At 43.3% G+C, this 144,179-nt stretch overlaps 4 protein-coding genes across 6 annotated transcripts; 1 reads left to right on the top strand and 3 right to left on the bottom strand.

Moving 5' to 3' along the window:
- Positions 1-1,635: 1,635 nt before the first annotated feature.
- LOC308291911 (serine/threonine-protein kinase WNK2) lies at positions 1,636-84,024 on the bottom strand. 3 transcript variants are annotated; one of them, XM_080734052.1, is made up of 30 exons: positions 83,483-84,024; positions 81,883-82,710; positions 59,620-59,792; positions 57,366-57,586; positions 56,422-56,579; positions 50,879-50,967; positions 49,727-49,946; positions 44,845-45,109; positions 44,615-44,730; positions 42,718-43,650; positions 41,359-41,619; positions 40,032-40,880; positions 39,488-39,526; positions 38,244-38,408; positions 36,691-37,269; positions 35,205-35,549; positions 34,457-34,500; positions 31,169-31,328; positions 29,281-29,397; positions 26,396-26,569; positions 24,903-24,954; positions 21,959-22,057; positions 18,699-19,390; positions 15,268-15,316; positions 15,101-15,168; positions 13,460-14,115; positions 11,782-12,011; positions 10,971-11,180; positions 3,369-3,670; positions 1,636-2,038 (listed from the first exon to the last, which is right to left on the bottom strand). In XM_080734052.1, the coding sequence occupies exons 2-30, from the start codon at positions 82,525-82,527 to the stop codon at positions 1,685-1,687; spliced, it is 8,265 nt and encodes a 2,754-aa protein (XP_080590178.1). In that variant the 5' UTR covers positions 82,528-82,710; positions 83,483-84,024; the 3' UTR covers positions 1,636-1,684. The 3 variants fall into 3 exon arrangements, with proteins under 3 accessions (XP_080590178.1, XP_080590180.1, XP_080590179.1); XM_080734054.1 differs by lacking the exon at positions 42,718-43,650; XM_080734053.1 differs by lacking the exon at positions 36,691-37,269.
- Positions 84,025-92,077: 8,053 nt separating this feature from the next.
- Positions 92,078-107,079, top strand: LOC308291053 (ninjurin-1-like; the record flags this gene model as incomplete). Its single annotated transcript, XM_080732969.1, has 3 exons — positions 92,078-92,170; positions 98,808-99,048; positions 106,937-107,079. The coding sequence occupies 3 exons, from the start codon at positions 92,078-92,080 to the stop codon at positions 107,077-107,079; spliced, it is 477 nt and encodes a 158-aa protein (XP_080589095.1).
- Positions 107,080-123,370: 16,291 nt separating this feature from the next.
- On the bottom strand, positions 123,371-131,904 carry LOC308291054 (caspase recruitment domain-containing protein 19-like; the record flags this gene model as incomplete). The annotated part of the gene is made up of 6 exons (XM_080732970.1): positions 123,371-123,504; positions 124,166-124,231; positions 127,289-127,357; positions 129,060-129,216; positions 130,003-130,148; positions 131,898-131,904. The coding sequence occupies 6 exons, from the start codon at positions 131,902-131,904 to the stop codon at positions 123,398-123,400; spliced, it is 552 nt and encodes a 183-aa protein (XP_080589096.1). The 3' UTR covers positions 123,371-123,397.
- A 2,351-nt stretch (positions 131,905-134,255) lies between these two features.
- On the bottom strand, positions 134,256-141,823 carry LOC308291120 (uncharacterized protein). The gene is made up of 5 exons (XM_080733056.1): positions 141,703-141,823; positions 139,318-139,440; positions 138,369-138,740; positions 136,787-136,999; positions 134,256-135,699 (listed from the first exon to the last, which is right to left on the bottom strand). The coding sequence occupies exons 1-5, from the start codon at positions 141,749-141,751 to the stop codon at positions 135,041-135,043; spliced, it is 1,416 nt and encodes a 471-aa protein (XP_080589182.1). The 5' UTR covers positions 141,752-141,823; the 3' UTR covers positions 134,256-135,040.
- Positions 141,824-144,179: the final 2,356 nt, after the last annotated feature.

The raw sequence follows: 144,179 nt of genomic DNA on the forward strand, positions 1-144,179 counted from the left end.
GTAAACAAACCAACATAAAGTGTAGGTGTATAGAGGGTATCTGCACATCTCTAAAGCGACAATTTAAAGACTTTTTAATACCTCTAAAATGACAAATTCAACATTGGCCAAATTGTCAACTATTAGAGGCAGAAATTATTAAACTAGCTGATCTACATGCTCACAATGCCTCGCGTTGTGAGCATGTAGATCTGCTATTTTCACAATAGAACCATGTTATACAAAAATAATGCCTCAACTCTTGGTGCTCGTCAGGGTGAGGGTGTCACCAGTTAAAATATGGTTATTTTGGGGGTCATGGCCTGAAAAGGTTGAGAACCACTGCACTACAACACTGCCAACGGCTCCGATGTCCAACTCTTATATATTACCATTCGTATCTAAAAGAGTCTGTGCCCCACCGAACCATTTTGACCTGAAAGAGTGGAATTTGGCTGGTGGCTTGGTTAGGGTTTTCGATTCCCCCACTCAAACGTACGTCAATCTTTTGTTCCTGCAAGGCAAGCGTACGTCTCACCACTATGGCGTTTCTCTCTGTCACGGCGTGGAAAGTAAACAGGGTTTAAAACAAATGTATTACTTTAATAAGAGCATATACTGTGTTAATAGTGCAGTACTACAAGGGCATTCATATGTAAACCAACAACAAAAGTGTCTGTAATGCATTAAAAAACGGAGGCAGCACTCAAGCAACCGTGATAAAAAAAAGAAAAAATCAGTTGGGTGCGTTGCATGCTTTTCTTTCACAAAAAGAAAAAACGAAACAAAAGAAAAACGTTATGTTCAAGGCACTACATTCCTTCAGATATCTCCAACATAAACACGGCCCTGTCATCTCACGCCACTGTGTTTTGGATTCTAATGTAGTGTTTTCAAGTGGACATAAATTGAGAGAAAGGCTAAATGAATGTTGGAAATGGCATTAAAGTAGGATATCGTCACTGTCGGGGCAGAAACCTCGTATCTCCAAGTTTAAAATGTGTACGTTCTTTCCCAAAGTAAAGCCCGGCGTCGTCACACAAGGCCGTCGCACAAAAGTAGTGAAAACAGCAGATCTACAAGCACACAACGCCTCGCGGTGCGAGGCGCTGTGTGCTTGTAGATCGGCTGTTTTCACTTGTTTAAACCATTTTTAAAATGATAATGCAAAACGAACGGTTTTGGCCATACAAGGTTTCCACCCGACAACGACGATATGGTGAAACGTCGTATTGGGATCACTGACGTTATGTCTTAGTATGGCTATGAGTTTAGTCAAGACCAAAGCCAAAAGCATTAGGAACTCAGACACCCCCACACACACACACTGAACATATATACTATACACATAGTATATATACAATAAACCGTAGGTGTTGTTATAAAGGACGCCAACTCTCAATGTATTATTTACAAGCTCACAGATTATGTACATAATGTGGCTCTAGTGTAGCGGGGCAGACTGGTGCCAGGCAATCCTTGCCCAGGAAGGGTTGTGGGGCTGCAGCCTTGACGGAATCTGGACAACGGTAGGTTAGGTCAGTGTGGGTTCCTTTAGAGGGGTCTAAATTTACCCATACAAGTCTGTAACTCTAACAGTATACAAATGGAACCAAATGGACCCTAACGGGTCCATTTGGTTCCATTTGTACACAGTCAGAGTTAAGGGGAGACCTTGACATGTGAAAGTTTGAGAAACACTGGGTTAGGTAGTCCTGGTGGTGTTGGGATAGGAGCCGTTCTCAGGGTGGTGCAGGACCAGAGGGTAGGCCGGTACCCCCGACTTTGCCATGGTAGCGTAAGGTATTACTCCTGCGGCGCCAAGCAGGCCCACGGGACCCACAGCAGACCCCACAGGGCTGGGCAAGCCTGGCCACTGCTGCCCATAAACGGGACCGGGCGCTGCCCCGCTGTAGGTGCCGGCGGCCGAAATATTATACCCAGGAGGAAGCGTGGCAGAGTTGGCACCTAAGGCTGTGGGCATCGCGGGGGCTAAAGCAGCGGTCATTGGGCAGGAGAGGGGCAGCTGGAACTTGCTGCTGTTGGAGGGGCATCTCACCTGAGACAAAAAAAAAACAGAAGTTAAAAGGTTAGAGCAACCACTTAACTCATACTCCGCGATCCCCGTAGAAACCGTAGATTTCCCGCTGTACCGCGGTGCCATGCCCGTAGATCCCGGAAGTTTAATTAGCTTTAATCATTATGAAAGGATTAAAAGTATTATCGCTGATTTTCGCTGATTCTGGCTCTTTAGGCCCGCCCCCCTAACTGTATCCGGTCATTTCCGGTCTGGACCGGATCTAGCTTTCCGTATCCAGTCTGAGCCTGGGCCATAGTCCCGCCTCCGTTGGTTTACATTGTAACAGAAGAGAAAGCTACTCGGCGATGGAACGCTCGTTTTTCAATCCGATTTTTGCGTTTGGAAACTTTGATCCAGTCTCTACACGCCTGGATTATGATCCCCGCACATATCGTGCGTTTTGTGCGCGAACGTGTCCACTTGTTACCATAACGCACAGTTGGCTTTTTTCAATGTTTTTTCATGTAAACACTGGCGGATAAGCAGGGATACAGCGTGGCAACGGATATGTCTATTTCAATGGGGTTTTTTTTATTCGAAAGCTGTCACCGAGTCTACACGTCTACTAGATGAGTCGCGCACAGATTGTGCACGATGCGTGCGCGTGCCCACGTTAAAAGGTAAGGACAATTTGGCAGCTGCTTACTACAGCTATGTTTAAAATGGCAGCAAAATTGTTAAGCCCTATATATTAAAAACAGAAGTTAAAAGGTTAGAGCAACCACTTAAGCCCTATATATTTTGTCTTAAGACAAAATAGAGAAAATAACTACTAGTAAGACGCCTAAGGGATATCTGGCCAGTGATGTATATCGGACCAGTTACCAAATCTCAACAGTGCCTTTTGAGATTGTCAGAACATGCCCATATTTGGGCATTCCCAGATATTACCTTAATATTGATGACATCGGGACAGGGATCTCCATATATGGGCATAGGACGGACAAGGACTCATGTTCTGACATCACATTGTCAACTATATATGGGCATTAAATATATGGGCATAAAGGGACATGAAGCCAGAGCGTGATGTCAGAGCAGCAAACCCATTCTATTAAGAGTGGTTCCCCTACATCACAGTGACATCAGAGCATGATGTCACTGTGACAAGGGAACCAATAGACTGTAAAAATGTGTACTGACTGACTGCCTGACACAGACAGACAAACAGACGGAGACAAGCTGCGACATGTCTCATGGTATATTGCGACATTTGGTCGCAATTATGAACAAGGTGATAACAATTCATGTCTAATGTGGTTAAAAGAATAATTCATGTGTTTTCTCTCACTGGTCCCATGCCAGATACCTCATGTGTGGCTGTGCCCATGGGTGGTGCTTTGCCTTCCAGATCCTGCCAGCGTCGTTGCTGTTTGATCTGGTTCAGGGACGGTCGAGGTTGATTGGACGCCGCCAGAGTTTCCTTTGTCCAGTCATCCACCAGTTTGTGAAGGTCATCCGTGAAGGTGCCCTTCTTGTTGTTGCTGTTGTTGGTCTGGACCTGAGCTAGCCCTGCGATTGGCTGAGGAGATGGTAAAGGTGCGGCCACAGCAGGTGGCGCTGGCGTCTGATTGGGACCAGTCGGAGCCGTTGTGGTGGTAGGAGCAGACCCTGGAAAGACGGACAGCAATTTAAACTCTACCCAGTTAGAACGCCTGCCCAGTTTCAGTTGGGTCTCTTCTCACTTCCTTCAAAGGTGTTACCAATGATACTAATGAAGGCTCGGTTCCATTTCATGTAGCACAGAGGTTCTCAAACATTTTATTTCAAGGACTCCCATAACGGGTCCATTTGGTTCCATTTGTATGCTCTCAGAGTTACACACCTTTAAGGGGTCATTTGGAACCCCCAACTGGACCACACTTTCAAACAGTGTTTCCAGTGAGCCAACATGTCATGAACAGTATCAGATTCAGCACCCTCACTCCGTTTGACCGGAATGGAACAGAGCCTTCATTAATATTATATTGGTAACACCTGTGAAAGAAGTGTGAAGCGACCCAACTTCTCTCCAAAATGGCTGTGGAGCTAATTACCAGCGAATCAGTTGGCTGCTGTGAGGTCACAGACTGTAAAACAACGAACCGGGACAGCCAACGGCTTTATTGTCAACTATAAAATCCATTCATTCTAGCCAGCTAGCCAGTTCTCAAGTACATTTAGTAAATCAGATTTGATGAAACGTATGTTCCTGTAGTTAACCATGCTGAGCAGCCAAAGGATTACAGCTTAGTTTAACGTCAAAAATTAAAACAGGAAAAAAAAATGGAAACATTGATAATGCAGGCAAACACAACATCCAGACATGTAGGCATACCGCCATGCATTATAGGATACAAACGTAAATGAAGGCATAGTGTCACATTTTCATTGCATTTTCGCAATGGCTGGCCCATTTCCCAACAAAACCTGCCACATTTGAAGTGCCAAAAAGAACACGTCAATAACACATTATGTGCCCATGCAAACATAAAATGGAACAAAAATAGACAGAGAGATAGATAATGAATGAGATAGTTACTACTACTGCGCTCTTTGCCTAGACATAGTCGTTTCAGAGTGGACCCTATGAAAAGGTAGAACAGCACAAGACAGAAACAGTTAGACCAGGACACACCGTACACCACTGTACAAACTGGCCTGACGACAAGCTGCCTCAAAGCCACACACAGCTATCAAATCACTCAGGGACAGAGGAAGAGAGAGGAAGAGAGAGTGGGGAAGAATACCAGTCACTTCGCCAAAAATCCAACTCGCCAAATCAACTTGCTAGGACACCTCGCCAATGAACAGGGTTGTCAACATTGGACTGTCAGTCCAGGAGAATCCAGGAGATTTATTTTTTAGGGGGTGCGCGGAACTCTGGTGGTGGACAATTTGGCGAGTTGGATTTTTGGCGAAGTGACCGGTTACCGTGGGGAAAGGAGGAGAGGTGGGGGGTTTAAAATCGCTGAGAAGAAATGGGAACAAGAGCCCTAGGTGTTCTTTAACATGTCGTCACTGTCGGGTGGAAACCTCGTATCTCCAAGTTTCAAATTTGTACGTTTTTTCGCGAAGTAAAGCCCTGCTTCATCACACAAGGCTGTCGGACAAAAGTAGTGAAAACAGCCGATCTACAGGCGTTGTGTGCTTGTAGATCGGCTGTTATATAAAAACGAACGGTTTTGGACATACAAGGTTTCCACCCGACAACGACGAGGTGCATTGTGCAGTCATTCCAAAAGGGTCGTAAATAGGGAAACGAAGGCCTGAAACAGAAATAGAACCCAACTCTCGCTTGCTGGGTTATTAATTTGGTTTTAGAGGAAGGCTGGTTTGCAATTAACTGAGGCCAGTCATCCAGGAAGAAGGCTCAACTACAGTACATTCACTTTCACTAATCCTAAAGGGACCATAATGTGAAGAAAAGGCCTAAAATGACAATTTTGTTAGCCTTCTACAGCAACGTGGATTAATAACTCCTGCATGGCCACATAGAGGCTAATTAGCAGACAAGAATCTGGCAAAGGCAGTTTCATTGCAGCTTTGATCGAGACAGAGATCACAGCATTGGTCGACATGAGAATGCCTGTGAATTACAAAATAAGGAACCGAAAAGTTCAAAACAAAAGGAGCACACAGCAGAGTCAGCACTTCTCATGAACATGCGAGTAACAGAGGTGGGGTGGGGTTGGAAAGGAGAACAAAGTAGAAATATTTAATGATACAGCCCTTCATACGGTGGAGTAAGTCTCCATCAGTGCCCTGCTGCAGGTGTCTGCAACCATGCACGTCTTCCCCAGTCCAAACATGAGGGACAGAGAGTTTCTCCTAGCACAGCAAACGGCCCCTGGCTTTAGTGGGAAGGTGGTGGTGGGGGGCGGGCAGTCTCTGTGTTAGTATACTGTAACTGTACCTACTAGGGGTGTAACGATACATTTTAACAACGATACGATACGCATCACGGTACATGATTGTCGAGATGATACGATATTGGTTCATTCATGGCGATATGATACGATACGATTCGATTCAATGATTTAAAATCAATATAGTAACTATTTAGCAAAGAAATTAAATCTGTGTGAAACGTGTCAATAGTGCATGTTTTTAAAGGAAAAATCTATTATTATGGATATAAATAAGTAAACACTGTGATTCTCTAGCAAATACATGGACATTATATTTCAACCCATATGGACAAACCCGCACCTTGACATGAACAGATTACAAACATTTATCGAAAGACCAAGAGAGTAGCTATATGGAATGGAAAAGTAATTAAACCCCTACTTTTTAATTTTCCTTGTTAAAATGGCATAAATACTTAGTTTCCATAGAATCAATTATTTGCACTGAAAAACGATTCGATACCGATTATCTGCATTTTAAACGATACCGATATGATACAAAGACAAAACGGTACAATATATGCTTTTGCATATCGATATAATAGATCACTGCAAATTAAAACGATTTTTCGATTCAGTTACTATATTGTTACACCCCTGGTACATACACAAGACCACACACTGGGGCAATAAAGATGAAATGAAATTGTATTTTGAGAGTATTAAATTGAATGAATTTCCTAGTGAAACTGTGGCTGTGTGCGTCTCAGCCAAACGCAGCGATGGGGCAGGGTTGAACCGCTGGAGATTCTAACGTCTATCAGAGTGCTAATTTTTGAACATTGGCGGATACCATGAGCCGCCTAAATGTCATGTCGGTCCACAAAGAAGATGAAGAAACGAGGCAGTGCTGAATAAAGTTTCTGTACTGCATTGCTCATTTCTCACCACGAATGTATTCATAAACATATTTGAGCGTACTGTTTAACTTTAAAAGGAGATCATAACCCGGCAGCCGTGTTTGTTGGTATTCAACTGTGCTCTAGTGTCTAGCATAATGCATCATGGCCGGGTGAGCAAGTTCGATTGAAATGAATGTGCGGCCATGCTTTGGACGCCATCTCCCAATTCTTTCATACCTCCGTGATCATATCTCCATGTGGAAGTGTGCTTGAGAGGTGCATAACATAATATTGGTTAAAATTGGTTAGTACTTGCTAATGTAATCACGCATAACATTTTTGTATGACAGGAGGTAAAATAAGATTAGACTTTAGATAATAATTCAATTTGTTACAATGTCTTTACCATCTATTGTTAACTACTGTATGTCTCCATGATGACTGGAGATATGCTCTAAAAAAAGGGTGAAAAACATATTTTTCATTTCAGCTCGTTAATGCTTTAACTGGGGAGGCACCATATAATAAAAATAAACGGTGGATGAAAACAATGCATTCAAAAAAATCAAACCTCGGTTCGAAGTGAAGCGGTGAATTTTCATTCTATGTGTTCTAGAGCTATGAGATCTGCATGTGTTCTAGATCTATACATTCTATGTTCTAGATCTATACTTTCTATGTGCCTCAGTTCTATGTTTTTATGAATTCTGAATTCTGAATGATTTTATCTGGAGGGCCAAATTGTCATGTGAAGCTTGACCAATCCTCAATCCTGGACGCATGATACACACAAAGCCACTCCTTGGAAGCGGCTTTCACCGCTTCAAAAATAAGCGTAAAAAGGTTTGTTCACGCTTTCTCTCACTCATGCACGCGCGCACACGCAGCACACACTCTGGGCTAAGATCTGACCTCAGGCATCTACCTGTCCATGTTTGGAGAAGACTAGCTTTAACCCCATGCATGGTGGGGATCTGCTTGCTAAAGCCAGAAAGCAGTGCTCGAAGCGCTTGTATGGAGGAACGTCAGACCCGTATGGGGGAAGGGGGTCTGAAATCTATATGACATTATGTTTGAGTCCCGGACAGTGGTCGGTGAGGAGGAGGAGGGCGAGGAAGAGGATCCACTACGTCCAGGGGCGTCACAAGGGGGGGAAAAGTGGGACTGAGTTACTAGGGCCCAAGGTGGAGGGGCCTTAATTATTTTATACTTTAGCTATTGAAAAATAGCAGATATACAAGCTCGCATTTGTAAATCTGCTATTTTTGAAAAGTTGTGAAAATGTGTGCAAATCTTTGAATATATGTATTTTTTAAGCAAACATTTGTAACTCAAATTGAGCTTCTGGGGGGTCCCTGGAATTAATATTTTGAGATGGGGGTCCGTGGCCAAATACATATCCTTTCGGGGTTCCTTGTCATGAAAAGGTTTGAGCACCACTGACATAGAAACATAGGTTTTTCAAAAAACCTTAGAAGGATTTGAAACATTCAAAGACTTGCACAAATTTTTCAAGATTTTTCAAAAATAGCAGATCTACAAGCTCGCAGCGCGGCACTCGGTGCCGCGCTGTGAGCTTGTATATCTGCTATTTTTCAATAGCTAAAGTACCCAGGGCCCAGAAATTGGTGCGACACCCCTGGGATGGAGGGCGAGGAAGAAGATCCACTAGTAGGTCAAATAGAGGAGGTGAAGTAGAAACGACAAAGGTGGGAGAATGAGTGTTGGGGGAGAGAGAAAAATAGAAAGGAACAAATACAAACAGATGGACAGTGACACGGGTCCACTGAGGAATCTAGTGCGCGGTTTGCTAGATTTATAGGTCACTCTCTCTGAAGTTTGGTGGTAAACCGTCCAGCCTGGAAAAAAACCAATATAAGAGGGAAGAAGAGAAGAGAAACAAGAAGACACTTCTGTAAAAGTGCACAGAGACAAGCATGTGAAAACCTCCGCCATTTTAACCACTTAAGGTCTTTATAAAGAAAATGGCAGATCTACAAGCTCACATGATGCACTGGGAGCTTGCTGATGTGCCAAAAAACATAAATAAGACATATTGTCTGGTGTCGGTAAACACTATGTACAAATGTCACGTGGGGCTACATAAGGGACCAAAGAGCTGCACAGGTGCCCTGAAACACACTAGAAATAGCAGGCTAAAATACTTACATAGTATATACATACAACATCATTGAAGCTTGCCACTAGCAAGCACACTAACAAACAGCATAGACAAATCCACAGAGCGGTGCCCTTAGTTACAGTATTGTGGTACCGTCTATACCCACTTTTTTCCATTTCTTTGTCTACAAACTGTTTCCGATTTTGGAGAGTTTTAAAAAGGTGCATTGTGTAGCATCTTGCCGCTTCTCACCAGGGGTTATTCCTAATTGCTGTGTGCTGCTACAACTACTTGTATACAATATTATTTATTATGTATTTTTTACTCAAAGCTCTGTTTCTGTAGCAGTCTTGTGTTTTCTAACTGCATGACAGCTGAATTTCCCCTGTGGGGTCAAAAAAGGTCTTACAGTCCATCTAAAAAAAAGGTATAAAAGTTCTGTGTTTCAAATTACATCGTTCCCATAACCTAAAGGGACTATACGTGTTTGCAAGAGGCATTGTCCCCATAATCTGGAGGATGTGTCTGTTCTTTAGATCCCATAACCCAGAGGGACTAGGACATTGGAATTGAACATTTGCTAAGCAACTGCTAGGCCACAAGTAATATACTGTAACGTTATGATACGTTTCAGAACACATTCATGAATATTATTATTAACATCATTGAAATACAGAGTATGAACATATTCACTCAGGAAAAGGTGCTATCGGTGCACCCCAAAGTTTTTATGCGTCAAGTTTGACTCAGGAGCCCGGCTGTCAGGTCGTCCAGGATTTCAACATTTTCAACCCCTGCTCCTTCCCTCAATCCGACAGATGCTACCAAACCCACTCAGGTGCCGGCTACACGGAGCTGGATATTTCTAAAGCTAGACATTTGCTAGAAATATTTTTGTGCGGATGGGGCTTGCAGCCACACAAAGCTGGATATTTTGGCCGCAAAGCTGGATATTTTTTAAACCGGATAAATCAGTGGAGAGATTGAAAAATATCCGATTCACTGGATCCGTGTAGACATGGAACCCGGATATCTCTGAAGACTTTACTGTGTGTGTGCGCTTGTCCCCCTAGTGGAGGTCTGGGGATTCCTATTATTTTAGACCTAGATATCTTTGTCGTGTGGACCTAGATGTTTTCCTATGTGGATATCTGAAAAAACGGGATGTATGAAATATCCATCTCCGTCTGGCCTAGGCCTCAGAAACACAGAAAAAAGGGTGTGTTGATGGATGTAAAATACTAACCAAAACATTTTCGAAACATCCAGAGCTGAATTTCTCCCTAACTTCATCCTTGGCACAATGATGAGGCCGTGTAGACACATATCTGAACACCATCTACAATCTGCGTGTACATTTTCGTGTGTGTGTGTGTACTTTCACATTTGAACCCCAGCGCTCCCATCCTGGTGGGATCGTTTGCCAAAAATAGCCGATCTAGCCGATCTCTTGTAGATCGTCCATTTGTGGCGAATAGATTTGGTATAGTGCAGGGGTCTTCAACAGGGGGTCCGGGACCCCTAGGGGGTCCCCAGAGTTACTACAGGGAGTCCTCCAAATCTTTGAGTGATAGAAATTTTTATTTCTCCTTTTTCATATTAACCACTTGAACCCTAGCGTCCATAATCTGAGAACTTTAGCCAAAAATAGCAGATCTACAAGCTCACAACGCCTCGCAGCGCGAGGCGTTGTGAGCTTGTAGATCTGCTATTTTTGGCAAAGAGCTTTGGTGTAGAGGGGGACGAAGAGCAGACTAAGTACAGAGTGGAAGGTCAAGTTTATTAAGTATAGACGGTTCAAGTGGTTAAATATCTGAAAACGCAAATTGACATGAATCCAAAATACACTGATGATCGTGCTGTCAAACAATAAAACTATATGGAATCTATGAACAGGTTGTGGGGGTCCCTGCATCATCTCTCTCTCTCTCAACTAAGGGGTCCTTGGCCTGAAAACGTTGAAGACCCCTGGTATAGTGAAACAAAAAGAGTGGACTGTACAGTTGGAACTCACGTCTGTTTTGACTATGAATAGAGGGCCTGAGTGGCTAACGTACCTTGGCTGGGGCGTCCGTCACTCTGCAGCCCAGCATAGATGTTGTCTGAGGAGACGGAGCCTTTGAGGGAGCAGGGCTGCTGCGTGTGGACCATCTCTGGGGCTCCCATGTCGGGCCGGGTGCTGGAGCTGCTGCTGCCGCCGGAGCGCAAGGAGCTGTCCGACACCACCGAACTTTTGGCCGGAGAGCTGGAGTCACTGGCGCTCTCACCTTGGTGGCGACACGCGGGAAAGAGGATGCTAGTCAAAATGGCTTCCTTAAAGATGATACACCATGCATTTAAAAAGTATTTGTCATATTGTTTATGTCCCAAAAACGTTTTTCAAAAGGTTTGAGGCTAAATTACCACTCCTAAATAGAGAGCCTCTCTCATTTTTGAATGGCTCTCAGAGCATTTTCAGCTGCAGTACCACCTTTGGCCTGAACTGGCCAGCCATCGTCAAAGAAAAGGTCCTTTTCACTTTAATGGAGCTCAGTCAGTCTCTTCTTGAGAGACCACTATGTCAGTGGTTCTCAAACCTTTTCATGTGAAGGACCCCCAAAATGATATGTATTTGGCCACAGACCCGCATCTCAAAATATTTAGTTCCAGGGACCCCCCCAGAAGCAAAATTTGAGATACAAACGTTCGCTTTTGCACACATTTTTACAACCTTTTCAAAAATAGCAGATCTACAAGCTCGCAGCGCGGCACTCGGTGCCGCGCTGTGAGCTTGTATATCTGCTATTTTTCAATAGCTAAATAATTAAATAATTCTAGGCCCTAAAATGGGTTAAAAGTTCAAGAAATGTACACATCACACAAACACACCTTTCTTCTCAGCGTTGGTGCTGTTGATGTTGTTTCGGAGCTGTTGCACGGTGGGGTTGAGCAGCTTGCCAGTCTTCAGCTTGTTCTTGCTCGCCCTGCGTCTGCGGCCACTAGGGGGCGCGGCGTGCAGCAGACCGACACTGGGGGGCAGAGTTTTACCGAGGTCCTTGTACAGGCCCTCGATCTCGCTCCGCTGGTACGCCTGCAGCTCAGAGATCTCCTTCATGTGTCTGATGAAAAAAAAAGAAGTGTTGTTTTTGACTGCAAATGTTGATTTAGTTTTAGCCATAGTCTTTTGAATAAAATGTCTTTTAGTTTTAGTCATAATTTAGTCACCTGAAAAGTTTTAGTTTTACTCTAATTTTAGTCAACTAAATATCATAAGATTTTAGGAGACTAAATCTACAGTTGATTTAGTCAACTGAAATGTACTTTGGCAGGCCTTGATGTCATCGTAATGACTGATTTCACACTTGGTTGTGTGCTGAAAATAGCCGATCTACAAGCTCGCAGCGCGACGCGTTGTGAGCTTGTAGATCTGCTATTTTCAGCACGCAACACCTGTGAGCAAGCAAACATAAAATTACTCTCTTCTCCACTAGTCCCTCCCTAACGTTTTAGTCTAGTTTTTATTTTGTTGACGAAATTGTCAATATATTTAGTCTTAGTTTTTGTCATCACAGCTTAGTTTTTATTTTGTTTTTATTTAGTTTTCGTCAGTGAAAAAAACACAGTCGACAAACATTTTTCGTCATAGTTTTAGTCGACGAAATCAACACTGGGCACTAATAAAGACCGTACCCCATTCCTCTGTTGGTTGTCAAAGATATTGCCTTGGCGGATTCCAGAAAGGTCATCGAACTGACTGCCTATTAAAGCTCTGCACCGTTTTATGAGCACATCAACCAGGGCCCTGTAGTCTGATTTATACTTAGCTGGGCGGCGGTGCTGCGCACCGAAAATAGCCAATATACAAGCTCACAATGTGTTTCGATGCAACTCGTGGTGAGCTTGTAGATCGGTTGTTTTTTGTGCGCAATCAAGTGTCTAAGCCAGGGGTGGGCAACTTTGATGATGGAGAGGGCCACTATATTTCCACCTTCACTCCAGAGGGCCACATTGCATATTGCTATGTCCTACTTTGTCATTTTAGTAACGCGTACAATAGAAGCACTACAAGCATACAATAGCCGATCTACAAGCTCAGAACGCATCGCGCTGCGATGCGTTTTGAGCTTGTAGATCGGCTATTTTCGCTTTGGAATCCTGAATTATTTTTTGTTATTTCTTAATTGGAATCCTGAAATGTAACATTTAGTTTTAATTTCAAACGCATTTGTTATATACTCATGTTAACTTTATGAACCTAAATACAAATACATTGGACAAAAAAAATACATTTTAATACTACTATAGTAGTCATTAAGCTACTAATATATAGACTGACGGAATTAAAGCAGGTCATGTTTGGAATTGTAACAGGTGAAATCAATAATATATCAGTATTCCGGTATTAACCTGCGGGCCGCATTAAGTGAAGGTGGGGGCCGCATGTGGCCCCCGGGCTGCCAGTAGCCCATGTATGGTCTAAGCTGTCTAAGTGTGAGCTTTCTTGGGGATTTATACTGCCGGTAGGCTTGTAACAACTATGTGTGAGTGCTGTTTGAGTGTGTCTTACTTCTCTCTCAGCCTCTGCAACTCCTTCTTCATGTCGTTGTCCTCAAACTCTGAGTCGTTGTCGCTGCTGACGTAGGCGTTCGCTCCCCCGGGAGGCGAGGTGGCGTGGCCGTTCATCGCCACGGCCTGGCGACTCGGCGACTCGGACCTCTGCGCGCCGGCGCCACGGCCCGAGCGGCGGAAGAAGGCCACCGCCCTCTTCATGAGGTCGCTCCCGCTGTGCTCGGAGAGGGCGTGGGCCGGGGGAGGGACGTGGTGGTGCGGGGAAGGCGGGGCAAAGGCGCTGCCATCCTCGTCCTCCGCCGAGTCGGAGCAGAGGCGGAACAGGCGCGGCCGGTGGGTGGGGGCGTCGATGGTGTGGGCGCGGGGGATGCGGGTGGGGGTGACGTCGGGGCTGGAGGCGCGGTAGAAGTCGGGAGGGGCGGAGTAGCGGTTGCTGCCGTGAGGAGGCCAGGGCGTCGCCGCTTCCCCCTCCTCGGCGGCGGCCGTCACGGAGAACCGGCCCACGGCCACGCATCCCTGCTCTCGTCTGCCCGCGCCCTGCGCGTGCGCGTGAGACCCCCCAGAGCCGCTGGAGTGCGTCTGGGAGCTGCAGGAGCTGCAGCTCTTCCTGGTCTTCTCCAGGCGACAAACGACGTCTGGAGGAGTCGGGACAATCTGAGGAGATGGAGAAGACGGTGTTCATAACCACTTGAAAGCAGTGGTTCTCAACCTTTTCAGGTCGCGACCACCAAAATAATCATATTTTAACTGGGGACCCTCCCACCCTGACGAGCACTAAGAGTCGAGGCATTCCATTTTGTATAACAGTTCTATTGTGAAAATAGCTGATCTACATGCTCACGTGGTGAGCATGTAGATCTGCTATTTTCATGATAGTGTAATATACAAATGAGAGAAAACAATGTTGCACATCTATACTATAATTTTGCGAATGTCTGTCTGTCTGAGTGAGTGAGTGAGTGAGTGAGTGTCTGTCACAGCGTTTCTCCTCAGTGGCTGGAGCAATTGATCTGAAATCGCATCACCATTAGCATATGAACACACCTGACATAACTGTGAAGCCCGTTTGTCAATTTCACAAATCGTATGCTGTATATTAGCATTTTTATGCTGTATCTATATCTATTTAGCCTACAGTACCTTTTGTGACCACACATGTTAAGGGAGGGGCGCTGTTGTTCAGGCCATGCACAATCACACACAAACCCACACACACACACACACACACGGGGGGAGGGGGGGGGGGAGTGTGTGTGTGTGTGTGCAGGCGGGCGGGCGGGCGGGCTGGGGGGGGACAGTATCTCTGTAGCCATTAAACGAAACGGGTTTCTTACATTGATGCTCCTACAGTACATCATGCAAGCACCAGTTAAAGTTACTTTCCATCCCTCATATACTGTGTGCACAGTGCACATCCCATAACCCACACACTGCACATCATTTTGGAGCTCATATCTTTGAACGGGTAAGGGCTAGTTATGTTAATCGACCCACAGGTTGAGAACCACTGACTTAAAAGGGGCATAAAAACTACAGCATGAAACGGCCTCTTAGTCTATATACAGGTTAGACTATGAGAAATCAGGACTTGGTCAAAATATCGTTATAACAGATGTGCCTATGTGGAGTGTAGTCTTACTTGGAAGCGGTTTTTGGCGTTGAATGAACCGGTAACCACATCCTTCTGGTTCAATAACCCGTTCGAGACTTCAGGGGAGGAGAAAACAAAATTATTAGTATCGTGACATAAACGTCTGAAACACTTGTCAAAGTGTGTCTAGTGCGAGGCCAGCTCCCGTCACTCACCTGCCACTGCAGAGCCTCCCACACTATCTGTGTGTTCAAGAATCTGGGGCTGAAAAAGAACGAGACAAACAAGGGGTCAGAAGGTTCCCATGTGTAAATCAGATTGCGTGTTGCTAACCCATTATCATGTGCTGGCCTCAGAACTGTCAGGCCCGGATTTCTTTTTTTAGGCAAAGCACAGATGCCAGATAGAGAGGAGCAGATAATGATAAAACATCTGGTTGACAGCAGTTAATTTAGCCCATTTAGAACGGGTACACACTATAGTGTATAATTATTTTATACTTTAACTATTGAAAAATAGCAGATATACAAGCTCACAGCGCGGCACCGAGTGCCGCGCTGCGAGCTTGTAGCGGTGCCACGCTGTGAGCTTGTAGATCTGCTATTTTTGAAAAATCGTGAAAATTAGAATTTTGACCGATTCTTTTGAATCCTTCTAAGGTTTTTTTGAAAAAACCTATGTTTCTATGTCAGCAATCTGGCCAGCCATCGTCAAAGAAAAGGTCCTTTTCACTTAACTGGAGCTCAGTTAGTCTGTTCTTGAGAGACTACCATGTCAGTGGTTCTCAAACCTTTTCATGTGAAGGACCCCCAAAATGATGTGTATTTGTTCACGGACCCGCATCTCAAAATATTTAGTTCCAGGGACCACCCAGAAGCAAAATGTGAGTTACAAACGTTCGCTTTGAAAATACATACTGTATATCCAAAGATTTGCACACATTTTCACGACATTTTCAAAAACAGCAGATCTACAAGCTCGCAGCGCGGCACTCGGTGCCGCGCTGTGAGCTTGTATATCTGCTATTTTTCACTGGTTAAAGCATTCAATAATTCTAGGCCTAAATGGGTTAGTTACCCTCCCCGTTCTCCCGAACACGGCATTAGTCTTGATGATTACAGGCGATGGTAAAAATCAGTGATTACAGGCGATGGTAGAGTCAATGTTAAACTGCAGTGAAAGGATTCAGAGACGCGGCCAAAAACTTGGGCACTGATCAATGTCTGAAGACTCCCCCGCACATACACGGCTCGAGATTGCGGCTACTTATGCCGAGCTCTGCTGCACTAACGCGTGCCAACACACTATGTCAGAAAGTACTTTTTTTAATTGCATTTTCAAGTTGATAAAGGAGGTGAGGCGATTACGGAAAGAAACCGGCTCCGACTGTGAACGAGAGATGGGGCTGTGTTTGTGAGCTGCTAGGCAGAAGACGAGTCATAGGAGAACGCATAGCGACTATAAACACCATGGCCAATGTAATGATGTATACCTCATACACCAGGGTTCCCCAATTAGTTTTCCCCAAGGGCCGAATTATGTCTAGTAGGGTACCAAGCCGAGGGCCACAACATTGCAGGGGGCGACAGCGTCGTTCCTGCTACTCCAGCGACTGCGACAGTTCAGATATCGTCGTTGTCGGGTGAAAATCGTGTATGTCCAAAACCATTCGTTTTGCATTTATCATTTTAAAAATTATTTAAACTAGATCTACAAGCAAACGTTGTGTGCTTGTAGATCTGCTGTTTTCACTACTTTTGTGCGACGGCCTTGTATGATTTGCGAAAGAATGTACAAATTTGGAGATACGAGATTTCCACCCGACAACGACGATATACTAGTGTTGTTGCTGCTCGTATACCACCATTATTACTGGGGTTGGTGTGGGCCAGACAGTAGCCCCCCGCGGGCCGCAAATGGCCCGCGGGCCGCCTATTGGGGACCCTGTCATACACTATATTTGCATTGCTATTCTTTTATTACTTCGAAATGCCAATTATATAAAACAAATGGGGTGTGAAATTGAACGAGTAAAAACACAGTTGAAGATCTGATAGGAATCAGTATAGAGGCCGGCTCCTCCTCTTGAGACGTTTGACGCCTCGGTCTCAGTGAAGAGATGGATGGAAGAGGGACTGACAGCCAAGAGACTTGGCCCCCCCCGTCTTCGGTGGCACCTTATCCCTTATTTCGGCGGCGCCTTATGCCTAATCGTTTAAGGCATTTTTTTGTATTTTGAAAAACATTTTAACTGGTTTAATGACAGGGGCCACAAGGTGCCACTAGAGTGACAGACATTTCTCCATTGGCCTTCGCTCTAACTTCCGGGTACACAGGCAGAAGTGGGGTTTCACTGCAAACACTGTTATGAACGAAGACCGGAGGAAGTGAGCTAACAGTTAGCTATCGGCTTCTTTATTTTTTAGAAGCCCGATCTGAAGCTATTTAGCCGCAAAAAAACGTTGTCGCTGCCCTGGGAACACAGTTCAGAGAAAAAGGTCTCTAAAGATGTGAGTTTGTATTGGAGTCGGCGGCGCGGTGCGGCGGCGTTACCCAATTACGGGCCGATGTAAACAGAATCGCGGCCCGGGGCATGGATGGAAATTTAGACCGGGGCTTCGTTGAGGCCTCCGATTAATTAATTCATTTTATTAAAAATCCTGGACTAGATCGGGTGCCTTATTTTATTAAAAATCCCGGACTAGATCGGGATCGGCACCCCGAAATACGTTGCGCCGCCGAAAGTATAGATTGAGTTTTTTTTGGGGGGCTCTAAACTTTATTCTAAACCATTTTCAATGGAATAAATCGTTGGACCATCTAGACTCGGTCGTTGGGAAGCGTAGGACGAGCCAGGACCACCCACATCTCTACAAGCAGCTCAGGGTAAGTAAAATAGCAAAAAAAACATTGTATTGTATTGAAAAAATCCCGAACTTGTCCTGGATAGGCACAAGAAGGGTTAAAATAGTGAACATAGCCGATCTAAAAGCTCATAGCGTGTAGATCCAAGTAAAAAAGCCCTACACACATAGGCCTGTCACAATTATTACATAATCGTCTAATCATAATTATTTGACATAATCGCAATTATGTTGTCATAATCGTCCTAATCGTTACCATGTTGAAAAGTTTCATATATTTTCATACATGTTCAAAAATAGTGGAAATAGCAGATCTACAAGCTCACAACGTGTCGTGATGCAAAGTGTTGTGAGCTTGTAGATCGGCTATTTCCACTATCAATTTTATTTTTTAAATAAAGTATAAAGTTATAAAGTAATTTCTTTGTACAGTATATTTAGGCTGTGTGTTAAATTTGCCATGTGCAACTTCAAAGCCTACAAGCCAAACGGAAATGTAATTATCAACGACAAAAACACAATTAGCCAGTAGCTATGCCCCTCCCGAAAAAGCTTTTGTCCCAATGCTAGCTTAGCAACCGGCAGCTTGCCAAGGCTATTGCCAAGGCAAACCTTGGCAAGGAGGAAGTTATTCTAAGCTAGCTTTCTACAACAGCTTTTTGGGAGGGGCATAGCTACTGGCTAATTAAATCGTTAATCGCAATTATTACAGTGACAATTAATCGTCATGTAAAATGTCATAATCGTGACAGCCCTACACACACAAACAGGTTTATTGGTACCAGAGGTTCCCCCTGGGGGTCCGTGGCAGCAGTGGAAGGCTGGGTGGGCGTGTGCTCCTGGTAGAGCAACGTCCTCAGCTTCTCGTCCAAGGTCTTGATGGTGCAGTCCACAAACTCCACCCGACGAGGCACTTCACTGTCCGACTCCCCCACGCTGCTAGGCTGCTGCTGGGACTGGCAGGCCTGGTGGGCCGGGCTCGGGGGCTGGGAGGAGGAGGAGGCGACCGCGCCAGGCTGCATGGGCGTGGCATAGGGTTGCTGCAGGACCACCGGTTGCTGGGAGGCTGCCGGCGGGGGAGGCTCGCCGGTAGGACTGACCATTTGATTGGATGTGGCCGAGGCCGAGCGACCGACGTCCCCTTTGTGTCCTCCTGCGCTCACGTCCAGGGATACTGGCGGCACGATGGCGCAGCACGGGATGTCCGTCACCATGGAGACGGCCGGTGTGCAAGGCTCGTCCGCGCGAGGGGAGTCGTAGCGGCTCAGGCCGACGCTGGCGGCGGAGGGTTGAGGCTGCTGGATGGAGGGTTGAGGCTGCTGGATGGAGGGTTGAGGCTGCTGGACGTGCGCCCGGGCCGCACCGGGGTCCTGGGGTTGTACGGCGTTCTGAGCTGCGGGGGCTCTGGGGGGCAGGGGGGCCGACGCCGCGTCATTGCCGGATCTGACCGAGGACGGGGCTGACGCGTCACACTCTGCAAAAACAGAGATGGGAGAAAGTTAGAAAGCCGAGTTTATTATTTAGTTAATTGAACCAATTGATTTGAATGATTATAAAAAGGTCAGATTTTTTTTTAAATAGTGAAAATAGCTGATCTACAAGCTCAACGTACTACTTGTAGGTCCACTATTTTTACTATTTTTGTGTGACACCTTTGTTCGACAATGTATAAAATAGGGCTTACATGTTTAGTCAGATTATCAATCTGTTTAATCAGATTATCAATCGATTTCGTACATTTATACTATTAACTCATTGAGTGCCTATCCCGAATTAGTTCGGGATATATTATCGCATCCCAGAGTGCCTATCCCGAACTAGTTCGGGATATAAAAAAAAAAAAAAAAAAAAAAAAAAATTGAAAAATTTTTTTTTGATTTTTTTTTTTGGACCCCATCAAATCTAGTGAACATGATTTCAATCGCGATTTTGCATGTTCCACCCCCATACAACCCCATCTAACATACAGGGCAGCCATGTTTGTTTACATAACATGTAAAACATAATGGCGATTATCTCAAGAATGCCTGAACGGATTTCCAATCGGATTTTTTTGTTTCAAAGCTTTGAACAAACTGCACAAATCCACTCCAATTTTTAGAGCTCATTCTTCTCTGTTTTTTTCCCATGCATGAGGTGTGCAAGGTTTAATCATGGCTAAGTTGACGAAAATAAGGCTTCTAAAATGCTTGGTAGCCAATAGCTAACTTCAAGCTAACTTCATCCTCTTCCTGTACATGCACAAAGGAAAGTGTTCAGGCAAGTCATGGCTGCAGGGCTTCTGCATATACCAGCATATCTCTATGGGATTTTCTATGGCCACTGGGCGCCCTCTAGTGGTGAAAGGGGTGGCACTAAATGAGTTAATACAAATAAATCAATTCATATTCGATTTGTTGATATATGAAAATTCAAATATAAATATACAATCAGAAAATCTAAATACTCAATATTATTCAATCGGACAGAAAATATTCAATAGTCCCTAAAGAGGACAGAGTGCTGTGAGTGACGGATTGTTGCATCCATTGTCTTCTTCCATCAGGTTGGGATGGGACTGGGAGTGGACTTGGTAAGTTGGTTCAGGCCCGGAGTCTCTGCAGCAGCATGCTTATGTAACTGACCTCCACACAGCTCAACACTAATGCACACACTGCTTCTTCAGCAGCATCCGCAGGCCAATCATATAGACATCCTATTGTTGCTAGGAGACAAGGTGAACCCCTTGTCAACATCCTAGGGCTGGATCAATGTCAGCATTATTTCCAGGTTTTTCCTCGATTACGAGCTTATAAAACAGTGAAAATAGTTTTTAGGCCACCATTGTACAACAAAGTAATATTACAAGGTTAAATGTTTAATCAGACTAATTAATTTAGCTCATAAAAAAATCTAGAAAATGTAAATGTTTTCTTGTCAACAATAAAATGATCAACAACAAAAAAAGCTGCTTCTCATTTGATAATCATGAGCAAGATTACGTCATTACTGGATTCAATATATTTCAGTTAATTCTAACATCCTATCTGTTTACACTCCTACAGCAGCAAATACAAATAATTATGTTGTTTAATAATAATGGGGGAAAAAGTTAGGTAAAGTAGCTAACTAACGGTTGTGTCCGATAGCTTGTCCTTTAAAACAGGCAGTTCACAAATGTTTGAGTGTTCAGGAGAGCATGGTTATCGTTTACAGCCTGAAACCATCTACACAGACTATTAATTCAATGTCTGCTGTAATAAGCACATCCAATGGAAGGTTACGCCAATCTCCATTAGCTAAATTAAGAGTCCAATTGTGTCCATTAGCCACGTGAGACTGCTGATGTGTAGAACACATTAACATACTCCGGCCCGTACACCGTGTGTGTGATTTTGTGACAACAGCACTTTATTATTATAATAAAGTGCTCTCATTATTATTGCAATATTACCGTATATAATTATATAAAAAAAGTTATAATATTGACTTTGTGTGCGCCAATAAAAAATATTTGTCACCAGTAAAAAAATATATCCTGAAACATACATATAGCCACTTCCAACGTGGTGACCCTAGTTTGGGCATGCCATTGTGGGTGACAATTGTATTAATTTCTTTCCCGATCCACAAGCACCCAATCCGTCACAATGGGACTTTTAGAGCGGGAGGAAGCGAGGGAGGGAGGAAATAGGATTATGTGGACTTTTTATTTGACATCAGTAAATATAAAAATCAAACCAATCGGTTCGAAGTGGAGCGGTGAATCTGTGCAGCTATACTGTGTGTGTGTGTGTGTGTGTGTGTGTGTGTGTGTGTGTGTGTGTGTGTGTGTGCGTGCGCGCGGTGCGTGTGTCTGGGCCGTCCAACAGTGCCCTGCAACAGTGCCCTTCTCAATCTTTTCCCGTTTTTATAGGCTACTTTTATAGGCTACGCAACAGGGACAAACATACATACATACATACATACATACATACACACAGTCAAAGCGAAACATTTGGAGCTCACCGCTCCAAAAATGTACATTTACAGCGTTATAACTCAAGACAAGACTATACTGTACCGTTGGCGGCAGAGACATGTGACGAGGTGGTCTCTCTGTCTGGTGTGGGCGTCTCAGCCACGGGGCAGATGATGAACCAGCGCTTCCCAGTGTGGAGGACTGTCAAGGACGACAAACACACCATACACTCAAACACAACAACTAGAACATCCTCCGTGGGGCTGTCACAATTATTACATAATCGTCTAATCGTGATTATTTGACATTATCGCAATTATTTTGTCATAATCGTGAATGTTGAAACATTTCCGAAATAGTGGAAATAGCAGATCTACAAGCTCACAACGCGTCGCGATGTGAGCTTGTAGATCGGCTATTTCCACTATCAAAGTTATTTTTTAAGTAGTAAGTTGTCAAATATGTCAGTAATTTCTTTGTATATTTAGGGTTTGTGTCATATCTGCCATGTACAACTTCAAAACCTAAAAGCCAAACAGAAATGTAATTATCAACCACAAAAACACAATTAAATCGTTAATCGCCAATTATTTGAGTGACAATTAATCGTCATGTAAAATGTCATATCGTGACAGCCCTAATCCTCCGTGGGGCAAAAGAACTGAGATAGGAAGGAAGGGTGCAAAAATGCAAACTCAAACCGCGAGGCAACCGATCGGACACGGAGATCGCCCCCGCCTCCCCTGACACCTCATTTATCAAATCGTCGTTGTCGGGCGGAAACCTTGTATGTTCAAAACCGTTTGTTTTGTATTTATCATTTTTAAAATGATTTAAACTGGTGCAAACAGACGATCTACAAGAACACAACGTCTTGCACCGCGATGCGAAAATATGTACAAATTTGAAACTTGGAGATATGAGGTTTCTGCCGGACAGTGACTAAATCCGCTTCCATCTCAATACCTTGCCACAACAATAGGGGCTCTATTATGATCCAGGTCTTATGCCTTACCCCCCGGCTCCACCGGGCGCGTCGAGCGTCGCGTCAACGTCAACGCAGGGAACGCTCCCGTTTTAATCAATGAAGGGTGCTCCACTGCCGACGTCAACGTCCGCGTCGGACGCTCAAATTCGCCCCGGTTCATTTTTTGACGGCGTCCGACGCCGGCACGACGCCGTCATTTTGGTGGAGCCCTAGCCCTATGCCTTAACTTCTTTGCCTTTTTTTTTACTATATATACATATTTTTTTAAATATTTCAAATAGCTGATCTGCAAGCTCACAACGAGCAGATGTAGATCAGCATTTGAAGTATTTAAAAATGTTTTTCAAAATAGTAAAAAAAAGGCAAAGAAGTTAATGCATAAGGCATAAGACCTGGATCATAATAGAGCCCATTGTCTTCAAAAGAAGGCAAATCCCACTGTGCCTGTGGTTAACCGGACATTGACCGAGTTCTTTTTATTCCGGACTAGGGGTGTTAACAGTTAATCAAAATAATTGATTTAATGGATAAAACAAAATAGCTATTTTCATTCAAATCGAATACCAAATTTCAGCTTTTTCCCCTTTTCTTTCTTCTTGCCATTATAGGCAAGACCAAAAATGTCTACAGCAGTGGCTCAGGGTTAGAGTGGTCGGTATGGCAACCGCGAGGTTCCCAGTTAGATCCCCCAGAGTTAAGGCGGATTCACACTGCAGTCCGATTGATTTGAACCGTTCCCGAAACCGTTCCCCGCTGACCAGCATTCACATGGCCAAAATTTGTCTGTGCCTGGACTCCCTGGAGTACACTTCATTCAACTGTAATTGTGTTTTTGTGCCTCCCGGGGGCGCTGTTGACTATGGGGCTTTGGGAGATATAAAACTTCATGTCACAGAATTTAGAGCGAATATTAAAGTTTTACTGTGTTCCTGACTTGAGTTGTAACAATAACAGAACAACTTACTGTCTTTGAAACATTACAATGTAACGCCGTCTGTAATCATCGCACAACAGTAACGTCACTGGCGCATCCTTGGTATCTTAAAGGAGTAGTTCACCCCCAAAATGACTTTTTTTTCTCTATTGATTACTCACGCCATGGAGAGTAGAGTTCAATAATATTTTTTGGTTTTTGTCACATTCCTAAGACAAGAATAATGATTCGAATAAATTTACCCCCATTGATTCCGGATGGGGACCCGTTTCAAAACGGGTCCCCATCCGGAACGAATGGGGGTACATTTATTGTTATCACATTTTTGTCTTAGGAATGCGACAAAAAACTAAAAATATTATTGAACTCTACTCTCCATGGCGTGAGTAATCAATAGAAAAAAAAAGTCATTTTGGGGGTGAACTACTCCTTTAATAGTGACGTCACGGACCGATCCTTGTCATTTTCATCCTTGCAGAAGCGTCACTGCTTCCTTGTTTATGGAACAATAGTTTCACATTGCAGCGCACCGTTCTTGAGGACGCATCATGCGGACTCTAGACCACCTCCGGAGGTGGTCTCGGGGCCGGCGTTTCTGAGGACAGTACGCATGCTTCACACTATCAAAACATCTGCCAAGAAGCCTCGAGTGTGCACTTGAGACCGCAGTGTGAATCCGCCCTCAGTGTCCAAGTGTCCTTGAGCAAGACTCTGAACCCCTAATTGCTTCCGATGTGCAGGTTGGTGCCTTGCATGGTTTTCCGTGCGTGAATGGGTGAATGTATTGCACAATCTATGTAAAGCGCTTTGTATAAAAAAGCGCTATATAAATGCATCATTTACCATTTATGTGAGCAAAAATCGTCAATCTAGAAGCTATGCATTGTAAGCTTGTAGATTGGGTATTTTCATTACTTTATGACACTGTTGTACAACAACGTATAAAATAAGGCTTAAATGGTTAATTCAATGTAGCCTATTATAAGGAATCTAAATCAATTTTGTGTTGATTCTATGAGATTCTGAAAACAAAAAAGTACATAGTAATTTACAGAATAATTGCTATGTAAATAAATGGTAAGATAGTTGCAGCCAGAGTGCAGAATGCTGAGCTAAAACCTCACCATTCTGTTGGTACACCAACTGTGGACTGTTGGGCGTGGCGGCCTTTGAACTCTAAAGAGAAAGGGGGTGGTTATTAAACAGCAAAAGGTGCTTATTTATCTCAAGTTCATGAACAACAACAACTTTGTTTTAACCCATTTAGGCCTGAACACATTATGACGCAATATTTTATGCTTTAAATATAAAAAAATTGCAGATATACAAGCTCACAGCGCGCGCTGCGAGCTTGTAGATCTGCTATTTTTGAAAAATCGTGAAAATTAGAATTTTGACCCGATGATATAAGTGTCTTTTGAATCCTTCTAAGATTTATGTCAGCAATCTGGCCAGCCATCGTCAAAGAAAAGGTCCTTTTCACTTGACTGGAGCTCAGTTAGTCTGTTCTTGAGACACTACTACGTGAGTGGTGCTCAAACCTTTTCATGTGAAGGACCCCCAAAATGATATTTATTTGGCCGCGGACCCCCATTTCAAAATATCTAGTTCCAGGGACCACCCAGAAGCAAAATTTGAGTTACAAACGTTCGCTTTGAAAATACATATATTCAAAGATTTGCACATATTTTCACGACTTTTTCAAAAATAGCAGATCTACAAGCTCGCAGCGCGGCACTCGGTGCCGCGCTGTGAGCTTGTATATCTGCTATTTTTCACTGGTTAAATCATTCAATAATTCTAGGCCTAAATGGGTTAAAACGATTCAATAAACAGCCAACAGGACAGCAAATTCAGTTAGATGAAAAGTGTCATATCAGCAACAATGCCTCGTCTTTGCGGCAAACTGTTGGCAGCTCCTCGTGAATCAAATCATCTCGAACAGTGTCGACGAGGTAGGACAACGTTCCCAAGATAGAAACGCTCGCCTCTCTCCTCTCCGGGGCCGAGATGGCCGCAGGGGCGTCACAACGGGGGGGGGGGGGGGGGGACTGAGTTACTAGGGCCCAAGGTGGAGGGGCCTGGAATTATTTTATACTTTAGCTATTGAAAAATATAGGGTGAGGGGGTTTAACCCATTTAGACGGGAACGCATTGTTACACATTATTTTGTGCTTTAACTCTTGAAAAGCAGATATACAAGCTTGTAGATCTGCTATTTTTGAAAAGTTTAAAAAAAAAAAACTTCTGGGGCATCCCTGGAACTAAATATTTTGAGGGGTTTGTGGCCAAATACATATCATTTTGAGGGTCCTTCACATGAAAAAGTTTGAGCACCACTGACAGAGACATAGGTTTTTGAAAAATCCTTAGAAGCACTCGGTGCCGCGCTGTGAGCTTGTATATCTGCTATTTTTCAAGAGTTAAAGCACAACATAAGGCGTAATCATGCGTTCCCAGTCTAAATGGGTTAACCCCCCTCCTCCCTATGAAGAACATTCATGGGGGACCCGGGCCCCCACAGTGAATCCTTGTACCCGGGGCCCAGGATTTGGTGTGACACCCCTGGACGGCCGCATCGCCTCCCTGCCAAGACTTTCCCCCCCCTCTCACTCACCTCTGTCGCCAGCGTGCCGGCTCCTCCCTGGCTCTGCTGGGGACCTCCCTGTTGGTCAGAGCTGCCCTCCCCCTCCCTGTCCTCGCTCAGCATGTCGTCCGCCTTGTCCATGATGTCCCTCAGCTGCTCGATGAACAGCTCCTTCTCCAGGGGCAGGATGAAGTCGTTGTCCACCTGTGACCGGGTAGAAGGACGCGTTCAGGGAATGTCGCCGTTATGGCGTTTTACGTGACGATTCATTTGTCACTAGGGCCGTCACAATTATTACATAATCGTCTAATCGCAATTATTTTACATAATCGCGATTATGTTTCATAATCGTCATAATCGTGAATGTTGAACATTTCATAAATAAGTAAAAAAATAGTGGAAATAGCAGATCTACGAGCTTGTAGATCGGCTATTTCCACTATCAACGTAATTTTTTAAGTAGAAAGTTGTCAAATATGTCCATTATTTCTTTGTATATTTAGGTCATGTGTCATATCTGCCATGTGCAACTTCAAAGCCTAAAAGCCAAACAGAAATGTAATTATCAACGACAAAAACACAATTAAATCGTTAATCGCAATTATTTGAGTGACAATTAATCGTCATGTAAAATGTCATATCGTGACAGCCCTATTTGTCACTCAAATAATTGAGATTAACGATTTGATTGCGTTTTTGTCGTCGTTGACAAAAATCACACCCAATGTGAAGTGAGCGGTGGTCGTGCTTGCATAACGTCTTCAGACTAGGATATAGGTCTAGGGTGTAATTGGTGATGTAATACAGGCTACCTTGCTTTTAGCTGAATGTTTAAATCCCTGTGCTGCTATTGACGTCCGCACTGCTCTGAAATTGTTCTTCAATGTTTTATGTTTTTATTTTTCTGCTTTATTGTAATCATTTTAATTATTTCTTTTTATTATGTATTTTTTATTTTATTTTACCTTTTCTCTGTTAAGCACTTGTGCTTCATTTTATGCTCTGTAAAGCACTTTGAGCTGCATTTCATGTCATGAAAGGTGCTATACAAATAAAGTTTTATTATTTTATTATTATTATTATTACACACACACACATTGCTATGGCAAAACGCTGAGGAAAAAGTGGCTACAGACACACGCACAGCCACTCTATGTAGCGGTTTACCACCGCTCAATTACATTTCTGTTTGGCTTGTAGGCTTTGAAGTTGCACATGGTAGATATGACACATAACCCAAATATACAAAGAAATTAAGGACATATTTGACAACTTTACACTTTATGTGGGTTACACATAATCGTGTAACCCACATTTCCCCTGATAATGGTACAGAGTACAGACTACAGAGCATTTTTTATGTTTTATTGAAGCGGTGGAAACCGCTTCCAATGAATGGCTTTGTGTGTATCACGCCCATATATGGTCATTTCAGTCCAGAATGAACAGGCTTTTTCAAAAACAGAATGTCCGTTTAATTACCATATATGGTGATCTCAGTCCAGAATGAACAGGGTTTTTCAAAAACAGAATGTCCGTTACCTTATGTCCATATATGGTCACTCCAGGCCAGAATGAACAGGTTTTTCCTGTCCCGTACGTGTAAAATATCAGTCCAGAATGAATAGGCTTTTTCAAAAAGCAAAATGTGTGTCCCATGTCCATATATGGTCATTTCAGTTCAGAATGAATAGGCTTTATATGTCCTGTACATCTAGAATATGTGTGTGGTGTCCCTCCCGGTCAGATGAATGGATACTTTGAGGATTGGTCAAGCTTCACATGATAATTTGGCCTTCAGGGTTTATCTGTCTTATTTAAACACTTTATATTTATTTATGTATTTATTTAATTACAAATTCTTATTTTAATGTATGTGTTTTAATCTATTTTATTTTTTAAACCTATTATACCAACTGTCATACCAGCTCTCCAAATACATTCAGAATAGAAGTTTTATCTGTCCACCGCTTCAATTCGAACCGAGGTTTGATTTTTTTTTCAAATGGTCAAAAATAACTGATTGAATTTACCCCTCGTTTCACTTGGATTGGATCCGATTAAACTTACACTGAGAGCCATCCATTTCATGTATGAATAATTGTTGCTCAACTGATGCTCCATGAAATACAGTTCCATTCTATACATATAACTATCCCATGTAACTATCCCAGTATGAACTGGCTGGCAGGGAGAGGGAGAAAGAGAGGAGAGACAGAGAGGGAGAGGAAAGAGAGAGAGAAAGGAAGGGGGAGAGAGAAAGGATAGAGAGATGGAGAGAGAGATTTCTGCTGCATTGCAGTGAAAAACTAAATCACTGGGACTTTGGCAGTTTTGGAGACATGAAAGAATTAAACAAAAGATCATTTCACTAAGAGCTAAGAGGCGAGCAGTCTATACAGTACTTAGGATATTTGAATGTTACTTAAGTAGCAACCACTCAGGATTAGTGCTAGTCGATTAATCGAAAATGGATCGCGATCTCGATTCAGACTCCTATGCGATCTCATTTCTAATGAGATCGCATTACGGCGATGCTATACCGTCATGACAATGTGGAAGCGAAATAAAAACTTTTGTGCAACAGTCCGCACACTGCGTTCGAGCAACACTCGCCGTCTCCGCTTCTCTCTCTCTCTCCCACCCTCTATCACCACACGCACGCACGCGCGCGCGCGCACGCACCCAGTCAAAGACTCAAAGCTCTTTCTCCATCGCTGTCTCCCCTCTCTCTCTCTCTTTCTCTACCACACCCACCCACCCACACACACACCACACACAATCAGACATCATCACCAAATGAACCGTTATTTGGTTTCATTTCATGCTCTCAAAGAATCGTGATCTAGAAAATCGAGATTCTCATTTTGCCAAGCACTACTCAGGATTGCTTCACCAGTTACAGTCAAACATACCATGTATGTGGCGATCTCCTCTGGTGCGTCTCCATCCAGGTCAAACTTGAAGGTGACCATCTTGTGGTTGTGGGTTTCCAGCTGACATTCTACCATCTTGTCACCTGTGTTGCAAACCTGTACCGAAGAGCAACACCATTCACCCCAATTAATTGCGACCGTAGGTCGCACTTACTACAGAAAGCTGCTCGAGGTGTCCGTCTGTCCGTCCGTCCGTCCGTCCGTCCGTCCGTCACACACGTCACACGTCACACTTTTGCCCTGCTCATATCTCCGCAACCGTTGCCCCGATCCATGCCAGATTTTGCACACACACTCCTTACCTGCCAAACTACAACCTCCAAGGACCCCCGGAGCTCCAGGGACCCCCAGCTCCCTCGGGGACCCCCAAGTGTAAAAAATGAGCACATGTGCAAAAATTACCAAATGACCACCCCAACGGGGCTGCTCACGGGGCATTCCCGGGGACCACCCACTCCTGGTGCTCCAGAACGGATGCAAAAGTGGTGGCGCCCCCAGTGGAGGACCCCCTGCCACTGCAGCTCACATAAAATGCCGTAACTCGGGCTAGGAGCGACCGGGAGAGCCGGGGCCGGTACCTATTCGTCCGCCTTGGCGGCGCGGAGACCCCACCCCTCATTTCTCACATGGCCCTCTAGCGCCACCATGAGGCCGATTCAGATTTTGCCCTAAAATCACGAAAATCACTACACAGTATGTCTACACTCATGTCATCAACATGGATCAGGAAGATTTTGGAAAAACACATTTTTGCTCTATTTGTGGAGATAAGTGACCTACGGTCGCTTATCTCCCGATTAGGGAGTCTTACTGGTATGCTTTGATCAGAGACAGTTAACTGTATATAACAGTATACATTTTTCAAGTAGTTTTAGAAATCATGTATACTTGGCATTGCTGCTGAGCATTTCCCAAAGGATAAATCGATTTTTTAGATGTTCTTATTTATTTATATTCAATCTTTTCAGGTGAAAAACCCACTTGTATCTGCTTCTCCAGCTACTATTCATGTTACCATGGAGAACATACCATTTCTGTGTGTGTGTGTGTGTGTGTGTGTGTGTGTGTGTGTGTGTGTGTGTGTGTGTGTGTGTTGTGACTGACCGTGCAAAGTGTGGTTTATAAGTAACTTTGAACAATGTGGCCTTTGTTTTGTCAGTGTGATGATTACTTATTTAACTTACAGGTCTCTGCGGTTTATTTTGGAACCAAATCTGAAATGAACATAAATCAAAAGCTCCTTTCGAGGTAGGGAAAACACAAACGGTGTTTATTTAACTCATTTAGTGCTCCTGAAATTAACAGATTATAAAGTCCACGATGCCACCCTCAGGCTGCATTCACTCCCGTTATCTTATTTTGAAGGCCAGAAGTCCACAGCGTAAACACTTCCGGTCTGACGTCATCGCGTCCTGCGCCGTAACCGATCGTTGTTTACGTGGTGTCATGGCGGATCGGCTCGGAGCTTTTCTCCATGTGCTTTATAAGCGAGCATCTGCCTCCATCTTCGCTTCTAAAGTGTAGTTTTGAGATAATGGACATTAAAGATGAGATCCCCCGTCCACCTCAATGTTATGGGATGACTATTTTGTGCTCGTGGAGCCGTGATGATGAGAAATCAGCGACGGATTTCGGCTCCGGAGTCCGGACCTTCCGCCATTGTATCCGGTAATATAACCGCCGTTACAGTAATATATTACTTTTCACGAGTATACTCGGGATTGGCACTCCGGGTACTCGAGTACTTTTCACGAGTCTTCTCGGGATTGGCACTATATGAGTTAAAAACTTTGGGAAATGGTTGGCAGCAATGTTAAGTGTACGTTTATGATTTGTATATCCTATAACGTGTTCAATAGGTACTCACGTTTAGCATGCTGAGTTTAGGCCTATTGATCTTCTCCTGGCGGGAACGGGTGCGCGTGGACCTGCGGTGATGTTTGCGGACTTTCCCTTCACCTTTCAGTCCGTATGTACCCTCGTAGCCATCACTCATCTCCTTCCCTGAGGTGGCATCTGAGTTGATGCTGGTTTTGTGAGGAAAGGAGGAGAAAATGTCAAGGTTCAATGTCTTATTTCTTATATATCGTCACTGTCTGGCCAAAACCTCTTAACTCCATTTTTGACGTTTTTGTTTTTTTTGGCATAAATCAGGGCTATTGAACACCCTTTACATCTGAGTGTTAGTTAAAATAATATTGAACCAATGGAAAGTGGTAAAAGGTGCTTGGGACAAAACCTCCTAACTCCACACTTTCTGCCAAACCAGCTAACTCCACCCGATTGGCCCTTTTTCATAAATATGTGCTATTGAACACCCTTTATCTCTATGAGTTGGTTAAAATAATATTGAGCCAATGAAAAGTAGTAAAACGCCCTTCGGTCAAAACCTCCTAACTCCACTTGTGCTTATTTTCCCGAAAATGAACATTTTGGAGTTTCGGCCCGACAGCAGAGATATTCATAGACTAGAAATATTCATATTCATTACCGGCAGTATAAAATGTCTTAGATGAGTTAACTTTGTAAAACGCACTGGAAAACTGGGCCTCCAAATGTTTTGTTATAGCCTTTAATGAGTGTCTGAGACCAAATAATATTAATGTGCTTAATACTTAATATACCCATGTTCCTCTTGCTAATGTAAAAGGAACACGGCTAGTGTTCATAAATATGCCTGGGCATATCCAAATATAGATGGATCCAGACAAAGTAAATGGGGCATACGATAGGCCCCAGAGTCTCCATTCTGCTGCACAATGTTTATCCAGACGCAGGGCGTGTCATTGATTCAAGGATTTGGACAGCCAAGTAATAAGGCTTTCGTGGGAGCAAATAAACCGTTTACAGAATTAGGATACGTTAATGCGCTAATAACATACAAATCTCATTATCATATAAAACTATTTAGCTCAAACTTTACGCAACCCAACAGCACAGCCTTTACACAACCAAATGCGAAACTGCAACTTGCCTCCTAAAGTAAACTGTAAGTACAAGTACAGCGACATCTGCGTTAATATTTCACTACAGTATTTACTAGTACTACAGTATGCTTTTCAAAATATAATATTTCATATAAATATTGGTCCATAATACGGTTTTAAACAGGTTTTAGCTAACAACCACTCGGGTATTGAAATTTCATATCCTGTCTGTCTCCAATTCCAAGCCGCTTCAGATGCAATACCAAAATGCACTTTGTTGGCAACGGGGGGTCCGCATCAGAGTGCCAACGGCGGTATTCCGACACTAAAACTAACTCTAACCCTAACCCTGAACTTAACCTCAGTAACCGTGACGAGTATCTAACCTGCCGACGCTAGTCGGAACAGCGGCCCGTCGGGATAGTGAGCGGACCCCGGCAAGGGGGCGCTGTCTTTGGGCTAAAGTTGGAACGATACAGAGAATATTAGAGTACCACTATGAGAACCATGTAGAGTCAACGTAATCTTCTCTGTGTCGTTCCAATTTTAGCACCACTTTACCTCATGGTTCCATCTCAAATATATATAGTCTCAATAGAATATAGACTCCCAAAAAGTACCGCCCCCTTCTCGAGGGGGCCCAATAGGAAATGAGCCCCCTGTGACATAGAATGGGGCCCAATTTCAAAAGAGTACCGTTCAGACACACCCATTCATAAAATCAATGAAATGAAAGGAAAGGCTTAGAGTTGATGAATTGGGTTTTTGGGGGCTGGAAGAGATACTGGGAAGACCAAAAAACAAGAACAAAATGAAAAATGTGAAATGCATGGTGTAGTCCCTTTAAGGAATGTAGCTGAGCAACTGTTGCCGCAGTCAAAAATAGAACTAGGACTGCAACTAGAAAATACAAATCATTTTCATAATCTGATCTTTAGAATCTATGTAATGTAATTAATTTAAACCATAGCGTCTAGATGAGGTCTAGACGCATACCACATATAGGCTCTGATGCGGCCTGACAGCACACTGTGGATTTGAATCCCGAACTTGACGACCTTTGCTGCGTGTCACTCCCCATCTCTCTCCCTCTACCTGTCGGTCTCCACTATGTACCATCAATAAACTATCAATAAAGGCAGAAACGCCTCAAAAGATCAAAAAAAAAAGAAAAGAAAAACTAAAAGTGAAGGCAAAATAAAGTAACACAGTATTAGTAAGAAGTACTGTGAAGGACAGACATCACTAAACCCATTCGTCTAAAATTGAGATAGAATTTCTGTATATTCAATTAAAACATTTCACCCCTAAATAGAACCTACTTTGTAAAACGCACTGGAAAACTGGGCCTCCAAATGTGTTGTTATAGTGTTGTTATAGTGTCTGAGTCAAAATGATATTAATGTGCTTAATACTTAATACCCATGTTCCTCTTGCTAATGTAAAAGGAACACGGCTAGTGTTCATAAATATGCCTGGGCATATCCAAATATAGATGGATCCAGACAAAGTAAATGGGGCATACGATAGGCCCCAGAGTCTCCATTCTGCTGCAAAATGTTTATCCAGACGCTATTCCATTAACCCATAAATAGCAGATATACAAGCTCACAGCTGCGAGCTTGTAGATCTGCTATTTTTGAAAAATCAAGATCATTTTTTTGCAAGTCTTTGAACATATCTATTTAAAAGCGAACATTTGTAACTCAAATATTCGCTTCTGGGGGGTCCCTGGAACAACATATTTTGAGATGGGGGTCCGCGGCCAAATAAATGTAATTTTGGAGGTCCTTGACATGAAGAAGTTTGAGAACCATTGATTTAGAAGAAGGATTTAGAAGTCGGGTCAAAGATCGGGTCAAGGATATTGAAAGACTTGCACCCATTTTCAAGATTTTTCAAAAATAGCAGATCTACAAGCTCGCAGCGCGGCACTCGGTGCCGCGCTGTGAGCTTGTATATCTGCTATTTTTCAATAGTTAAAGCACAAAATAATGTTTGAAGTGGTTAAAATCTAACGCGACTCGGGCGCGTTCCAGGTATTTGGGTGTTCAATTAGATTAAAAAAAACTATTTTGAAATGGGTTTAGCAGAGGGTAAATGTTGTGAGAATGTTGTCTAAGGTGAGAGCTGGTCTAGATTGGCCACATCCAACCCGCATCTGTCAAAATCACAGAGCATCACACCGCATGATCCAAACACCATTCCGAGTTGAGAAGAGCTAGTACCTGTCATAGCTCTGCCCTGCTGTCTGTTTCTCGGCAGCTTGATCCTACAGACAGAACAAAATGCAGAAAATATGAACAACCAGGGTGAAACAAAAGGATTAGATCAAATGTCAGGCATTTGATTTTGAGACGCTAGTAAGAATTTGACAAGAGACAGGAGAGGAAAAGGTGGATAGCACTATGTTACACTATGTCAGCGGTCTTCAACAGGGGGTCCGGGACCCCTAGGGGGTCCTCAGAGTTACTACAGGGGGTAAATCTTTGTGTGATAGAAAAATGTTTCTCCTTTTTTACATTAACCACTTGAATCCTAGGATCCATATCCTGAGAACTTTAGCCAAAAACAGCAGATCTACAAGCTCACAACGCCGTTGTGAGCTTGTAGATCTGCTATTTTCGGCAAAGAGCTTTGGTGTAGCTGGGAAAAAGAGCAGACTAAGTACAGAGTGTAATGTCAAGTTTATTAAGTATTGACGGTTCAAGTGGTTAAATATCTGAAAACACAAATTGACCTGAATCCAAAATACACTGATGATTGTGCTGTCAAACAATGAAACTATATGGAATCTATGAACAGGTTGTGGGGGTCCCTGCTTCATCTCTCTCTCAACTAAGGGGTCCTTGGCCTGAAAACGTTGAAGACCCCTGGACTATGTTATTAGATTTATATTTCAGTCGTACCGTTGTACGACTGAGTATAAATGAACCACGAGGAGCCTAAGGAATTAAACTCCACGTCTATCCATACCTCCAGGTTGCTCTCTGTTGTGCTCTGACTCACAGGCCCTGAGGGAGCGGCGGCCTGTTTCTGCTGAGTCAGATTGGAGCTGGAAGGCCCTGATGATGCTATCTGAGAGTCAGTGGGCAGCAGCGGCGCTGCTGGAGGAGCGTGGCTCTGGGCCTGATGCCGGGCCTGCGGAGGAGGAGGTACCTGGCACACGTTTTGGGTGGGGTCCAGTTGAGCAGCGGCGGCGGCCGTGCCAGCGTCCTGCCCGTTCAGTACAGGTGGGGTGAAGACTGCAGGCTGGGCCGAAGGCTGAGCAGAAGAAGAAGGCTTTGGCTCCGGGTGGATGAGCAGGCTCTGCTGTGGAACCTGCATAAGAGGAGGAAGCCAGAAATTAAATGGATTTGCAGACAACACGTACTTATGCGCTGCTGTTGTGTCAGCACGAAAGGGAGTTATTTGTTCCCCAGAAAGGTTTTTAGGTACGATCGTAACTTCATTAGGGCTGTAATGATGCGCTTAACCCATTTAGGCCTGGAGTTATTGAATGCTTTAACCAGTGAAAAATAGTGCCGCGCTGCGAGCTTGTAGATCTGCTATTTCTTTTGAAAAAGTCGTAAAAATGTGTGCAAATCTTTGAATATATGCATTTTCAAAGCGAACGTTTGTAACTCAAATTTTGCTTCTGGGTGGTTCCCTGGAACTAGATATTTTGAGATGGGGGTCCGTGGCCAAATACATATCATTTTGGGGGTCCTTCACATGAAAAAAGTCTGAGAACCACTGACATAGCAGTCTCTCAAAGAACAGACTAACTGAGCTCCATTTAAGTGAAAAGGACCTTTTCTTTGACGATGGCTAGCCAGATTGCTGACATAAAAACATAGGTTTTTCAAAAAACCTTAGAAGGATTCAAAAGACACTTATAGAATCGGGTCAAAATTCAAATTTTCACAATTTAAAAAAAATAGCAGATCTACAAGCTCGCAGCGCGGCACTCGGTGCCGCGCTGTGAGCTTGTATATCTGCTGTTTTTCAATAGTTAAAGCATAAAATAATGATACACAATAATGTGTACCCGTTCTAAACGGGTTAATGTTGTTAACCCATTTCAAGCTATTAGATATAGAACTAAACTTAACCAACTTTCTTTTGGCAACAGCATGTCACACTACCACTAAAGGCATGATGTTGTTTTCATCTCTCATCATTGCATTAAGCTCGATTTAACACGCAAACAAATCTCCTTTGTAGATGGAAAACTGTGCATCTTACAGCATGTTTTGAAATGCCACCCATATATTGACGAGATGCTTTTCTGTTTAGATCCTTTGGCGAAACGTCACGCATTGATTGTGTATAAAAACATACACAATATGAATGCGGTTTATCAAGCGAAGGCTCACACCCCAAGACACAGCAAATCCACCCTCGACACACACAACTAGCTAGTTCCGATTCACACCTTCTTGGCAAACACGTGCATTATAACTGCAGCCATAATAATTACCTGTCTCAGAGGCTGAGCGCTGGTGACTGGGGGCGGGTGTGTGTGTTGTGCAGGGGTGGGGGGGTGTGCGTGCATGGCGTGGTGCACGACTTGGGCTGCCACAAGCGCAGGCTGCTGCGGGAGGTGAGACACCTCGGGTCTAGCAGCAGCCATGTGTTGAGGGCTAGCGGGACACACATGCTGGTGGTGCTGTGGCGACAGGGGCCCTAGCATAGCTAGTGGGGGCGTGGGTGAGTGTAGGAGACAGGGGGACGAGACAGGGGGAGCCAAAGCGCTTTCTATGTGCAGGGGGGACAGCAGGGGAGAGACCGAGGGGGTCATCACGGGGACGGTTTTGGCCGGGGAGAGGAAGATCGGGGTCAAGGTTGGGGAGGAGTAGGGCGAAGGAGGAGCAGGACAGAGTTTAAGGTAGGAGGAGTCGTTGTCGGTCATAGCCGCCATCGCAGGGACAGTTTTGGCAGGAGAGAGGAAGATCGGAGGAGGCAGAGGGGTCAAGGTGGAGAAGGGTGGAGGAGGGTAGGAGGAGTCACTGTCTGCCAGAGACGCCATCGCTTGGACAGAGGGATACTGTGGAGGGAACTGAAGAGACAGGAGGAAACAGGAAGACAGCAGATCATTAAAAAGGAGGTTCGAAAGTAGGAGGATGCTGCATCAGACAAAGTCTAGGCTCTCAAGCCAGACGACTCTTCCACAATCTTCGAATGCTACAGTACATAGTCTGTAATTACAGTATGCCCTAGGGCATTCACCAGATATTCGAATATTCGAATATCAAAGTCACTATTCGACGTTGTTCACCGAAGTTGAATATTCGCCTTTTTTTGTCAATGCCCCTGGTGGATGAATTTGTTAATGCTCTATACGAGGGGTTCTCAAACCTTTTTAGGCTGTGAAACCCAAAATAAACATATTTGAACTGGGGACCACCACCCTGAAAAGCACTTGGGGAATTGTAGGTATTACATTTAATGTAACTCGGTTCCACAGATAAATATTGTGAAAATAGCAGATCTACATGCGTTGCGAGGCGTTGTGAGCATGTAGATCGGCTATTTTCACAATGTTCACCTCTTGCTTACTTAATATTTGACAGTTTGGACAGTCCTGTAGAATATTCGACTATTCGAATACTTTGAGGTCGAATAATTCGAATACTGAAAATCACAATTCGTGAATGCCCTAGTATGCCCCCCTCATCAGTTTGTCATTTCCAAAGAAAAATATATTTTAAAATATCTTTGAAATATCTTATATTTCTACCATACATTTCTGCTAAGCAGCAACTTGGTACTGGGTAGGCTTCGACTCATTTTATTTACAGGAGGACTTGTTTATGTGACTGCAAGGGCAAAACGTGTGCGTGGCTTTTCAGCACTTCCGATGTACAGGCTGTTAGGTGGAAGCATTCGAAAATTGTCTGAGTCCGTCTCGAGAGGCTAAACAAAGTCCAAATCCCTCAATCTTCTGCCGAGGCATCCACTGAATCTAAAAATGAGATGAGAGGAAAACAGAAATGGGGTGGGATAAGCGTGAGCGGTTCTATAAGCGTATACCTGGGATGGGTGTGTTGGTGGCAGAGCGGTGGAGGCATGCAGGGCATGGACCTGGTGATGGACAGGGGCCTGAACCAATGACTGCTGAGGAGGCAGTGCCTGGGATGCTGATGGGTTGAAATTCGGCCCATGACTCGGCCCTTCTTGTCCGAGCTGCGAAATGCCCTGACCAGCGGAAAGCGTCAAAAGAGAAGAAGGGGTGGAAAAAAGAAATACATCGGAAGTTGGATGATGGAAGGGACTCTGGTTACACCCCCCCCCCCCCCCCTTCCTGCTATTGACTCAGACCAGAATGGCTTACATTCTCCATCCTGTCGTGCATCTGCTGCACAGAGCTCTGAATTCCACCGCTCCGCACACACAGAGCAGGCACAGGGTTTTAGTGGATTACGCCAGTTATTGTTTTCATTATTGCTTCCGTTCAATCTCTGTTGGCCGGTGTCCGAGGAAACCCCTGTTTATTGGGCAGGTTCACGCACACACACACAACAAAAAGAGGCAGCCCGAATATTTGTCTAAAGAGGTCAAAACCAGGACAAACGCAGCAATTATCTGCAGTAAAAGAAATGACAAAATTCCTGACTTTTCCTTTTTAATTAATTCATTGCTGGCTTTGTAGTTTGAGTAGACGTGGTTGTTGGTCTCCTTCATCTTGGCTCACTTAGAAAACCACTGCTAATTAGAGCAAAATGGAGTCAAACCGCCACAAACTCACACATCTTCGCTACTGGCTAAGGGTCAGTCAAAGTTCGCCAATGCTGTACTCCAGTCCACACAGAAGGACAAGATGCTAAATTGCTTTGCCACCCAGAGTCAATCTTTGTCCCTTCCCTCACATAGAAGTGAATGGGAGGAATATTCAATTGGCTCATGTGTGAACGGGAACTCAACACTTTTTCCCTTCTCCATGCATGGTGGTAGAAGATGAAGTTATGCCAGAAACCCCAACTCAAATATAATGTTTCGGTTCCAGAACTCAGTAGCTATGTTGTCATAAAATAACAATATTTATCCGTCGAGATCACATTTTGTGGCCTGTACAGCTGGCGTAGACATCCAGGCACCTAGGCTGCTAATCCCGATGACTTTAGCTGCGTGTTGCTCCCCAAATCTCTTCCCATTTCCTGTCAAATGCTATCAAATAAAGGCAGATCAAATCCCAAATATATCTTTAAGTTTGCATTTTGTAACATAATCACTGGGCACTGCTGTGACAAAGTGTGCTGTGAGGAATGGAGTTCTACCTGGTTCAGGAAAGCTGTGGTGTAGAGATGGGGATTGAACTGATGAGAAATGAAAGAAAAGGGCAGGGTCAGAGCTGGGGGAACTCAAACATGGGCTCAATAAATGCAAGATGGCTAGATGATGCTGAAGTTCATGATCAGGATTGTCACACAGAATTCTGGGCCCTGGGTACAAGGATTCACTCACATTTTGTGCTTTAACTATTGTAAAATAGAAGATATACAAGCTCACAGCGCGGCACCGAGTGCCGCGCTGCGAGCTTGTAGATCTGCTATTTTAGAAAAATCTTGAAAATTTGTCCAAGTCTTGTCCACAGACCCCAATCTCAAAATATTTTGTTCCAGGGACCCCCCAGAAGCAAAATTTGAGTTACAAATGTTCGCTTAAAAAATAAATATATTCAATGATTTGCACACATTTTCACAACTTTTCAAAAATATCTACAAGTTCGCAGGCGCATCCACCTTGGGCCCTGGTAACTCACCCCCACTTTCCCCCACCTTCGTGACGCCCCTGTTCATGATTATCACCGTGTACACCAACCTGTTGTGCGATGGGTGCAGCCAGCATCGGCTGTGCAGCGGCTGGAAGGTTCTGGGCCGTCCCCATTTGACTCGATCCTGGGTAGGGCTGCAGGGCTGCAGCTTGTTGAGGAACAGATGGATAGGCCTGCCCCACTGCAGCAGATTGGGCAGGCGCGTACTGGCTTGGCACCTGGGCCACACCAGTGGGTGCATTGCTTTGAGAGGTGACATCAGACTGACCTACAGCAAGGTAAGCTTGCTGGGCTGGAGGGACTTGTGTAATCGGAGCGGGCGTGGGATAGGGCTGGGAGACAGGGACCTGCTGAAATGTAGGCTGGGCTAGCTGTTGGTTCTGTGAAGGAACTGAACTCTGCATTGCTTGGTGGCTGTGTTGTTGTTGTTGTAGTATTGGGGCTGGTTGTTGATGAATAGAGGTCTGAAGGTTATGCTGAGACTGATGTACCATTTGCTGTTGTTGCATAACGTGTCCCATTTGCTGGTCATAGCCGAGCTGAACGTGAGCCTGTAGAGCTTGCTGGGTGTGCTGCGAGGGTTGTTGTTGGTGGTGCTGCTGTTGTTGAATTGGGATTGGGTGGCCATAGTGTGTCGGTGAGGATGAGCTCTGACCTGCCAGATGACTAGACAGCAGGACCTGCTGAGGACCACTGGGAGCCTGGGTAGGGAGGCACTGGGCAGTGGCTGCCATAGTGGGAACTCCTGTTGCAACAGGGTAGCTCTGTGTTGGCTGCTGCAGTGGCAAGGTGGTTGCTGCTGCTGTCACTGTAGGTCCAGTCTGTTGGACAGGCATGGACGCTGCTGCTGCTACTGCAGCAGGGTGTTGCTGAGCGGGAGCAGGGTAGCCCGTCGCCTAGGGGTGGGCAATATGAAAAAATACAATATCATGATATTTTCACAAGCTGTATCACGATACACAATTTTATCACAATTATTTTTTCATGTTGGTTTTGATGGTTATTTTTCAAGTTACTTGACAAAAACTACTCTCTGGGTTCCTTTTGGGAGGTCTAAATTGAACTTTACAAGTATGTAACTCTGACAGTATACAAATGAAACCAAATGGACCCTTACGGGTCCATTTGGTTTCATTTGTATACTGTCAGAGTTAAGTGGAGACCTTGACATTTTAAAGTTTGAGAACTACTGATTTAGACCAAAATGCAGGTTTAAATTGAATTCTACAATGAATCTCTGTATTAACGATTAAACAGGATTTTTTACAAGGCTCCCTCAATTGTATCACAATATATACGATATCTCTGAAAAGGCATATCGTGGAGACATTGTATCATCTCAACGATAATTATCACCATATCGCCTAACCCTACCGTCGCCGCAGCTGCCGCCTGTTGCTGCTGAAATGGCGCTTGGTAGTTCTGTGCAAATTGCTGGGTCGACGCAGCTTGGACCTGCGGCAGACCTGGAGCAGCGTAGCTGGCTGCGGTAGCGGCCGGCAGACAGGCTGGAGGTAAGGTTGCGGTAGGATAGCTGGGTCCAGACTGAATGTACTGGAGAGGAGTGTGATGAGCTGGGCTGGAGGAAGGAAGGCTCTGGAGTGAAGGTTGGTTCTGGAGCCCTGCAGTGTTGACCTGAGTGAGGAAGAGAGACATAATAAAACTATTTTAGAATCTCTTGGGGGAAACCTGTACCGGGCCCAAGACAAAAGCCCACAAAAGCTACAGAAAATGACACCCTCAACACATAGCCGGGGACCCAGTCACCAAAATGGGAGAGGACCTGTGATGTTCTGCCGTACTTTTTATTTGTAAGGTCCACAGAATGAGAGGCCTGTTCTGCCGGAAACATTGCGAAAAAAGGTTATGGTCATTTGTATATTCCCAGTCCCATCGACTCCACTAGAACCCCTAGTTTGACCACTCACATGCTACTTAAAGCAGAGTTTTTTCTTTTTTTAATATTTCTAGTGGAGTCAATGGGACAGTGAATATACAAATTGCCATAACTTTTTTTCGCGATGTTTCCGGCAGAGCAGGCCTCTCATTCTGTGGACCTTAATGACCAAACTAATAGATAAAACAGAAATAAAAAGTACGGCAGAAAATCACAACCCTATTCCTTGAGCTTTTAGGATTGTGGGTCCCCGACTAACAACATAAATAACCCAGGATGTAAACATAATGAGAGGATGAAGGATTAAAAATAATTTCATAAAACATCCGTCTCCACAATGAGCAGGCGGCAACAGGTGTGCACTAAGGAAGGACACAAGGGAAGGAGGGAAGGAGAGGGAGTTGGTGAGGAAAGAGGTTAGGGGGCCACTGCTCCTAGCACCACCAGTGGCCATCTGTCCAGAGGAGTGTCATAGGATGTACACAATCCCGAGGCAGGGGGGGAAAAAACTAAAAAAAAAATCAACACAGCTGGGCACTGGGTCAGTGAAGCGGAAAGACAGAATGTTAAGGTCATTAGTCAGCAGGACATGAAGTTGATCTGCTACAGTTCGTCCCCACGTCTCCCCAAAACATTAAGACTACTGATTTCTACGAAGACAGTAAGGCCAAGAAGCCAGCAAGGTGCAGACAGCAGACAGGAGATCAGACTGGCTCCATGCAGAATAAGTGCTGTGCCTCCTACAAGGTTAGGAGTTATCGGCTATGCAAGCTTCGGGGTACCCAAACGGTACCAGGGGGACAGTTGGGGGACTTGTCGCCCCGATGAGAACCTACCACTCCCTCAGCCCCGGTGCATCGCTGCTCTCCAGCACAGTAGCTGGCCCTGCGGTCATGGGGGTGCTTGGGCTCCCCGACCAGACCGCCACTCTGAGGGTGTACCTTCAGGGTGCCATCTCCATAGCTGCGGGCAGGCCGCTGGGGGGGTGGGTGGGGCAGGGTTGGGTGGAGCGGGGTTGGGTGGAGCGGGGCTGGGACCTGGGCGCATGGGGCGTTAGAGGGGTTCGCTTTGCGGCTGATTATGTTGAACAGGGACTTCTGCAGCAGGGAGAAGTCCGAACAGTCACTCTGACCTTTAACACCCGCGGGGGCGTGCAGTGCCCCACTAGTGGCGAGGTGGTGTTGGTGGTGTCTGAAGGCACACGCGTAGGAATGCGCTGGCCGTGCAACAGGGGGGAGGTGGTGGTGGAGCAACAGGGAGAGACACGCGTGGCACATGTGAGTTCTAGGCAGAGCCTGGTGGTGGTGGTGTTGAGAGTTCAGACTCAGGAGACTGCTGAGGTCAGAGTGTCTCCGTCCACCAGGAACCGGTGTCGACGCACCCCAGCCGGCGGCTCCCGGCTGCGTGCAAGTGTCGCTGTGGCGACGCGCCTCGAGGTGCGAGAGGACGGGAGTGGACAGAGGCCGCAGCAGAGGCAAAGCGCCCTGGCCGGGGAACCCGTCCTCGGCCTCAAAGTGGAACTCGGTGGGGCCGAGCTCCGATCGGTACTCCGACGATGTGGTGGAGAGGACGGGGCTGATTGATCGTGCGTTCTGGTCTCGGGCGAGGGCTTGGAACTGAGCGATGCGGTTGGCCCCGAGGCTGTCGATGACGGGGGCGCTTCCTCGCCGCGCCACGGCGCCCATCTCTGCCCTGAGCTGTGGGCCCAGAGCTCCCTGCCAGGCCTCACGCTTCTCACAGGAGGCAAAACAGGGACCACTGTGTGGGTGCTGCTCCAACAGCAAAACCCGAGAGCAAAACAGATGTTACTGCACGTCAAACTTTCACAAAAAACAAAACGATAAGGATGGAATGGAACTAAGAGTGGCATGTTTGCACACTTGTCAGGGATGGATATGGACATGCAATATGCACATAATCATGTAATGTATAAGACTACGTTAATTAGGGCCGACGGGTGCAGAGAGTCTGCTAAGCTTCTGTGTGGGGTAATGATCCTGCGGGGATCTGTGTGTGTGTGGGGGCACAGAGCTTGTTTGCACTTAATGACCTTCATGCACATGTCCAGTAATTTGTTTCACATTGTGTGTGTGTGTGTGTGTGTGTGTGTGTGTGTGTGTGTGTGTGTGTGTGTGTGCAGGGACATGCTGGGCCCCTGATTCAGCCCGGGAAAAAGAGTTGTAGAGGCCCTCATTGCGCGCTATAGAGAGATCTCTCTCTATAGCGCTGCTGCTACTCAAAGATTTGCCATTTCAGATCATGACAAGTGACACTGACAAGCCAGTGGGCCAATTTCATGAGTTATATTTTGTCGTTGTCGGGTGGAAACCTTGTATGTCCAAAACCGTTTGTTTTGTATTTATAATTTAAAAAATGATTTAAACTAGTGACAGCAGATCTACAAGCACACAACGACTCGCGGGTCTACTACTTTCACTACTTTTGTGCGACGGCCTTGTATGATGAAGCAGGGCTTTGCCTTGCGAAAAAATTAACAAATTTGAAACTTGGAGATACGAGGTTTCTGCCGACAGCGACATTTAATTTGGCCGGCCGGCCTGGACCAGCCGGGAATGAACCGGCCGGTTCGGGAGTTGTCCCGCTTTTCCAATGGCCAGCACGTCCCTGTGGTGTGTGTGTGTGTGTGTGTGTGTGTGTGTGTGTGTGTGTGTGTGTGTGGTTTTAATAAATGTGCACGGCGTCCCTGCGTGTGTTCCGCTCACGGTAACAGACCTGCTGCGTTGCCATGGTGATGGGCTCGTGCAGAGACTGGTAGAGGACACTCTGCTGGCTGCTGTGGGAGTCTGAATACACGGCCGAGCCCAGGCCACTGTCGAATGTGCTGTCTGCTGCAGGGGTGCACAGAGATCACAGGGTCACGCACAGTGTACGCACAGCTTAAAACAAACAACCTCGATGGCGTGTGTGTTGTCTGAGCACAGGGGCATGGGGGAAATCCTTACATGTCACCGAGGTGGCACTAGCCGGCAGCTTGGACAATCTGTCCGCCTCGGGTTCCTCCATGTCCAGCGGCGGGGGCTGTCCGGCGGGGGCGGCCGCGGCGGAGGAGCCCTGAGTCTGGGCCGTCTGGGCGCCGGGAGCCCCCTCGGCCCGGTCCGCCGCGGCAGACGCGCTTCTCTCTCGTCTCCATTTGATGAGTGCCACGCGGTCCCTGATCGACTTCCCCACGGTCTTTGCGTCGCTCTCGTGGAAGAAGCCCGACTCCACCTTGCAGAAAGAGGGAGAAGCGCGGCTTAATGGGATATTTTTAGAGTTGAATACGTGAGAGAAAAAAAGGGGGCAACATAAGAGACCGGAGGGGAGAGAGAGAGGGAGAAGTGAGAAAGCAGGAGAGTGATGGAATAGAACATCTATTTTGGGGGGTTTCAGAGGAGTGGAGCACTATATAGCTGGATTCAGTTGGTTCCCAACATTAACTGGCTGTGCTGCTAATGTCACCTTCTCTCCCTATAATATTGTACCATACACTATACATTACACACCAATTATAGACGGGACACACCTCTACCTGCTGTTAATTACTACAATACAAGATAAAGACGCTTGCCATATTTTTTAAGAACAGGACATAAAATCTAGCCTAGGCATTGCTATACGTAAGCCACATGATATTATAATGCATAATGGCACGGTTATATGTCATAAATATGTTAGAATATGACCTAAATAATAAACCAGAGCAATACGACACCATGTCCGCAAATAGCATGGAGGTGCACGGCCGCAGACAGGCAGCCCGTCTATGAAGATGACCTGGATCTCTCTGTCTGTTGGGAAATTAGTCATCAGGGAGATCTGAGACGGGTGCACGCTGACTGTGCAGTCTCACTGTGCGCTTATAGCCCACAATGGCTGCTGTCATTCCCACAGCATTCGTTAAAAACCGAGCCTTAACCTTTTTTTTACCACAGTCACTGTTTAGGGCCGAGGCAGGACTGGACTACAGAGCCTGGGGGAATGAGAGACAGACAGACAGACCCATAGAAAGACATAGATGGGAACACAATTATATAAAAGACAAATCGTCACTGTGGGGCAGAAACCTCCTATCTCCAAGTTTCGAATGTGTACGTTTTTTTCGCAAAGTAAAGCCCTGCTTCATCACGCAAGGCCGTCGCACAAAGGTAGTGAAAACAGCCGATCTACAAGCTTGTAGATCTGCTGTTTTCACTAGTTTAAATCATTTTGGAAATGATAAATGCAAAACGAACGGTTTTGGACGTACAAGGTTTTCACGCGACGAAAAAAAACATTCAAGAAATATGGACTGGAAAAGGGATCTAGATAAAGAGAGAAGGACGGGAAAACAGGTCGGCTGTCTGTGGGACAAATTGATCATCTTGGAAGCTTCACTCCCATTACAACAGCAGGGAGAGAGCTCTGTTCCATCAACAAAAGCAATATAGTATATCTTCACATCTAATAATTTAATACTTCTCTCTTTCATAACGTAGCTTTTTTCCCTTTTTTTTTTACTTTCTCACACAAACACACACAAGAGTGCCCGCCAATCAACAATATACTATTTAGTAAATAAGAAGGCATATCACAATAATAATGACAATTTCTATCATTATTATTTAATAAAATCAATAATATGAAAGACGGATTTATACTTTGTTGGGTGCATCTTTTTGCGTACCGAAAATAGCAGAAACAAGGTCACAATGCGTCGCAGTGGTACACGGAAACCACAGGCAATGAAATATATCAAGCCCTTAACAGCCATTCTTTTATGTAAACCTTTTTATTTACCTCACTATGCCCCAGTCGAGTTAAATTTGTTTCTTAACACTTATGTAGCCATGATTTTTTCTCTTCAATGTCCTACGTTGCCATGGTTACCATAGACTTCCATGTAATTGCGCAATTGTGTAAAAAGTGCACGCCCATGCCTAGATGATGCACCACGTGTGAGCGCACTGCTCACAGCTTTCAAACAAAAAAATCCGCTTGGAAATCCGTTCAGGCATTCATGATTTATCAGCCATTATGACATTATGATAAAGACAAATTTGATTAAATATTCAAACACTTTACCATGGACCACCTGTAATTTTGGCATGCCATGGACAACTTGTGGTCCGTAGACCACTGGTTGAGAAACCAGTGCTTTGGTAACATCTGATAATGGCTCCCTAGATGCTCCTATCTCGTATGTGGTGGAATAGATAGGCCTGAGGTTCATTTTCGTGTGAGCCACTTTAGATACAGATACGGTCCTGCCATTTTATCAAAGATTGCAAAAATGTATTCTTAAATGGGTCAAACCAAAGGTTGACCTCTCCAAAACGTCTGTCATCATATGTTTGAGTTTTCACTGAAAGATAAGAGATATATTTAATAAGCCTAAATAGAGACATGTGCAACTTTTACTGGATCATACATTTCTCCCAGGGCCTCTTATCTGATGTTGGACTCTGGGGAAAATCAAGAGAAAAAAAAACATTGAAGGGCAATCACTGTATTCCTGGAAATGCGCAGTAGCTTATCTCTGGCCATCTGCATGTGGGCACATTCCCTGATGATGAGATAGCAGGCACTGTTGTTGGCACACACGATGCAATGCCATGCCCGGAAAACTTTTCACTGAGCCCTCACACAGAATTGTGACTAAAACATGTATAAGTCACAGTAAATGTGGAAAGAAATATATATTTTATATACTATTTATCATGACATTTCCCAGCACACCAGGAAATGAGGAAAGAAAAGTATACCAACACCCACCCAAGAGCGGTCCGTCAGAATAATATGGTTGATGCTAGATTTGATTTTGCTGGGCTAAAGGTTGAAAGAAATGTATATTTTATTCACTATTTATCAAGACATTTTTACATTTCCCAGCACACCAGGAAATGTGAAAAAAAAAGAAGAAAAAAAAAAGTATGCCCACACCACCCAAGAGCGGTCCGTCAGAATAATATGGTTAATGCTAGATTTGATGGGCTAAAAGGTAGGGGGAGTGCTAGTTTTGTTTTAGTCTCAACTGAATAAAGACCGGTTTTTCATGCATGACTTAGAAGAAGGCAAGCACGGCGACACTGACGCCTTTAGACTGGTGAAGACCTGCCAGAGTGAGCCACTATGCAAGCTAGTGACCACGGCAAGCAGCCCATGGCCTCAAGTATATAGACAGGGTTCCAACGTATTTTTACGAATTCATTTCCAAAACCTTTCTAGAATATTGAACCCAATTTCCAGGACTATATAACAATAATTCAGCTCAATAACGAGTCGCTTACTCCTACGTGCTGCTCTGCACCGAGTGCCGCGCTGCGAGCTTGTAGATCTGCTATTTTTGAAAAAGTCGAGAAAATGTGTGCAAATCAAATTTTGCTTCTGGGTGGTCCCTGGAACTAAATATTTTGAGATGGGGCTCCGTGGCCAAATAAATATAATTTTGGGGGTCCTTCACATGAAAAAGTTTGAGAACCACTGACATAGTAGTCTCTCAAGAACAGACTAACTGAGCTCCATTTAAGTGAAAATTACCTTTTCTTTGACGATGGCTGGCCAGATTGCCGACATAGAAACATTTTTTTTCAAAAAACCTTAGAAGGATTCAAAATACACTTATAGAATTGGGTCAAAATCCTAATTTTCACGATTTCTCCAAAATAGCAGATCTACAAGCTTGCAGTGCCGCGCTGTGAGCTTGTATATCTGCTATTTTTCAATAGTTAAAGCATAAAATAATGATACCCAATAATGTGTAACATGATTTGGAACAAGAGAGACTTGTTTAACAAGAAGTGGGATACTTCTCTTGACTGCAAAAGTGAAAACACAGTGACCAGTAAGTGCAAGCCCTACAGTGGGTTAATAGCAAATGAGTGTCAGCAAGCTTATTTACCGTTTTTGACTCATTTCCTGGTCTACTGGGAAATGTTAACGTACACTGTGAGAGAGATGGGACATAGCATGCACGCAATTATAATCAGCTAAAACAAAAACACCATTATATGACTCAAATCGAATTTTATCTCTGCCTTGCCCCAGACAACCTGTAGGCTGCCATTTCCATGACTTTCACGGGACGAGGGAAAGCTCTCTTGTAGACTTCTTGCGTAATATGTTTTAATGTTTGTGTGGGAACCGCGGATCGATAAAACAAAAATAACAAATCCTTTGGCACGGGGGCGTCATGTATCACATGCTCTGTTCAGAGTTGATCTCGACTGTCTGACAACATCAGGATATCGATTCTGCCAATTTTATATCTTGGCATATTCCCAGACAGGGGTGTCGCACCAAATTCTGGGTACAAGGATTCACTTGCGGGCCCCCCATGAATGTTCTTCGTGGGGGGAGGAGGGGGTTTAACCCATTTAGACTGGGAACACATTATTACGCGTCGTTTTGTGCTTTAACTATTGAAAAATAGCAGATATACAAGCTCACAGCACGGCAGCTTGTAGATCTGCTGTTGTGAAAGTTTCTTTGAATATGTTTTGAAGAACCTATGTTTCTATGTCAGTGTGGTGCTTAAACTTTTTCATGTGAAGGACCCCCCAAAATGATATGTATTTGGCCACGGACCACCCATCGAAAAAAGTTTAGTGCAAGGGACCCCCCAGAAGCAAAAAATTGATTTACAAATGTTCGCTTAAAAAAAATACATACTATTCAAAGATTTGCACACATTTTCACGACTTTTCAAAAATAGCAGATCTACAAGCTCGCAGCGTGGCACCACTCTGTGAGCTTGTATATCTGCTATTTTTCAATAGCTAAAGTATATACAATAATTAAGGCCCCTCCACCTTGGGCCCTAGTAACTCAGTCCCCCTCCCCCCTTGTGACGCCCCTGTCTTCACTCACCATCTCTTGCGCGACCCCCTCGGGGACCTCCTTCTCCAGGTCAAAGCTGAACTCGATGGCACCGCTCTCTTTGTACTTCCCCTTCAGCTTCTTGGGGTCCTCAACCCACAGCCGGAGAGCTATGGAGGCCTTTGTCCCATCGTCCTCCTCGGCTAGTTCCACCCTCACGCCGGTGTCCTCGGCAAAGAAGGCGTGGTTCAGCAGGTCCTTGATGGAGTACCTGGGTCAGGGACAGACCGTCGGAAGGTTTTATCAACTCAAGTTTTAGTCATTGCGACCGTAGGGAGCAAATTTGCTATGAGAACCGTCACAGCTTGACCGTATGTTATGTATACGTGTAACGCCTGACACTGTGGTTCCCCTGACACATCACTGTGACATCACAAGTAGGGCTGTCACAATTATTACATAATCGTCTAATCGCGATTATTTGACATAATCACAACGCGTCGCATCGCGACGTGTTGTGAGCTTGTAGATCGGCTATTTTCACTATCAATGTTCTTTTTTAAGTATAAAGTTATCAAATATGTCAGTCATTTCTTTGTATATTTAGGTTATGTGTCATATCTACCATGTGCAACTTCAAAGCCTAAAAGCCAAGCAGAAATGTAATTGTCAACGACAAAAACACAATTAAATCGTTAATCGCAATTATTTGAGTGTCAATTAATCGTCATGTAAAATGTCCTAATCGTGACAGCCCTAATCACTGTGATGTCAGATACTCAAAGCAGGGATCTCCATATATAGGCATAAAAGGGATTCTGTTAGGGATCTCCATATACTATGGGCATAAAAGGGATTAGTGATGTCAGATACTCAGAGCAGGGATCTCCATATATGGGCATGAAAGGGATTCTGTTAGGATCTCCATAAATGGGCATAAAAGATGATGCCCTGTTAGGAGATCCACAATAACAGAATCTATATATGGCCAAGACAGATGGCCAATACAAGGGTGAGGTCGCTTTTCTCCCTTAGGCGTCTTACTGGTATATAATAAATAATATATTTTAGTGATGTGTCATGTCATATTTCTGACTGCGTGTTAAATAAGCAATTTCAAGACGTCTGTTTGGGTTCCGCTCAATTTGTGATGATTAATTAACAACATTTTATACTTAAATGGCATAGAATAGAATCACTCACCTCTCGTCTTTCTTTTGGCGGATACACTCCCCTATAATCTCCTTTATTTCGGGATCTATGACTTTATTGTAGCTTGCTGGCTTCACCCCCTGAGGAGAGGAACATCAAAGCAAACGCAATGAGAAAGTGCTGTGAACTGGATGGAATAACAACAATATTATCCCTCCTCAGCACACCACTCAAAGAGACTTGGACATTCCTTTGTGCCAGCAGCCATCAGGCTCCACAACAAAGCTTGACCCCCAAATGAGAGCTTAAGACCTGCCCTGTCTGTTCTGTTCTTTTAGGATTACCAACTCCTGCTTTGACTCTGGCACTGTCTGTAGTTTTGTATTACGGACTCTGGCTTTGACTCCGGATACTAGGGGTGTAACAATACTGAACTGAACCGGTATACCGAACCGAATGGCCCTGTCCCAAACCGAACAGCCCATGCCGAATGAACCAAATGTCTTTCTGTTTTGTTTGGTTGTGGACACATAAAAACATAATTTTAACTCTTTCTGTACACTTTTTTGGAGAAAATCTTCCTCCTAGTATAATCATAATACCTGATTATCATGTTTTAGGTGGAACCAAATGATGGCACCCCATCTTTAAAATAAACTGAACTTTTTGGATTTATTTTATTATTATTATTATTTTAAATTTTACTGTACCGAAACCGAAACCGAGATACGAACCGAACCGTGGGCTGACTGAACCGTTGCACCCCTACTGGATACTAGAGATGTACTCTACAGAACCTTGACACCGTGACAGATACCCATTTAGGATAACTGAGAGACCATCATATTCATTCTTAAACTCATTGTTGATAAACTGTGCATTTTTTAAAAGACAAAACAGTTAGAAACCTCAATCCAAGCCATAAATGTTTGTTTAGCCATGGACCGCCACGTTTAAGTCATCCTACTACCACCTTAAGAATATGCCATTGATAAAAGGACTTCAATAACCTTTTTTATATAATGTCTTTCTTTGCACTTTTTATGTCTTGTGTAAAGCACTTTGACTTGCCTTGATGAAATGTGACATACAAATAAACCAGCCATGCATACATTTATTCATTGTAGATGGGCCAAAATAACAAATTTTCATCCAGATATTCACTGCTGCGTGACTGCAGACACTGTTGCATATACCCATTCTCTTATTCACCATTGATAAGTCTGTACATACTGTATATCAATTCTTATTCATTCACATTTTTACTTGTTAATGAACTGTAGAGTTACCTCATTAATTCAGAAACCCAGTGCAGCCGTCTAGTGACAGAATCTAAGAGTCAAACTATTACATTTTATTTGTATCCATTTTGGTTGGTTATCGACGATTACCTGAACCTCTCCTGTGTTACACGCTTACTGCTGTTGCTGCTATGACTTTTGGCTGCAGGCAGAATTTTCCCCATGGGGAATCTTAGTTAATACAGAACAAAAAAGAAACATAGTGGCAACCATACATTGCTTAAAATGTGACATTGAACATTAACATTTGGTCAAACTCTGTGGTATCCTTCTGCGTTTCCAACCTTGTTATTTCAAATACTGCACTTTCTTGTTGTTCTCTCCATAGCGGTGCATTATCGGAGGTGAAGCAATTTCAAAATTGTCAGCTCATTAAATTCTCATACGGAGCCACTTCTAGCATCTCAGAAAGAACTGGCTTCAGGGGAAGAGGCAAAAACCTGCTGATGCCAACTGTTGTATGTACCAAAGCGTAGCATACAGGATTTCAGGATTCCTCTTTGATCAGTCTCTTACTAATATTCCACAGTAGTCCCTGCAGGGCAGTCACTGTGGTATGCATACAGTACCAATAAAGAGTACAGTATGCAGAGAGAGACAGTTGGCATGTCATTTAAATGGACATACATGGCCTTTCTTCAACAGCAGGTAGGGGTGGGTGATATGGAAAAATACAATATCACAATATTTTCCCAAGCTGTATCACGATACACGATTCCTTTTCACATAGTTTTTTATGGTTATTTTTCAAGTTACTTGACAAAAACTAGATTCTCTGGGTTCCTTTTGGGAGGTCTAAATTGAACTGTACGTATGTAACTCTGACAGTATACAAATTAAACCAAATGGGTTTCATAAACCAAATGGGTTTCATTTGTATACTGTCAGAGTTAAGTGGAGACCTTGACATTTTTAAAGTTTGAGAACTTCTGATTTAGACCACAATGCAGGTTTAAATTGAATTCTCTGATGAACCTCTGTATTAACGATTAAACAGGATTTTTTACAAGGCTCTCTCAATTGTATCACAATGTATGATACCTCTGAAAAATCGTGGAGACATTGTATCGTCTCAACGATAATTATCACCATATGGCCCACCCCTAACAGCAGGTGAATGACTCGCCTCGCCTATCACTGCCAAGTCTCAGGAGTGACAAATCAATACCTTTCATCAAACCCAGGAAGTATCACATGCCTTGACAACAGTTTTCCCTGGGCTCAGCATACTGTGAGAATGAACAGAACCCTGAAGTTCATCTAGGAAACTATGAACCGGTGGACCCCCTTCCATGAGTCCATGTCGTGGCACATCAGTTTTCATTGGCGTCAAAATGTATTAACAAACTGGACTTTCTTTTGTGTGTGTGTTAATAAGATTGTAATTGCAATGTAAGTAATGTACTTTAAACCAGTGGTTCTCAACCTGTGGGTCGGGACCCCCAGGGAGGTCCCAAAATTATTTGGGGGAGTCCCCAGATGATTAACTTAGTGTGAAACATTTTATTCTCACTCTACAGTTAAGGAACCAACACAAAGTTTAAGTGTATAGCACAGTTCTAAAGTGACAATTTAAGGACTTTTTAATACCTCTGAAATAACAAATTAAACATTGGCCAAATTGTCAAATATTAGAGGCAGAACTAGTGAAAATAGCCAATCTACATGCTCACAACGGCTCGCGACGCGAGGCGTTGTGAGCATGTAGATCGTCTATTTTCACAATAGAACCGTGATATACAAAATGCCTCAACTCTTAGTGCTCGTCAGGGTTAAAATATCATTATTCTGGGGTTCCCCAGTTAAAAAATATGATTATTTAGGGGGTCGTGGCCTGAAAAGGTTGAGAAACACTGCTGTAACTGGTGGCGGTTTGATTGATTGATTGATTGATTGAAGACTTTATTAGAAGTGTGCATAGGAAAAGGTACAGTTTCATGACGGTACAGTTCACTGGTACAAGGTCTACTAAAAGGAGATCCATGAAAAGACTAAGCTTATTTCCACAGGAAACCATTTAAGTATCTCATATAACATTGAATGACAGACGAATAGAACACAGTACTATGCAGTAGATATGTAAAGAAAAGAAAAATGAGAGAACAAAAAAAAAGAGTCTAAAACAGTAAGTAAGTAAGTATATACAAAGAAGGGGCAGGGGAGGGTAGGGTTGGGCTAGGTTCGTTTTTTTTTTACCAGTTGCGAACGGCTGCTGTCTGTAAGTGGTTTTTCAGGGCAATTTTAAAGGATGCTAGTGATCCACACTCCTTTATGGCCTTCGGTTTATGGCCTTCGGTCTCTCATAAGCCCTCCTAGGGTTTCTTACCTCGCTCCCACAACAATATTCTGTCACCTCTTTAAAATAGTTGCACTCTGTGTATATGAAATACATATAATTCTTGTTGTGCAAAAAGAAAGTTCATAAAAAATAAATCTTGTTTTGTGCCAGCCTGTGATCAAGCAATTTCAAAAGAATAACATAAAAACTCTCTGTGACCCCCACAGCATAACCCAACTTCTGTCACACAGCCAGCTGGCCAGTGCTGCCGTAAAGGCCTTGAATTTTTCATGTGGAGTCTATTACCCATGGTAGCAGTACTGTAGTTAAACTGTTAAATCATGACTGGATACACCAAGGATCATTTGAATTCAGCCATATACTAAAGACAGAGTTCCCACCCATTTTTACCAATTAATTTCCAAAACTTTTCCAAAACGTTTGCAGAATATTGAACCCAATTTCCACGACTATGTAACAATAATTCAGCTCAATAACGAGTCGCTTACTCCTATGCGCAATGCCCAAAGACAGGCAGTGTATGCCAGTGGTTCTCAACCTTTTCAGGCCGTTACCCCCGAAATAATCATATTTGAACTGGGGACGCTGACGAGCAGGAATTTTGTATAACACGGTTCTATTGTGAAAATAGCCGATCTACTTTTTTTTTCTATTGTGAAAATAGTGAAAAACGCCTCGCGTTGCGAGGCGTTGTGAACATGTAGATCTATTTTCACAATTTCTGCCTCTAATATTTGACAATTTGGCCCATGTTTAATTTGTCATTTCAGAGGTATTACCAAAATCAATAACCAAAGACAATGCATAGCTATTTCTTCCAGGACCTTCCAGGACCCTTGATCAATTCCAAAACTTTTCTAGTACTGGATTTTTTTTTTTTTCTAATTTCAAAATATGTCCAGGAATTTCATGACCGTGGGAACCCTGGTGATTAGGATCTTACAGGACAGAACCTAGGAATCCATGCTGGGCAAAAAAGACCTGCTGTGCCACCTTGAATACTGTAAGTAAGCAACCAGAAACATTTAATGACCTTCGAGGATGATCAAGACATGCAGAAGAAGCTCTCTAGAGATGAAAGAAATGGAAATCCCAGAAATTCAACAGAGACAATAAGGATATGAGGGGAGGGTAATATCTACTACTGGAGGAACCCCAAAACGGATATCTAAAACACAGCCTGTAGGATTAGGAGATACAGTATCTTAAGTGAAAAGTTGACATTTTAGCCTGAGAGTGGTGCTGGAGGCAAGGTCATGAGGTCGCTCAAATAGTTATCGTTCATCCTCCAGAAAGCATGAAGGTGCTCATTAAGTTTCATGGTATCCCTTTTTAAATGTAGATAAAACTTGTGTACAAGCGAGTCGTCTTGTTGGTTTATGGAAATTAGGAGTGCTTTTAGGAGTGTTTCCAGTTACAGTTGCAACTAAACAATATACGCAAGCACATCTTCTTTGCTGGATTAACGGCGGCAAAGAAGATGGTAGCTACGCGGTGGAAACCTCCTCATACGTTAACGTTTCGCCAGTGGGCCTTAACCTTTCTAAATATAGTATATTTAGAGCAGTCGATAGCAAGATTACACGGAGCAAAAGAAGAAACCATTAATATATGGTCGGATATTGCAGATAAGCTTAAGGCTATGATTCAAGAAATCACTATATAGTGGTAACAGCATAGCACAGGCATGCACTATTGTACATTCCGTTTTGGTCCGGGGAAAGGGGGTGTGTGTGTGTGTTTTTTTTTCTCTCTTTTTGTTCTCTTTCTTTTCTTCTCTTTTTTTTTTTTTTGTTATTGTTTGTGTCGTTTGTCTGTAATTTGTATTTTTCTTTTGATTAATGTTTAACTTTTTCTTATTCTATTCATATGTATGTCTATAATCTTGATTCACTCATGTTATGAAAATAAAAAATAATTGATAAATAAAAGGAGTGTTTCCTGTTCTGGCGAATGTGTTGAGGTGAAGTACAAAAACAGAAGTTGGAACTCACGCTTGTGACTTTGCGGTAGATCTGAGCAGCATTTTGACACTCAGAATAGGGGTATTCTGAAGTGGCCATCTCCAGCATGCACATCCCAAAGGCATAGGCATCCACAGCCTCGTCATAGTGCTCCTCGTACATCTCCGGGGCCATAAACTCTGGGGTACCTGCAGAAAATGCATGGGGTTAGAAGGCACGTCATTGACTTAACCACTTAAACCCTACTGCAGGGGTCTTCAACAGGGGGTCCGGGACCCCTAGGGGGTCCTCAGAGTTACTACAAGGGGTCCTCCAAATACTTGTGTGAGAAACTTTTTTTTTTTTAAACCTTTTGAACCTTAGTGTCCATATTCGGAGAACTTATTAAGTATTGACGGTTCACGTTATCTGAAAACACAATTTGACATGAATCCAAAATACGCTGATGATTGTGCTGTCAAACAATGATACGATATGGAATCAATTAACAGTTTGAGGGGGTCTCTGCTTCATCTCTCAACTAAGGGGTCCTTGGCCTGAAAACATTGAAGACCCCTGCCCTACTGTACTTAGCTGACCGAAGTCCCCCAGCGTCTATCCTAGGCCTCCTCCTTTTTTCCCCCCTCTACACTAAAATATCTTTGAAGAAAATAGAAGATCTACAAGCTCACAATGCGAAAGGTTGTGAGCTTTATCCACCTGTTTCCGCGAGAATTTACTGTAGCATTATCTGTGTGACACTTCCGGAGAACAGCAGACATACAAGCTCACGTCGCATCGCAGATGCAACCCTTGTGAGCTTGTAGATCACACTCGGCTGGGTGGGACGTTGGAAAGTTGTGGATAGATCTGCCATTTACCCCAAATGTACGACCCAGAATAGGGACGCAGAGTTTCACGTGGTTCAAAACATCCAAGAGCGTAAAAATGACCAGCTTGATTTGTGCACGGCGCTCTTGACAAGAGTCTCCTACCTATGACACTCTTGGCGAACGATGCCCTCTTGAGCGTTGCCAGTCCCAGATCCCCGATCTTCACGGAGCCCGTGGGTCCCGTGATGAAGATGTTGTCGCATTTGAGGTCTCGGTGGATGATGGGAGGGGTTCTGGTATGGAGGAAGTGGAGACCCTTCAGGATCTGCCTGCACCAGCTCCTCAGCACTTTGGGCTTCATTACTTTGAAACGCTTTAAGTAGCTAGAGGGTAGAGAAGAGACCTGACATAAATTACGGGGGTTCACAGAGTCCATCATTGATGCTGGGTCGAAGCCAGGATGAAACGCTCGCACTCATCTGTTGCCAAGAACTGATGCCCCCAACACCCGCCCAACAACAATCAGCTATCAGGCCTAGAATTATTGAATGATTTAACCAGTGAAAAATAGCAGATATACAAGCTCACAGCGCGGCACCGAGTGCCGCGCTGCGAGCTTGTAGATCTGCTATTTTTTGAAAAAGTCGTGAAAATGTGTGCAAATCTTTGAATATATGTATTTTCAAAGAAAACGTTTCTAAGTCAAATTTTGCTTCTGGGTGGTCCCTGGAACTAAATATTTTGAGATGGGGGTCCGTGGTCAAATAAATATCATTTTGGGGGTCCTTCACGTGAAAAGGTTTGAGCACCACTGACACAGTAGTCTCTCAAGAACAGACTAACTGAGCTCCAGTTAAGTGAAAAGAACCTTTTCTTTGACGATGGCTAAGCCAGATTGCTGACATAGAAACATAGGTTTTTCAAAAACATCTTAGAAGGATTCAAAAAACACGGGTCAAAATTCAAATTTTTTCACGATTTTTCAAAAATAGCAGATCTACAAGCTCGCAGCGCGGCACTCGGTGCCGCGCTGTGAGCTTGTACATCTGCTATTTTTCAATAGTTAAAGCATAAAATAATGATACACAATATTGTGTACCCATTCTGAATGGGTAGCTACTAGCTACTTCTTTTCAAATATGCACACGTTCGGACAGTCCCAACATGTTGGCAGAAAAATTGCAGTGGTGTAAAACACTTGCTATAGGCAAGTACTGAAAAACAAAGAGGTTGTACATGAAAAAGTCGGTTTACACATGTATACAGAATGACCTAACAATAGTCCATGAGCCATACGAGATGTCGGTATCCGAAAGGTGGCAAAGGTTAACCATGCATTTTTGAAAAGCTCTATATCTGTAGATTATATTTTGGTATGATAACCCTTTCTGAGACACAGCTAAATTGGTGTTATCAACCGCTAGAGTTGGTGTCCCATTAACTTTACTATAGAGGGAAAAAATCACACTCGTGTGAACTGAGCGGTGGTGTGTGTGTGTGTGTGTGTGTGTGTGTGTGTGTGTGTGTGTGTGTGTGCAACAGCGCCCCTCCCTTAACATGTGTGGTCAGAAAAGGTTACTGCAGGCTACGGACACGGAGACAGACAGACAGACATACAGACAGACAGACCCACACACACGGCCACGTATAGGAGCGTTGTGACCACCGCTCAAAAAAGGAAAAATGTATCTGCTTTAAGTAGCATATGAGGGGTCAAACTAGAGGTTCTTCATGATTCTGAATCCATTGCAAGCATCTGTTTTGCACAAAAAACATTCCTTGGGCTAAAACGGACCCCACAAAAGTGTGAAAAGTGATGACTCATCAATTTTCATCACTAAAGCATAGTCTCGTGGGACCGTTTTTAGCCCAAGGAATGTTTTTCGTGCATAACAGATGCTTGCAATGGATTCAGAATCATGAAAAAGTTAAAACCCCTAGTTTGACCCCTCATATGCTACTTAAAGCAGATTAACTTTTTTGTCATTTTTTCATGTATAGTAAAGTTAATGGGACACCAACTCTAGCGGCTGGCTGATAACACCAATTCAGCTGTGTTTCAGAAAGGGTTATCATACCAAAATATAATCTACAGATATAGAGCTTTTCAAAAATGCATGCCAAGTTACCTCTGCCACCTTTAGGATACCGACATCTCGTATGGCCCATAAATGGACTACAAAGGGTACTTACACAACATATTATTACTAAAAGACATACGTACGTACTATGTCATACTAGCAGAGGGTGTTAAGTAACAAAAGTACACATTTTATTTAACCCTCGTGGAAAAAAACAGAATTAATGCATTTCCCGGGGCTGTCTTTGTACAGTACGTGAGCGATGAGATAATCAGAGGTGTGTGTGTGCCCCAGTGTCATGTGTGACTGAGTTTGCCCTAAAGCACGACGCTCACGTTTTCAGTGTCCCTGACGTCATGAGCTCCGTCACCAGGACAATGCACTTTTTCCCTTTCAGGGGAGACTCCCAGAAGTCGTAGAAGCGTACAATGTTGGGATGCTGGAGACCCTTGAGCATCTCTCCCTCATCCTTGAAGCGCTGTCGCTCCGCTTTGGACAACTTACGATCCTAGAGAGAGAGAGAGAGAGAGACGGAGAGTGATCAATAACCCATTTAGGCCTAGAATTATTGAATGCTTTAACCAGTGAAAATAGCAGATATACAAGCTCACAGCGCGGCACCGAGTGCCGCGCCGCGAGCTTGTAGATCTGCTATTTTTGAAAAAGTCGTGAAAATGTGTGCAAATCTTTGAATATATGTATTTTCAAAGCGAACGTTTGTGACTCAAATTTTGCTTCTGGGGGGGTCCCTGGAACTGAATATTTTTGAGATGGGGGTCCGTGGCCAAATACATATAATTTTGGGGGTACTTCATGTGAAAAGGTTTGAGAACCGCTGACATAGTAGTCTCTCAAGAACAGGCTAGCTGAGCTCCATTTAAGTGAAAAGGACCTTTTCTTTGACGATGGCTGGCCAGATTGCTGACATAGAAACACAGGTTTTTCAAAAAGTCTTAGAAGGATTCAAAAGACACTTATAGAATCGGGTCAAAATTCTAATTTTCACGATTTTTCAAAAATAGCAGATCTACAAGCTCGCAGCACGGCACCGAGTGCCGCGCTGTGAGCTTGTATATCTGCTATTTCTCAATAGCTAAAGCATAAAATAATGATACACAATAATGTGTACCCATTCTGAGAGAGACAGAAAGAGAGAGGGGCGGGGGGCAGGAAATAAGATAAAGGGCCAAAGGGATAAGAGGACAAAGGCATAATAACCATTGAGATAATAAATACAGTGCTCGGAGTTGTTAATTTCCTTGATCTTGTTTGTGACTGTGAGTGTGCGCGTGTTTGTGCAGCGTGTGTGCGTAATCTGCGTATGCATGCGTATTGCGTACACGTGTATGTAATTAGTGTATCCACCTCAGTGCAGACGTCCACTCTAATTGGATCGTGTGTAATGTCCCGGCTGATGACAGCAAGGAGTGGAAACACCTGGGAGGAATCCAGGGCAACGGCTTCTTCGAGTAATAACAGCCAACCTTTATAATAATATGATGCACATAATTGTGCGAGCGGGGTGATTCAGAGCGCTGTCCCAGTCAGAGGTGATTCCGTTTCGCACCAGCTTTGCCCCACCCAGATTCATCAGTGATTTTTTTTTTTTTTTTATAAAACCAAAACACAACATCCCTGAAGCTGTGAACAAATGGTGTGTCCCCTTCCTAATGATAAACGGAAAGGCTGATAACTAGGGGTGTAACGATATAGTAACTGAATCAAAAAATCGATTTTAAATTTGCAATGATCTTACTATATCGTTTGCAAAAGCAAAATATCGCACCGTTTTGGCTTTGAATCGTATCGTTTTAAAATGCGGTAATCGGTATCGAATCGTTTTGCGATGCAAATAATTGATTGTTTGGAAACTAAGTATGTGTGCCTTGTATTTGGCAATTTTAAGAGGGAAAATGAAAAAGAGGGGTCTAATTACCTTTCCATTCCATATAGCTACTCTTGGTCTATCGATAAATGTGTGTAATCTGATCTCTGTGTTCATGTCAAGGTGGGTTTGTCCATATGTGTTGAAATATAATGTCCATGTATTTGCTGGATAATCACAGAGTTTACTTCCATAATAATAGATTCTTTACACGTTTTACAGATTTCATTTCTTTGCTAAATAGTTACTATATCGATTTTAAATCATTGAATGGAATCGTATCGTATGGCCATGAATGACCAATATCGTCCATGTAACGAATAACCATGTATCGTGATGAGTATCGTATCGCTGTTAAAATGTATCGTTACACCCCTACTGATAACCACAGCGGTCCCCAGGGGAGCCGTGGGCTCGGCGCACCAACAAAGTCACACCCAACAGCCACTGCAGCAAAAGGTTACAGTTCATCGATCTCGCTCACCAGACCTCCCCATATCATCACCACCACCACACACTTTTAGCTTTCCTCACCACCCACCAACCCCTGTGTTCCATCTCTTCCCCTCCCCCCATATCTGCAATCCTTTTCCATCTCTGCACCCCCTTCGCACCAACCACTCCCATCATCACCATCCCCCCAGCATCCCACTCACACCGCTCCATCTGCCCTCCCACCCCCCTCAAGCACAACACACTCCCAACTCTGTACAACCACGACCGCGCGGCGACAATAGCGAGGATGCACTTTCATAGTGTTATGGTTTCTTTAACCATAACTTTAACCACCTCCCCCCCGTGCACACACACACACACACCGCAGAGAAGGCTTACGTAACACAGACAAGCAAGGAACACATGGACACGAAGCGCGGTCCCCCGCCCCGCCCCTCGCGGAGACAGACTGACATTAACGGCAGAATGTAACGAACACAAGCCAGGGGGGAGATCTGTTTAATTATTCATCAACAGCAGCGATCTCCCCTGTAAGAAGGGGATGACTGAAAAGGGTTCAAGTGCAACAAATAATAATTCAACATAGATAAATACATTAATACATATATATATATATATACAAGAAAGGTTGTTGTGATGGGAGGAGAGTCGTGATTTGGGTGATAGAACATGGCTTGCTTAGTGTGTATTACACCCGGACGTGTGCACATGTGGGTCTATGTATTTGTGCATTTTCACTGCACTCCTCTCTCAAGTCCCATGAATTATTCAGTTCTGCAGAGAGCCTGTTCCACGGAGCCAAGCAGAGCTATACAGAGCTGACACTGGAGTTTGGGCTGAGCTAAGTTTGGCCGGGTTATCCCCAAATGCACCATGATGCCGCGCCGGGGCGGGGGGATCGAAGGATCGAAGTCGTCTACTGTCAACTGGAGGAAAAAAAACGACGGAGGAAAAAGAGGAAGGTGGTTCGAGGCGTAGGAGGATCCGTTCCTTTTAGTTGATGTCAACCAAACCCCCATTCTTCAACCAGGGGTGTTGCACCAAATTCTGGGCCCTGGGTACAAGGATTCACTGCAGGCCCCCCATGAATGTTCTTCATAGGGGGAGGGGGTTTAAGCCATTTAGACCCGAGAAAGCATTATTTTGTGCTTTAACTCTTGAAAAATAGCAGATATACAAGCTCACAGTCACAGCCATGCTGCGAGCTTGTAGATCTGCTATTTTTGAAAAATTGTCATATAGGTTTTTTGAAAAACCTATAATTCTATGTCAGTGGTGCTCAAACCTTTTCATGTGAAGGACCCTCAAAATGATATATGCATTTGGCCACGGATCCCCATCTCAAAATATTTAGTTCCAGGGACCCCCCAGAAGCAAAATTTGAGTTACAAATGTTTGCTTAAAAATCAAAGATTTGCACACATTTTCACGACTTTTCATAAGCGCGGCACTCGGTGCCGCGCGGTGAACTTGTATATCCGCTATTTTTCAATAACTAAAGTATAAAATAATTAAGGCCCCTCCACCTTGGGCCCTAGTAACTCAGTCCCGCTTTTCCCACCCTTGTGAGTTGTGACGCCCCTGTCTTCAACCTAAAATCTTCTTTCATTTCCCGCAGCCCTCATCTCATCATCATCACCCACTTCCCAGCATATCCTGCTGCTCTTCCCCAAACAACTGCCCTCCACCCTAAACCTCCCAAGGGGCCTCCCCCTGGCCCGTCGTCGTTTGTTCTTCAGGAATCACACGGCTGTTCCCAAGTAACCCCAAGTTTCTCCCCCTTCCCCCACCACCCAACCACCCGCAACGCTCCCACTCTTCCTCCATTTGCTCTCCTGCATATCTGTTTTCCCTCTTAGCAAACACTGGGGGCTCCTGCATAATTTAGGAGCCACATGGTGGCTCGGGCTTGTTGCACTTGGCATGGCAAGATAGACACAGACAAACACGTGTGCACACCAAGGCATTAAAAGTATACTCATGGCTCCCCCACCCCGACACAGAGTCTCTCTGTCACCCCCCCCCCCCCCCCCGCCCCGCCCCCATACACACAAACACACACACAGGGCTGTCACAATTATTACATTTTACATGACGATTAATTGTCACTCAAATAATTGTGATCAAGGATTAAAAGATGGAGCTAGGTTTTCAATGTAATGGGTCCCGGGACCCACAGGTGGTCATTCAAATGGGTCCCAGAATTATTGTATGGGTCCCGCGACGACACACACGCGACGGTGAAAACATCAAAAAGTACAAATAGTGGCAAATAGCTACTTGTATGTGGTTAATAAAGGACAGTGGCATGGATTTACAAGACAATCTCAATCATCTCATCAATAATGCCAGAACGCACAGCTGTGGAGACTCCACCACGTGCAGCTCAGCTGGTGCAGTGAAATGACTGATAGCAGGAAGCATAGTGGGGACGCAGGGATGCTTAGTTTAATGAGTCCTTTATTAAAAGTATGCGTCAGGGATGCAGGATGCAGGGCTAGTAGCATTTTTAAGTGTTTGTAACTATATTAACATTTCTCAACATGGAAACGATTATGACAATTATGCTAAACAATTACGATTACCTCAAATAATTGTGATTAGACGATTATGTAATAATTGTGAAAGGCTTACACACACACACACACTCACTCTCTCTCTCTGCCCCACACACACACACACACACACACACACACACACACACACACACACATCACAAGTAAAACAGAAACATCAACATGTCTCTGTCTGGCACAGCATCACTCATTATTCGGTTATTATTTTAATTGGCAGCTGTGCTGTAAACAACTGGCAGGTGCAGCTTCCAGGGATCTCATCACGTGTGTGCTGCACGGTAACCCCTATTCAAAATATTTTCATGAATAAGAGATCTAAAAGCTCACTGCGGCGCATTGTGAGCTTGTAGTCAGAGCTGTCATTTTTCGAAAGATGTGGAAGAACTTTTTTTTTTTTCTCGCCTATACTGATTGAATGAGTGAAAGTGGTTAATAACAGAGCTGCAGGTTGGCCATAGTGAAGTATGTAGCCACCCAGGCACAGCCACAGCTGGTAGGCGCAGGAAAAAATGGATTGTGACATTAGCAGGAAGTAATCTATAAAGCTCTGCTCCATTCGGCTGCCACCCACATCTCTCTGGCGTTCAGCTACAGTATATTAGTGCCGCTACGGTTGAGGGAGACTATATCAGCGCGCCAAGAGAGACCAAAATGACCAAAGCAAACAGTGAGAACATAGGCTGGGAGATGGGGGGCGGAGCAATAAGTATTTTAGATGTAGAAAATGTATTTGCTAAAAAAACAAACAAAAAAAAACTATGAAATAATAAAAACACTAAACTGCGATTACCCTTTTGTTTTCCACATAAAAATTACAAAAAAATATGTATCTTTGCAAGCAACACACCTGGATGTATGCCTTCTCAAGAACTATTGAAAAGGGACCCTAGAGTTAACTACGTTTAAGAACCACAATTCGATACCAATATTCCCGATCGATCGTCAAATCCATAAATTCTTCTATTTATTGTGTTACTGTAGCAGCATTTATATATTTAATGATTCTTCTTACAAAACATTGACATTGTATATTAAGTATAAACATTAGGAGATTGCAGGCTGAGGTCCTTTAGTATCCAATTCAACTTGTAGGAGTTGAAGCTGAGGTTACATTCAGTCCCACAGATAAATATTGTGGAAATAGCTGAGCTAGCTTGTAGATCCGCAAAGCCGATACTGATCAAAGCCGAAAGAGGCATTATCGGCCGATCGCGATCACTCACCGATCAATCGGCACGTCTCTAATTTCATGCATTTGTGAAAAAAGGCAATACAAATCTGTGAGAGACCACTATGAGGGAATATTGAGGCTCCTACAGTATATAACCCAGGAGAGGATGTTGGACTGCACTGCAATGAAAACAACTACACTGATGTCTCCAATCAAATTAGGCTTTGTTCAGAGTCAGAATGCAGGCAAATCCAATTTGTTTCTCAAATCAGATCTTTAGAACTGACTGTCCACGCTGTAATTTGCTAGTGATGAGATCGTATTAAGACATTGTCAACCTAGCTTCATTGGTTGCTGTGGTAACGACGCAACGACATATAGGCATGAGCAATGCTTTACTTACACTCGTACTTACTCTTACGCGTACAATGGCGGCAAAAGTAGCAGATTAAAGCCCTTTGCACACAGGACAGTTGCGTTTTTTTCGTTTGCTGCATGAATAAAACCCATTGGATTTGGTGTGCAATGCTGTGCGGAATCGGCGCTGCGGATCCCAAAAGGAGTCATAAAAGGAGTGATGAGTTTGTTTTACCGCATGCGACAAGACGCACGAATCGAACTGGGTTCGATCGAGAAAAAAACGCACGGCCGCAGCCACTCATTGCACGGCTAATTCGGATCCGGGGTGCATGAGGTCGTGGAGAATCATTGTTTTCTTTTAAAACAATGAAATTGTCCGTTTTATCCATGCGGATAAACGCGCCTGTGTGCAAAGGGCTTTACTGTACATGCACAGAATGCATCGCAACGCGTTGTTAGCACACATTTAGATATCAGATTTGAATCATTATTCAAACCACCTAGGAATGTGGTTGAAACGTAATCAGCAAAAATCAGTCTCCACTTGTTTTCTTGCTGTTCGTACTTAAAAAAAAAAACAATCTGATTCCATTCCATTCTTGATAGGCCAGTAGATGTGCCATTTTCACTGCGCAGTAGAATATTTTATATGATGGTGTATGTGTAATAATATGTATATTTGTATATGGTATCCTATAGTTACAATGTACAGATTCTTATTTCAGTAGTATATTGTTTATTTTTAGACTAATGCCATTTCCATAGTATATTGTTTAGATTGATGCTAGTTTCTTATGCACTACACTGTCTAAAACTCTAAATTGTAAATGTATATACTGTACAAGGGTTGTGCCTAGGCTATTTTAGAAACATGTTGCCTATAAAAACATGCCCAAAATGGGGACTCAAGCCAAGGGTTAATGTGGTTAAACAAAACAAAGAAGATCAGACAATCGAAGTTGTTTAACACGAGCCAATAGACATTGTGCTTAACAGTAGATCTGCTAAGTGGAGCACTGCACTATTGGTGAACTTTTAAGACACATAGCTTCCGATTACAGAACACATTAAGGGCCGTATTAAGGGCCCCTTAAAAGCCCAGTTGAAAAGGTCATCTGATGCAAGCCTGCCCGTACAATATAGCTACATCGCTTGCAGTTAGAAGAGGCCTATTTACATCATGCATCAAACTAAGGAATCCACATGCTGAATATGTGACACACACTACAGACACCAAAGAACATGTAGAACGATAGGACAATTTGACATTAACCCTCCTTCATGTAAAAGCTCTTCTAGAGGCTCACGTGCACAAAGTCACAGAAGCTATGGAACTCCCAAACATATTATTTCACATTCTGTAACCGGTTTACATTTAGAGAATCATTACATACATATAGCTGTGCATTCACTGAGCTATGGGGCGGCATAGCTCAGGGGTAGAGAAACCCTTATTAGAGCACGAAAGCGTGGGGTGGCTCAAAGTAGCTGACAGAGTACAGCATCTTGCAATGGGCCTGGTGTACAGTACAAGATTCACTACACCTCCAAGATACCCATGTAACTGGCAAACTACTTCTTAAAGGTCAAGGATGTTCACGATCACAACACCAGAGGCAGCTCCACTAATCATCATCAACGTAGATTTAACACTAAACAAGGCGCTAACTCGTTCTCCTGCTATACCATCAACATGTGGAACGCCCTTCCACAAGCCTTAAAGGAGAGCAAATCCCTAGCCTCCTTCAAAATTGGTATGAAAAGTCACCTTCAGACAGCTGCTACCCGTGACTTGTAAATAGACTAAGCCCCCATGCTCTCCCCCACCCCCTTTCTTTTTTCTGCCTTTGTATTTGATGTTATGTTTTTGAAACTGATATTATCCTAGATAAAGTACTATGTTCTATCCGTCTGTCTTTCAATGTTATATGAGATACTTAAAGTGTGGTTCCTGTGGAAATAAGCCTCGGCTTTCTAGGATCTCCTTTTAGTTGACCTTGTACCAGTGATTTGTACCGTCATGAAACTGTACTTTTTTCTATTGCAAACTTCTAATAAATTCTTCAATCAATCAAGCAATCACGAAGGGTTCCCAGTTCGAATCCGGGCTCCCCCTGAGTTAATGTCGAAGAGTCCTTGAGCAAGACTCTGAACCGCTAATTGCTCGCCGGTGAGTAGGTTGGTGCCTTGCATGGTTTCCTCTGCCATCGGTGTATGAATGTGTGCGTGAATGGGTGAATGTAATGCACAATCTATGTAAAGCGCCTTGGATAAAAGCGCTATATAAATGCACCATTTACCATTTTCACTCTAGTTCTGGCAAAGGACTGTTAGCTGGACCACACCTAGTTTTGCCATGAAAGCACTTTCTTGTTGTGGATCAGGAGGGGAGAGGGTACAGGTAATATGGATCCTTTCATTGACATAATTGTCCAGTAATCTGTTTACTGTAACACACACACACACACACACACACACACACACACACACACACACACACACACACACACACACACACACACACACACACACACACACACACACACACACACACACACACACACACACACACACACACACACACACACACACACACACACACACACACACACACACTGAGAAGAATGCATTTCTGCTATGAGGCTGAGGAAAATGTGGGCGGTTTATTAGCGCCGTAGCTCATCCTTAATCGTACTCGCATGCACACAGTGGGCTGTGAGGGCAGTAAAAGGCGAGTCTGGTCATTTACAGAGATGGATTCATCTCATCTCACACCGGAAATTAAGATGTGAAGTCTCTCTCTCTCTCTCTCGTGTGCTGCTGCTGTGCCCTACAAAAGGCAAACCACCACCTGGGCCTAACATCTATACCCTATCATCTTAATCTCTTAATATTTATAATCTTACATGCATGACTTTGCATGCCAATGCTTCAGTGAAACAGCACTAATGTGATGCCAATTAAGGTTTTGGCATTAATTATTATTGCAGTTTAAAGCTGCAATCCGGGATTTCTAAATGAAAAGACAAAACAAAAACCTATTTAAATACAATATAATTACCAACACAACTGAAGTGATTGGATTTGGATTTGTTCTCCCTCCCTACACTTCCACTGAGAAAAGTAGGTGTTGGATTGAGTTGTACTGCCAGTGCCCGAATGTCATAAGTGCGACATCTGTTCAAGCCAAGTAGGGATTGCCTCTTGGATAAGCGATACTGTACACGCTTAGTCAGGGTTCGAATCCCGGTTAGGACATAAAAATAAAAAAAAACGGGCTGCAGCTTTAATTACATGCTCTGAAACAAAGTATACGTTCAAGTGCAAGTGCATACCCTGCACTTGCACTTTGTGTTTTCAATCACCATAACCATTCCTTCACTCTGAGCTCCTCCTGCCTGATCCGTGGTTAACGAGGGCCAGATTAGCAATATTTAGGGCTTATTTTCATTTAAATTGTAAGCACAATAGCGTGAAGGGGATTATGTTCCAGACAGGCCTCTTCAACAGCCTCTGCACCAGAATGTGGTCAGCTCTGCTTGGGGTCCTCCCCCTGACGTGTCACAACATTTGGCTAATGAGATTTGGGCCAAAAGTAGCACTTTGACAGCAGGAAGTAATGTCGTCGCGGTTGGGCAGAAACACTGTGTGTTGCGAAACAGTTATAACCACATGAACCCTAGGCCTGGTGTCCCCATTCTGGCTGGGGCAAACATTCTGCCAAAATGTGTCCCTGTCACAATTATTACATAATCGTCTAATCGCAATTATTTCACATGATCGTGATTATTTTGTCAGAATCGTCCTAATTGTTTCCATGTTGAAAAATGTACATATATTTTCAAACATTTTCAAAAATAGTGGAAATAGCAGATCTACAAGCTCACACACAACGCGTCGCGATTGTGAGCTTGTAGATCGTCTATTTCCACTATCAATGGTCTTTGAAGTATACATTTGTCAAATATGTCAGTAATTTCTTTGTATATTTAGGTTATGTGTCATATATCTGCCATGTCAAACTTCAAAGCCTAAAAGCCAAACAGAAATGTAATTGTCAACGACTAAAAAACACAATTAAATCGTTAATCATAATTATTTGAGTGACAATTAATCGTCATGTAAAATGTCAAATCGTGACAGCCCTGTGAATCTGTATTTTAGCGCGCGTCTACTCCTGCCTAAAATATATGCTGGTGCAGGACCTTCTGAGAGCCAACAGATAGAGATAGAATCCAACTGCATTGTGTCCCATCATTCATGGGACTGCAAGAGGATTTGGACGGCAGCCGCGCCTGCCTGCCCGCCTGTTATCACCTTTTCTCTGTTAACCCATTCAGAACGGGTACACAATTTGTGTTTCATTATTTTATGCTTTAACTATTGAAAAATAGCAGATATACAAGCTCACAGCGCGGCGAGCTTGTAGATCTACTATTTTTTGAAAAAGCGTGATAATTAGAATTTTGACCCGATTCTATAAGTGTCTTTTGAATCCTTCTAAGAATTTTGGAAAAAACCTATGTTTCTATGTCAGCAATCTGGCCAGCCGTCGTCAAAGAAAAGGTCCTTTTCACTTAACTGGAGCTCAGTTAGTCTGTTCTTGAGAGACTGCCATGTCAGTGGTGCTCAAACCTTTTCATGTGAAGGACCCCCAAAATGATATTTATTTGGCCACGGATCCCCATACAAATATCTAGTTCCAGGGACCCCCCAGAAGCAAAATTTGAGTTACAAACGTTCGCTTTGAAAATACATACATTCAAAGATTTGCACACATTTTCACAACTTTTTCAAAAAATAGCAGATCTACAAGCTCGCAGCGCGGCACTCGGTGCCGCGCTGTGAGCTTGTATATCTGCTGTTTTTCACTGGTTAAAGCATTCAATAATTATAGGACCTAAATGGGTTAAGAGCCCGGCTACGCTGTTGCTCCATTGACAGGCTCCGCTGTAATTGGCTTGCTGGTCCCCTGGGTGACACATGATGGCCGACTGGCGAGATGATGATGCGACGGTGGCAGCAAAAGGCCAATGGGGAGAGAGGACTGTGGGGTGTTTTTCGCATTGCGCGCATCATCCCGGCGACAAGAGAAGCCTGAAAAGGCGAGTGTGCCAGCAGCACGTAGCCGCATGAGAGACGACAAACAAACTAAAATACTCTCGGCGACACCTGTCAAATACCAATACAATAGTCGGGTCTTAGAGGCTGAAAGTTACATGGCCCCTGTGCTATGGCTGCGTTGAGAGTCAATCAACAGAGGCAAAAGGGATTGTGAGGCTGTCACGATTATGACATTTTACATGACGATTAATTGTCACTCAAATAATTCTGTTTGGCTTTTAGGCTTTGAAGTTGCACATGGTAGATATGACACATAACCTCAATATACACAAAAAATACTGACATATTTGACAACTTTATACTTAAAAAAGAACATTGATAATGGAAACAGACGATCTACAAGCTCAGCTTGTAGATCGTCTATTTCCATTATTTTTTACTATAAACAAATATATGAACATTTTTCAATATGGAAACGATTATGAAGATTATGTCAAATAATGGCGATTTATAGACATTTATGTAATAATTGTGACAGCCCTACGAGTCATGACTTCTGAGGAGGCCAAGGCTGGTATAGAGACACATGGATCGATCATATTCACATAGTGATCATTTTTGCTCTTACGTCATGGGGAAACCACACCCCATCAGTGGGCTTTGTACAAAAGATAAAGTTTGTCACAAGTTATAACGGACCATTGACTCATGGTACCCGTGCTTTTGCACTGGTGTACAAGTGAGCAATCGCATGGAGGTGACCTGGAGTTCAGCAACCTGTATTGGGACATGCATTAACTCCTATAAACTTCTTTACTTGTCAAAGGCAAAGTGCGTAGGCTGGCGAACAATCAGAGCTATTGTCGTACAACGTACAAAGCAACTAAAAATGATCAGTCATTAGAAGCCTTCCTCTTTTCCCTCGAAGACTGCTTATGCAACATTTCTGATATCTGCCGAGTCATGTTCTGACTAATTACGTCTACTTGGCAGAAAAAGAGAACCCGACTTCTAGCATTTGATGGCTGGATGGGTTTTGAAAGGGCAATGGAGGTCATTTTGAGCTTAAACAATCCCAAAATATTCATGAGAAGTATTACAATAATGGATTTTAACATAGGCCTCATCTCAGACCTCCCTTGAGGGCTGCGGTTTAGGCTCATCTCCAGTGACTGGAGATAAGGCCACAGCAGAGGGCAGCTCTCCGAGATCCAATGTGGCTTTTCTGCTGCTCTCCAGAGGCCCTACACTGCTCTGAAGGGTTCCAGTCGCCAAGCTGCTGCCTAAAGATGAACATTGTAGGAGGCTGCAAGTTCTCCAATCTAAAAACTTTTTCCTCTCTTTAATTTAGGGATTTCATTATTCAATATAATTAATGAGTGCGCCTCTCAAAGCCAAAGGGTTGTTACGGGGGTTCGTCAGACAGGGGCGTCACAAGGGGGGACTGAGTTACTAGGGCCCAAGGTGGAGGGGCCTAAATTATTTTACACTTTAGCTATTGAATAATAGCAGATATACAAGCTCACAGCAACTTGTAACTTAAATTTTGCTTCTGGGGGGGGGGGGGGGGGGGGGGGTCACATGAAAAGGTTCGAGCACCAAATAGAAACAGTTTTTTTCAAAAAGCCTTAGAAGGAGGATTTGAAATATTCAAAGACTTGTACACATTTTCATTCAAAATAGCAGATCTACAAGTTTGCAGCTTGTATATCTGCCATTTTTCAATAGTTAAAGCACAAAATAATGCGTAATAATACGTTCCCTGTCTAAATGGGTCAAACCCCCTACCCCTATGAAGAACATTCATGGGGGGCCCGCAGTGAATCCTTGTACCCAGGGCCCAGAATTTAGAGCGACACGTCTGCATCTGTCTCACGGAGGCCGCCTACTAGTGGTCAGCTCAGGTTCCTCTGCGTTGGTATAGTGTTGTAAACATCAGTGTAGAGTCTGGGACTTTTACCAAAGAACTGGGCTGCTTGATAATTATATTCACAAGCAACCAATAATAGGTGGTTCCACATGAGGCCCATTTTGGTATTAAAGTAAACTAGTCTGTTATGATTGTTGTGGACCTCTCCCAAGTCAGCAGGATAAACCCAAAGTAGTGGCATGCCACTCTTCTTTTTTGCTTAAAGGCTCACTTCACCCATTTTGAACCCGTCCTGAACTTTCTTGTTACAATGTGAGGAGGCAGTGTGAAAATCTGACATAAAATGGAATACCTTCTTTGTCTGAGAGCTCGCCCTCAAACTCACAAACAGTTTTCCACCCGCTGTCCCCGATGTAATTACGAGTTTTGATAGGAATTTGAAAAGGAAAATTCAATAAGTGGATTCATGTTAGTTACGGATTTGATCAAATCATTTTTGAACCCAATGAACCCTACACAGACAGAGCACACAGAGAAGTTACAGTACGCTAATATGATTGCAGTTAATAAGACGAGTAGACATTTAACTACCATACACAGAGCAGGAGTGTTATTCTCCATGGCCAACACACCCAGAAGCACAGCTGCCAGTGACATCCAGTAAACACACCGTCTAACCCATGCATGCTCAAGCATAACACAGATCTAGGCAGATGGATCCAAAATATAAATAAAACCCAGGCGAGCCATCACAAGATATTTCGGAACAGCTGTGCTGCTGCCTGCTACTAGGATACCCATTTTCACCCATCTGCCGTGGACCTGGGACGGCATTAACCATGCAAACGTGAACGACCACCTCGCAAACTAGTGAAACCTAATGGAGCAAACTAGTAAAACCTAATGGGGCCAAAAGGGACTAGTGTAAATTAGAAAGTGACAGAATGTGGTGGAGGGAAGACCGACACAGAGTCATGCGTCTCTGTTCCCCAGGCTGTGGTTTGCATTTAAACCCATTCAGAACGGGTACACTATAATTATTGTGTGTCATTATTTTATGCTTTAATTATTAAAAAAATAGCAGATATACAAGCTCACAGCGCGGCACCGAGTGCCGCGCTGCGAGCTTGTAGATCTGCTTTTTTTTTTTTTTAAATCGTGACAATTAGAATTTTTACCCGATTCTATAAATGTCTTTTGAATCCTTTTCAAAAAAAATTTTTTTTTTAAAAAACTTATGTTTCTATGTCAGCAATCTGGCCAGCCATCGTCAAAGAAACAGTCCTTTTCACTTAAATGGAGCTCAGTTAGTCTGTTCTCGAGAGTCATGTCAGTGGCTCTCAAACTTTTTCATGTGAAGGACCCCCAAAATGATATTTATTTGCCCACGGACCCCCACCTCAAAATATTTCGTTCCAGGGACCCCCCAGAAGCAAAATCTGAGTTACAAAACGTTTGCTTAAAAAATTGCACAAATTCAAAGATTAGCACACATTTTCACGACTTTTTCAAAAATAGCAGATCTACAAGCTCGCAGCGCGGCACTCGGTGCCGCGCTGTGAGCTTGTAGATCTGCTATTTTTCAATAGATAGAGCATTACAATAATTCTAGGCCTAAATGGGTTAAGGCTGCCAAAGTTCTGGCTGGGTGGAGGTGTCCTGGGCTGAACTGCCCACAGCAGGGCCTCCCTCTTTCTCTCTCTCTGCCGTTTTTATCAGGCGCTGCAGTGAGAGGGCACGGAGCCAGGGCATCAGCCTTGATTCAGCAGAATACCCTCACCCATCCCAGACTAAACACCACCACACGAGGCAATACACAACAACAACTACTATCGTGGACTCTTCGGGTCCAGCTTAGATACATACTCATTTATAACAGGCTACGCCCAATTGGACAGGATCCACAAAGTCACTGTCGGGCACAAACCTTTTTGTGTTTTTTCACGAATTAATTCCCCTGGTTGGAACACAGGTTCTTCTTACCCTTTCCATTTTTTTTGACATACAAGATTTCTGCCCGACAGAGACAATTATGATCCATAGGATCAAAATATAATAATATATATATATTGTAATTGTAATGACAACAGGGTGCACAATGGACATCACCTGGTAAAGCAAATCATGCAGCCAACAGCATGTGTCAGTGAAGACCTTCACTAGTCACCAAGTATTATGTAAATGGAATACAAGTGCAAAGATCTACAAACCTTTACCGTTACCTTAAAAGTAACCTTTGTCTTCATACTTCAGGAGCTAAGTGTGGGGCCACAAACGGATGCTGAGGTGTTTGTAAATAAATGTCCCAAATTCCAAAAGGCATTAACAGTCCTAATGAACCATTGTGACACTAGCCACTGTTGAGGGATGCAGAGACTGTGTAGATTTAAGCTTCTTTTTTTTTTACCAGCCAAGTAGGGCTGCGCAATTTAATCACAAGTAATCAAAAATGTGATTATAGTATTTCTCAATAAAGTAATCTACATTTCACATAATCGTGAAACTAATTCAAACATCTAATTTGGTCAGCTGTTGCACCTCGCCCCGATCTCCTCACCATTACGGGTTAGCGAGTGACCAGAACATTGTACAACCTACTTGCCCATCCACAATAAAATCAGACACACAACTACATACTATTTGACCAAGCTATGACACTGAGAAGCTCAAACAGCGAGCATAGGTCTTAAGTCTGAGTTTCTCTGTTGCAGAGAAGGTGTGTCTGTTGTTGAGGTCTGTGCCATGAAGGCAAAGGCAAGAGCCAATGTTCTGTCAGATGATCTACCATGTGTAAAATGTGATTTCACTCCACATCATGTAGCCCAGTTCTACCAAGCATTATCCACAACTTTCCAACGTCCCATCGTGCATTGCGCAGAAGGAATGCGGCAGCTTCCGGCGCCGCAGCCGAGTGTGATCTACGAGCTCACAGCGGTTGCATCTGCGATGCGACGTGAGGGAGGGGCTTAGCCTTTATAAGAAGGGAGACTTGCCACTGCTCGGGCAGTTAATAGAGAACTGTGGGAGAGGAAAGAGCTGTTACCAATGCTGGCCAGTGAATTTGTAAATACTTTGTTTGATGCTGTGCCTTTTGATAATTTTTGCTTGGACCCGAAAAAGGTGAATAAAACACTGTTTTGTAACAGAACTCTGACTTGCTGCTTGAACCTTTAGCACTTTTTGAGCTTTAGAGCATTTTTGAGGTTTAAATTCAATTGTGCAGAGTGTGACAATTGGGTTCCTCATTCAATCACAGTTCTTCCCCTGATTGTCCAATAACCTCTTGTTCCTTCCTGTCACCAAATAGCATTTCTAATTCTAACCATTTAAGTAAAATGTCTCATGCACATAAGTGCAAGTGGGTGTGCATGCTCAGTATTGATCTGCAAAGGCTTCTTGATTGCACGCTAGAAGATGAATACCCTCTCCCCATGTTACATTACACATAGCTTCCTTTCCTTCCAGCTGCCCGCCGCAATGATGTCATCAGTCATTCGTGAGTTCCACTGCAGTGGCATGCGCATAAATTGTACGATATCTGAGGTCTATACAAAGTGTAGCTAAGTAATGGCTGCCACTTTGTTAGAGTCGACATGCATGCCAGAAAATCTTCTGTGAGCTACAGTACTGTAGGCAGGCTTTGGTCTTGAGTTTCTGAGCAGTTACAGTTAAAAAGGCTTTTCCACCAGCTGCGCCTGGGAAGGAAAGCAGGGTTGGCAGGTTGAGGTCGGTAGGCGAGTTATCAGGTGCACTGATATGCTAATGTGGCACACTTTCCTCTGCCTGCTCTGAGATTGTGTTTGTGTGGTTCTGCTATAGTCACTAGAGTTCTCAAATTCTGCCCGAACCCGACCATACCCGAACCCGACCGACATTTAGGGTAGGGTAGGGCCTAAAATGTATGCTAATTAGTCGGGCCAGTAGGGCCTCGGGCTCAATGAAAAAAGAAAATATTCGTTTTTATTATTTTATTAGTGTCCCGACGTTTTCGGGCCAGGTAGGGCCTAAAATGTATGGTAGGGCCGGGTAGGGCCTCGGGCCTGCCCAATTAGGGCCCAGTTAGGGCCGGGCCTTAATTTTCAGGCCTGTTGAGACCTCTAATAGTCACTCATATTAGTCTCTCTCTTAAACTCCACGTTTTAATGCTAGCACACATTCCCAGGTAGTCCTACTGAAATTTTGAGGCCACGGTTTTAAAATGTGAGCCACCTTTAAATAAACCAGGCCATGTGGCCTACTCCCCATTTACAAGGGATCTACTGAGGCTCCGACAGGCCTGGGCCTCATCTCAGGGTTGGCAGAGACAGAAGAGCTGTGACATGCCTGGAGCAGTGGCTACTGATGAGGCCTTGTTAGTTATAGCCACGAGCCTCCCTGGTCCTGCTCCCACGGGCCTCTTATCACCCAATGGTCTGGAACAAATGACCCACTTGAACAGGTCCCCACTTTGTTTTTCTTTTTCCATCTCACTGACCAAGAAGGGATTGTTGTTGTTAACTGCACACATTAATGTAAAGAGACAAGGCCAAAGTCTGCAGGTGAGTGTCAGGAAAATGAGGAAATTAAATTTAAGATTTATTTTAATACCACCTAAAATGAAACTTGACATGACCGGACATTACCGGGCATGGGTTTTAACCATGTTGACTGACTGACTGAATTCACTTCTCTCAAGCCATTTATTGTTAAACTTGCATTTCCTCTGAGTTACACGCTGAGGAAGGCCCACAAGGCCGAAACATCCACTGTTTTTGCTGCTGGGGGAAACCTTCAATAAATATGAAGAATTCATTCTAAAGTGAGTGCGGGTGTCCTTGTTCTTAAACATTTACCCATGGACCTGCAAGTTTGTTGCATTGGCTAGCTTACAGAGAATGCAGACTGTTACTTAGCTTTACTGAATCTGACTGAACTTCTGAAGCAGAAAGAAAAATGTCATACATCTTCTCAGAAATGCTCCTACTGACAGTAGTACTACTAAACTGTTTAGGTTGCCTTCAATGTTGCAAAGTAGAAGTACCTGGCTACCGCAAACTCTTGCAGTCACATAAAAACATGTCTTCCACTAGAAAGTTTCTATTGTATTTAGTTTTCTTTCAGTTTATCATGTCAACATTCATATTGGGAAATGTAATATTTAGAAGAAAAAAAGCCTATAAAATATTAATTTAAAGTTATACCATGTAACTTTTTTTATAAAACAAATCTTATAATTGTCCTAACTGTTAAATCGCTAAAGTTTTAGAACACCCACTCTGTTATTTTCAGCTTCTGAAGCCTTCTCTTTGTATGTTTTCTATGAGCCGTGAGGGGGGTAGAATTTCGCGGCAAAATGACGTAATCTGCATCATCTGTATACGTTGTGTATACGTTGGCCAATCACATCGCAGATCATACACACATGGCCAATTACAGTGCATCTTGCGTCTTTTCAGGAAATAGCTTGCTTCAACAGCTTTGTTTACACTGGTCTAGAAGTCTAGCATGTAACTCCCCAACCGCTGCTCGTAGAGGGACACGAGACCCCTCTATAGATGCGTCTCGGCGAGGCGAGGCGGACGCGGTGGTCAGAAGGCCCGGTCCACGACGAAAAACGGCCGAAAAAAGCAGACGCGACCGCGGTTTGCTATACTGCTACAGACCACTAGTTGAGCAACTTACACAGTATAGCTTTAAGTTTATTGAGACTTTTTAAGGACCCATAGAGACCCTCTATTGTATACACCTCACAACTTTCCAACATCCCATCGTGCATTGCGCAGAATGTGCAGGTAGCTTCCGGCGCCGCAGCCGAGAGTGATCTACAAGCTCACAATGGTTGCATCTGCGACGCGACGTGAGCTTGTGTGTCTGCTGTTAACCGGAAGTGTCCCGCAAATAATGCTACAGTAAATTCTCACGGAAACAGGTGGATATAGCCAAATTATTTCCAGCTACTTTCATGTCATGTGTCTTTTCACACGACCGATGACCAAAATGACTGGCATATACTTCCGCATTTCATGGGAGAAATACACAATAGTAAATGTAGGATATTTTCTCCTACACTATTTATGATCTCTTTGCATTAGAACATTTCCCTTTATGAGCTAAAGCCTTTGGCCAACAAGAACTCCCCAGTGGAGTCATCGTGTAAAGACTAGTGTTCTGTCCAGTTCCTCAGCCCACATACTTTCAGTGGAGAATGAGAAGCTTCATTCCGCTGTCGTGGTGTCATCAGCAGCTCTGCAGAAGCTCAGCAGCACAGCAGATCTTATCAGTGAAACAACAAGCCTGTTGCCAAATTCCACAGTCCTGTCTGCACAAAGTCAAGAGGTGAACTGGGCGTGTGAGAGTGTGGATGTGCACACAGATCAAATCTACAAGCAAGCTGTCTGCGGAGTCTGTACGTTTCCAAAATGGTGATGACGACAACACTATGACACAAATAGAAACTGGAGAAGTGTTTGTGTTTGACAAACAATGAGCGAGAGATGCCTCTCAGATCAACATCCATCCCCTGTGCCAGGGCCATCCGTGTGATGCCAGCAGCGAGAGCGGAGATGGACGGGTAAGAGGGGGAGAGAACGCCAACGACAGTAAGTGAAGGAAAAATAGCCTACAGCACACATATCATCTCTATGCTACAGAGCCATGTGACCACAAGAGTGAGGAAGACGATCTGTTTCTCTGCCTTGCACTGAATGATCCCCCAAGCCCCCTGTGAAATCCCAGTTGGCGGCAAACCCAAGGTTGCAACGGTCACATGCATCACTGAAGGAAATGTGAATAACACGGGCATAACTGTACTGACCTAAAAGCCACCCAGTGCCCAGATAACACATACGCTATGTTGCTCAACGCAAATGAGAAATTAAGTGGTGTGGTGGGAATGGGGCTGTGTGTGTGGATATGTATATTGGACTCCTCCTTTTACAGCCTACTCTGTTCCAGTAGGCTAGTAGCCAACATCAATCTGGCTGGTTGTATGACAAGACAAAATCATTAAACATACTAATGAATCTCACTGGGACTACAAACTGTGATGCTCTCATTAGCAACTCAGTGAAATACTGGCTGCACTTTAATGAACAGGACACTGGTCACACCAGTGTCAAGGACCGAATGCAGCCAAGTTCACATCACGTTGCAGATGCTGTGAGCTATTTTCTGTGCATGACATGAGCGCCGACAGTGCTTGTATAAATTAGATTATACAGTCAGTGTGCCCATTATAGGCACCTATTGTTAAGGCTACAATTAGTTGATTACATTAGTTTGGCATTGATATCAAGACTGCTCACTATCATTTAATAATGAACCTTCAGGTATGAACTACTGCTAAAGCAGAATCACGGTTATACATGTCAGTTTAACAGTCAATATTAACCCGACACTGTGACTCGGGCTCTAGCAGCACAACTGACTGACCAAAGAATGCAGCGTGTGAGATCTGATCGACATGGCCACGCGATCCCTGATCAATTTTGACCGGTGGGCATTCTGATTTCGGAGCAACAAACCGTTCCAAGTCACCGTAGTCTTTTTTTGTTTTTGTTTAACAAGCAGTTTTCCTGTTAAAGGCATCAGTTCAAAGCTCCGATAGAACAAAGACAGTGCCGCTACAGGGATGACAATCCATCCGTGGGGAAATGACCTGTTGTATGATCAGTCCATTTAATATGTACAGTGGCCACTATGGGGACTTGCAGAATGTGTCACTGAGGAGAAGCTAAATAAATGGTTCCCTTCCTGGTTCCTGAATATTGTATCATCCAGTTGTGTCCAGTTATGGTTCAGTCAGAAAGCTGAGCAAGATATTGCATTCTTCCCCTCTTCTATCAGCCTACTGTACAACATGATGACATCACCACCAGAGTGAAGTCATCCTCAATCTAGAGCAAAACCCCTCCCAGCCAACGCTGCACCTTCCAAAGTATTTTCTGGAACCTGCTAAAAATCATTGTCTTGCGATTACTGCGTGTCACACACACACACACACACACACACACACCCAGGTCAGGTCACGTAGCCCACATTCTCTTATCCTTTGTCGCCGACATACTGACCCAGCGTGTTTTCGGCACCCTGGGCAAAGCATTCATCGAGGCCACAGGCCTGGCTCCCAGCACGCTGCAGCGTACATCAGCTGTTTCCTGTCTGCTTGCCTCCTGTTGCATGGAGGGAGGGAGGCAGGGGGCAGTGCAGCTCACAACCTGCAGTGGTGATGCACTACTAACTGGGGTGGAATGGGGTGTGGGCACGCGCACAAACACACAGACACCTCATGTATAGTTCGCCACAGTGACTGTACATTCCTGACTGGAGTGACAAATAGGGCACATGATTATATTTACAAATTTAAGAGTACTTCTCATTGTTTCCTAATGGCCCAGATTCTGAATAAGGAAAGCGAACAAGAGGTCAAAGTTAAACTAATGGTACTCTCTACTCTGCCCATGAGAAGGCCAGTCATGCTTACTGTAGTCGCCTTAAGCCTCCTGGGAGAAAGGGAGAACAAGAGAGAGACGTAATCCCTGCTGCAGTCTCCAAAGGACGGAAATAATTAGTTAATACCTCTGCATAGTCTAAGCTCAAAGCTGGTGATTTTCCCCATCTCTCTGTATCTGGACTAGGGATTCTCTCCTTGCACACTTGCAGCAAAACTGCAGATCTCTAATACAATGCTTGGCTTGCGTTTCCAGTACACTTCAGTGACTAATGCTTGTCATTCACTGCGCCAGTGTGGTAAACCATTTAAAATTTAGTGGAACCCATTTGCACTTGATTCCCTGACCATCGTTGGGCTGATTGAAGTCCCTGCGGATATCCCCATTACTCTGTCAAGATGTGTGAACCTGCTCTGACAGACAGCAGAGAGGGGGAGTGGGGGGCTTCCTGTGAGAGAGAGAGGTCCAATACCCCACTAATGGAACTCTCTCAAGGAAAAACAACCCAAGTGTCATCTATCATAGAGAATAACTGGAGACAGACTCATCTTCACCACCGTAGTAATGCTATCCTTCATCACTAGCCTTAGTTGAAAGTGGTTGCATAGCTTAGATTATTTTCTTTGGCACACATTTTTTTTCTCACCCACTGAACGAATAAGGCCCATGTCATACCCCGGTTTTCACAACTACAGTAGCACTATGTGGTGTCTAAAATGCTTAGCTATTCACAAGACATTTGAGGATTCATTTGGGATCATGGTTTTCCAAGTCCTACCATACATACCTGCAGCTCACACCAGGCAACTTCAACCCAGGTATCGGTATCCAGACCCTTGTATACGGTCTTGAACGACCCTCGGCCCAGCTCGATATCGAACTTGAGGAACCTTCCCCCCGGGGACGTAGATACAGCTTTCATCTCTGCCTCCTCCTCCTCGCTGGCGGCTTTGACAGGGGTTTTCCCACCATCATTACATGCAACATTCAACGTATCTCCACCTTTCTCTCTTTCTTCGTCAGCACTGGCGCTCTCTGTTGCGCTGTCTTTTTGTCCACCTTGACTCTCAGTGCTAGAACCCTCCTGCAACCTGGACTTAGTCACCAGTGTCCTGTCGACAATTGTACGCAGGTTTATGTTCAGGATCTTACTCTTGTTGTCACATTCGGGCGCCTCGAATGCCTGTTCATCCGAGTCCGAGAACCATAAACTTCTCCTGATGAATCTCTGATGCACAATGCGCTGATAACTGGATGGAAGGTACGCGCTGGGGTCACTGCCTCCCCTCACTAGGGTCGAGTCCATATTATTGACATTTCCACCACTTATGGTCTCATACATATTCATGTTGAGTTCGCCTTGAGAGTCAGGTACTGATGGAGATTTCAATCCTTCGGGGGTCTCTGAGCTTGAATCCTCCCCTGGCTCCATGGTGGTAGATAGGTTCAATCACTTACACTTCCAGATGGAATGAGCCATGGCTAGTGTGTGTCCAACACGGGAGTCAGAGCCGAATACCCGCAGCGTCCACTCGGTGACGCAGTTCTCCAGCATGGGCCCGTATCAACACTGGGATGGATGTCATAGATGAGGTTTCATCAATATCCCCACGAGCTGCAAAAGAATGTAGCAGAAAAAGCTGATAAATAACACTATAGCCAACGACTTGCTGCTTAAAATGTGATGTGTGTCGCTTCTCGTGGGGATTAAGCGTGATGTCAAGGAGACTACGATAGGATAGCCTACAATAACTGGGTGAAAATACAAAGCCAGGACAAGTGTGGAATGATGGTGTTAGCTTTTAAGCAGTCAGTGTCAAACAATAAAGCTTGCCGAAAAGCCCTGTTCTTCTACAAGGCAACGGCATATACTGTAGCACGAGCGTCAAAACAGCCACGCCAATTCCAGAGTGTCATCAATAATAATCAACATTAAGCCATCTTTAAAACGTTAATTCAGTTTACAAGCACTGTTATGGCCATTCCAACCAACCCACAGTGGCTGTGTGGCCAATGTGTGACATGCAGTGGTGGAAAGTAATTAAGTAGATTTACTTAAGTACAACTGTGAGGTATTTGTAATTTACTTGAGTATTTCCAATATTTTTACTTATACTCCACTAGTAGTACTTTTACTCCACTCATTTATTTGAACACTTTAACTTAGCATAGTACTTTCTACTTTTGGTACTTTGAGTACATTTTGATACCCAATACGTTTGTACTTTTACTCGAGTACATTTTGAATTACGGACTTTTACTCGTAACAGAGTAGTATGTCTACATTCCAGTATTGATCCTTTTACTTCGTATTGATACTTTTACTAAAGTAAAAAAATGTAGTACTTTCTTTAATCCCCACCACGGCCGGGGGTGACATGACTTACCCGGGCTGGACGCGAGGAAAGAAAGAGAGAGGCTCCGCCGCCAACAGCAGAACAGCGGCAGGTTGAGCAGGCAGCCAGCAATGATGTTATTATCACCGGTCCAGAGTAGGAGGACTAGCATTCCACGAACACAAGCACACTATCTGCATAATATTATCCTCGTTTTCGCAACAAAAAAAATAAAACTAAATATCCAGAAGCTCACAGCTGGCTAAAGCCCACGCTCACGAGGCAGTCCAGTGTATCACATAATAGAAAACGTTGTAAAAAAACGTGGTAGTATTATTTCCTGCAGTCAGTCTCTCATCGCATCCAGTGCGGGTAAATAAAGCCTCCCTTTCAATCTGTCTTCGCAGCTGGAGGAGCGGCGTGCAAATGAGCAGCCAGTCGGTGTACTTCTATGTCTATGGAGGGCGGTGGAATAATGTCCTTTATGCCAAAGCAAAACGCGTTCGTTCGTCTAAAATGCAGACCAACTGTTTTCGCTGGTTCCGCTCCCGCTTCTGTCTGAGTCTGACACTGTACAAGAGATAGTAATGATGATGATGTGCCGCCGGGGGTTGAGTCGCAGCAAAATGTGTTTCCCATATTATTCTATTCAGCCCACTTGGTTGCTTCCACGCCCCCTGGTAACGACCCCGGAGTGGGGGGACCACCCAATCACAGCACGTTGCGAGAAGAAGCCAGGCCTCCTGCCGCGCGCAGGAGTGGAACCCTATGAGTGGAACACATCAAAACACACAAAAAGAAAAGAATATGACAGTTAAATGGATAAGCAGTCAAAAAGGTGAAATACGCATTTAATTATTTCCCTCCACACCAACACACCGTGACATGTCATGTAGCCATGAAACATGACGGTCGCTGATAACATGTCATACGACCGTCATGGATGAGGATTCACCTCGGTTGGCGGACGCGAATTAAAAAGCGTATACAAACTACACAAACATTCAAATTTCACAAACAAAGTGCTTAATAAAGTCACAACCCATTGTGAATCTCGGCCGGTATTGTATAATTACCCGGAACCTCCGTGTTTTTTAATAAGAAGCCTTTTTATTCGATATTCTTCTGTTTTCCCATGTATTTCCGGACCCATTTTTGCAAGGCCACGCCCACATCTCAGTGTTCAATAGATGGCGTTGGTGAGCATGGGGAACGCCAGGAAACGCATGGGAAAACAGAAAAGTATCGGATAAAAAGGCTTCTTAACTTCTTAGGGAGGTCCCGGGTTATTATACAATGCCGGCCAAGATTTACAATGGGTTGTGACTTGATTAAGCACTTTGTTTGTGAAATTTGAATGTTTGTGTAGTTTGTAAACGCTTTTGAATTCGCGTCCGCCAACCGAGGTGAATCCTCATCCATGACGGTCGTCAGAGACCGTCATGTTTCAGGGTTACGTGACATGACACCTCTCTCTCTCTCTCTCTCTCTCTCTCTCTCTCTCTCTCTCTCTCTCTCTCTCTCTCTCTCTCTCTCTCTCTCTCTCTCTCTCTCTCGCACGCACGCACACACACACGCACGGTGGTAGTGTCAGTTGACTGTTGTAGGCCTATCTGCCCCAAGACTATCTTTAGCCTAATAATAACAATAATAATGGGCCTAGTTACGTGGACATGTTACTAGGTTCTATTCCAATACCACTGAATAGCACAGCCTGCAGACTTGAACTTAGAGCAGCTACAGTTTATGGAGGAGTGATGAATGCGAGCCTCGACAGAGAAAGTGGAAGAACAGAGGTAAGAAACTTGAGAACCAACCATCCTTCTTCGAGAGGAACAACATGCATCAAATTGTAATGTCCGTTGCTTTTGAGTCGCATATTTAAAGGTACACTATAGGTAACTTTAAGACAATGTTATATTATGTATAGGCCTTGCCTAGACATTTTTGTTTGAGCACCACTGACATGTCATTTACCTTTATCATATTGTGCTGGTGTGTTTCCCTGCAGAAAGACACATCCCCCAGGCTGTATTTTGGTTCTGTTGCACTGTTTATGTTGAATTCAAACCTAAAAGTCTGTGAGGGGGCACCCTCCCATGACGTCTCTGACAGGCATCAGACAGGTAGCTGTCTTTGATCAATCAACTCGTGCACAACCCATATGAAGTTCAATTAAGGGAGCAATTAAGAGCTCTGGCCGAGCTCCCCCATCCCCTCACAGACAAAGAAGTCTCTCCAAGGTTTGAATGTGAACATAAACAGTGCAACAGAATCAAAACACAGCCAGGGGGAAACACCCCAGCACAATAATATAGTGGCTGATAAAGGGATATAACTACAAATATATTTACAGTATATACATATACTGTATATAAAAACATTTGTCATAAGGTCCTTTTCCACTGCAGCGCGATACAATAACGATAAAAAAATATATTTTTCCATTGAAGTGGATGAGAGTGGATGGTAGCGTCTACACCACAACGATAACGCTGACATAATTGACGTGAACGCCAACATGTCGTTATCGTTATCGTATCGCTCGCATTGGGAAAGGACCTTTAGAGTAACTTAACTTCCAGCCAACCTCACAGCTAGCTATGGGCTCATAGCAAAATAAAATATGATCATTATACAATAACAACAGTTTACCATGAGAAACGTCACAGCTTGTCCGTGTATAGACGTGTACACAGCGGCAAACCCATAGACTGGTTTGCCGCACTGACATCATGCTCTGATGTCACTGACTGTGATGTCAGGGGAACCACTCTACCAGAATGGGCTAGCTGCTCTGATATCACACTCTGGCTTAACTGTGATGTCACACTAGCAGAATCCCTTTTATGCCCATTATGGAGTTCTCCGATGTCATCATTAATGATGCCCTGTTAGAGAGATCCCTGTGATGCCAGGGGGAACAATCCCTTTTATGCCCATATATGAAGATATGGAGATCCCTGTGATGCCAGGGGAACAAATCACTGTTATGCCCATATATGGAGATCCCTGATGTCCACAACCCTGATGTCCACATCCCTGATGTCCACATCACTGTGGCGCGACCTCACCCTTTAGGGCGTCGCTTGTCACCCTGAGGTGTCTTACTAGTACTAATCATCATATGGGGTGGTGGGTCTTATTGGGATAAAATGTTCAGGCAAATATAATTATGTTTGTTGTTGATCCCTGCAAGCTTGGGTGACAAGCTTCTGAGGAGTGAAGTATTGTTGGCACCTGAGTGCCCTTCTGAATAATAAATGTTGCAGGTTGTTTCCACTCTCTGGCCAACACACACACACACACACACACACACACACACACACACACACACACACACACACACACACACACACACACACACACACACAGCAAGTATATGACCATTTATTATACACCTTATAGGCATTTTACTTTGTTTCTTTGTTATCTGACCGTTTCCCTTTTTCTTGTCTTTTTAACATTCTTATGACTATTTGCTTAACTTGTGAGCTGTGAGGTGACAAGTTGAAGTTGCGTTATATGCCATAATAATTGAAAAAGCAAATCAAATGCACATAACAACCTAATGACTACCCTTAACAGCTCATTATAACTAAATCTTAGTTATTTCAACGTGTCCCTGCTTGACTTTCAGTGTGTGTGTGTGTGTGTGTGTGTGTGTGTGTGTGTGTGTGTGTGTGTGCGTGCGTGCGTGCGTGCGTGCGTGCGTGTGTGCGTGCGTGCGTGTGTGTGCGCGTGTGTGCGTGAGTGTGTGCGCGTGTGCGAGTGTAAGAGACAGAGGCGGTGGTAGGTAAATATAGTTCCTTTTAGCCTGTCCCAGCTCTGTGGAGAATCCTGACGCTCGATAAAATGAGCAATTGGTGTCATTTACAATGTGTCTCCCAGCAGACACAGAGTCGATAACAGAGAAATTGATCCATGGGCATTTTGAGGATTGCAGTTTGTCTCGTTTTTACCCAATGCAAGCAATAAAATCCTCTGTGATCCTTTCACTCTGAGAGTACAAATGTCCGTTTGGTTCCATTTGTACACTCTCAGAGTTACATGAATGGATAAATGAACACTGAGCATTTTACTGTGCAGAAATGTCTCTGTGCACGCAATTCCCCTGCACACATTCTTGCCTTGTTTCGCTAGGTTTTACATCCCAAGTTCGAGTAGAGTGAGCATGTGTGTCTGTCTGTCAGTCATCTTTGGCAAACTAGCATGCATGCCCTGAGAAAGCCATGTTTGCTTTGCAGCGTGTAATAAAACTAAAACCCCCAACAGTGAATCGTGGATATTAGATTTACAGTTGGGTCGATCCTCCACTGGAGGAGGGCCAGGGCAGGGGCGTCACAAGGGGGGGGGGAAGTAGGACTGAGTTACTAGGGCCCAAGGTGGAGGGGCCTTAATTATGTTATGCTTTAGCTATTGAAAAATAGCAGATATACAAGCTCACAGCGCGGCACCGAGTGCCGCGCTGTGAGCTCGTAGATCTGCTATTTTTGAAAAAGTCGTGAAAATGTGTCCACATCTTTGAATATACATATGTATTTTTTTAAGCGAACATTTGTAACTCAAATTTTGCTTCGGCGGGGTCCCTGGAACGAAATATTTTGAGATGAGGGTCCGTGGCCAAATACATATCATTTTGGGGGTCCTTCACATGAAAAGGTTTGAGCACCACTGACATAAAAACAGGTTTTTCAAAAAGGATTTGAAATATTCAGACTCCGCACAAGCGCAGCATTCGCTGTGAGCTTGTATATCTGTTATTTTTCAATAGTTAAAGCACAAAATGTGAGTGAATCTACCCAGGGCCCAGATTTTGGTGTGACACCCCTGGGCCAGCTTGAGGTAACGGAAAGCAGGGGGCTGCTGCTGCTGATGAGACATGATGGATGGATGAATGGATGGCCGGAGAGCAAGTGCTGACGTATGAAGAAAAAGGGTACAAAAGGAAAGACTAAAGAGGGTAACACATCCAGCTGCAGAGGCAAAGAGTTCGTTGGCATATACATTACAAACACACAGGGACGTGCAGAGAATGTTAGAGAGGCAGGAGGTGAAATTTCTAAAAGGGCCTTTTGGTGAAAATAGCAGACCTCAACACAATTCTTTCAACACAAGATGCTGCATTCAAGTTCAGGAGAGTTCGGACAAGGTAATTCTCTTGAATGCTGCCTTCAGGTGTGGCATGGAAAGAGGGGCATTTGCATTTCTTTCACCATAGTAAAAACTACATTCATGGTCTGGAAAGGGCAGTTTTTACAGATGGCTAAAAGGGCAGGGGATCAAGCCCCCTTTGATGTCTATGTGTGCACGTGCCTGCAAACACACACACACACACACACACACACACACACACACACACTGAAAGTCAAACAGGGACACGTCAAAGGAACTAAATAATATCCATAATATGTGATCCCACCGCGCCATGTTTTTATTGACATTATCTTTTGCAGTACTTGGAGGTAACACATTTATCATGGCCACATTCCCACAACAATCAGCAAGCCAGAATTGACCATGGTTTGCAAAACTGATTCTAGGCTTTGCTATTGTGATGTGGAAAATGGTAAATAGTGCATTTATATATCGCTTTTGTCCAAGGCGCTTTACAGAGATTGTGCATTACATTCACCCATTCACACACACATTCATACACCGGGGGTGGAGGAAACCATGCAAGGCACTGACTTACTCACTGGGAGCAATTAGGGGTTCAGAGTCTTGCTCAAGGACTCTTCGACAGTAACTCAGGGGGAGCCCGGAATAGAAATGGTAACCCTTCGTGCTCTAATGCGGTTTCTCTACCCCTGAGCTATGCCACCCCTAGTAAAAATGTGATTACAGGCCTTTGTGAACTGATTGATTTGCCTTGAATACATGGTCAGAATAAAGCTGTAAAACAAAAACACCACTCTGATATGGTTCAGTCAAATCGGAGGTTAATAAAATGTTATGCTGAACCATGATTGTTGTAGCATAAAAAAAATAATTAAACAAGTGCTTCAGTGGGATCTGTTAAATCAAAGCAGTGCAGGTTTGCCTATACTGTGTTCAGCTGGCAACACAACAGTGATTTATTTTGTGAATGGTGGTCCCCCTGTATGATGATGATGTGTGATAGATTGCTATGGAGGAAGAGCAAGGCTTTAGTAGTGTCACAAACACTGGAGGAAGAGCAAGGCTTTAGTGTGACAAACACTGTAAACATGATTTCGTTTAAGCTTCCAACACTCAAGAAAGAAGGAAGGAAGGAAGTAGACTCCTTTTGTTTTCTGTTAAGAATTCATCATAGACACCTGACGTGCTGCGTGACATGACCGTTGCTACTCGCGTTGGCGTGTTACTTGTGGGTAAATTGAGGATACTACTTTTACAATCTATTTTTGATGTCACAGTTGAGGGCTGAACCACGCTTGTCAAAGGCGGTGCAGAAAATCTTCTCGTCCTCCCCAGGGGTGTCGCACCAAATTCTGGGCCCTGGGTTAGGGTACAAGGATTCAATGCAGGCCCCCCATGAATGTTCTTCATAGGGGGAACTGGGAAAGCATTGTTACGCATTATTGTGTGCTTTAACTATTGAAAAATAGCAGATGTACAAGCTCACAGCGCGGCACCGAGTGCCGCACTGCGAGCTTGTAGATCTGCTATTTTTTTTAAACCTGTGAAAAAGTCTTTGAATATTTCAAATCCTTCTAAGACTTTTTGAAAAACCTATGTTTCCATGTCAGTGGTGCTCAAACTTTTTCATGTGAAGGACCCCCAAAATTATATGTATTTGGCCACGGACACCCCATCTCAAAATATTTAGTTCCAGGGAGGGACCCCCCCCAGAAGCCAAAGTTTAGTTACAAATGATCCGCTTAAAAATCCCATATATTCAAAGATATGTTGAGCTTGTGGATATTTTTTCAATAGCTAAAGTATAAAATGATTAAGGCCCCTCCAACCTTGGGCCCTAGTAATTCAGTCCCACTTTTCCCCCCCTTGTGACGCCCCTGCTCCCCTGTCCACACCCATCCCCACTCCTCTCCCCACCCCTCCTCCTCTGCAAGTCTCATGAGACCATTTCAAACAAGGAATGCACTGTGAATAATTTATCGCAAAAATAAGCATCAAACGCTGGGGCCAGCAGAGAGCAATTGACTTAATGAGGACCTTCCATGCATTTTGGTTTTAGGCTGTCTAAAATAACAATGGATCTGCGGTTGGTTAGATGACTGATGATGAGCTCGCAGCTTCTCATGGGAGACAACAAACAGTTCAGTGCAAATATGTGAATATGGGCTGTGCTCCATGAACTTCAACCTTAACAAAATGTGCGTCAAAAGTGGATGTGGTATATCAGGGACGTGCTGGCCATTGGGAAAAGCGGGACAACTCCCGAACGGTCGGTTCATTCCGGTCCAGGCCGGCCATTAGGAAAAATAAATAAATAAAATGTTGGCCTTCATTCCATTTTGGGGGCTGGGCGGCCAACAAAGTAAATCGTCACTGTCGGACAGAAACCTTGTATCTCCAAGTTTCAAATGTATACATTTTTTCGCAAAGCAAAGCCCTGCTTCATCAGACAAGGCCGTTGCACAAAAGTAGTGAAAACAGCAGATCTACAAGCACACAACGCCTCGCGGTGCGAGGCGTTGTGTGCTTGTAGATCGGCTGTTTTCACTAGTTTTTAAAATGATAAATACAAAACAAACGGTTTTGGACATACAAGGTTTCCACCTGACAATGACGAAATATAACTCATGTACAATAATTGGCCCACTGGCTTGTCACTTGTCATGATCTCAAATGGCAAATCTTTGAGTTGCAGCAGCGCTATAGACAGAGATCTCTCTCTATAGCACACAATGAGAGCCTCTCCAACTCTTTTTCCCGGGCTGAATCAGGGGCCCAGCATGTCCCTGGTGGTATTCCATATCCTACTTTGGGGTTTTCTTAAATTCTTTGTTTTCTTTTTGCTCTCACTGTTGGACAATGCACCAGACTGTACAATACTGCTGAACATACTGCTCGTATCTTTATGATAATGTTCTGTATCTTTAATGTTATGAAAATGTTCAGTATCTTAATGATAAAGTTCAGCATATCTAAGACATTGAATATAGGGTTCTGCTCCTCTGCTGAGGAATAGTTGTGAGGTCTGCTATCATAAAGGACAACTTTGTTTTTTTACAACAAGGGTTCATATTTCTATTGTAATTTGTAATTAGAGAAAAGAAACGATGAGTGTTGAAATGTTTTTATTTACTTCTTTCTATCGTTTTATCCATTTTAGCGAGTTTGATTTCAGTGGGTGGGGGCAAGTGTCTAAATGTGTATTTTTAGACACGATGAGCCTACACATTCTTTATTACTATACAGTTACACTAGCCCGCCCCCATAAGTCACACCTAACCATGACATATTACGGTGCATGTTGGGAATGGGCTTATTGTGTCTAAAAAGACATATAGCCACTTGTACGTATGCCCCCAACCACTGAAATCAAACTCGCTAAAATGGCTAAAACGATAGAAAGCAGTAAATGAAAACATTTTAAAAGTCATCTTTTCTTTTCTCTAATTACAATCTAAAATGTGAACCCTTGTTGTAAAAAAAACAAAGTTGTCCTTTAAGAAGAACTCATGTCAGCATTATGACATGAGTGGACAACAGACCAAATACTACATAAAGAGGGAGTATCAATACGTGAAGAAACAGCATTACACATGTGTCAGTAGCTGTACGGAAAGAGTGAGTACAGTGTTTCAGGAAGAAATTTCATAACAGCCATTATCTCATTAAGGGCTGATGACAAGGGGATTTCTTTGAAAAGCTCAGTTTGAATGGGTGACTCTGAAACGTCATGACACTGTACCATTTGTGGCATTTCGCTATCACACACCAGCTTTCTTTCCTCATGGAACGTATAGACCAGGGTTCCCCAATAGGCGGCCCGCGGGCCATTTGCGACCCGCGGGGGGCTACTGTCTGGCCCACACCAGCCCCAGTAATAATGGTGGTATAAGAGCAGCAACAACACTAGTATATCGTCGTTGTCGGGTGGAAATCTCGTATCTCCAAATGTGTACGTTCTTTCGCAAATCATACAAGGCCGTCGCACAAAAGTAGTGAAAACAGCCGATCTATAAGCACACAACGCCTCGCGGTGCGAGGCGTTGTGTGCTTGTAGATCGGCTGTTTTCACTTGTTTAAATCATTTTTAAATTGATAAATTCAAAACGAAGATTTTCACCCGATAACAACGGAAACTGTCGCTGGAGTAGTGGGAACGCCACCGTCGCCCCCTGCAATGTTGTGGCCCTCGGCTTGGTACCCTAGACATAATTCGGCCCTTGGGGAAAACTAATTGGGGAACCCTGGTATAGACACGTGCTTTGAAAAGCTGTTCATTCCTCGCTAGCTGGGTGTTTTTCAGTGGCATTTTGATGATGTGTGTAAATTGGTGGCTTGCTTAGTTGCTTGGATGTATTGTGGAAATTCATGTGAAACTGAATACCAATTGTGTTACATTTGTGAATTGACCCTGTTCTGTGCAGACAAATATGGCAGTGCATAGGAAGACAGGATCTGACATTAAAAAGAGAATAGCCTATTCATTCACAAATATAGACACGATTTAGAAATAAAAGCTACTGTATACGATTACACAGTCAAATAAGTGTGACTGTGCACTTTATATATTATTTACAAATATGTATGGTAATGATTAATAGACGATCAATAGATAATCCCTAAGAATCTTGACCGATTAGACAGAAGACAATGCGGGACCCTGCCAACAAAACAACCTAGTCTAGCCTTTGTATTGAATGAGAGTTAAGGACAGAGAGTGACTGCTCACAAAGGTGTAAAAAAGAACACTTTCTCTTGAATGAAGGCAATCGGGCAGGTGCACATGTCCACGTGCCTCCATGAGAGGTCAAGCTAAATTACTAAATGATTAATGATTACACAGATGCTCAGCAAACCAAATAATCGGACCAATGGCGACCCGTGCAGCAATGACTCAATAAGAGAATAAAACGCAGCATGTCAATTTGTTATCACATCAAATTAATTGAGAACATTTGAAACGGCTCAATCAAAATAATTGCTGTAGCCTACAGGCTTGCAAGTAAAGCCAGCCCTTACATATACACACACACACACACACACACGCATGCGCGCACACGCACACGCGTGCACACACACGCACACACGCACACACGCACACACGCACACACACACACACACACACACACACACACACACACACACACACACACACACACACACACACACAAGGGGGTGGTAATTCAGCTGTGCTCTGTTGCAAATTAGAGAGTGCTTCTCCTTTCTCTCTACAAACGCAGCATTTCCGGCCCCCTTGTTGTCTCTATTCCTGGATCACAGTGAAAGATGGTCCACTGCTGTTCTGTGGTTCTGTTCATCTCTGATGCTCTAAAAGCCAGCTCTGTTTGAGGCAAGTTCAACAAATAGTCCATGCCAGTAAACACCTGAGAACTGAGAATGTTTTATTCTGCTACTGTGGTTCCAATTCAGAATAGGGGTGGGCGATATGGTGATAATTATCGTTGAGACGATACAATGTCTCCACGATATGTCTTTTCAGAGGTAGCGTATATATCGTGATACAATTGAGGGAGCCTTGTAAAAAAATCCTGTTTAATCGTTAATACAGAGATTCATTGCAGAATTCAATTTAAACCTGCATTTTGGTCTAAATCATCAGTAGTTCTCAAATTTTAAAATGTCAAGGTCTCCACTAAACTCTGAATCGTGATAAAAATCGTGTATCGTGATACAGCTTGGGAAAATATTGTGATATTGTATTTTTCCATATGGCCCACCCCTAATTCAGAAGTATTTTAATCATCTTACAGAGTAATCTCTCTTAAATAAATGAGCATTAAGCGTTAAACCTTTTAACCGTGTAGGTCCAATGTACACGGTTCTCCCTGGGTTACTTAGTTCCTTGGAACAGACTGTGGATGAGGAAAGCAGTTTCACATGTTACATCAGCATCTCTCTAATACAGTGTTTCTCAAACCTTTACATTTCAAGGTCTCCCCTTAACTCTGACAGTGTACAAATGGAACCAAATGGACCCGTAAGGGTTCATTTGGTTCCATTTGTACACTGTCAGAGTTACAGACTTGTATGGGTCAATTTTAGACCCCCCTAAAGTCCCTGGAACCCACTTTGAGAAACACTGCTCTAGTACAAGCAATAGTTAAGGGGTCATGACATCAAAAACACATGATTATCCAGGGGAGGATGTGGTTGTAGGGGAGGGTGTATGACCTTTGATACCTACTTTCCACTGTTTCACCATTTACAGTTTGCGGTTCAGTTGTTGCGTTCACCCTCACCTACAACCACCTCCGTCCTCCCCTGGATAATGATGTGTTAGTCCAGAGGCAAATGAACCCACTTTTCTGAGCCTAATAATTATTCCAAAAACTACAGATTACAGAAAAACCAACTGAATGTTGAATGTTCATTTTTTTGGGGTGTAATTGAGGTCAGGAAACCTTTTTGTTATGTCATGATGTAGCCTGACACTCAGCCTGAATTGACATTTCGTTTCACTCCATTATTCACCATGGAGTAGAGTCTAAAATTAAGCATTAGACAACATCCTGTTTGTCGGCGACCAACAGTTGAATACCAAATCGCATTTTGAAAGCATATCGCAAACTAATGATGTAATGTGTAAGTATGAATAAAAGTATACTCACACTTGTTTTCCTTTAAAGGGGTCATCATGACTAGCCTAGTTCCAGACCCTGAATCGCTAGCCACACCCCTTTAATTTTTTTATTTTGGCGATTCAGGGTGAATCGCCAAAATGCGATGTTTCTCATCCTCCCAAGAGATAACTGGCCTGGGCTGTGGTCATTTTATCCCTAACTGGATTTGGTAATCAACTGTTGGTCGCCGACAAACAGGATGTTGTCTAATGCTTAATTTTAGACTCTACTCCATGGTACGACAGTGACCTGTGGGTCATGGGAAGTCTAAAATCAATCTGCATTGGACTCTGTTACACCGTTATGCAGCGGTTTTCAAACCTTTTGTGCCTGAGACACAGCAATGGGCAAGTCAAAATCTCAAGGCATAAATAGCCTCCATAGCACGTGTTAGTATTTGTGTAAATGTTTAGTTTAATTTACTAATGCCAAATAAAAGGTTTTCCTAACCCCTTAAGCTTTCTCAAATGTTAAAAAAATAGCAGATCTTCAAGCTAGCTTGTAGATCATAATATCATATATTAGTTACTAGGGCCCAAGGTGGAGGGGCCTTAATTATTTTATACTTTAGCTATTGAAAAATAGCAGGTCTACAAGCTCGCAGCGCGGCACTTGGTGCCACGCTGTGAGCTTGTACATTCTGAAAAGTCGTGAAAATGTGTGCAACTATGTGTATTTTTTAAGCGAACATTTGAAACTCAAATTTTGCTTCTGGGGGGTCCCTGGAACTAAGATGGGGGTCAGTGCAGTGGCAACATACATATAATTTTTGGGGGTCCTTCACATGAAAAAGTTTGAGCACCACTGTCATAGAAACATATATATTTTTTAAACGTAGAAGGATTTGAAATATTCAAGGATTTCACGCCATTTAAAAAAAAATAGCAGATCTACAAGCTCACAGCGCGGCACCGAGTGCCGCACTGTGAGCTTGTATATCTGCTATATTTCAATAGTTAAAGCAATTGAGCTTGTATATCTGCTATATTTCAATAGTTAAAGCAAAAAATGTGAGTGAATCCTCGTACCCAGGGCCCAGAATTTGGTGCGACACCCCTGGACCAGGAGGCGGCCATGGGACCGTCCCCGGTGGAAGAAAGCCATAGCAAAGATCCAAATCCAACCCAGGGGTGCCTGGACAGTGGACTTCAAACAGATGATGATGAACCGCACCACAACGTGATCTAATGGCCTCCGTATCATTCACCACCAGTGTGTTTACACACACAAGATACTGCTTTTGACGTGCAACGTCAACAAATACTATCCTGTGGAATCGGGTGAAGGGCATGGTTCACAAAAACACAATGAGCTCATAGCTATTTGGGATCTGCACTTAGATAAGGAACCGGAAGTCAACAACACACTGCTAATCCTTCCTTGCACAGTGCAGATGCATATCCAGACCCCACGATACAGCACAGTGCACATGCATATCCATACCCCACGATCAGGGGCGTCACAAGGGGGGGGGGGGAAGTGGCACTGAGTTACTAGGGCCCAAGGTGGAGGGGCCTTAATTATTTTATACTGTTGAGAAATAGCAGATCTACAAGCTCACAGCGCTGCGAGCTTGTAGATCTGCTATTTTTAAAAGTTGTGAAAATGTGTGCAAACCTTTGAATATATGTATTTTCTAAGCGAACATTTGTAACTCAAATTTTGCTTCTGGGGATGTCACATGAAAAGGTTTGAGCACCAAATAGAAACATTTTTTTTCTTTTTTCTTTTTCAAAAAAACTTAGAAGGAGGATTTTCAGGATTTTTCCAAAATAGCAGATCTACAATCAGTGCGCCGCGGTGAGCTTGTTTATATCTGCTATTTTTCAATAGTTAAAGCACAAAATAATGCGTAATGATGCGTTCCCAGTCTAAATGGGTCAAACCCCCTCCCCCCATGAAGAACATTCATGGGGGGCCCGCAGTGAATCCTTGTACCCAGGGCCCAGAATTTGGTGCGACACCCCTGCTCACGCTCATCAGTAAAGGTCCGTCCGTCCGTCCGCCTGTCCATCCAATATCCATCCACCCATCCATGCATTCATCCATCTATCCATACATGCATGTCTTTGAGGAACTGAAAGGGTGTCAAGATGTCGTCTGCCTAGCCTAATAATGGATCTCTTTCCAAAGGTCATTCTCCCATAATGGGTGTGGGCTACACACTAATTAAGTCAGCCTGTATGTTAATAGCCATATCTTCCTTCCTTCCTTCCCAGGAAGGAAGGAAGGAAAACCTTACCCCTGACACTTTATCTTGTAGGCTATGGAACGTTGTGTCGGTATCACCGTTTCATGTGATAACACCAATCAAACATGATCTGATAATAACCATGATGTGGCATCGTCTGGCACACTTGCACATGGACTACTAGGATGTACAGTACAGAACTGTGCAAGACCTGCTGGCGCTGTACTGTATTTGTTGAGTGGAATATACTGTACGTGCTGACACGAGTCACACTTGCAAATGAATTCCGTCCTTGTGCCTTTTATGCCCATATATGGAGATCCTTGATGTCATCAATATTAGGCCCATATCTGGGAATGCCCATATATGGACATATTGTGTCAGTATCTGTTGTTTCAGCATGACCTCACCCTTTAGGGCAGGGGTTTTCAAACTATTTTGAATCCCCTGTAAATAACCTTTTCATCCACAGCACCCCTGAATTACACTGTTAATTTTTAGAATCTTACATCATATTACGCTACTTAAATATGCTTATCTTTCCACCTGAGTTACGGTAGGCTACTGTATATGTACAGTATAACAACTTGAACCCCAGCATCCCTATTTTGGGGGGAAGATTCACCAAAAATAGCCGATCTACTAGCTCACAAAGTGTCACGTTGTGACACGTTGTGAGCTTGTAGATCGGCTATTTTTGGTGAAGCGAGTTGGTATATTATCAAATGATTCTGTGGCATCCCTGGACCTGCACCCTGGACCCGTAGGGCACCCACTTTGGGAAACCCTGCTTTAGGGCGAGGTCGCTTTCGAGGTCGTGTTATGTTATTTTGGGTTATTTAACCGACACATCTTGTCCATATCTCTGTCTCGCCTGACACTGTGGCCGCTCTGACATCATGCTCTGACGTCACTGTGATGTCAGGGGAACCACACTAACAGAATCCCTTTTATGCCCATGGAGATCCCTGATGTCATCAACATTAAGCCCATATCTAACAGGACTTCATATATGGGAATGCCCATATATGGAGGCCACATCAGCCACATTCCACACTAACAGAATCCACGGTATATGGCCAAGACAGCCCATATCTGTGTGGCTGGTTCTATAGACAGGGATCTCCATGTATGGCCATAAAAGGGATTGTGTGTATGATGTCAGATGTCATAGACGTCATAGGACTTTCTCATAACGAATAACTTAGAATAACACGGCATATCTCCATATACAGTACATGGATCTCTATTTATGGAGAACCATATATGGGTAACTGGTCCGATATACATCACTGGCCAGATGGCCAAGACATTGCCGCGACTTCACCCTTTAGGGAGAGGTCGCATGTCGCCCTGAGGCATCTTACTAGTGTTATTTGTAGTATTTCAATGATATTCTGTCCACCCGTGTCCTGGTCTTTAGGCTACTCGTTCGGTCGACAGGCCCCAGCACAGCCGAGCCCCTCTGAACATCAACCGCTACGTCAACAAGAAGAGCGCAGCTGAGAGCATGCTGGACGTGGCCCTGCTGATGGCCAACGCCTCCCAGCTGAAGGCAGCGCTGCTTCAAGGACCACAGTTCTCCTTCTACTTGGCCGTCATCTCCCTCATAAGCATCTCCATCTGCCTGCAGATTGTTGTTGGGATTCTGCTCATCTTCATGGGTGAGAAAAGTAATACTTCCCTATGGCTTTCAGGGACATGCTGGGCCCCTGATTCAGCCCGGGAAAAGGAGTTGGAGAGGCCCTCATTTGGCGCTATAGAGAGAGATCTCTCTCTATAGCGCTGCTGCTACTCAAAGATTTGTGACAAAGTGACAAGCCAGTGGGCCAATTACATGAGTTATATTTCGTCGTTGTCGGGTGGAAACCATGTCAAAAAACCATGTCAAAAAACAGTTTGTTTTGTATTTATCATTTTTTAAATGATTTAAACTAGTGAAAACAGCCGATCTACAAGCTTGTAGATCTGCTGTTTTCACTACTTTTGTGCGACGGCCTTGTATGATGAAGCAGGGCTTTGCTTTGCGAAAAAAAATACAAATTTGAAACTTGGAGATACAAGGTTTCTGCTTGACAGTGACGATTTACTTTGTTGGCCGCCCAGCCCCCAAAATGGAACAAAGGCCGACATTTTATTTGAATTTTCTTCCTAATGGCCGGCCTGGACCGGCCGGGAATGAACTGGCCGTTCGGGAGTTGTCCCGCTTTTCCCAATGGCCAGCACGTCCCTGATGGCTTTTCATAGTATGCCCCATGGTTCCTTCCTGAACCAGTGCCGGTTCGGGATGCGAAATTAGAAACTCTAGGTTAACTGGTTGAAGGAGCGCTTGTTTTCACCAGCGTCGGCAGGTTAGCTACACACCAGCGTCGGCAGGTTAGCATTTCACCAGGTTAGCATTCACTAGCGTTAGTTTTACTGAGGTTAGGGTTAGGGTTAACTCATACAGGGCCAGATTTCCAAAATATGAATATGAATGTGCGCTTATAACGCCAGGAAATAGCTATTTTGTATCCCCCCAGACCACCTTAACCAGACCACCTTAACGAATGCACGTTCATCATACCATACCACCAGATGACCACTAGAGACCACCATACACCATACACTGACATGGTCCCATGTTAAGCCTGTTTAAGTCCACATAACAGGATGAGACGCTGACTTGGTCCTCATTGACTTAACATGGACGGGCCGCCGGTCACCATTTCAGCTCAATACTGTTCAATTCGTGCTTGATCGTCTCAAACCACCATTGGTATGGGCATCGGGACGTATATAGATGCCACACAGAAAGTTTCAGAATCAAAATCCGACCTAGTGAAGCTACGTGAGGGTCGGATGGTTGCATTGAGGCTAACGCTAGCAGAGGCCTGTTGTCAACAGGAAGCCCTGGTTTAAAGGTGACGTCATAATCGTATCCTTTTTTTTCACGGTTTACGTGTGGACATTAGCTGAGGTAAGCTAACCATTTCGCTCCGTCTATAAACACATATTAAAATCTTAAACAATGCTTTTATATAAAAGTCGCTCCGAGTCGCTCGGCACCAAACGCCATAGTGAACTAGTCGCTCGTAAAGTCGCCCGGCGCTAACTGAGTTAAGGTTAGGGTTAGGGTTAAAGGAGTAGTTCACCCCCAAAATGACTTTTTTTTCTATTGATTACTCATGCCATGGAGACTTGAGTTCAATAATATTTTTAGTTTTTTGTTGCATTCCTAAGACAAAAATGTGATTACAATAAATTTACCCCCATTCGTTCCGGATGGGGACCCAAATGGATTCCAAGTGACTACAATGGAGCGCTCCCTACCTCCGGTTCAGCCAATCACAAGCTTCAAAAATGAGTCCGGGGCGTGGTTTTCCCCCAGTGCACCAAGAGTTTCTAAACTCGCGTCCGGACGGCGGGACACCATTTCTTATACATGGGCAACTGGCGGCCCGGGGGCCACATGCGCGGCCTGCAGGTTGATATTGAAATACTGTCTGATTATATATTATTGATTTTAGCTGTTCCAATTCCAAACATGCAAACATGACCCCCATTCGGTCTATATTATTAGCTTTTGTATGTCCAATGTAGTTAACATACGGTAAAAACAACTAAATGCATTTGAGGTTAAATAAAAATATTACTTTTCAGGATTCCAATTAAAAAAATCCAATTAAAAAATCTACAAGCTTAAACGCGTTGCGCTGCGACGCGTTTGAGCTTGTAGATCGGCTAGTTTTGCTACTTTTGTGTGACATAGAATGATGTAGTAGGCCAGTAGGGCATTCATTCACAAAGACGTTAAAATGCGGAGATAAGACATATCTGCCCGACAGTATATGCAATATGTGGCCCTCTGGAATGAGTGTGGAAATATAGTGGCCCCCTACATCATCAGAGTTGCCCACCCCTCTTCTATAAGATCCGAATGTGGGTATTTGAGGCCTAAACACAACTACTTTTTGCCCCATCAGCGACAGGACATCACAAGATTTTTGCTATTTTGTTCAACATTGTTGCTCGACAAAGTATAAAATAGGGTAAAGTGTTTAATCAGAATAGCAATAGCAAATTTCTCAGCATCCCCCGGGTGCTGACATCAATTTAGAAGGGGAAACTATAACAGAAATAGCTGGACTTAAAGCCAACAAATCATTATTTCGAACGGTAAAGTAAATTATAATGCTTTGTGCCTTTTACTATCTTGTGTTCTTGATCATGCTAGCCGTATTTTATACTTTACTATTCGGAAATTGCATTAAATTTGCGATTTCTGTGTTAACTCTATAGGCTATAGTAGGATTTTCCCCTTCAAAATGTGACTTCAGCACCCGGGGGATGCTGAGTGGGCGGGCCGTGAATAAGGCTAATAATCAGTTTAGTCAATAAAAAAAACATTTAACTTTTTAATTTATGAAAAAAAAAAATGCGCTTCTCGAATTGAAAAAGTAATGGGTAGAATAATGGCTAAGAAGATAATCAGTAGTCGCAGACTCGCAGCTTTACTGTCCACCTTCACTTGACCTTTTGTTTGTTATCGTCCTCCTGCTGTCCCCCAGAGCTGTTGTTCTCTTTACCTCAGCATCCCCTGGCCACTGTCAAGTCCACTGTCTCCTCCTACATACAACAACCCATTACCTTCCAGACCCTAGCCGCAACCATGGCAACGGCACCTGCCACCAGGTCAGAGTTCACCGGGCTTTAGTGCTGCTGTCAGCACTGGTGGGGGAGGGGTTAGGGAAGGGGAGGGGGGAGAGGCTAATGTGCTGCGTCTGCTTGCATGTATGTGATTGAGTGTCTGCAGATGCGTATGTTTCGTGTCATTACATGTGCTACCAGTAAGACTCCCTAATCAGGAGATAAGTGACCGTCAGGTCGCATACACAAACTTTAGAAGGCAATCGTAGCCAATCAGGAGGGAATATGGGAAATGGGACAGATCCATGTTGATGACATGACTGTAGAGGTACTGTGTACCGCTTTGCGTGATTTTAGGCCAAAATCTGTTGGAGCAGTGTTCAAAAATGTATTTTTAAAAAGTGTGACGTGACGTGTGACGGACAGACTGACTGACAGACTGAAAGCCGGAGGAGGTTTTGATAGTAACTGTGACAGAAGAAAGGCCAATAAGACACAAACCAAAAAAAGGTAGAAAAAAAAGTCACACATAAAGGTCATGTAAAATATGTGTTATCTGCCTCATTTTATTGATATTTTCCTTAAACCATGCACCTCGTGGACTTGAACGTTATTCATTTAAAAATGAAAATGAATAACATTGCAGGTTAATGGGTGTAAAGGAGTAGGTGGCACGAGCTCCCATCATTGCAGTTTCGAGAATGGTGGAAAGAGAGAAAGAAACAGAAAAACAGATCATATTTCAACATGGCAGCGTGAAATATATACATAAGGCGCATGATAGATGCTACATCTGCTGCTCTTTTAGCAGCCTCATCTATTTTTAACCATGCATGCACCTTATGTATACTGTATATCTTACAGAATGCATATATTTCACACTGCCCATATTGATATCTGACCTCTTTCCAACCCCAATGATGGAGCTTGTTCAACGAAGAACAATTTTGCCCACTTCTTTACACCTGTCAAACCTGTGATGTGATGTGACAGTCGAGTCGAGTCGAGTGTGCTGGACACTGACTGGACAGCAAATGTTGTGGTCAAGATGGAAACATTCAGAAAGATGCTCTAGGTCTAGGAACATGAGAAGTGTTTCCCTTTGACAGACTGAACATCAGGTCGGCAAACCTGATATCTCCATATTTAGAGAGAAGATATAGCGCTCAACCTGTATGTGATCGTGTATATACAGTACACAAAAATAAGAAATGTTAGGATAATGAAGAGTCACAACTTGTGCACACAAGTAGTTAAAACCAATTTTATTTACGTGATTATAAAACAGACATGGCCATCAGGGGCGTCAGTTGGGTATGGCAGGGGTATGCAGCTGCCATACCCTGGGTCCAGGGGGGAAGATAAAAGCTAGTTCTAAATATGAATCCATGAATGTCTCTTTGTCTATCTGTGCGGGTTATTATGTTGGTAAATTACAGTAAAATAACTACAAATGCAACATTTTACAAAATGGTCACTTTAACAAGGTATTAGAATTATATTATATGTACTTCTTAAAATAAATATATCATGCCTGTTGCTAAGATCTTCGCGCGCGTGCAAGACACCAGTCATGTTGCCATTTCAAAATGTCTCTCCACACCAAATCTCATAGCCGAAAATAGCCGAATTTCACAATGTGTCGGAACGCAGACCATTTGACTACTTCCGTCGGATTCTTTGCCAGTTATAACATGGCCAGAACAGGTTCATGTGGTTTTAGCGGGCACCAAACACAGCCAAGACGCCTGTCAGGGAGCTCAAATCCAGTTGACGTCAAAGCGTCCAGCGCGTGAGTTATTATCACACATGACGGTGACTCTCTCTCCCTCGCATGCCCCCCTTTGATCCTCCATCCCCTGATGATCCCTCCGCTGACACAACTATTCAAACAACATGTGTCCCTCCATCCCTTTCTCACTTCATACTTCCTTTCCCTCTTCCATCTGCTCAACTATTCTCATACCCATTGTACGTCCTCCACCCCTGCCCCCCAACACACACACACACACACACACACACACACACACACACACACACACACACACACACACACACACACACACACACACACACACACACACACACACACACACACACACACACACACACACACACACACAGGGGTGTCGCACCAAATTCTGGGCCCTGGGTACAAGGATTCACTCACATTTTGTGCTTTAACTATTGAAAAATTGCAGCTCACAGCTTGTAGATCCTTCTAAGGCTTTTTTTGGGGAAATACCTATGTTTCTATGTCAGTGGTGCTCAAACCTTATGTGAAGGACCCCCGAAATGATATGTATTTGGCCATGGACCCCCATATCAAAATATTTAGTTCCAGGGACCCCCCAGAAGCAAAATTTGAGTTTGAAAAAAATACATAATATATTCAAAGATTTGCACACATTTTCACGACTTTTCAAAAATAGCAGATCTACAAGCTTGTATATCCTCTATTTTTCAATAGCTAAAGTATAAAATAATTCCCGGCCCCTCCACCTTGGGCCCTAGTAACTAAGTCCCACTCCCCCCCCCCCCCCCCCCCCCTTGTTGTGACGCCCCTGCACACACACATACACACACACACTTTTCCTCTCTGGTGGCTCGAGTCCTGTCTCTATTGGAGTCAGTGGTGCATGCCGTGAATGGCCTACATACCACCACCCCGCCCCACCCCACCCCACCCCTCAGGCAGGGCAGACACACAGGTCTTTGCACCGTTTAACCTCTGCTAATTTGCCACACACACACACACACACGCACACACGCACACGCACACACACACACACACACACACACACACACGCACACACACACACACACACACACACACACACACATAGACAGACAGACAGATAAACAGACAGATAGACAAACAGACACACACATGCACACAGCCACAAACGCACACACATAAGCACGCACGCAATCACACACTCGCGCACATAATCATCGGATCATCACATCACATGATGGCTGCAATTCACAGATGTTTTTGCCCTGAATTTACTGGAGCAAAACACTGAAAGGAAAAGGGAAAACACATTTAGGTTCAGACAACATTAAGCGCTCCTCCAATTTACTGCATATTATACCAGGTACTTCCCCAGGGACACACTCCCACTTATGAATGGACAAAGCTAAACACACACACACACACACACACACACACACACACACACACACACACACACACACACACACACACACACACACACACACACACACACACACACACACACACTAACCATGTTTACCTGCCAATAAAAAGAACAGCCATCTGTTTGTCTGCAGCACCGAGCGATAGGCTTTAGTGCTTTTGAAACTTTTAGTGTCAACTAGGGATGGAACGATATGAACATTTCATATCACGATTATTCTGACAAAAGAAATCGCGTTAATCAAAAGCCATTATCCTGCAGGGGCGGAACATTTGCCAAAAAATTGCAGATCTACAAGCTCACAATGCGTCGCAAATGCGACGCATTGCTCACCTCTGGTTCCCTCGCCGCTCCTCGCCACATTCATTATTCACACTTATGGGTTCAGTCGGGGACATCTGAGGTCCCATACCTATGACAAACTCTGAACTACACATACTGTATATCGTCGTCCAAACCTTCCTTTTTGAAGCGGTGAAAGCCGCTTCCAAGGAGTGGCTTTGTCTGTCCTGTACCTGTTTTTTTTTTGAGGATTCCCTTAGATTCTCAAGGAGTGAGAATGTCTGTCCCGTACATGTCCCGTACATGTCCCGTGCATGCAGAATTGAGGATTGGTCAAGCTTCTCATGACAATTTGGCCCTAAAGACAAAATCATTCATTCATTCATTCAGAATTCATAAAAGTATAGAACTAAAGCACATAGAAAGTAAAAAGAACACAGAATGTATAGATCTAGAACACAGATTTCAAAGCTCTAGAACACATAGAATAAAAATTCATCTCTTCACTTCGAACCGAGGTTTGATTTTTTGTTGTTATTTGAAAAACGACTTAAAGTAGTGAAAATAGCCGATCTACAAGCACACAACGCCTCTCATCGCGAGGCGTAGTTTCTTGCAACAGTCTTGTATGATGAGGCAGGGCTTTGATTTATGAAAAAACATGACAATTTGAAACTGCCCGACAGAGATGATATACCGTACAATGTTTCTACATTACACAAAGCTACAACGTATTTACAACACACATACTGTATCTTGCACTACACATACAGCGCAATCTTTCTACACTATGCATATGTATGTAATGTTTATGTTTATTGTTTACTACACATACAGTTCAATGTTTATACACTATAAATATCTACAATGTTTATTATACACTACACACATCTACACTTTTATAGTCTAAAGACATCCAGTATGTTGTTATGTGAAAACATTTCAATTGCGTGTGTGCGTGCGTGCGTGCTTGTGTGCGTGCGTGCGTGTGTGCGTGCGTGCGTGTGCACACGCACACGTCAAGGATATTCACAATTACAACACCAGAGGCAGCTCCACAGATCATGTCCAACCCAGATTAGCCACAAAAAAGGGTCAAATCCCTTCCTTCCTTTAAAATGACACTGAAAAGCCACTTTAGAGGCTACTCCAAACAGGTAAATGAAAACAAAGCCTATCCTCACCTCGCCCTGACCTTTCTATTGTAAATAACTTTTATTTTGCATTGTGTTTTTTATGACGATATCTTCTGCATAGTACTGTGTCCTATCTGTCTTGACTGTCTGTCATTCAATGTTATAATGAATTTAAAAACGGTCCTCAATTGAAACAAGCCATAGGCTTTCTTGGGCGTATCCTTTTAGTTGACCGTGTACCAGTGAACCGTACTGTCATGAAAACTGTACCTTTTCCTATGCAAACTTCTAATAAAGTCTTCCATCAGTCAATCAATCACGTGCCGTGCTTCTGTCCACAGTGCGATGGAACCTGAATGATGAACACAAACATTGGAGGCTGAACGTCCTGGAGAACGTGACCACAGCTCTGGTGTTCATCATAGTGGTGGTCAACGTGTTCATCACAGCCTTCGGCGTCCAGAGGCCCCACCACGGAGGCTGACAAGAAACTCCAGAACACACTCAGCAGGTATTCTCCCTAGATTTGTGTAGGCTATTAAAAGCCATTTAGGCTAGACAAATAGTAGATATACAAGCTCACGGTGCCACACTGTGAGCTTGTAGATCTGCTATTTTCGAAAAGTCGTGAAAATGTGTGTAAATCTTTGAATATTATGTATTTTTAAAGCAAACATTTTGTAACTCAAATTTTGCTTCTGGGGGTCCCTGGAACTAAATATTTTGAGATGAGTGTCCGTGACCAAATAAATATAATTTTGGGGGTCCTTCACATGAAAAGGTTTGAGAACCACTGAGATAGAAACATTTAAAAAGAAAAAAAGAAAAAGAAAAAAAAAAGACACTTATAGAATCGGGTCAAAATATTCAATTGCACAAATTGTCACGATTTAAAAAAAATAGCAGATCTACAAGCTCACAGTGCGGCACTCGGTGTGAGCTTGTATATCTGCTATTTTTTAATAGCTAAAGCATAACATAATGCGTAATAATGCGTACCTGGTCTAAATGGGTTAACCCCTTAAAGGTAGGGTAAGTGATTTCACTTAAGTTTCAGCTTCAGTTTTCATGTACTGTAGGTGACAGCCTTCCTCCAATCATGATCAAGTGGGAGCCCGCCCCCACTCGACCATGATTGGAGGAAGGCCCCACTCTATCCTGATTGGAGGAAAGCCTGTCTCCTTCACCAAAACTGAAACTACTTTTTTGAGCGGTGGTCACAACGCTCCTATACGTGGCCGTGTGTGTGGGTCTGTCTGTCTGTCTGCGTGTCTGTCTGTCTGTCTGTCTGTAGCCTGCAGTAACCTTTTCTGACCACACATGTTAAGGGAGGGGCGCTGTTGTTCAGGCCAGGCCAGACCAGGCACACACACACACACGCACACACACACACACACACACACACACACACACACACACACACACAAACACACACACAGGGGGGGAAGGGGGAAGGGGGGGGGGGGACCACCGCTCAGTTCACACGGGTGTGATTTTATAATGCTGAAGTCCAAATATTGACCAAATACTAGTTCTGATAGTAACTACTATCAGAACATAGACCCATTTTGTTATTATTTGAAGTAAATTAAATCACTTACCCTACCTTTAGAATGTTTAGATGGACATTTCACTCATTATTTCTATTGATTACTCACCCCATGGATATATTTTTGTTTTTGTTGCATTCAATAATTTGAGGAGACTCATTGTGTCTCCATAGGGAATAAAGCAGGGTCTTTGTGTCTCATAGGGAACCACTACTGGTCATCAAACTATTGGCTTAGGAATGTGACAAAAACTAAAAATATTCCATGAATTCAAGTCTCCATGGGGTGAGTTATCGATAGAAAAAAGTATTTATTTTGGGTGAACCATCCCTTTAAGCCCTATAATGACGGTCAAAGGCCCAAACAATGATACAAATTGTCGTTGTCGGGTGGAAACCTTGTATGTCCAAAACCGTTCGTTTTTATCATTTAAAAAAATGAACTAAACTAGTGAAAACAGCCGATCTACAAGCACACAACGCATCGCACCGTGAGGCGTTGTGTGCTTGTAGGTCTGCTGTTTTCACTACTTTTGTGCGACAGCCTTGTCTGATGAAGCAGGGCTTCACGAAAAAAAGTACAAATTTGAAACTTGGAGATACAAGGTTTCTGCCCGACAGTGACGAAATGGGAAACAGATGTGCCGCCCCACCACTACAAAGATAGAAGACTAGAAAGACTAGATAAATAAATACAAATGGTGGACACTTGTTTTGATTCTCAAGTTCAGTGTGGTCTGCAACATGGGGTCCGGGGAACCCCAGGGTCCCTTGAGGGGGCTTCCAGCAGGTCCTTAGCTAAACGATTGATAGTTAATCGTCACCGTAATCGTCACCATTATTATATGTACCAAGTAAAATAATGGCCATTTTGAGCAGTTTCACTGTTATCCCAGTGCTTACAGTACACAGAATAAAGGAATGCTGGACCAACTGACAGACCATAGTGTATAAAATCATGTATAACAATAAATGTTCTTAGTTTGGGGTCCCAGAGATAAAGATATTTTTTTAGGGGTCCTTAAAGGGGAAGACCACCCATTTTCAATATTGAACTATGTCATTAATATACCTTAGAGGAGTTGTGTGGAAATAGAAAAGAACTGGAGGATTGAGTTTGGGGTTTGTATTGTAAAGTACAACTTGATGACATCACATCGTTGTACTTTACAATACAAACCCCAAAATCAATCTTCCAGTTCAAGGCAACACAGAAGGGGGGGGGGGGGGGGGGGACTTTTTTTCTATTTCCACACAACTCCTCTAAGTTATATTAATTACATAGTTCAATATTGAAAATGGGTGGTCTTCCCCTTTAAAATTAAACTAGTTGATTGATTCCGCTTTTAATAGAAGGTCAACGAGACAATGGATACAAATATTTTGAATTTGCTGAATTTGAGGGCCTGTAATATGCTTCTAATTTGACTGCAACCATATACCGTGATCTGATCAAACTCTTTAAGAATATGACCCTAATTAACTGTATATGTTCAGAACAATCCCGTGATCGGGGCTAGGGCTGTCACAATTATTACATAATCGCCTAGTCGCGATTATTTGACATAATCACGATTATTTTTCATAATCATCAAAATTGTTTCCATGTTGAAAAATGTTCATATATATTTTTTTTAAGTAAAAATAGTGGAAATAGCAGATCTACAAGCTCACAACGTTTTGCGATGCTACACGTTGTGAGCTTGTAGATCGGCTATTTCCACTATCAATCTTTTTTAAGTATACAGTTGTCAAACATGTCAGTCATTTCTTTGTATATTTAGGTTATGTGTCACATCGGCCATGTGCAACTTCAAAGCCTACAAGCCAAACAGAAATGTAATTGTCAACGACGGAAACACAATTAAATCGTTAATCGCAATTATTTGAGCGACAATTAATCCGTCATAATCGTGACAACCCTAATCTGGGCTTTTAAGTACTCATTCTTTATTAACTCCCTCCCTCCCTCCCTCTCTCTCTCTCTCTCTCTCTCTCTCTCTCTCTGTCTCTCTCCCTCTCTCTTTTCCTCTCTATTTCTCTCTCTTTCATTCACTGCTCCCATAGAATACCGTCCCATCAGCAGAGTTCTCCCGTGCGCTCCTCTCATGACCTTAGCGAGCCTCCTGACCCCCTCCCTACCTGACCTACAAACACACTGACCTCTCCAGGCCCCCGCAGAAACTTCCACTGGCAAACAGGGCAATACACACACACAGGCCGACCGTGTTGTTTACCACGGAATGCCATTGTGTGCACCGCTGCTCCACACACACTGACACCACTGCAGAGAATGAGAGGGAACAGCGGGAGACAGGGGCGTCACAAGGGGAGGGGGGGGAGTGGGACTGAGTTACTAGGGCCCAAGGTGGAGGGGTAACTTTAGCTATTGAAAAATAGCAGATATACAAGCTCAAAGCGCGTCACCGAGCTATATGTATATATGTATTTTTTAAGCGAACATTTGTAACTAAAATTTTGCTTCTGGGGGGGGGGGGGGGGGGGTCCCTGGAACTAAATATTTTGAGATGGGGGTCCGTGGCCAAATACATATCATCTTGGGGGTCCTTGGCATGAAAACGTTTGAGCACCACTGACATGGAAACATAGGTTTCTTGCACACATTTTCACGATTTTTCAAAAATAGCAGATCTACAAGCTTGCAGCGTGGCACTCGGTGCCGCGCTGCAAGCTTGTATATCTGCTATTTTTTTTTTATAGTTCATAGGGGGCCCGGCGGCCCGCAGTGAATCCTTGTACCCAGGGCCCAGAATTTGGTGTGACGCCCATGGCGGGACAGACAGAGGGGTCTGGACTGGCGGTGTGGAGTGAATAACAGGGCTTGTTTGTTTACGGAGGCCAAACAGGAAAAAAGGGAGATAAGAACAACAAGCGCCGACATGTGACATTCAACCGTCTGTCTCCTCCTGCCTGCTGCCTCCGAGTTACCCCGACTGGAGCGCTGTGCAGCTGGTCAGACAGGAGTGTGCACACACTCACACGCATGCACGTGCACGCACGCACGCACGCACGCACACACACACACACACACACACACCCACACCCACACACACACACACACACACACACACACACACACACACACACACACACAGACACAGCAATACAAAGTTGGGACTTTGTATTGCTATATTTGTGAGGAAATCTTTTCCTTTCCCTCCCCTGATTTCTGACGGGAGAGTGTTTTCTGCTGGTGTTTCAGTCCGAGTATATCAAAAGGTGCGTTCGGAAATGTGCACTGGTTGTGTGCACAGTGTAGTGAGTGCCTAAGTAAATCTAACCCTAATCCTAACCCTAACCTCAGTAACACTATGCCTAAACCCAACCCTAACCCTAACCCTAACCTCAGTAAAACTATGCCTAAAACTAACCCTAACCCTAACCCTAACCCTAACCCTATAACCAGAACCGGTGCGCATTTCCGAACGCACCCTTTGATACACTCGGACTGAAACACCAGCAAAAAACACTCTCCCGATTTCTGACACTAACCCGGGGGTCAGGGGCTGAGTTGTACTCGGTTGTACCGGCAATATCAGATTTACAAGCTCTCAGATTGCTGCGCCGTGAGCTTGTAGATCTGCTATTTTCGGTGTGCGAGACACAACTAAGTATAAATCGGTGTACCTGTGATCCAAACCTGACCCTAACCTGCACCTCTAAAATGCCTAACCCTAAAGCGCCATTCCACCAGGCACGATAACTATAAAGATAACTATAACGATATCGTTCACCATTGTACTTTTTTTTTAGTGGTGGTCTCACCGTCTCCTAAGAATGACGGTGTCCGTTCCTAGGTCCCCGACTATGTCCCGGAGTCCGTAGCATGAGCTGCCTGCAATACCACTGGTGACCAGTGGTAGGCATGTACACACACACACAACCCAGCAGTACCGTACCGTACCGTACCGTACCGTACCGTGCCATACAGCCTCCACCGCTCAGTTCACACGGGTGTGATTTTTATAGTCAGTGTGCCATCCACTTGATTTTTAAAGTAGACAAGTAGACACAAATGCACGCGGCACGCACGCGCGTTCACAACGATGGCAATGAACAGGTATACATTTTTAATGGCATTCATGAGGTCAGGGCTAGACGTCCTGGGCCTTTTCCAGACAGGTGTGATTGATGCCCTGAGCAACATGTACAGAGAGCAGGGTGTGTCTCCTACAGTATGTGACTCAAAAACTCTCACCCGACTCACACCATTCTTACACTGCCAGCATATCACCGCTCGGCCGCAAACGTCATAACTAACATTCAATTACGACATTGTTTGGGATGTGCCAATGTCTCAGCTATGAGAAGATTTCTGTCTGTGGGTTCTCTGGCCCGGCGTATGGTTGAGTCAGAGACGCAGGGATGGCACACATCCAAAGCGCAACTGCTTGTTAAAATGGAGGCTTTAATTAGACAGTGTTTTTTCAGCGCTGTCAGTGGAACCTCAATTAATGTGCCAGAGCATCTGATACGCTATTTACAGTATATGGTAATGTGGTTTAAACCCATTTAGACCGGGTATATACGCATTATTGCGTATTATTATTTAATGCTTTAACTATTGAAAAATAGCAGATCTACAAGCTCACAGCGCGGCACCGAGTGCCGCGCTGTGAGCTTGTAGATCTGCTATTTTTGAAAAATCGTGAACAATTCTATAAGTGTCTTTTAAATCCTTCTAAGGTTTTTTGAAAAACACCTGTTTCTACGTCAGAGGTTTTCAAACTCTTTCATGTCAAGGACCCCGAGAATTATATTTGGCCGCCGATCCCCCGTCTCAAACTATTTTGTAGGACCCCCCAGAAGCCAATATTTTAGTTACAAATGTTCACTTTAAAGATGAGATATTCAGAGATTTGCACAAATGTTCATGATTTTTCAAAAATAGCAGATCTACAAGCTCGCAGCACGCCACTGGGTGCCGCGCTGTGAGCTTGTATATCTGCTATTTTTCAATAGTTCTAAAAGGCCTAAATGGGTTAAAACAACAATAGATTTGTCTGTTTGTATATTTTGGACGTAATATATCATGCACTAAACAGAGGATACTGTACTCTCACCAGATATGATCTTGGTAAGCCACCTTTCAGATCACAAAACCATGTCACAATTCTATCCTATTCCTCCCCCACAACTTATCATTGGTAACCGTGGAAACAGCCAGACGGGCCAGGATCCAGATTGATGACACACACATGCACGCGCGCACACACACATGCACACAAACGCACACTGTGTTGTCTACTGCTCTTGCTATCTCTGTGCAGGATCGCCGAAGTGCGGCAGACAGGCTCTGCAGGGGTCTAATATCAGCGGAAGCTCTTTGCCTATATTATTTATATGATCAGCAAGAATGTCCAGGTCTTTTGAAGTAAAAGGATGCTTTCCATTTAAAGGGAACAATCCCAACTACTGATATACCTGCAACACACCAAACCTTATTATTATTACCAACATCTCTGATCCAACTTTTAGACCAGGGGTCTTCAACGTTTTCAGGCCAAGGACCCCTTAGTTGAGCGAGAGATGAAGCAAGGACCCCCACAACCTGTTAATAGATTCCATACAGTTTCATCTTTTGACAGCACAATCATCAGTGTATATTGGATTTTGGATTCATGTCAATTTGAGTTTTCAGATATTTAGCCACTTGAACTGTCAATACTTATAAAACTTGACCTTTCACTCTGTACTTAGTCCGCTCTTTTTCCCCTCTACACCAAAGCTCTTTGCCGAAAATAGCCGATCTACAAGCTCACAACGCCTCGCAGCGCGAGGCGTTGTGAGCTTGTAGATCTGCTATTTTTGGCTTAAGTTCTCCGAATATGGACGCTAGTGTTCAAGTGGTTAATATAAAAAAGGAGGAAAATAAGTTTCTATCCCACAAAGATTTGGAGGACCCCACTTTAGTAACTCAGAGGAGCCCCTATAGGGGTCCCGGACCCCCTTTGGAAGACCCTTGTTTTAGACAGTGAAAGACTGACAAGTTACCTGCTCATTAAATGAAAGTCTGGGTTTCCGAGGCTACGTGCTCATCAACACTCAGTGCTCAGTGCTACTAATATGTCCCTGTAACCAGTGTTCATTTCGTAAGACTAAAACTATGATGAAACTGCCTGTGACTATACCAAATCTGGTCCCAACCTGCTTACAAAAGTGGAGAACAGAACAAGTATAGTCGATACATTAAAAGAATGTAGTACAGTACAAGTACAGTAAACACCATGCCTAAAAGGAGCATCCCAAATAAGTCCTTTTATGTTATTTTTTTTTTTTATGTCGGAAGTTCTTGGTATTCAACTCATGGATATAACTTGTGGTGAAACTATTTGTGTAGCCTACCTGTATTCCTTTCCTGTTGGTTCTGAACACACATATTCCAAGTTACCTTCCTTGACTCATATGGCAATAAACAACTCATTCTTGAATCTTCAACTAAATGTGAAATACTCCCTCTCTCTCTCTGCATACTTTAGCCTCATTTTATGGAGCTTTCAAACAAGACCTTGAGAAACAAGCTACATATTTTACCTGTTGTCCTTTCTAGTCATTTTGATTGTCATCATCATCATCCATGAATGAGGGTATTATATTCTGTTGCACCTGATTGCCATCTGCAAAGCATAACATCAATATGTCCTTGTTTCATTTTGTGGTTCACTGATTAGAGGACCAGTGCCCTCTAGTGCATTGGTTGTTGTCATCAAGGACTGCTCAATGTTGTCTTCAACATTTTCAGGCCAAGGACCCCTTAGTTGAGAGAGAGATGAAGCAGGGATCTGTTCATAGATATACGTAGTTTCATTGTTTGACAGCACAATCTTTTGGATTCATGTTAATGTGTGTTTTCAGATATTTAACCACTTGAACCGTTAATATAACTTGATCTTTCTGCTCTTTTCCCTCTCCAAAGCTCTTTGCCGAAAATAGATCGGCTATTTTTGGCTATTTAAGTTCTCAGAATATAGACGCTAGGGTTCAAGTGGGAAAAAAACAAGTTCCTATCACACAAAGATTTGGAGGACCCCCTGTAGTAACTCTGCGGACCCCCAGGGGTCCCGGACCCCCTGTTGAAGACCCCTGTTCTATCATATTATATGTTCACAATACAGCCTGCCAACTTGCTTCTGGCAGAGGAATGATGATTTAATTTCATCAACTTGGAAGCTAGTTGTCTTCATTTCTCGATGAATTTAAAACTTATAATGGAGGACAACTTTCTTCGGTACTGTGCTTAGGACAAGATAATGTTGAGAACAATAAGACTTCAGGCAGTCAGTTTAGGTTACCAGTTAACACTGCGTGGTAAATGAAGTGGTTTATGAAACATACAACAAGTGTGATCGATAGTTGAAGATAAGTGCAAAGTAGTCAATAGATTTTCAGCAAGCTGCAGAGTGAGGCACTTGAGTCGGGACTTGGTTGAGTGATGGGTGCTGAGCATTTGAAGTCAATAAAAGGTGTATTGTAACTGACAAAGGGATAAGTTAGATACTTATTGAAACATATCGTCACTGTCGGGCAGAAACCTTGTATCTCTAAGTTTCAAATTTGTACATTTTTTCGCAAAGCAAGGCCCTGCTTCATCATACAAGGCCGTCGCACAAAAGTAGTGAAAACAGCAGATCTACACAGCACACATCGCCTCGCACCGAGAGGCGTTGTGTGCTTGTAGATCGGCTGTTTTCACTAGTTTAAATCATTTTTAAAATGATAAATACAAAACAAACGGTTTTGGACATACAAGGTTTCCACCCCGACAACGACGATATACTTGCTATATTGTTGTCAGAGATTTAAAACATGGCTATTAAGTAGGCCTACATACTGTGTAATTAATCTACAAGAGTTGCACAATGCAATGAGTTGACACACGGTGGACCCATTCTATTTTATATGTTATGTCCCTGCCAGCAGACAGTTGTGCCCGGAGGCATTATGTTTTCGGGTTGTCTGTCTGTCTGTCTGTCCGTACATCCCAACCTTGTGAAACCCTCTGAGGAACGCTTTGAGGGAATTTCATGACATTTGGACTCAATGTCCACTTGGACTCAAAGATGAAACTAGAAGCAGTGCTCTTCCGAGCACAGGTCTCCACCAGGCCGTGCGTCCTGGTGGTGCTACTGTATAATAGGCCAATGTAAAAAGGGTGGCATATGTTCTTCACCTTAGATCTTTCATGGCAATCGGACGCTGCATGCATGATTTCAAGCATTGTGTTCCAAAAATGTGTTTTGCTAAAGTCTACCTGCTGGTGGCGCTATAACAGGACAATGTTAAAAAGGTAGTTCCTTGACCTAGTGGGAATATGTGTGGCAAATGTCACGGTAATCGCAAGCTGCGTTGATGATTTGAGGCATTTTGTTCAAAAATGGAGCAATCCTGCAAACTTTGGAAGCTAATATTAGCCAATCAGGATGGAATATGAAATATCAGACGGATCGGACTTGATCACATGACTATAGAGATACTGTGTACCGATTTGCATGATTTTTGGATAAAATCTCAAGGAGTAATATCCAAAAATGTGTTTTACATAAGTCGGCCCAAAGGTGGCGCTATAAAAGGCTGATGTGAAAAATGCAGGGCAAAGGTTTATCCTTAGCCTCTAGGGAGTGCGCTTACAAAGTTTGAAACTGATCGGTGGAGTTATAGGTAAAACCACAAATCGCCCTGTTATAGCGCCACCATGAGGCTGATTTCAAAAATTTTAAGTGGCATTTCTTCTTCGACCTAGTGGGAACGTGTGTGCGCGATTTCATGATAATTGCACTTTGCGTTTGGGATTTGAGGCATTTTGTTCCAAACGGCTCAATCCTACAAACTTTGGAAGCCAATCTTAGCCAATCAGGATGGAATATGAAAAATCGGACAGATCCGTGTCGATCACATGACTGTCGAGAAACTGGTGAAATGATAAATGAAGTAGGTGGTCAAAGGTGAAGGCCACTGCCATGACAATCTGACACACAAATGCAAGCACAACCTGGATGTGTCCCGTTCATCAAATTCTGTCTTGTGACTGAAATATGAGGAATTGATAAACAAGCCGACATTAACCGGGATGTGTTTCATAAAATTGCTCACTTATACTGTAGCTCTGCTAGTTTGAGTGTTTGGCATAGCAAATACGCATATTTTGTGGGCAGCTTTCCCCAAAGAGGTTTGTGCATTTGAATTCATATTGCAGGACCTAATTTTCTCTTTGACATGTCCGCAGCGTAAGAAATCATTATGTATGTTGCTCCACTTCCCAGTCCTGCTGTAGAACAGAAATGGACATGTAGCCCTCAATGACTTATCCTCAGTGAACACAGAAGCCAGGAAGAAAAATTGGAAGCGGGATATTAGAAAATACATCAGACCAGACCAGTCATATTCACTTGAACATTTCAATCCCTTCGTACGTCACTCAACATCCTACCTCATAAATGGGGAGACTATTTTGCACCATTTCATATGACTCACCTCCATAATAGAGCATGGCAAGGCTAGCGGGAAAGCTGAAAAAGCTCAGAAGGAACATGGGTAATACAGTGACTGAGAAATTTATATTCATAACGTGCTGGGGACATAATGTTATTGCGACCGTAAGGTCGCAGTTTAGTATGAAAACCTCCACCGGCCGTCCGTCCGTCCGTCCGTCCGTCCGTCCGTCACACACGTCACACCTTTGCCCTGCTCAATGTATACGTGTAACGCCTGATACTGAGGTGATGTGTCACTGTGACATCACAGATACTGAGGTGATGTGTCACTGTGACATCACAGGTGAGATCGCAGTGATGTCAGATACTCAGAGCAGGGATCTCCATAGGCATAAACAGGTGACATCACAGTGATGTCAGATACTCAGAGCAGGTATCTCCATATATGGGCATAAAATGGATTCTGTTAGGGATCTCCATACTGTATATGGGCATAAAAGGGATTAGTGATGTCAGATACTCAGAGCAGGGATCTCCATATATGGGCATAAAAGGGATTAGTGATGTCAGATACTCAGAGCAGGGATCTCCATATATGGGCATAAAAGGGATTCAGATGGAGATTCAACTTCAATGAGTAACAATGGCAAACTGTCAACTGCCCGTATGTCTTGATAATTGGTAAAACAAACTTTTGGCCTATTTGTGGCTTATCATCACATCCAACCATCTTAAGATACTCAGCTAGTGGGGAATGCTCTCTTCCCTGGTGAGAATTGCCCCTTTATATAGGGCTTGTTTGTGTATTGTATGACATCACGCCACATCATCAGCTGTGGACTCTGTGATGTCATCGTATCTCCATATATGGCCATCTCCGTATATGGAGATATAAGTCGTCCATGCCCAGGTATGGGCTGGTGAGGTCAGACTTTGTGTGATGGGTAGGTTATCTCCATATATGGAGATTCAACATTCCAGGTGTAACTATGGCTGCCCGTATGACGTGAGAGGTGGAGGCTGTGATATTTGTGGAGATAAGCGACCAACGGTCGCTTATCTCCCGATTAGGGAGTCTTACTGGTCTATATGTCCATACACTTTAGAAGGGATTCAAGAAACCTTTGCTTCCCCAAGTTATACTTATGCATACTTCATTGCGGCTTGTCTAGGTCAGTCATATAACTTTACCATGACGTATGTCTGTCTGTCTGTCTGTCTGTCCGTCTGTCCAGGCATCAGTGTAGCATGGTCCAAGTCTATTCCGTGTTTGGGATTTCAATAATTGGGTCTTATCAGCACAGTCCGTGTTTTTATTGCCCGTTGAATAGCTTATAAACTAACTAATAAACTTTGAACAAGCATAACTCATGCGCCATTTGACCTATACAGCCATGACAGTTTTATAGTGTGGCTCCTCAGAGGTGAGTCAATTATGGGCTCTACAGTCTGTCTGTCTGTCTGTCTGTCTGTCTGTGTGTGTGTGTGTCTGTCCAGGCCTAATCTTGTAAACTGCCAGCGCCTCATGTTCAATGGTCAGATTGTACTGGAACTTTGCCAACATATGGAGATGTCATAGAATGGCCACATGACATTTGGAGGGGACAGTGAACAGACAGGAAAGGCATGAGAGAGATGGAATGAATGACATGCAGTAAAGTGACTCAGGACAAATTCTAACCAGGGTCAGTTAATGACTACAGCCATAGCTATAGCTATTTAAATGGCGCTTCTTAGTCATCCCTGGAGTTACTTATAAAACAACAACAGCAACAACAACAAAAAAAGGATATCCTCACTGTGACTGTCGGGCAGAAACCTCATATCTCCAAGTTTCAAATTTGTACTTTTGTTCACCAAGTAAAGCCTTGCTTCATCATACAAGGCTGTCACACAAAAGTAGTGAAAACAGTCGATCTACAAGCACTTGTGTGCTTGTAGATCTGCTGTTTTCACTAGTTTAGTTCATTTTTAAAATTATAAATACAAAACGAACGGTCTTGGACATACAATGTTTCCACCCGACAACGACGATATATTTGTTTGATAAATCGGTTGATAGAAAATGAACCTCACAACCCAACAGCAAAATGTGACCAACCCACTGGTCACAGTTGCTGGTGGCCTACTCAATGCATGCATGCTTGCATTGAGTCTAGTAGTCCAGGCCTAATGCTGTTTCCATAAGGAAGACAGATGTGTGCATGCATATTTATATAGTAGTGTGTGGCTTGTTATATTCAAAGATCACCAAGGCTGCATATACCTTCCCCACCGCTGAAGAAAGGGAAGGGAGGGGAGAGGAATGGAGGAAAGGGAGAGGAGAAAAGAAGAGCAGAGGAATGAAGAGATTAGAGGATATGAGGAGGGGGAGGACAATAGAAAAGAGCAGAGGAGGCTGAAAGAGGGGGTAAAGAGGCAATTCTGCTGACTCATTCATGACCCATCCATCTGTATTTGACCCTCTTAAGACTCCCTGCAGAATGTAGCCCAAAGGAAGGAAAGCCTCGGGTCTGAATTAATTTATGACCCATAGATTTCCAAGGCAAACAAAAGAAATGTTAGACCATGAAACATTGCCTGGAAATACCACAGACTAATGAGAGTGGGGTCTATTATAGTTGATTGTACATACAGTATCATCAAACAGTGGCACAGAAATCCTACCACAGGGTGGCAGTGAAGGCAACACCCGTGACTGCAAATTAATGCATGTTTTCTCAAATCCACTCACAATTGTGTGACATGTAAAAGTCTACTTTTTTTAGCTTTAAAGCACAGCTCAAGACCTATTTCTTTACTCTTGCTTTTAGCTGAATTTTAGAATTCCTGTGTTGCTATTGAAGTCCGCACTGTTCTTATAATGTTTTATATGTTCTTCAATGTTTTGTTTTTATTTTTCTCTGCTTTATTGTAATCATGTGTATTTTATTCTGTTAAGCACTTCATTTTCTGCTCTGTAAAGCGCTTTGAGCTGCATTTCATGTCATGAAAAGTGCTATACAAATAAAGTTTTATTATTATTATTATTACTCAAAAAGACACATGCACACACACAAACACGTGTACTGCACTGATATAGGGATGCCTATAGTAGGCTATTCATGTTCAGGTTTTAATTTAACTCCAAGAGTGTACGAATGGAACCAAATGGATCTGACATTAAACAATTAATTAATTAAACAACCTCTTTAACATAACATTTTAAGCAATTTTAGATTTTTGGCTCAGCATCACGTTAAAACCTCCTGAGATGGTCCTCTGACAGAGACTTGGCCCGCCACCATCTTCAACTCAGCATCCGATAGTTACTGGACCACCATCCATCACACACGCACACGCACGCACGCATGCACCTTGAAATCTTGGAAGTGAAATATCCTCTCTGCATAATTAAGCTTTATTTTGTGGAGCCGTAAATTAAAGCCTTGAAAATAGCTTATGCTGTTGTCTTTCAGTATTGTGCTCTGGCTTTTTAATTAAGCTAGTCTTTCTCGTTCAGTCCTTTTGATTGTCATCATTAATCAATGACTGTATTATTCTGATGCACCTGATTGCCATGTTCCATCATCCTTGTTACATGCAGTAGTTCTCGAATGTTTTAATTTCAAGGTCCCCCATAACTCTGAGTGTACAAATGGAACCCATTTGGGTCCATTTGCAGGGGTGTCGCACCAAATTCTGGGCCCTGGGTACAAGGATTCACTGCGGGCCCCCCATGAATGTTCACCCATTTAGACTGGGAACGCATTATTTTGTGCTTTAACTATTGAAAAATGGCAGATATACAAGCTCACAGCGCGGCACCGAGTGCTACGTTGCGAGCTTGTAGATCTGCTATTTTTGAAAAATCTTGAAAAGTCTTTGAATATTTCAAATCAAAACATACGTTTTTTGAAAAACCTATGTTTCTATGTCAGTGGTGCTCAAACCTGTGAACCATGTGAAGGACCCCCAAAATGATATGTATTTGGCCGCGGACCCCCATCTCAAAATATTTAGTTCCAGGGACCCCCCCAGAAGTAAAATCTGAGTCACGACTGTTCGCTTAAAAAAGCAACATATATTCAAAGATTTTGCACACATTTTCACGACTTTTCAAAAACAGCAGATCTACAAGCTCGCAGCGCGGCACTCGGTGCCGCACTGTGAGCTTGTATATCTGCTATATTTCAATAGCTAAAGTATAAAATAATGAAGGCCCCTCCACCTTGGGCCCTAGTAACCCCCCCCCCCCCCCCCCCCCCCCCATTATGCCCCTCTCCATTTGTACACTCTCAGAGTTACAGACCTGTAAGGGTCCATTTGGAACGCCTACAAGATAAGATAAGACCTTTATTGATCCTGTGAAGGAAAATCAGTCGTCAAGGACAAGGAGGACCCCCCTTATAAACCAGTGCTAGACTAGCGCGTTTTCTCTTTCACTGTAAATCTTCACAATACGGCCAGCTAACTTGCCCTGCTGGAGGGATAATAATTTGATTTCATTCACTTGATAGGTAGTTGTTTTCATTTCTTAAAATCTTACAAATCATATATTGACATCTCTCTTTGGACAAGATAATGTTGAGAACAATAAGACATCAGGTGATCACTTGGTTTATTAAGTTACCAGGTAACACTGCACGGGGAATGAAGTGGTTTATGAAATATACTTGACGTGTGATCGATATTTGAAGATAGGTTAAGTGCAATTTACAGTAGTCAATAGATTTTCAGCAAGCTGCAGATCAGTAGCATTACATTACATACAGTACTAGACACAGGTGGTGAGCTTCAAGAGACATGCCAATAGAATGTGTCGAAGGATAAGTTAAGGATACTTAATTCACCCTTTGTCAGCCTTCTGATTGGTCCCTGACTGACCAACCAGCAGGCTCTTTCTGCCTTGACCCGCCCTGGTTACGCCTTTTTTTATGTTGAATTAGCAAACATCATTTTTGGAGAAATAAAAACATTCAAAACCATGCCCAGTCACTATACTGCACCTGAGAGGCTCCTTTTTTACTGAAATCAAGTTTAAAATGACAATTGAATACACAAAATAACAATAAGAAGCAACTGAATTTCAATAGTAGTGGATGGAGAGAAAGGACTTCTGTCCCACCAAGACACAGCAACCAATGGGTGCGAAGAGTGGCGGGACAGCGGGCGGGACTTGACAAAGGGTGATTTCAGGTCGAATTCAAAGTACTAAAACTGTAAAACTGTATATGCTCAATATATCAATATTGTCCATTCCTCAGAGACTAAACATATGTCTGTTAATGATCATCAGTCTATATATAATTAATCTAGTCAAGGATTATACACTCAAGCAATGAGTTGGCACATGGTGGACTGTTATATCTGTTATTTTTTAAATCTTATTATATAACAGGTTTGTTAACTGAGATCGCCCTCCGTGACTTTTTGACACACATGCAAACACAACATTATGAATGTGTCAGGTGATCATATTTTGTCTGAAAAATGGTAAAAAATCTAAGTAGCATTAAGGAGTAGCCTATGTACAGTTCCATATAAGTGCACCCTTATACTGTTAGCTCTGCTAGTATACGAGTTTGGTATACAGTATTTTGTGGGCTGTTTTCCCCAAAGAGGTTTGTTCATTTGCCTTCATATTGTAGGGGAGCGTTTCGCTGTTACTACGTCGTGTCATCTGTTCGACACCCAACTCTAACCCATACCCTAAACCTAACCTCCGTGGGGTGAGTCGCTAACCCTCCAGACGCTCCTTTGTCGAAAAGACGGTCGTTCGAAAGAGCGAGATTTCCCCATATTGTAGGACCTAATTTTCTCTAGGATCTGGTCTCAGTGTAGGAAATCATGATGTCTTTTGCTCCACTTCCCAGTCCTGCAGCGGAGCAGTGAAGAAATGGTCCTGTAGCCCTCAATGGCTCATCCTCTGTGGACACAGCAGCCAGGAAAACATTTGGGTTGAGAGAAGTGAATTAACAACACAGGAAATTAGGAAATACATCATCACACCACAGTAGGGCATTCACCAAATATTCGACTATTCGAATATTCGAATATCAAAGTCACTATTCGACTTTGTTCATTTCTTCATTGTTTTGTCTTTAAAAATATATATATATTGGTTTATAAAGCTTGGATTGATAGGAAGTCATAAGAACCCTGACAAGCACTTGGAATTGTAGGTATTACATTTAATGTGACTCGGTTCCGCAGATAAATATTGTGAAAATAGCAGATCTACCTGCTCACAACGCCTCGCAACGCGAGGCGTTGTGAGATCGGCTATTTTCACAATGTTCGCCTCTTGCTTACTTAATATTTGACAGTTTGGTCAGTTTGTCCAGTCCTGTTGAATATTCGACTATTCGAATACTTTGAGGTCGAATAATTCGAATTCTAAAAATCACTATTCGTGAATGCCCTACACCACAGTCACATTCATTTGAATACTTCGATCTCTTCGTGCGTCAACATCCATTGATATTCTGGAACTTTATCATGGCCAATTCCACTTCTTTCTTTCTGCCCCTGACCGTAGATGCGTTTCTAAATGCGGAGGCTGTTTTGCACCATTTCGTATGACTCACCTCCGTAATAATAGAGCATGGCAAGGCCAGCAGCAAAGCTGAAACAGCTCAGAAAGAACATAGGTCCTACAGTGACAGAGAGAGAGAGAGAAGAAAATTACATTTACACCATGCAAGCTAAATGGACATAATGTTGTATGTCTGTCCAGTTCTGTACATTTTACAGCAATGAAAGGGGAATGTGGATTCAAGAAGATGCTGTGCCCCCATGTTATGCTTAATCGCCCAGAGAATTGTCAATAAACGTCCAGAGCAGTGGTTCTCAAAGTAGGGTCCGGGGACCCGCAGCGGTGCATGAGGGAGTACCCGAGACGGAGTCGGGAGTGATTTTTGCAGGTCTTTCAGTCCGAGTGTATTAAAAAGGCAACTGGGTTGCTGGTCCGACCAGTTTAACATTCACCAGCGTCGGCATGTTAGCATTTCACCAGGTTAGCATTCACCAGCGTTAGTTTCACTGAGGTTAGGTTTAGATGTATCTCCGTCCCCCCGACTTTCGGCACCTACGTGCAGCCAATCACAAGCTTCCGCTGCCTTAACCCAGTTGCCTTTTTGATACACTCGGACTGAAAGACCTGCTAAAAACACTCTCCCAGACGGAGTCACCAGCAAAATGAGTTAATATAGCATAAAAGCTTAACCACTTTAACCATTAGATATTTGAAAATAGCCAATCTACTTGCTCACGTGTCGCATCATGATACGTTGTGAGCTTGTAGATCCGTTATTTTCCAAAAAAAGTGGGGGAAAGTTTAACGCTTTTGAACAATCTGAAACTGTTTAAAAACACAAATATTTTACGGGGGCCTTGTCACAAAGTATTTTCAGATGTGGGCCTGCAGCCAAAAACATATCAATTTGGGGGTCCTCCAAATGTTGGAGAACCACTGAATCGGAACAAGTGCAACAGCACAGTAGCGCGCATGGAATGAGCGGCCTGGCTTCAGAGGAAAACATCTCTTGTCTTTGTGCAGGTCTCGTGATTTGGGAGCGAGTGCCTCATTAGCGCCAAGGAACGATGAGTGACCCAGTTCCCTGACTGACGTTACCTTTGACCCACTTGATGTACCGCTAGTCTCATGTAGCCAGACGACCGCAGATCCCTGCCCACGGATACGTCTGACATTCAATGAAGGTGATAAAACTGTGTGTGGAAACAGAACCTATGCAGGGATGTGTTTGGTTTTCAATGCAGCGGGCATAGGTTCTCCAGTGTTCAAGACACTACTGTACATTGAATTTTGATGTCGCCAGCAGTGGTGGGCTGTAAAGTACCTTTACTAATAACCAGTAACCAGTACGTACAAGTACAGTCTGTAATTAAGTACATTTTTAGAGTAATCTATACTTGAGTATTTGTATTTTTGGATACGTATGGCTTTTACTCCACTACATTTCAAAAGCAAATATTGTACTTTGACTCCACTACATTTCAAGGAATTGAAAAGGGACATCATGAATTAGAATTAAGCACTTAAGCTGTATTTGGAAAATAGCAAAAATAGCAGATCTGCTATTTTTACTATTATTGATTATTGATATCTTTTCATTTGGACTAAAATGTAATACAGCAATGGATTGATATTTAAAAGAAAAATGTGAAAGCAACTACTCCAGTACTTTAACTCAAGGACATAATTGCCAGACCAACGTAGTTGAGTAACATTTGCCCAGAAAAATCTATGCTTTGACTCAAGCACTGTCTGGGGTCGAGTATTTTGTCCACCAGATGTATCGGCAGGAGATCTCCGATAGTGTTGCTACGCGAGACTAATGTACAGTCAGTGCCACTGACTGGTTAAAGGAATGTAGGACAGAGGCGGCTGATTTGGAAGGGGGGGGGGGGCACACACACGTGAGCTAAATTGACCCACAAAACCACAGCGCTGAATGTAATTGGACCATGAATGGTAGTACGGTGCAGTGCAATGGGGCCTGCAGAGGGACATTTCGGGTGAAAAGGTTCAGCAGACAAATACGTTTAGCGAAGAACAAAGCTTGGTTCGGCTTAAGAGGCTTATTTGAGGCTGCAGATAAGATCAGAGAGGGGTAGAGGTTCCACATGCCCCAAACGCACGCGCACATGCACACACACACAGGGCTAAGTGCAGAAAACACATTATGATTACACCTCCATAATATGTTTTTGTTTCTCTCACGTGTTGTCTTTCATTGTATACACACACGCACGCAAGCAGGCACGCACGCAAGCAGGCACGCACGCAAGCACGCACGCACGCACGCACGCACCTGGCTGCTACCTTAAAGGAGTACTGTAGGTTACCCTCAAAATGACTTTTTTTCTATTGTTTACTTACACCACGGAGACTTGAGTTCAATAATATTTTTTGGTATTTGTAGCATTACTAAGACAAAAAATGTATTACAATAAATGTATCCTGGGGTAAATTTACTATAATTAATTTTTTGTCTTAGGCCAGGGGTGCCCAAAAGGTAGATTGTGATCTACCTGTAGATCACAAAGGCTGTGCAGGTAGATCACATGACATGACCTAAAAATATACAATTAAAATGTAAAGAAAAATATTTATGAACAATTCTGTCACATCTGTCACTTGAATGAAGGTGGCTGATTGATTGACATAAAAGGGGCCTGTCAGCTCCCTTCATTGCTTCTAAAGTAAGCAAACCACCGAATGGAATGCTTTGTTTTCAAGAGTCAGTAGCACTACAAATAACCCCAAAAACATACCACTTCCATACAGAATGGGATGATCTTTTTCCCCACCATTTTCCATTTTCATGTACGTTTGTCTTATGTAACGCCACTGCCGCTATTCCAAAGCCACCTCAGGTACATCTTTATTGGGGTGGGTAGATCATGTCGAGCTGGTCATTTTAAAAGTAGCTCTCAAGTAAAAAAAAGTGTGGGCACCCCTGTCTTAGGCGAATGTGACAAAAAAAAAAAAAAAAAAAAAAAAAAGAGAACTCAAGTCTCCATGGGCTGAATAATCAATAGAAAACAAGTCATTTTGGGGGTGAACTACTCCTTTAAGGCCTGATTATATGACTAGTAGTATAACTTCACATCCTCATTGTAAAAGCTAGCCAACGTGATGGTACAGTAAGGAGAAGGAATATGAAAAGTAGATCAGATATACATACCGTTATGGTTAAGTATATATCTCTGTCGGTGGACTGCCACAGTGTTCGTCCTTTTTGGGTCGGCCATCTCTATAGGGGTTGGAAGGAAAATGTTCAGTTGTTAACAAACAGATAAAGTAACTTGTATAACAATATCCAACAAACCACATAAACTATAAGTCCAGGGATCATAGATTGGATAAAGGTTAATTCATACATGTACTGGGTGTGCTATTATGCTAAGTAGGGGGTGTGCTATTCAGGGGGCACCGTAGCGACCGCGTATTTCCCGGTGAACCTAAGCGCAACGGTGGGGGCTTGGGAGTGTGAGGAACACGCACCACTGACTATTGCTGATGATGGAGAGGTTATATAGCTTAGACTTTATGTATTGAGAATGAGAGGCACTCTTGCCGATTTAGTAAGAGACTCGTCGCCAATTGCAAGATATTTAAACGTTATTTGGGGCCATGATGATAACCTTTTCTTCCCACAACTAGACTAAGGATTTATATTGTCTGTGTCATTGTTTACAACCAAAATTATTCACGTGTTGCAAGATCGCGGTTCCACTAGTTTTTAGTAGGCTAGGCTATAGTGTAGGCTTAGAAGCCTTTTCAGAAGTTAATTTAATGTTTTCCATTTAATGATTTCCTTTATCCTCATCTAATCTTGCGCTAATGCACGCAACTGTTTTTGCCATGTTTTAAGGCCGTGTAGGCTTTTCAGAAGTTAATTTAATGTTTTCCATTTAATGATTTCCTTTATCGTCATCTTCCGCTAATGCACGCAACTGTTTTCGCCAGGTTTTAATTTAAGGTCTTATTTTAGTTGTTTCTCATAAGCTTGCGACCCTACTTGCCCATCAGCCCCCACCTTTGCGCACAGGTTCACCGGGAAATACGCGGTCGCGGCACCGTAGAGCTGTCTAGTCTGATTCGCCTGACTGTTTACACTTTAGTTTAGATAGACTAGATAATGTTCCAAATTAAAGAGATGGAAGCAATGCCCAAAGAATAATGCATAATATTTACGACGTCTTGAAAAGTGGTGTCACTACTTATGACACAGGAACCTAATTTGAAGTATAAAAGGAGAAACATAAGATTGTGATTTTGGGATATTTGCTCAACTAACAGAACCAAAAGCAAACAAACAAACAAAAAACAGCCTGATCCCTGGAAATCTGTGCTTAGACAGAAGACATTCTTGGACGTGCAGGGGTGTCGCACCAAATTCTGGGCCCTGGGTACAAGGATTCACTGCGGGCCCCCCATGAATGTTCTTCGTAGGGGGAGAGGTTTAACCCATTTAGACTGGGAACGCATACGCATTATTTTGTGCTTTTCGGTGCCGCGCTGTGAGCTTGTATATCTGCTATTTTTCAAAAATATTGACAATTTGTGCAAGTCTTTGAATATTTTGACCCGATTCTATAAGTGTCTTCTAGTTTTTTGAAAAACCTATGTTTCTATGTCAGTGGTGCTCAAACTTTTTCATGTGAAGGAACCCCCAAATTGATATGAATTTGGCAACGGACCTCGGATTTCAAAATATTTAGTTCCAGGGACCCCCCCAGAAGCAAAATTTGAGTTTTCACAACTTTTCAAAAATAGCACATCTACTTGTATATCTGCTATTTTTCAATAGTTAAAGCCCCCCCCCCCCCCCCCCCTTGTGACGCCCCTGCTTAGACAGAAGACATTCTTGGACGTGGCTCCCGGCTCCGGGAGCTAAACCTTCACATCTACTTGCCAGGGTTTTAGAGCCCCTACTCTAAACAGCATTGTACCTCTGAGTGTGATTCTAGAGGGCAGGCTACAGTAAACATCCTCCACATGGATGTGAAGCGCTCTGTAGAACTCCTGGCACGCCTCTTCACCCTTCCTCTGCAGGTGACCGAGCAGCTCGGCCACTCGCACCTCAGCGGGCACCGTCAGGTTCCTGAACTGTATAGGTGACATAAGACAAATACAAAATACAGTTTATACTTTTTATACATTTTATATATTTTTATTAGGGCTGGGACTTTATCTGATTAATTGAGATTAATTAATTACAGAAAATTAACGCGATTAAAAAACTTTACGCATTTTAATCGCACTTAGTTTTTGCACCACAGAACCTTCAGTTTCTCAAGTCACCATGGCGTGAGTAATCAACAGAAACATTTTTTTGGGGGTGAACTACTCCTTTCATTTATACACCATTGCATGACAGGGTCGCTTGTCGAAAAGAACAGATTCAACAGATTTAGCATGAAGATCTGTTCTTTTCGATGGACGACACCATTGTGCGATATAGAGAACAAATTCTTAAGAATGCTACAGGGATCACGCCCAACCCAGTAGTCATCTCAACAGATGTTTGCATTGGATTTTATGTAAATAAAGAAAATAAGCTCAAAGTGGTGTGACAACACAGCACACCATTTTGAGGTATCTAACTATACGTTTTAAAACAGGTTGAGAATATCAGTTGGTGTAGTCGTGTAGAATAAAGCAAAAACCCTAAGTTAAAAAAGCATAGGAGATTTTGCATGGGAACCTATTGACAATGACAACTATACTGTAGGTTCCTGCATGGGTCTATACTAGACCCCCTCCTTTTCCCCCTCTACACCAAATCTCTTTGCCCCAAAATAATGACGCCAGGGTTCATGTGGTTAAACAGGTTATTTGTCGGAGCCATCCCATTTGACAGACATTTGAGCAGCCATATGCTTAATGAATCACCCTGTGGGCCTCCTTGTCACTGAGGATCTGTGGATGGATTCTGTTCAGCTGCAGGACCAGCCTGTCCAAAAGGTCAGCGTCCATCCGCCGGTCCGAGCACAGGAACTCAGAGTCCCCCTGGAGCCGCTCCTGATAGCCGTCCAAGTCTGTCCAGGAGGGAAGATGGAAGTTATGACGTTAGCGAATTCAGAAGCGCACATGAATTCCATGTCTTCCCTTATACAGACTGACTGACTTAGGTGTGCATTCATGTCAAGTCTACTAGGGCTTGAGGGCAGTCCCATTGGGCACCATTTCCCAAAGTTCACATGGATGCAGACTTTGGCCTAGGGAATTACCCACAGTTCATAGCGTTACCAGGGGTATGCAAATTGGTCATGCATCACGGTTAGAACATCAACTAACAGTATTATAAACTAAAGTGCTTTCTCACTGTTCTCAAAGAGAGACAGAATGGAAGATATATTTTGTAAGAATAAGGGACACGAGATAAGAAATCAGCAAAGTAAATACAGAATAATATGGAAATACAATTTGTAATGCATAATATTTCAAACCCTAACCTAAACACAAATTAAAATGAACAGAATATCGTAAATAGGCCTATAATAATAACAATAATGACAGTACACATTTTAAAGGTTATGTAAATATCACGAATGACGGAAACGACAACTGAAAATCCACTTGAAGGCGGTAAAAGAAAATAAAGCCTATCCTTACCTCCCCACTGACCTTTCTATTGTAAATACCATTTATTTTGCATTGTTTTACAATGATATCTTCTGCATAGTACTGTGTCATTGTCATTCAATGTTAGACGAGTTAAAAAAGGACCTCAATTGAAACAAGCCCATGGGCTTTTTTTTTTTGGGTGTATCCTTTTAGTTGTCCTTGTACCAGTGAACTGTAGCCTACTGTCATGAAACTGTAACTTTTCTATGCAAACTTCTAATAAAGTCTTCAATCAATCAATCAATCAATCAATCAATCAAGGACTCATCTAAAGTGCTTGTAGATTAGCTATTTTATCTTTTCTTCATACAAGTATCGAGGGTTTAAGTGGTTACTGTGCATGCGTGCACGTGTGGGGAGACTCAATGTGTGTCAGAACTAAGAAGGGTGGCTCCAAGGAAAAATGTTTGGCATACTATATGGACACAGTTGACTGCAATACATTGCAGAACTCACACACGCACACATTTTGATTTCCACTGTTATCCTACAGCAAATTGACATTAAAGGAATGATGTACCATTCCTTTACTGTCTATATGCTACTGTAGGGATAGAATTAACAGTGAAACATTATTAATAACCATTATTGTATTTACTTGTACATATAAATGTAATGGGAAAGCATATCAGTAATTTAGCGGTGGTGGGGCCCTTGAAACGCCCTCAAAGATCCATGGGGTGAGAACCATTGTAGTCTGTGTGAATCATGGGTGGCCAACAGTAGCATTCTGAGGTTCAAATATGTTCATGTATTTTGGCAGCTCTTTGAAAACAGATATCTGGCGCCATCTTCTGGCGGCACCGAGAACAACAAGGGAATGTGCGTTCTGTGCTCTATGGTTCTGACGGTCAGTGACGGAGTTATCAAATTGCTTCCGATGTATTTATAGTTGGAACTTGGAGGTGAAGAGACTAGCGTCGAGACTCGCTGTGAAACTTTACACTGCTGTTGGGGTAATGCCCAAAACCAAGTTCAGAGAAGCTCAAATGACATACATGTAAAAATGGGAGATTTAACAAATGAAAGTTAACGATTCATTCAACAGGTAGCAGCTGCTGCCTCAGGCTCAGCCTCAAATCTATATAAATATACTGACTAGGCTACTCATACAACTCAAAGAGTGGACTTACGGAGTGCCGTAAAGTGTCAATACCAACCTGTCATGCCGATCAACTTTCTGGGATATTAATATTGCCTATTCTTTTTGGATCAATGGCCGCGCTCTCTGCTGCCCGGGTAGATTAATGTCCAGCTCTTCTTCATATGGCACTTGTTCTGCCGCTGACATCACCACGTTCACGCCGCCCTGCGGTCATCCGTGATTCCGTGTCAATGGGTCGACCTCGCAACAAGCCATAGTAGCCTACTAAAGTAACCATAGGGGGAACCAGGGTAGAGGAATTTTAAAGGTGGTATAATTAAGGGAAATAATTATAATAATCACTAAATCACACATTATCTTAATCACACATTTTCATAATCTTGAGGGAAGAAAATGTTAACCAAAGTAGCCTACATTGTAATCTAATTGTAAAAGGCCAGTCAGTGTGTGTAGAGTCAGTGTGTGTAGGCTACTGTGTAGGGTCCCTGTGTGTCTGTCTGTGTATGCACATCTGGGCCTGATGTGTTGTCAGAGGATGTCCTCCTGGGGGATCCCCTCCCAATCAGGCCATCAGTGAGTCCCTGGACAGTCTATGACGATACAAAATGTCCCGGTTAGCTCAATTGGATTTAGGTCAGGAGAAAGAGAGGGTCAGTCAATGGCATCAATGTCTTCGTTCTTCGTCACCCAGGAACCGTCTCTATGCACTCTCTGGCCACATGAGACGAGGCCAAGCGATGTCCTGCACCAGGAGGAACCCATTCTGCCCACGCAGTTTAAGTTTTATGTAGCCTACATTTTACTATATACAAACCATGTGCCCCCTTCGCCATTTTCCATCATGGCCCCTTTCATTTAATCCTGGACCTGAGCCTGCACTGCACTAATAGCACAAGGACTGATACTGAGGATGTCTTCCCAGTACCTAACAGCAGTCAGGGAACCGTTTATGTCCCTCCCAGTGAACTGTGGCGTTCCCCAAGCATACTAGGGCTGTTTCTGTTCCTTCTATACCTTCCTTAACAACATGAAAGCAGCCTGTAACTGCAATTTGTTCGCTGATGACACGGCACTCCTGGTCTCGGGCGTACGACAAAATGCTCACAAGTCACAGGTTTCTTTCAAAATAGGCCTGAAAAAACAGGAGACCCCAGGGCATGTGTAAATGTGAATTCCCACCGAAAGGAGCTGTCATTCACTGCCACTATTTTTCATTTTCCCCCTTTGTACAAGTACATAGTGTTCACTTTCTGGCAGGAGGAAAACTGCCCTTTATGGCATATATGGCCTTGTAGAGGTAATGTCCTGGGAATGCACATAAACTGCAACCACAGGTTGTAGAGGCAGAACCTTACCTCAGCAAGGGCCCTAAGGAAATGTCCCTACTGTTGGACCTGGCCTTCCTCTATGGTACGCCCGATGCTATTCCAGATAACACATCAGATACGAGAGGGAAACTCTGATTCCAAACCACCTGCTGCCTGGTAGCCAGGTCATTCCTCTTCAGGAACATCTAGAACAGTTCAACAGGGCCCTTCAACGTTTTCAGGCCAAGGTCCCTTTAGTTGAGAGAGAGATGAAGCAGCGACCCCCACAACCTTTTCATAGATTCCATTTAGTTTGACAGTGTGGATTAATGTCTATTGTGTCACATATTTGACCACTTGAATTCAACATCAATACTTAATAAACCTGACCTTTCACTCAGTACTTAGTCTGTCCCTTTCCCCTCTACACCAAATCTCTTTGCCGAAAATAACCGATCTACAAGCTTACAATGCTGTGAGATTGTACATCTGCTATTATTTGCTTCTCAGAATATGGATGCTATAGGGTTCAAGTGGTTAATAGAGAAAAAAAAGAGGAAAGAAGTTTCTATCACACAAAGATTTGGAGGACCCCCTGTAGTAACTCCGATATTAGATGAGGAATAGAGGAATATTTAATGATACAGTACATTTATATATATTTCGCGGTTTTCAATTTTCCCCACAGAATCAAATGTGTTATGGCCATGATTCAACAGGCGCCTGTAAATGGCTTTATTCTAGGCTTATAATAATTGTTACAAATCTCTATGGGAAAAATGTATGGGCTCTAAGGGATGTGTGGAACCACAGAATGGCCACCACTGCTATGCCATATAAATAAATTCCCCAACGATTATACATAGGGTTAAATGTGTAAGTTTTCATTTTTGTGATAGTCAGTGTGCCATATCAACTATAACACCACATCTTAATTATGACACCAACATATATTACCAATATATAAATGACCTTTATTTTTGTTCTTCTTTAGAAATATATTATTTTACATTAGTCAATTAGATTCGAGCAATAACCCACTTATCTCCCAGACTCTCTCCCCAGTCAAAGTTATCAGTTTGAATGAATGTAGAATTATGCAGAATTATCCAATGATCACCCTCCCCTGTGCCAATGTTGGCACCCGTGCCTAAGGTTGCCTACCCCTGTCGTACAGTATGCCTAATACTATGAAGAAAACTATCAAGAAACATAGATACATACAAACATACCTACATACATAACTACATACAGTAATGATATTAAATCCACTGCCAGGTATTAAAACTCATTCACTGCCAGAGATTAATAGCCGACTAGCGCCCAAATGCCAGCTGTTTTTCTATCCCGTTTCCTATTGGAAACCACATCAGATGTTTTACAGCAGATGCAGATGTTTGTCAAAACTTGTCCATGGCAATAAAAATAAACCTGTCCTCCATATACCAATAATGAATTAGTTGTTTGCTGCTACATTTGATGCAGTTGAGAACACAGCAGTCCTCACGTGAAATGGAATTAAGGGGACGTTTTTCAAGATTTTCCTCATGTAATGAAAAGTAGATAAGGCACCACTATAGAGACATTAAAGGACTTAACCAGAGATATTAGGCTGTATTTACCAAGACAAGAAAAGATGCATGAAATTCAGTCATTTGCAGTTAAGACATTGCTTGCTATAATTGGTCCGTCTTAAATTTTCAAGGAATTACAAGATAGATTTTTATTGAGGGATAGAATTAATTTGCATGTACATGCACATTGTTGTATAGCATCAGGGATTGTATGCCTCTACATTGTGATAAGTATCTTACAGTATGGCATAGTTTGAGTTGGGACTTTGCATGAAAGCTTTTCCCAATATGGTCCATGGTTGTAAGGTTTGTCCTGTTTAGTTGCACCGATGAGACTTAACATTTTGTTTCCATCTAAAGGTTTTTCCACATTGTTTGCATTCAAAAGGTTTCTCTCCTGTATGGTTACGCTGATGAAGATTGTATTCTGAACGAGTTCCGAAACTCTTTCCACACACACAATTAAACGGCTTCGCTCCAGTGTGAGTTCGGCGGTGATGGTATAAGGAAGCATACAAAGTGAAACGTTTTCCACATTGGTCACAGATGTAGGGCTTTTCTCCAGTGTGAATTTGTTTGTGAGTCTTTAATGCTCCAGCAGTTGTGTAACACTTTCCACATTGGTCACAGTGGTAGGGTTTCTCTCCTGTGTGAATTCGTAGGTGTGCATTTATGTAACTGATTTGACACATTTTACCACATTGATCACACTGATGGAGATTCTCTCCTCTATGGCGTTTTTGGTGATATTCGAGAGAAGAGTTTGTGCCAAATCTTTTCCCACACTGGTCACATTGGTAAGGCTTCTCTGATGTATGATTTCCTATCTGGTGTTGTTTTAGATAATACTTTGTTCTGAACATTTTCCCACACTGGTCACAGTTGTAGGGTTTTTCTCCTGTATGAACCATCTGGTGACGTTTGAGGTTATAATTGTTGACGAATCCTTTCCCACACTGGTCACAATCGAAGACATCTGTAATGGAGAATGAGGGGAGATTAAAAAAACGATATCAGTTCATGAAAAAACAAATTGTTTTTAAATAATATGCAAGCTAGGTTCCATAGGATGAACTCTGAACTCATATGGTTCATACGACCATAGCTGAATGGGTGGTGAGTCTTCTTCTGGGGACAGGCCCAGGATTGATCAACTACGTGCCACATACTGTCCAACTTAAAATACTTTTCTCTTGGAGTCTGTTTCATCCACCAGTTAAGGTTAGTCCATACTCTCAGAAACTTTCCGCTGTGCAGCTTTCCGAACTATAACTCAGGGTAATGCTATTCAGAAGTTCCGAGTGACGTCATTTTGTAGTTGAACCAGACCTTTTAGAAGGAAAGTTCAGAGAGAGTATGGACAGGCCTTTAGACGGTGTATATATATTGTTATACATGGCATCAATAACAACTGCCAGGTCCAGTTTGGCCATCGATTCACTTTGTGATGATTACAATTCTCAAATAGCATTTTAGGGAATATTGCAGATGCTCTTATCCAGAGCATGAGAGCAGAGAGAAAGTTCAAGATCAGCATAAATGGCATGTCTACAGTAAATAGTAGGACTGCCCCCTGAAATTTGATGATTCAAATTAAGCCAGGTTGATCCAGGCAGTCTTTTCTCTTTTGAGTTGAAAGTCAGGGCTAGAAATAAAAATACATTTATTTTATGAACAAATGCAAAATATGCAAATTTTTTGACAGTTATTTTCCAAAGAATAGTTTAGCTTTCTTTACAACAGCGCGTCACGTTGCGTTTCCTTGTGAGCTTGTACTTGTAGGCTGGCTATTTGTGTTGCATCAGGCAGCTGACATTGGTGCGCTGGTACAGGGGCTGCACCTCGACTCAGCGTGTCACGTATGCCTTGATGTGTTACAAATGTTTGTATATATGTTTTGAATACATGACTGCTGTGTCGTAAGACAAATTTCAGTGTGAACTGACAATAAAGTACTATATCATATCATATCATTAACGTTAAGTTAACGTTAACGTCAGCTATGTGACACCGCACAGAGGCAGACAAACAGAGACATACACGCAAACAGACGTAGCATTTACCATCAAGAGGTTGCTGGAGACGTGCCGCTCGGCTGCGCTTCTGCTGCTCCGCGTTCAGGCGGCGCATGGCAGCGGCGGCCTCCTCCGTGAGATTTGCGCGGCGGCGCCGCTGGTGTTCCCTGGCCAGGCGGCGCTGCCGCTCGTTGGCAGTCTCTTCCGGCACATGGGTGTGTGCAGATATCCACCTGGATGACGGCAGACTGCTGGGATCAACTTTGAGCACACACACACACACACACACACAAACACACACACACACACACACACACAGGAGTCTGTTAAACAGCGTGTTAAAGGAGTAGTTCAACCCTCAAATGATTTTTTTCTATTGATTATTCACCCCATGCAGACTTCGGTTCATTAATATTTATATAATAGTAAATGTACCCCCATTGATTCCGGATGGGGGCCCAAATGCATTTGGGTCCCCATCCGGAATCAATGGGGGTACATTTATTGTAATAAATATTTTGTCTTAGGAATGCGACAAAAAACTGAAAATATTATTGAACTCATGTCTCCATGGGGTGAATAATCCATAGAAGAAACGTTATTTTGGGGGTGTGCACTACTCCTTTAAGGTGTCTCCACACCAAACAGCCTACTTCCAACGGCTTCAAACTGCAAGTCTGTTGTAGTCTGCTGGCATTAGTTGGCAAACTTGGCATTTAAAAGTCGGGCGACGGAACATTGCCTTCAGATGAGACCTCAGAGGTCTGCAGCGCTCTCTGGCAGTGTTGCCAGGTCTGCTCATTATAAGCGACTTTGGTCTTGTTTTCCTGTAAAGTCACTAGCTTGTCTTGGGCTTGTTTCTGAAGTGTAGTTGCTAATTTGGCCTTGCTTTCAACATAATGGGCCCTATTATGATCCAGGTCTTATGCCTTATGCCTTAACTTCTTTACCTTTTTTTCACTATTTTGAAATACTTCAAATGCTGATATACATCTGCGCGTTGTGAACTTGCAGATCAGCTATTTGAAATATTTAAAAAACAAAATAGTAAAAAAAGGCAAAGAAGTTAAGGCATAAGGCATAAGACCTGGATCATAATAGGGCCCTATGCGTTCATTTGAACGGGTCATTCCACGACCGACACATCACTACAGTGTTTCTGCCTCCAGCTAACATCTTGTTTTGTTTGTTGTTGTTTCATGTGAAAGCATTACCTTCCGTTATATGCCTGCCTCTGAAACTGTATCCGTTTTACGGTAGACATGCTCTCACAGCTGTTTCTGTATCCTTTTATTCATAGTAGACCGGGTGTTTATTCTCTGTAGACTGATATCGGTATGCAACTTAACAAAGCAAATCTTTTCTTTGCAAGTGATAATACAGTACCCGCGATACAGTAATCGTTTCTATCGCGATACACAATAATATCGTATATCGTCCCATGCCTAGTTGTTTGTTTCACTCGCACATTCTGGCAACACACACAAAGACACACACACACACACACACACACACACACACACACACATGGGTGGCGGACGTGATTTGGTTGTTTCACTGTCAGAAATCAAATCTGACACCACACAGAGGCAGACAAACAGACGTACACGCAAACAGACGTAGCATTTACCATCAAGAGGTTGCTGGGGACGTGCCGCTCGCCTGCGCTTCTGCTGCTCCGCGTTCAGGCGGCGCATGGCAGCGGCGCCCTCCCCCGTGAGATTTGCGCGGCGGCGCCGCTGGCGTTCCCTGGCCAGACGGCGCTTGGCAGCGGCAGCCTCCTCCGTGAGATTTGCGATGTGGCGCCGCTGGTGTTCCCTGGCCAGGCGGCGCTTGGCAGCGGCAGCCTCCTCCGTGAGATTTGCGCGGTGGCGCCGCTGGCGTTCCCTGGCCAGACGGCGCCGCTCGCTGGCAGTCTCTTCCGGCACATGGGCATGTGCAGATATCCACCTGGGTGACGGCAGACTGCTGGGCGACGGCGGACACTTTGGCATGGGATCAACTTTGAGCACACACACACACACACACACACACACACACACACACACACACACACACACACACACACACACACACACACACACACACACACACACACACACACACACACACACACACACACACACACACACACACACACACACACACACACGCGTCACCGGAGTCCATTAAATAGCGTGTTAACCCTAACCCTAACCCTAAAATGTTTTTTTTCTATTGATTACTCACCCTATGGAGACTTGGGTTCATTCATATTTTTGCATTCCTAATAGGGGTGTGCCAAAAAATCAATTCACTAAACTATCGCGATTTTGATGCCACGATTCAATTACATCACACAGTCACTGGAGTCCGTTAAACAGCGTGTTTAAGGAGTAGTTCACCCCCCAAATAATTACTCACACCATGGAGACTTGGGTTCATTAATATTTTTTGTATTTGTCGCATTCCTAAGACAGAAATGCTATAATAGTAAATGTACCCCCATTGATTCCGGATGGGGACCCAAATGCAGCAGAATCCATTTGTACATTTTACTGTAACAAAATGTATTGTTCAAGAAAGAAAGAAAGACTTACTGAGGTCCAAGTGGTCTTCAACTTTAACTTCAACTTCAGCCGGTTCCTGTTTAATAGAAACGGTGATAGCTGCCACTGCAGAACCCATCTTCACCTGCTGGCTGGACTCCACAGACCAATGGGCTGGAATAGAAAAGGGACTTTGATGTGACATGGGCTGTAGATTAAGATTTAATGCCCATAAATCAGGGGGAACAGTGGATGTGCTTTACAAAGACAGAGCAGTGACCTAAAATAACATATCCAAGTTTGAAGAGATATTGCACTTCAGAAGAACCTTGGATTGTATAGCTACAGGAGTATGATATAAGTTGAATATTGCCTATCATCTTCATAATGATTCCTGATCATAATTGTGATACAACAGAGTTTATTATCCTGTACCGTTAATTAGGGCAGTTCCCCCTCCCTCTTTATACTGGTAATGTCTAATAATATTAGGGGCGGGTAATATAATCGATATGGCAATACATCGCGATAGTTTATTTGCCAATGCTGTATCGATACTTCAGGCCGTTGTATCGCAATACTTTGAGGAAAATAAAATATGTTCCCATGCATACAGGAACCAATGGTATAAGTTCGGTCCTGACACTCCGCTGCCTCTAGATGTCGCTGTACTATAGTAGCCACTTCCCCCACGTTTCAGTGAGTGAGGTCTCTCGAGAAAATGGCTGTGAAGTTGTGCAAACGACGAAAACAACAACATTAGAGCAGCGCCTTCAGCTTTTAAAGCTGATATATCGCAAAGATTCACAATATATTGTGATACTATTGCATCGTGACCCAAGTATCGTGATATGTATTGCATCGTGAGATTCTTGCCAATATCCACCCCTAAATAATATAGCATCAAGTCACAACTGAATTAAATTAAATTCACGTTTTAATTTTTTGCCATGGTTTAAGATGCGTTTTTGATATATTATTAATTATCTAACCTTTAACTAATTTAACAGACAATTTGATGAGTGTTTTGGGAAGAGATGGGTTTTGAGCATGTACTGTACCTTCACAGAATACATCCATGAGATTTTGTGTGTGTGTGTGTGTGTGTGTGTGTGTGTGTGTGTGTGTGTGTGTGTGTGCAGTATGTATGTATGTATGTATATATATATTAGGGATGTTAATCGACGCATTATTTGCAAATCGACGCGTCGCGGCCGAAAATCGACGCGTTGATCGACTTTTTTCACTTTTTTTTCCCTCGCTAAGCTGCAGCTGAGAGGAGACCACAACGCTGCATTACTTTTAAGCAACACAACTTGCAGCAGCACCGCCACCAGAACTTGCATCAAAGCCCTAATAATAATTATAATAAACAATTGCTCTTCCTTGCGTTAGCATGGAGTCTGTTCTCTATAGACTCGTCCCCGATACAGACACACACACACACACACACACACCGGTCCTCTCACATTTGGAAAACATTGACGCTTATAACGAACAAGCGATTAAAACATTCTTGGGGGAAAAACTTTCGAAAAAAGAAATAATAATAATTATATTAATAATTATATAATTATATAATCGATTTTTCGACTCATACTTTTTGAGTTGCGGTGAGCATGAGTCGATTTTTTTCACATCCCTAATATGTATGTATATATATATACACACACACACACACACACACACACACACACACACACACATATAAACAGACAGTCCCTAAGTTGTATATAGTTTTGTTACAACCAATGATATACTGTATATACTATGTCATTATGTAGATCACTGTTGACAACGCTGATTATTCCATATATTAATTCACTAAATAGAAATAGCATGGAAGTGTCATGGACACAAATTACTGTGTAAATGGGAAAATATCAGTATTTACCTGCCAATGAGCATCTCTTGGCATTTCTGAGACGATTACATTTGCATGACGTATAGTAGCTGCGCTGGCAGGAAAGTAAACACTATACGCAAGCCGTTTTTTAAACGCACTTCACGTTGCAGTCCCCTGATGGCGACTGAGGCGGGACGCCGGGGCCTGTGAAGTGTGTTTGAAAAAAAGAGGCTTGCCAGCAGCTCGTGGTAGCAGCAAAGATGACTAGTGAAAGAACTACAGTGCAACTGCAACAGGCGCTTCTCAATTGCGTCACACCCCGTCTCGCTCTGATCTCGCCCGTAGCTGCCGCTGATTGGTTTGAACCGGGCGCTGCTTGGTATAGCACCAATACGCCACCATCTGGTGGAGTCAGGTAAGGAAATGAAGGGAGCCTACCAAAATGTAAGGAGAACCAATATTCAAGTATGTAATGAATGTCTTTGGTGAAAGTAGCTTTCCTGAATGTCTTTGGTGAAAGTAGCTTTTCTGTGTTGTTAGGTGTGTGGAATATTTGTATAGGGAAATGTAGACATGCAATTGTACAATACCTGAATATTTCCTTTTTGGATGGAAAAACTTGCGTCGTCTCTTTGGCATTTTGCGTTTATATGGGGCAGGTGGAGGAGCCTCACCACTGGATGTTGATGGGTTAGGGTCACCTTCAAAAACAGCATGTTCTGGAAAGAAAGTAGAGAATATTGTAAGGCACTGTTGTGTAGTTGTAGGCACTGGTGTTGAGTGATTGGGTTGATTGATTGTTTGAATACTTTATTAGAAGCGTCAACTAAAAAGGATTTAAACCACAAGAAAGCTCAATGGCTTGTTTACATTGGGGTCCTTTTGTACTCATTTCATATAAATATAGTAGTATGCAAACTCCATTTATTGGGAGCGGGGTAAGGGAGAGAAAAGAGAAAGTCAGGCACGCTGAATGAAATGAAGGAATGTGTTGCTTAGCGACCAGTGTTGCCATGTCTGCTTATTATTTTGTTGTTTTGCTGTTATTTTATACATACCACTGCATTGTCTGAATGGAAGCCAAACGAAAATAAGACTTAACAATAAAGTACATCCTTGAACCTTATTAAGCGATTTTGGGCTTGTTTTTTGTAAAAATGCCTGTAAATATTGGTAGTTGCGGATTGTTTATTATTTGTTGTGAGCTTGTAGATCTGCCCGATGCATAGGTTTAATAGTGCTCATGTAGCCTAATAGTCACTTCTTTTTGGGCATATATATTAGACCTTGTTGATTATTTCTCTTGCAAAATCTGGCAACACAGCTGTCCTGTATGATGAATTAATTCATATTTCATAATTTTGCGACGTACTGTAATCACGCACGCACGCAAGCACACACGCACACGCACACACACACACACACACACACACACACACACACAAATCTAAGCAGTTAAATGAGTACCTTTTTCTGCTGTAGCTGCGTGTAGGCTGGTCATTGCTTGTGCGAAAGGGCAGTGATGTCCGTTTCAGGAGGAGGGATGTGTTTTAGGAGTAGTTCTAAAAGTTAAGTGAGTGCGATTGAAAGTGAAAACTATGTTGTCCTGTCCATGCCTGTAGTCCCTGCTTCGTGGCCAGCTCCAGATCTCATAGCTTGCGGGGGTGTAACCATGGCGACGAACATCTCATAGCCCGGATCTCCGGCATTTACCTCAAAACGCTAATAAACAGATAAAATTTTGGGAAAAGGAAAAACAGGCGTCGTCAATGCATGTTAATGCCAATGGCAAACCGGCCATAACAGCCAACTTTTTTTTCTCCATTGTAGTCACTACAGTGTGACACAAAAGTAGCGAAGAGACGATCTACAAGCTCAAAACACACTGTGATGCGATGCATTTTGAGCTCGTAGATCTTCGTTTGAATTTTAATCTTGAAAAGTTACTTTTTAATTTTTCGGAATTTGAATATGCGTATGATTATATGAAAACTTTAGATGATGTCCATGTTTTAACCATGCAATGGTTTAAAGCAGTGGTTCTCAAAGTGGGGTCCTGGCCTGGGTCCCCAGCAAAATGATAGATTACATAAAATCACAATCAGCATTAGAATCAGTTTAACCACTCTAACACTATCAGATGAAGCAGATGATGCAGTTGATGAAGAAGATAACAATGTTGTGAATGCAATTACCTCTCAACTATACAGCTATAGTTGCTGGTAGATCTGCATCTGATATTTTCAAAAAAACGTGTAGGCTACTTTTTACACAAAATATTTTCAGATGGGGGTCTGCAGTCAAGTACATATTATTTTGAGGGTCCTTATGACAAAGTTTGAGAACTTCTAGTTTAAAGAACCAAGAGAAGGCATCCTTTGTGAAAACATAATGCATTTTGCAGAAATATGCAAGTTCTCTCTCTCACACACACATACACGCTCACGCACACGTGTGACGTCACGTGACATGTGCGACCAAAAATTGTGGTAAACAAGGAAAAGCGATGAGATTCCAAGACAATAATATAAATATGGACTGACACATCCCCAGGAGTTTCCGAATAGATAGAGAACAGTTTTGTGCATGTTAGTCCAGTAAAAATAAAGCTGAGGTTGGAAAAAATTGTGTTATTTAGTTTTTTCAACTGATTCTGACAGGAAATTAGGTCTACTAGCCAGGATAAAAAATCTACCATAATCTGCTCACTGCAAATACCCACAGTGGCCAAATCAAGTTGGGCTCCCATCGACTTTCTATACAGGAGGAAAATACCCAGAAAAAAATCTGGATGTGAGGGGTCTAAACTAGGGGTTTGTCATGATGCTGAATCCATTGCAAGCATTTGTTTTGCACAAAAAACATTCATCAGGGGCCATTTTTAGCCCAATTAATTTTTTTTGTGCAAAACAAATGCTTGCAATGGATTCAGCATCATGACAAACCCCTAATTAGACCCCTCACATCCTACTTAAAGCAGATTTTTTTTCTGGGTATTTTCCTCCTGTATAGAAAGTCGATGGGAGCTCAACTTGATTTGGCCACTGTGGGTATTTGCAGTGAGCAG

Source organism: Nannobrachium achirus, assembly GCF_963921795.1.
Source record: "Nannobrachium achirus genome assembly, chromosome: 9".
NCBI lineage: Eukaryota > Metazoa > Chordata > Actinopteri > Myctophiformes > Myctophidae > Nannobrachium > Nannobrachium achirus.

Bases quoted from the DNA above. Each gene is read 5' to 3' on its own strand.
- LOC308291911 (XM_080734052.1), bottom strand. From the start codon at position 82,527: ATGGAGCCAGGGGAGGATTCAAGCTCAGAGACCCCCGAAGGATTGAAA. The intron at 44,731-44,844 runs GTAAGGATTTCC...GCACCCCTGCAG, and splicing joins TAGTGCCACCTCGGTGACAT to CAGACAGCACATTCGACAGT. The intron at 12,012-13,459 runs GTAAGACACACT...TTTTTTCATCAG, and splicing joins TTGCAGAGGCTGAGAGAGAA to ACACATGAAGGAGATCTCTG.
- LOC308291120 (XM_080733056.1), bottom strand. From the start codon at position 141,751: ATGCCAAAGAGACGACGCAAGTTTTTCCATCCAAAAAGGAAATATTCA. The intron at 139,441-141,702 runs GTATTGTACAAT...TTTCTATTCCAG, and splicing joins TCCAAAAAGGAAATATTCAG to CCCATTGGTCTGTGGAGTCC. The intron at 137,000-138,368 runs GTAAATGCTACG...GTGTGCTCAAAG, and splicing joins TCCCCAGCAACCTCTTGATG to TTGATCCCAGCAGTCTGCCG.